This window comes from Vespa velutina, chromosome 2 (assembly GCF_912470025.1).
Source record: "Vespa velutina chromosome 2, iVesVel2.1, whole genome shotgun sequence".
Classification (NCBI taxonomy): Eukaryota; Metazoa; Arthropoda; class Insecta; order Hymenoptera; family Vespidae; genus Vespa; species Vespa velutina.
In genome coordinates, this window is record NC_062189.1 from 8,168,671 (window position 1) to 8,312,849 (window position 144,179).

Genomic DNA, 144,179 nt, shown 5'->3' on the forward strand with positions numbered 1-144,179 from the left:
CGAGATTCTCAAGCTGGATAGATTAATGGTTGACTCTCATCCTGAACTCTATTTTAAGGCTTCCCCCCTTTCTCTCTTTCTACCTCCTTTCTCTCTTTTGTATTGGTTCAGTGAACTTTCTACGTGAGTGAAAATTTATTTGCTTAAGTATCGTTAGACTTCGATGGCGACGGGCAAAAGTGAAAAAAAAGATGAAAACGACTTTCTTTTACGAAAGTTTGCGAATATCCTGTATATATCGTATCAGGACTCTTGGGATCATTAATATGAGGTAACTTTGGTCAGGTGTCCTTCTCGCTCTTTTCTAGCTCTTATTTTGCGGAATGGACGCGGTCATTTCCACTCTCGTGACCATTCTGTAACTCGTCGGCAAGCCTTGCAGTTTCTCTGCATCACAATATAGAATTCTAGCACCCTATCTACTTCCCTCGAGAAAAACAGAGATAAAAAGAATAAAAACTCTCTTTCTCTTTCTCTCTCTTTCTCTCTCTTTCTCTCTTTTTTCTCTGAACGACTATCTGGCAGACCAACACGCATTTACCAAGACGGATAGTTCCCTTGGTATGCCATCATGCAATCTTTGCAAAATACGCAAAATCATTGGACGAAAAATTGCATGCAAGATTCTTTATATGTTCGTCGAGATGAATATATTTAACTCTTTCTTATTATAAAATTCTCAAATATAACACGGACCTTGTTTTCTCGATCTTGTTGTATTGCACAAAGTGAGTATTGCGTAATTTGTTACAAATTAGTATTTTTATTAGTGAGTGTAACATAGTTATTAGTAGAGTTAATGTAAAAAGTATTTATATACCATTATATTGACAATAGTTTTCTACAATATTTTTTTTATAATGTGATATATGTTTTCTGTCTCTTATATATATATATATATATATATATATATATATATATATATATATATATATATATAAATACATATATATATATATATATATATATATATATATATATATATATATATATATATATATATAAATACATATATATTATAATTTTAATATATTTTTTAATTATTAAATTTAAGAAAGAAAAGTATAAAATACATAATAAAATATAAATAATTTAATACATTTGCTAAAATTGATACGCCTAAAGTATTTGTAGGGGGAAATCAGATTTTTGAGAATTATTCCTTCATTGATATTTTTACTCGAGATGTCACCATTCGTACAGGGTGGATCAAAAGTTGCTAAATGATTTAAAAAATCAATTAGATATTTTTTTTGAGATAGTCTAGGAAAGTCTAGAAACTTTTGTTCCACCCCGTTGTTGAGTCTGCTAATCACACTTTTAAGATGTGATCACTCGGTTTAATTCTCCTCGTATTCGTTTTCGAGGTAGTTTGCCCCAAAATTACACGTTATCTTCGAGGTACACGCATCAGATACTTACACCGAAATTAATCGCACGAAGCCGAACTGGATTTTAACGATTTTTAATGAATATAATTGAGTTGTAATGAATGAATATATTCTCAAAATATACTGCTAAGTATACTACTATTAATATAATATAAAGGGTGAGCATAAAGTTTTTCTTATGTATTACAAAATTACAATACAAAAACTGTGCAAGTTACAAATATAGTACTTGAAGTTTTTTTACTCATAGAGTTTAATCATTACATAAAAAAGTAAAAAAATTATGTAATATTTGATTGGTAGTAGAAGAATGGTTCCTCTGCAGAAGAAAGTCTGTATAGAAAAATCAGATATTTTGTGATATCCTATAAAAAAATTCTCCATTTCAGTTCAGTGACAATTTAGGAAAATGTAAATATTCAAATATTAAAAACATCGAAAGTTAATATAAAAACAGAATGTTAATGTTAGTGACCTAAAAAGTTTAATGAGAAGTATATCGCATATCAGTTCCAGATGTAGATGATTTGAAATAGCAATAGTGCCTGAAGAAATGTTTGATTTTGTTGCCCGCTCTAAAATATTCTAAGAAATTAAATATTCACGGATATAACTAAACAATAAATAAACAATAAATAAAGAATAAATAAATAATAAATAAGTTAGATTTTTAGTAATGTTTGTTTATGTGATGAGCGTCTAACGAAATTTTAAGGACAAGCGTCCGATTGCAATAAAAAAGACCTTTTGTTCAATGTTTATTGAACCTATAAGAATATGCTATGTGCACTTCAACATCTGTGTTAACTTACGTTGTTAGTACGCAATTTGACAAGAATTATTTTAGAAATTAGATAAAGGCAAATAAATGAGAAGAAAATCGTTTTAATTATGCATAATCAATAAAGATTTCATTCTATGCCAAATTATAGAAACTGTTAACATATATAATTCATAGCACTGTATAATATATAATAGACAGAGCTTCTGAGATAGACGTCAAGAAGAAAATCGAAGATATTTCGAATATCATATTTGTCATGTAGATAGACAATTCAACTTTTTTTACTTTATGATTACAAAGAACAAAGTATCATAATCGTAAATGTTCGTCGGTTTAGCAGTCCAGTAACCGAATTACCTTTTACCTACTTTTCGAGAACAACAAAGGAAGAATTGGAGAAAAGAAAGTTCGTAACTTTTCATTTTATCCCACGGACAACACGATCTCGTTAAACGACGAAGAATAAAGAAATAAAGAAAAAGAGAGATAGAAAGAGATGTTATGAAGAAAGGCATAGAAGGATGGATATTCTTGGTACATAAAATCGAGCTTTGGTCGACTTTGGGGTATTCCAGTGTCAACCAAAGCGTCGAGAGACATTCGAGAGATGTTTGAATCTTTGTGACTTTCTTTGCACATTCACAATCGGATGATTCCGTTCATCATGCTAAAAGATAGTATAGCTTTTCATCTTTTTCAAACTACATCAAGTAAGAAGAAAAATTCTATTGCATGACTTGATAATGCTATTACATGTAAGTTGTTACTTATATGTAATAACATTATTTTTTGTAACAATAATATTCTTAGCTGATCTTTGCTATGTTTTATATCCTTTAAAAGTAAGATATTTTATGGATTTTCTTATAGTTCTCTTTCTTTTTTTTTTTTTTAAATATAAACATAAAAAAAAATATGCGAGTGTTCTTCTTGAAATAACGAAAAAGTTCATCGAAAATTTTGTTAAGATCATACATAAATTAATATTCATCGTGCTGAATATTAATTTATGTATACACATAAATTAATGAGATATTTTTTCAATACGTATCATATAAAAATATCTTTAATCTACACGAATTATCGAAGTTTAAATTGGAAAATCAGTGGTGAACATATGTGTTATTAATGAATGTGTATTGGGTTAAGAAAGAATAAGGCCCGGTTTTATACAAAGATACGCGTATCATGATACATTTATTGTGATACGTGTATTGTGAGCTATGTAAATACTTATCACAATATGCGTATAAGATACACGTCCAGGAATAAAATATACAATCTTATTTGTTCTTGTATCGATCATTTGTTCTTTAGTTAAGAATATCTTCTATTTTTTTCTTTTTTGGACCCAACTGAGTGATTGGTTATGGTTCCTGTCAATAGTTTATTAGAAACTGACTTGCTTGATTAATGGCATATTTTATCTTTGGACGATTGAGCCGATGAAAAGTAATAAACTTCGCGATAAGATACATCCTTTCATTTTCTTTTTTCTGATCTATATCTTCAAAAGTTTCGATCGAGTTAGGTATAACTTAGGTTCGGTAGAAGCAATCACTTGCTTCTTCCAAATGATTCGCTTCTTCTATTCGAAATTTTTCAAATATCTTTCGAATATACAAATTCTGCTCAATTTTAATCATACGACTTTGACGATCGCGCTCAAATTGTTTCCCATTTCCGATTGTGATTTGAAAATTATATCATAAATTCTCCGTGTACATGCGAAATTAATATTTCTAAGGTTGACAAAAGTCCGCCGTCAACATAAAAATACGATTGACTCCTTTAATTTTTTTTCTGAGAACAGGCAATGATCACTTTCTGTTTGTATGTAAATCAAAAGTTTTCAGGAAATACACAAGTTTTGCATTACAATAGCGTAAAGATTGCTTGGGACCGTATAAATTTCTGCGTAATCTACACGCCCCGTCGATTTCTTCTGAATCTTCAAAACCTTGCGGCTGTTTCATGTAAATTTCTTTTTGCAGATCACTGTAAAGGAATATCTATTTCTATGTCAAACTGCAAAATCTTACATTTTTTTCTTATCTTCGATAACCAACAGCGACCAAATCGATTCATACGATCATCAGTATAACCGATGCGAATATATTAGGGGGACCGGAAAGTAATGTCGTTTCTGCGCATGTCGATATTTGATTGTTAAAAATTGTTAAAAATTTATTCGTTCGAATTTAATTTAAGAAAGCGACATTACTTTCCGGTCCCCCTGATATAAAAATAATCTATTCCTTCATGCAAAATTTGTTATCATTAAACTAGATTTGAAACGTTTGTCCTTAGCGTTCGAGTCCGATTTAATATTATAAATCTTGTACTTGTAGCCAAAGATTCTTTGTTTTTCTAGCTGTCTCATCAAATATCCATATTTTATCTTCTTTTACCGCATCAATTTCATCCCGCATAACTCGCTGCCACTTGTTATTAAGCACTGCACTTTCATACATTAATGATACCGAATTTACAGCGAAGATATAATCGAACTTTTTATACCGATTAGATTTCGTAATCAGGTCTGGTTACGTAATAACTCTTCTTTCCGAAATCCTATCACTTCGCTGTTCATTGTTCTCTTCAAATTGATTTTCAACTTATGACTATTGTGATAATTCATTTTCATTATACGAGAAGTTGAAATTTCCGAAATGTAATTAGATTCATATTTTCCTCTCGAATGTCTTCGCCTTTCTGATTTTCCATTAAAATCCACGTTACAATTTATATCGATTTTTCGATTCGCAACATCCCAGATAATAATTCATCGACTTTCTCTTGTAATCGACGATACTCATCTTTTCACTCTTCGAGGCGAACTTTTTCTTCTCTTTCGGAGCATGTTTATGTATATGCGTCGTTTTGAAATACTCGCATATGTTGAGTTCCGGCTTTTGTCTACGAACCATCGTTCGTATAATGTTATGTTAGTTGATTGTCTCGATCGTATCCTATTCGAAACATATTCTGGCATGTTTACAATCTCTACCCATAGCGTTTTAGATAGAGTCCTCGCAATCAATATTGATCGAGCGTTTTCAATAAGAATACGTAACTCGCGTTCAATTCGTCCGTTGTGGAACATACGGTGTCAACACTACATCTCTTAAACAATATCTTTCTCGCTTGTAGAAAATCTTGAAAATTTTTGGACAAATACTCCTTTCTGTTATTCGTTTGTAAAGTTCTTTCTATATTTCCGGTCTGCTTAATCGCTAGAACTTCATACTTTTTGAATTTGTCCGGAAATTCAGATTTGTGGTCCAGAGAATAAACTGTCTGGAATTTTGTACGATCATTTTTAAATAATAAAAAGTAATAAACGATTCTCTTGGAGATTCTATTTTTATTGGACAATAGATATCCAAATATATATCATTTTTCCCGACTTTTGAACTCTCTTCCGTTTGTTAAAAACATGTGGTTTCCGTGTATGTTTCCTTAACATGCAAGCTTCACAGAAGAAGCTGTCGGTGCTTTTAGTTTTAATACTTTTTCTTACTTTGGTTTTCTCAATGGATTTTCGTACGTGACATTAGACTCCATCGGTTTCTTAACACTGAAAGATGTTGGTTCCTTTTCGTAGATAGTGGACCTCTCAGTGATCACGATAAGTATGAATCGAACGATATTTGTGTTTTAGCACTATATTTTTTTCTTATTTTTTGAATTCTTTAACAATTTTTCTTGTAGGAAAATCAGAATAAAATTTCAAAATTATTCTTAATTTTCTTCAATATTAGTTTTGTTTGGGAAAAAATTAAAGAATACTTTATCAATCACATAATTAATCTTACTGAAGATATATTAGCATATATTAAGACTATTTAATTTCTATATAATAACTTCTGTAATGATGAATACTTAACGATGATGAATGATCGTAAGCGACTGGTTTTCAAAACGATACAAAACAGAATACAACCGATTTATCATTTCCAAGGAAATAACAAAAAAAGAAAAAAATATTGTAAGGCCTTGAAAGATAACTTATGATGTTTACTTTTTCTATCATTCAATTGGTCGTAATAGAGTGTTGTGTATCTGAGTACAGTGTAAACTTTTTTGGAAATTTTATAAAATTCGTTCAGTCTTGTTCATCACTGTTAGATCAATGAAAGACGTAAATAAATAAGTACGTATTCGATATGTATCATAAAATGATATTTCTGACATATAAATTTTTTCGAACTCAATGAAATAGATTATGTTATCAATCGTTCCTTCGAAACTATTCTGTTTTCCTAGAAGAATTTCTCAATCACATTTTCATTAGTTTAAGTTTCATCTTATAGAGGGATGTAGATTATACTCCTCTTCATCTCAATCTCGCAAGTTTGTAATCACTCGTATGCCTTCTCTGGCACACGCATTTTGTTCCTTTTGAGAAGCGCATCGATGCTCTTTTCTCATTCCTGCTCGTCGGTTCATCATTCAACGAACTACAAAGAAGTCGAGCAGATGCAGAGGAGAAAAGAGAACGTTTTCCACGAGAAACGGCAGCTTTCAAGTGGCAGTTAGGTAAATGGGATCGGTCGTATTGAGAGTGGTTGCTTCGTGAATAGGAACGGACTTTTGAAAGGTAGCGATATCGAGGGCCGATGGAAAGTAGGAGAGTGTCGTCGTTGGTGACATCGACGGCGACGACGATGAGGGACCAATAGCAGTATATGTCACTGAAGCTTTGCCTCAAAAAAGTTTCGTTCTTCCTCTTTCTCTCTGTCTATCTGTTTGTCTGTCAGTTTCCTTCACCTTGGTCACTTCATCCCAATCGATCGTATCATTTCTGTAGGACTACGTTCTCTCTTCGTTTTCATCTAGGTTTTCATCTATCTTTATTCATCTTTTCCCGATGCTTAGATGATGAATGGATTTTAGAAAATTGTTGTCTGGTACTTTGCCAGAATTTTTCTCGGTTTGCGGTTACATTTTCTTTTCTTGTTTCTTTTTTGATCCCCTTTTTATTTCTTTACCGTTTCTTTTTTCCCTTCTTGTACCATTATAAAATAGCTGAGTCATCTTTACGACGAAAGTATTCGTTCCGAATAATCGAGTGAAAGAGCGTTACAAAATTGATTCTTTTATGAATTCGTAAAGAGCTTTCGGATGATGAGAGATCGAAAGTTCGATTCTTTTTTCTTTTTCTTTTTCTTGTTTCCTCTTTGATCAATGCAAATCGTTCCTCTTGTCTATTTGTGAAATTAAATTTCATCGTATTAATTATTTATTGCCGATAAATACTTGACATGATGCGAATGAGCTATAAATTTCCGATGTGAGAGGTGTGCCTAAAGGAAAAAAAAGAAGAGACGACGATTAATTAGTCTCATCAAGGTTTCGACGAGTTTTAAAGAATGAAAGTTTTGACGTTTGTCCTAACGACAGTAGAGACTGGACTGGGTAAATTATCAAAATATCCGGCGTTGCGAGTAATCGTGAAATTGCAAGACGACGAAAGTTTATGCTAGGAAATGGCATGCGAGAAGAGAGAATTAGTCGTAATTAGCATCCAGCTGGAACAGGGCGTATCAATTAAGAACTGCGCCTCGACTTATTCACTTCCACTCTCTCCCCTTCTCCTCCCTCGTCCCTCTTACAGCTCCAGTGTCGGTCGATCTCACCCTTGCTATTTCTTGAGAAAAGCATCAGACGCTTTTGTGAAAGTAGGAAGCGAGTTTCCTTGCTTTTGTCCATTAAAACGTAGCTGAACATCGCTTCTAGAAGAGGTTTCAAGACTAAAACGTATTGAATATAAGAGGAAAAGGAGAACAGACTCGTCTCTCGAAACCGGCTTAAAGAAAAAGCTTTTCTCTCTCTTTCTTTCTTCCTCGTTCTTTTCTGCCAGAGAGGTAAAGACAAATGATGCGTACGTGATTTGTTTTGTGGCCGCTGCATGTAAAAGATACTCCGTGCTATTTCGTTAACGTCTCAGTGCATTACTGAAAGAGTGAGCACCGGTGGAGAAAGCAAACTTTTACGATTATAAAATTTCTCTGACAGACAAACAGAGAAAAATAGAAAGAAAAAAAAAAACAAAATGTTTTTATATTTTCGTTGGGTACGAAAGTAAGATGGAAAATTTTTCATTGTAAGAGTTTGTACAGAGTCGTCGTCTAGTCGAATTTTTCCCGTGGATGTCATTACATGGTATAAGAAAAAAGAAATAATACAGAAAAAGAAAGAAACGTCTTTTCCTTTCGAACGATCGACACGTTAGTATCGCCTAGATCCATTGGAACCGATCGGAAAAACCGTGGGAGCATATGCGACATTGAGAAATATTACGCATAGGTTACTCGCGTAAAACAGGGAGACAACGTCTCCTATCGACAATGGCCATCGATTCGACGCTTTACTATCTCGTAAAATATATCAATACTTCTCGCGAAAATGTGGATACCACGAGGACAGATATGTAACCGGCGCGAGTACCTCAGAGAAGAAAGTGTTCTAGAAAAGGAGGAAAAAGAAAAAGGGAGAGAGGGGTAAGAGATGACATCGTTTTGAGTCCACCTTCAAGCGTACAAGAACGAAGTTTCTGTAACGTCGTCTACGAATATGAAAGGTGTTACGTTTTTCATTCTTCCGTCGACACAATTTTATTGCGAACTTCCGGCTTCGTTCACGCTACGCCTTATAACTGAACCATATGTACGGTTTCTTAATTTTCGTTTTAAAGTTGAAAGGAAATCGATTTTTTATATATTTCCCCTTTTTCTTTCTTTTTTTTTTTTAAATATATATTATATATTATATATATATATATATATATATTTTTTTTTTTTTTACATATCTTTTCCTTTTTATTATATTTTCTTTTAAATTACATGTCGTAAGTACAGTATTCGCATATTATTATGGATACTTACGGTATGTTGTTAATTCTTCGTGGACATGTCAGAAACAGCCAGGCGAAATCGATCGAAAGAGTAAATCGAAATGTGAGAACGTCGACAGCTCGTAATCGCCATTCCGGTTTTAGCGAGCTTTCCGCGACATGCCATTTCGAATAAAATCTCGCTTCACCGGTTATTTATTATACACCGTGCGCTCGTCCGCTTGCGGTACCACTTCGGTGTACCCTCCCTCGAATTCATCGTACCGTGCGCAAAACGTCACTGTTAAATATGCACGTGTTTGCAGGAAGAGAGAGAGAGAGAGATAGAATGAGGCAAAAGAGAAGCAGGCGATACATTTTCGCGAGGACGCATTTAGGAAGTCAAAGCGGGGATTCGGATTGTCTAATCGACATTCGTGTCTATCGTAACATTAACATCCGGTCCGTTCCTGTTTAATTCGGCTCACCTCGTAACAATGAGCACAATACCTAGATAGCGAGAATCCTGGGGAAAATAGAAATACGAGAAATTTTCTGTATTTCACTTATTCTTTTAAAATAAAAAGTATAAGTCCATTAAATTTATATATATATATATATATATCTTTTTATTCATGTTTTATTATTCTTCATTTTTTTTTTTCATTATGCATTTCTGTCTGTATAAGTCGAAAACAAAAGTTCACTGCATTAGAATGCGTATCCTTAATGCAGAAGAGAATAAAGCAATTTCAGGAGGGCCATAATTTGTTCTCGAATTGCTGGCGTTGTCTCTTCTCATTCTCATTATAGTAACCAACGGCAGTTTTAACAGTAGCACCAGTAGCAGTATCATCAATACCAGCCAGTATAACCAAAAGCACATACCGTAGTAGTAGAGGTCTTTTGGAATAACTTCACCACAGATTTATTTCCGATCTGCAGAGATTCATTCTAATCGCCTATCGCTACGGACCTTTCGATGGTTACGCCGGCTTGCCAGGGAGACTGCTTTACGAGTGTTCCTCGCAGATTTAGTCCTTTCGATCTGCCCTGGAAAAGGGTCCAAGTGGAAACGGTAGAAGATAGGACAAAGAAAGAGTATTCTCGCTGGTGTGTTTGGCTTCGTGTTGGTGCCTTAATTTACGAGCCGCGTGCCGTTTCGCATAAGATCGGATGGTTTCCATGCGACGATTCTTCGTTTAACGATCGTAGGCTTGAGAAAGAAGAGAAGAGAGAGAGAAAGAAAGAGAGAGAGAGAGAGAGAGAGAGAGAGAAAGAGAGAGAGAGAGAGAGAGAGAGAGAGAACTACTTCTGAGGATGGGAAAACGTCGTTAACGTGTTTTCCTACCTTCCTTGTTTCTCCTCGACTGCTTCGACGAAGAAAATTGAAGACCCGTGAGCTTGCAAGAAAATGGCGAAGCTCGGCCTTTTAACGCCTTCTCTCTTTCTCTCTTTATCTCTTTCTCTCTCTCTCCCTCTCTCTTTATCTCTTTCTCTTTCTCTCTCTCTCTCTCTCTCTCTCTCTCTTCCTCTTTTTCTTTCCCTTTTTCTTTTAAGATATATCTTCTCTTAGGTTGAATAATGTTGCTTTTTTGTTCATACCACGCCAAGCATTCACGGTATCATTTGATTTTTCTTCTTTTGGCGACACAACGAAACATCTGAAGTGACTCCCATCTCTTCCTCGTCTGGGTGTAGTGTGTGTATGTGTTGTTTTTTATAGTTTCATTTTTATTTTGGTTGCGTTTTCTTTTCGAGTCGAAAAATTGTACTTTATTTTTCTTCAATTCACGGTCTTCTTCATGAATTTTTGCTTTCGGTACCGATCATATAAATATAGCGAGCGATGGAAAGCACAGTTCAATTTGTGCGTTACGTAGAATCAAACAAAGTGAATCGTTTGTATAACTGGAATTGATCGCTGTTATATTCGTAGTAGATATATGTATGTGTTTTCTGTTTTTTCATATCTGCTTTTATTTCGTTTTGTTATATCAGAGTGTATGAGGAGAGGAAAAGTTTTAGAAAAAGAAATGATGCGTATATCGATACTAAAAATGATTTCTATTTCGGGCACGAAACAAGTACATGCATTCAAATCTATGAATTAGAGAGTTTTCAAAAAATCGATAGGCAAACAAAATAACAAGTTTCAGTGTACGGTTACGAAATAGACTATAATAATATAATAACAATTACAATAATAAGTTGAGAGATATATCCTGATTTACTGAATTTCTTTGTGTGACAATACCACTCAGAACATCGAAAACAATTTTGTTGACGCGTAAGATGGGAAAGAAAATTCAATGCGTTTCGAAAACTTCCAAGCTGTAAGTATGCAAGTTCTTTTATTGATTTCAATCGAATTCTTTCATTCACATTACCTTCTAGTTTTATTGTAATATAACGTACATATACATCTATACAATATACATTCTATATACGTCGACATTGATTTAATTTGACAAAATTCATAGAATAGCTTTAAATACAATTTTATTTACAACATTTTAATTTATTTAATTATGATAAACAAAAGAAAAATTTTTCTCTACATAGAAAGAAATAGTAATTTTGTGACGAAACGTGTGTTATCGTAAAAGAATTGTTAAATAAAAATTATAGCGAACTCTTAGAATGTATCTTTTAATCCGCTTAAAAATCCACAGCTTTGGTGCTGTTAAGAATAAAGTACTACTACGAGCTTGCATCGAATTATGCCCTTTAAAATTATACTATAAAGCCGAAGAGGACTGTTCAGCTAGATTGAAAATTCTCTCTAAAATGAGATTACTCGAGAGTATTTCAGCTCAAATTTCATTTTTTCTTGTTTTTTTCTCTTTTTCTCTCTTTTTTTTTTCTTTCATCTTTTCTCGTTTTAGTCGATAGCTCAAATTTAAATTTGAAAATATATTTCGTGCCCGATCGAAGAAGCGAAAGTCGATAATCTGAACATAAAAGGGACGACGGTTTTCCGTTTTAATTCGGCTCTTTAACACAACGGATATTTTATAATCAGATTCTATATTCTCTCTCGATTAGAAGTTTAGCTAACCAACGTTACAGTGGGAAACGTTCAAAATCAATTACGGATGTTGGCTTACTTTAACCGAAGCGCTCGTTACTCGAACGGCTGATTCTCTGTACGACCTGAATGTCTGTTTTGGTGTCGCGTTTAATGCATGTAAATTGTAATCAGCCCACGCGAGGCTATCGTTCGGACCACTGATACGTCGATAATGACTATGCAATGGTCGATGCTTGTCGGTACTTCGTGGCTGAAAGCAGCTTCGTGCATGAAAGGGTGTGGAAGAACAGTATAAGAGTAACGTACACGTCCGTGACAATTTAAAAATTTGATTCAATGTTAAATTATCGATTAGAAGCTTTAAACTCATCATCATAACTTGTAGAGTAAATATTTGACGATGTAACGTAAAATAATTGTTAGTAAAGCAATGAGAATTTGAAATTTCCGTTTGTCAATTTTGTTGAATATATACAATTGTTTTATTCCCACATATTTGTCGCAATCGTGTACGTAGCTTAAAAACATTTCGATCGAGCCTAAATGCTCTTCGCTTTGATCCTCGTCGATTGACACGCAAACCGGGCTACCTACGCCAACTCGTTTGTTTATTCCCCATTTCAAAAATAACGCTATCTGGAGTGGCAACAGGGTTTATCGGGTACCACTGTAAAAATAATGGGATAACGTGAACGGAAATTGTGCAATGGTACGCAACGTTACCGAAGATAAACTGATCGAATATCATCACTTTTCTACGAGATTTACTTTTGGTTTTACTATTCTAGTTCGATTTTTAAACTCTTTCGATGGTCAAGTATTACGAATGACTTTTTTTTTGATTATCAATTTCTTTTTTATTATCTCGATTTGTAATTTTGTCGTTCAATTAATAAATATTGACATTACTTATTTCTTTCGTTTTCATTAAAATGTAGAAAATTCTTCGTGGTTTTTACTCCGAGCTAAGATTTATTACGAAATTCTTATGCGTTCGAAAATCGTTCTTCTAACAGCCTCGAGCGCTTCGACGTGAATTACGATTCGTCGTTGCGACGAACACTGATATTAAGAATCTGTTAAAAGCACGTACGTACGTTTTTGTATTTTGCAAACGATGTACTATAAATTCGATAAGATTCATAATAATGTATAGTAATGTAAAGTATTTATTAGTTATGCAGAAGTTGCGTTCGTTTTATCATATAGACATATACATAAAAATCTCTTTTTAAGAAACAATCTATTTTTGTTTTAATATAAATTTTAAATATTTTCATAAAAATAAATATTTTGTATGAATTTGTACAATTCTTTTTTCTTCCAAAAGTTGATCTTACAATACAATTTTAGAATGTCCGTACTTCTTAAATACACTTATATTTCATAACGAATTTTTGAGATTGAGATTTTCACAAAGTTAAAATGATATATAGCATAGTGTAGATTGAAGAGAATAATTTATCGATGTAAATAATTTTTCTTTGTAATTTAGAAAATTTGTTTCTATCGATTATACAGGATGTTTCGGCAAAAGTTGAACAACCGAGCAGGGAGTGATTTCTTGTGAAAAAATAAGTCGAAAATGTAGAGTTTTTGCGTATGAGACTATATTTTTTAGAAAAAATAACTTTAAAAATTTATTCAATATATTTGTATTTACTTCAAGTTTCGACTTGATGGATATGCTTTTACTCGTGTTTACAAACACGAACACGAGTAATATTATTATTTGATTCCTCTTGTTGCCACTACTATGCTGTAACAGCAATCTCTTTCGACCCGTAATAATGTCAAAATATACTATGCGAGAATATGTGGACATGATTCTCTGTTTAGGATCATGCTATGGCAATGCTTTTATGGCAAGTTGTTTGTATAAAGAATGCTATTCAAATCGTCATCATCCTGATCGACGTATGATTGTAGGAATAGAATGAAATCTTCCGGAAAGTGGTTCTTTTTGATCTACTTTAAATAGTAAATACAAATATATTGAATAGATTTGAAAAGTCCTTTTTCTCGAAAACGGAGGTTCATATGCTAAAACTATATTTTATATTTTCGACAATTTTACAAAGTAGAATCACTTCTTGTTCGGTCATATCATTGTTGCCAGAAAATCCTGTATACGGGACAAATTCGTAATGAAAACATTACTTTGACGGTTTTTAAAAGTTTGTCGGATATTGTCGAAAGACTATTTACAGTAATATTTAATCGATTATTAATATTGTATTTATATTACGGTTATTGACATTTAACTAAAGTAATATTTAATCGATTGTTTTATTCTTTAGTGTTCATGATGGACGTATCCAGCTTCGATGCATCGATTGCCTCAACAAAATAGAATTTCCTCGAAATGATTAATTCCACGATACTTTCCTTATTATACATAGATTACACGTAGTCAAGATCCTAGGATTCGGTAGGGATAGTATCCCTTTTCTTGCGTAAGCATGAAAGGGAGCATTTTGCATACGTTAGGTGCATTTGCATAGGAACGTCTTAGGTTATTGTAGTAAACACTAGAATTTCGTGATGTGTACGCTTTTAGACTATTAATGTTTGCGATTAAAGCGAAATTTGGTTAACTAAGCGAAATGTACAACGCGAACCGTTTGATTATTAAATTGAAGAGAGCTGTCATTAACCGTTCCGATCGTTTGCTCTTAATGACAAAGTTAATACAATCGATTTTATTACAGGAAAAATAATGAAGATAGAGTTTTCAAATTGGATTTCGTTTTTCCATTCGATTTGGAAGATTACTATTATGGGTCAGAAACGAAAAAAGCTATTCATCTTGATGTTCGATTAAATGTTTCAGAGAGAAAGAAAAAGAGAGAGAGAGAGAGAGAGAGAGAGAGAGAGAAAAAAATATCGATTGATCGATCTTTCGATCGTGGTCAGTCTTCGAACGAAGATAACGACTGGATATTGGATGTATCGAAAGTACTTGAATCAAAATGTATATCAGGGTTCGATTCAGTCTATGATATTTTCAACCAATCGCATGGAAGCTTTCTCCCTACTCTTTTTCCCTTCTGTGCTTGACTCTATTTCAAAGCTGAAATTATTATTACAATCACAGTAACATTTTACATTAAAAGCTTGGTGTCGATAACCACGACAATAATTAATACGCGATAAATGAATCGGAAACGAATACATACATTCTATATACTCGCACGTACTCATTTTCGAAGCTTCTATTTCGAAGCTCGTCATAAATCCTCTAGGAGAAATAAGAAAAAAAAAGGAAAAAAAAATAATAAAAAACGAAAACAAGATATCAAGCGAGCCATTCTTCGCGGCTGGATAAATCATGGAGAAAATGAATTCGAACGTTCCTCGCGTATTCTCCTTCTCGCTCACATGCGTCGATCCATCACAGGATTCGCGACACACGTAGCAATCTATTCTCAGCGTATGAAACAAAGTTCGAGGGAAAAGATGAAAGAGAATGTCGATAACGTGCAGAGAGTACATTCAACGTGAAATTTTAATTCGGGCTCAATGTAAATTTGTTTCTTTATTGACGTTTTTAATATATCTAATAATTAGTTACATTAATATATTTTTAGAAAAATTTATATTAATCATAATCGTCATTGATGAACGATTTATACGTACCATTTCAAAAATCGAACGTTTTAAAAGTTCATCGACGACGGTCTTACATGCGTCGATAAACAAAATTTTGAACGAGATTCATTGTCAGCCTTGAAAAGTTCAGAACTCCGGAATAAACGTTAGCATCTCTATCGGTCGATGATCTCGCGTTTGTTACGCGTTTGTCACGCTAGTAGAATATTAAAACAGGATGATCATGTTCTCTCTTGACGAAGGGTTGTGTGGGGGAAGGGATAGTCGGTAATTTAACGAGGCAACAGAGAGAGAGCTGCCGATAATGCGTTTGTCTGCGTGGATGCGTTTGTGTCTGCGTGGTTAAAAGGGATGCAGCATCCCACGGTTTTCGACCAATCGCAAGCGAAAGGCAGTCCTAGCGGCGTGAAAATTGATTTCTACCTCCTCTCTTTTTACTTTCTATCGGTGGTACTCGTCATTTCGCTTGCAACGCTCCTCCTTCTCCCTCTATTTATTCTTTCTTTTTCCCTATATATATATATATATATATATATATATATATAAATACATAGAAATATACATATATATATATATATAAATACATAGAAATATATATATATATGTATATTTCTATCTCTATCTATCCATCTCGTCAATAAACCTACATCAGCCGCAGGTGATGAAAACGAGCAAGCACCAAACGCAAACCATGACCACTTCGTTGCGCGTATTCGACGAATGCCTATGCATACGTGGCGTCAAATCGATTTGTCATAAATCTCTTTTGTCTGACATTGTTCACCGATGATAATTATCCGTACACGTTGACGAAAGCTGAGAGAGAAAGAGAGAGAAAGAGAAAGAGAGAGAGAGAGAGAGAGAGAGAGAGAGAGAGAGAAAGGGAGATAGAGAGAGAGAGAGAGAGAGAGAGAGAGAGAGAGAGAGAGAGAAAGACAGAGAAAGGGAGAGAGAGAAAGAGCAGCGATAGCTTTTAGAAATAGAAGCAATCGAGTGCCTTTGGAAAATTAAAGTCACTATATCGAAAGTAATAAATTAATAGAGAGATTAATTGGTCCTTGAGCAATACGATCGGAAAAAAGAGATTAATCCTATTTCATTAATGGAATTTTTACATTTCCTTTTTCGATTTCTTCTGCCTCGCTTTCCTAATTGTTGTAAATTTTTATATTGACGTAGACTTTTAATTTATTTATTTTTACTCTATTATGTCTTTCTATTTCATCTTTATTGCGTTTCAAGCGATATCAGTGTGCTAATGTCATTCGGTGCAACATATTTTTATAATGTTCGTCGTAACTATGAAACGTCGTTCGCCTGATTACGCTTCTCCATTAACCCAATTTCGCGGGAAAATTCATGCGCAATGTTGCGCGCTCGTTTCTCTTGTTAAAGTCAGCATCGCCACGGGCTACACGTCGAGAGGGATCCTTTATCCTTGGAACAAAAAAGAGAGAGAGAGAGAGAAAGAAAGAGAAGGAAGGAAGAAAAAAAAAGTGATTCGGGGCGATAGCCATTCATTATGTTACCGAATTAACGCTTCTCATGGTAGCAACAAATTTACGCTAAAAAATAGAGCGAGTTCTTTCTATCTTTTCCTCTTTCCTTCTCTGTCTCTCTTTCGTTACGGATCCAACGTTAAAAGATCAATATTTATTTCCGAACGAGCGTGTACAATGTGTTTTTACAAAGCGCACGTTCTCCGTATTTTCTTTTCGTTTATCCGACCGCGAGATCCAATAAATTTGAAACGACTGGCAATACGGAAGAAAGAGAGAAAGGGCGAGAGAAAGAGAGAGAGAGAGAGAGAGAGAGAGAAAGAGAAAGAGGAAGAGTAAAAATGTACAAACAAGCCGAATCTCTCGATGCCTCTTGGGTTTATAGCCAGGCGGCAAGTAAGTTACTGGTTGACGTTAATTGGTTAAATTTTATCAGGTGGAAAAAGCCGGCCGGTATGCTGCAACTGCTGCCAACTCCACATCCGCACCAACTGTCGTGTAACTGTTTGTTCTTTTAACCTCTTTTTCTCTTTCTTTCGCTTTCTGTTCTCTGTATTTCTCTCTCTCTCTCTCTCTCTCACTTATAGAATTCTCTCTTCTGCAAAGCGTACTAGGGAGCAACCATTCTACGGTTCCCTACCTTCGTATTTTGTTCAATACCATTTCGCGCTGATACGCTTGCTTTTATTTTCGACATCCTGAAAAGGTGAACCGCGAGTACCGATGCGTTTCGAATGAAGTCTCGTGTCCGGGTACACGTTCTACTGCGTCCAGCTTATACAAAGCCTGTCCAAACGGTATCTCTTTGTGTTGCTTTTTCTCTTTCTTTCTCTCTCTAGAGCTTTTGTTACGGCTTTTTACGCTTCGATGCGAACAAGAAATCGTCGTAGAAAGCTTTAGGAAAGTTCGATCGATCGGGCGTGTCTTCTAGGTCATTGACCCGTAACTTAACTACTCTATTAAATCGATCGATAATGAAGGATAATGAAAGGATGGTTCAGAAATTTATGCGAAAGTAAATTTTTCGTTTATCAAGAATATTTATAATTTTAACGAAGAAAAGAAAAAAAAACTGTAAAGGATACGTTTAAGCACAATGTTATTGATTCATTTATTTCAATGAATTACTTTTAAAATATTCGATTGGATTTTGATTCGTATATCATATATTTTTCTTTCTCTGTTTATAGAAATAGAAATGTCGAAATAATACAGGGATGACATCATATGCCCTTTAATAGTATCGCTCTTGTCAGTACATATATGCCAACAATAAAAAATGCTTATTCGGTGTTTTAATAAAGCAGGAACAGCAAAACGTCTAGCAAGTTTCTTTAGACGATATTCAGTCGTCTTTCTATGATGATTCCATTTGTAAGATTTTCGTTGAAGAAATCGGTTACCTTCGTTGGTCCAGATCTTCAAATTTCTTGACGATTTTGTCGGAAAATCGGGACGGAAACGAATTCGGTGAGTTGCCGAACGGGGTTGAAAGTGGGGTTGACAACCGATAGAAATATTTATTCGAGAAATTTCCGTCAGAATAACAGCCTTCGCCATCTACGGATATTCACTCTTTCTCTCTCTCTCTCTCTCTCTCTATCTTCATCTCTCTCACTACTTCTTTCTCGTTCACTTACTTGTTTTCTTTGTCCGTTTTCTTGTGAAGCAATCGCCGATTTCGTCGATAAACTTCATCACATGGATTTCGCGTTTCCACGTTCTTCCTTTTCCTTTTCCTAAACGTGTACGTCAAAAAAAATGTAGGACAACGATTTACTTTGAGTGTAGATGTGAACGTAGGTAGATCTTATAAATGTATATATATATATATATATATATATATATATATATATATATATTTATATATATATATATGTATATATATATGAGAGAGAGAGAGAGAAGGAGAGGGGAATGGAAAGAGAGGGAGAGAGAGAGAGAGAGAGAGAGAGAGTAAAGCCTTAATTTATCCCTTATCGTTCGGAAAAGCATGAAATAATGCGAAGCGTTCTTTCCTTCTCTCTCTCTTTCTCTCTCTTTCTCTCTTTCTCTCTCTCTCTCTTCCTCTATCTTTCGTTTTCTTTCTTTTTTATAAACTTTATAATATTTTTTTATAAACCTTATAATCTTTATTCACCAGGAGAGTTTGTAGGATAGCTTCTATGCATACAATTTTTGATCTCGTTTAGCGACCCCTTTTTTGTAATATTACGTATATCGTTACAGGAATGTAATGAAGCTATTTCGTCGATCATCGGTATTTGGAAGCTTTGGAAAATACCTCGGAAATGTTCGATTTTAAAGAGAAGAGACGGACGAAGTGGATACTTAAGACAACGTTGAGAATAAAAACTCTAAAGGAATTTCAATGACGTGTTGTACGATAGATTCTCATTCGTTCGGAGATATTTATAAAAGAGGTCCTAAAAAGTTCGTAGTTTTTCGAAAATATTGTATTTTCAATACTTCGAGGTTGAGTTCCTTTTCAAGAAAAAAAGAAAGAAAAAAAGAAAAAGAAAAAGAGAAAGAGAAAGGAAAAGAAAAAGAGAAAGAGAAAGAAAAATAGAAAAAAAAAAGAAAGCCTTCTTGAGAAATTCGTTCTCTCATCGTCATTAATTATGACTGCCACGCGTTTCACCGTGTTAGCTAGATACTTTGTGGAGAACAAGGATGTGACTCGTGTCTCGGCAATTTGACAGATGTTTTCACTAAATTTATTAGTAGCCTCGATGTTGTCTAACGAGTGGCGTTGCACGAGCCTAATGTATTCCTTCTTGATTAATTTGTTCTCTCACCATGAGAAAAATAAAGAGAAAGACAGAGAGAGAGAGAGAGAGAGAGAGAGAGAGAGGGAGAGAGAGATAAGGAAAGAGAAAAAAGGAAAGAGAATGCAGTTCCGTAATAAAATACTTGGCTATATATCGAATTTTCTCAGCTAAAGGTACGATCTCCTAATTAATCATTGAAAATCTCGACAGTGGAAAATGTACAACTTCATTATTATTATTATTTGCCAACTAAGCGCTTGTCTGTTTTTCCTATTATACCAACTCAATTAAAAGCGAGAATGCTTTAAAATTGCCACTCTCTTTTTTCTCTTTTCAATCCCGAGCTAATAACTACTCGTATTGTTACTTCATCATCGATTTGTCGATACCCGTGCGTGTTCGTTCCAATTTTTCGCAATCTTTGTAGCTGGCAAGTATTCTATCAATTATTTGTTTGAAATATTATCATGGGTTTTGCTCACGTTAATATTAGAACGAGTATCATATTTTATATGTCATGTTCATATTTCTTACGAGTATTTATGCAAATAGATAAATACTTCTCTTTATTTATATAATGTTCGATTGAATTTTTTCTCGGACATTATTCATCGTTGCAAATCGATATTAATGTTGGTATATAATAGATTTAGACGATTAGAAGTCTATTTAAGTATTTATAAGTTAAAAGGAAATTAAGTATTTATAAATTAACAGGGAAGGGTAAACAATGATTTCCGTAGTATAGTATAGGAAACATAAATCGAATGTGGTCTAAGATGACAAGACTGAATACACTTTATCTCTCTCTTTCTTATTCTCCAGTGTCCATAACGGACAGACGGAAATAACTACTACCACATAGTGTCATCTTACTTCTGTACGATTTCCGTTTAAACTACTGCGGTAAATTTAACGACGTGCCTAAGATGAAACTCTCTCTTTATACTCAGGATACAATGGATACTTAATGCCAAATATATATCTCTTGCTTTTCTTCCGTAGCTATTATCTTCTATCTTCTCAGATGATTATCATTTATATTGAATTTATATAAAATATTCATTCATGTTCATGCAGTTGATGGGACATTGTTTTTAGAGAGCGATCTTATAGAAGACGAGATTACAGTTAGAATATTTAGTTTAAATGAATACAAACTAATCTCGAAAATGACGTTTATTTACAACATATTGTTTTGTCTTATATTATACTTGAATTTGCTCGAAATCGAGTGTACCTCTCAGCTACGAACTACATATTCGAGAAGGGACCGTGGGTTGTACACGAGTTCCATCAGTTTCCAGGATAATCTAGTTTTACGTTAGGAAGACAAGATTCGCTTTTCCTTTGCCACCTCGAGCCAGCAGTTTCAATATGGCGTTATCGTTAGGTCTCCCAGTAATTTCACCGTATTCTGTGCTCTCCTACCATCCACTTCGTTCAGAACGAGTATTACGCTAATGAGAATTTTCACATTTTATTATTTCTTTTGATATTGCGGCAAATTAAAGTGTCTGCTTGCTTTTCTTTTCGCCTTGCCGTTCGTTACAAAAATTACCCGCGAGATTACATTTCCTTACCGCTTGTACATTCTTTTTTTTTTTTACGATCATTAATGCACAGGGAAAACGTGTACTTTAAAACCACAAGTAAAAAAGAAAAGAAAAAAAGAAATTCGATTCGACGCATTGTAAAAAGCCAATAAAAAATTGATCGCGAGTTTTTTCGCAAATATATTGTAGTACGTTCTTTTTATTCTCTTTTCGGTCTTATAATTATTTAACCTATTAGCTCTGTACATTTATTTTTAAAGAGTTTTCAAATATATTTATGTTGTATCGTGATGAGAAGGTGGTGGGTATATTCGTTAAACATAGAATATATGCAGCTATTGTAAAAGTGAATTAAAATATAATGAAATAATTTTAATTTTAATCAATAATTTTTTGAAACATCAATAATTTTATTCCTCAAATTCGATAATATTCACAAAACTTAAAATATACATAATTTTCTTAAAAAAATGAAAACAAGAAAAATCAAATATTCGAAAAAAAATTATGAATTATAAATTTAAGAAAAGTTTTTTCTACAAATGATATATTGTAACATATATACATTCCTACAAATTTATAAGTTACAGGCATAATTTAAAGAAAACAACTGATTCATAAGGTCTACTAGAAATAGGAAATGCAATCCATGCAATTGTTCTTTATTAAAGATGATAAGACCGTTAATATTTACGTGAAAATCTGACAATGAGTAATATTTTTATCTTTTGGCTTCTCTGGAAGAAGTTTAATTTCATAAAAAAAAAAAAAAAAAAAAAAAAAAAAAAAAAAAAAAAAAAAATTGAAAAAAGAACAAAGAAAAGAATATATTCAGAAATTTAAAAATATTTTATCGATTATATCGTGCGCAATTATTTTTAAATGAATATATTTATTTTTTTGTTCGTTTCTTTATTTTGTTCTAGTATCAGTATATTCTAAAATATTTCAGATAAAATATTTGAAATAGCAAATGATAATTACTTATTTTGCATGACGAGTATATTCGTCATACACAGCTAATAAGGAAATAGAAAAATTAGAAGTAAGGAATAAGAAAAAAACGAGAAAATAAAAAAAGAAAGTAAAAGAAGAAAAATATTTCTCGTAGATGAAATCAGGGGACAGAGATGAGAAAGGGACAGAGAGAGGGAGAAAGAAAATAATTGTTTCTATTGCCTTGTTCTTAACAATTTGAAATTTTCGTTAATAGAAGCACACAATGGATGGACGTATATACACGCGCTGTGTTTCGCTTAACAGAAATGTGATTTGTGTGTTCTTTCGCCTTTGCAAATTCCCTGCGGTTTATGTTGATACGAAATGAATGCTTATAACGAGAATTTCTGCTTTTCGTTCTCTTTCTATCTCTTATTTCCTTTTCTTTTCTTATATCTTTGTTTCTCTAGGATGATAATGCAAGAGAGAAATATGTTTGAGGGAGAAGAATTTTGTAAGAAAAAAACAAAATGAAAGGGCAGAGAGTTAGTGTTTGCTATTGAGAAAAGAAACATAGACACGTGTCATTTCATGCAATTTTGTTATGTCGACATTTTTTTTTTATACGCTGTGAATTCGAACTCTCAGTTAGTTGTCCCTTTTCCTCTTATTTCTACTCTTCCTTTTGTTTTATATGGTACGCTTGTTTCAACTTGGTCTTATTCTCGATCAAAAAAAAAAAAAAAAAGAGAAAGAAAAAGATATTTCTTACGCCCATTCTCAAGATCTCATCTACGAGAGATATTTTTCTTCTTTTACTTTCTTTATTTTTCAAACGAATGAACTTCCTTTTATCAGTATAATATTATTTCTTTGTTCAAGGTTCTAAAGTGAAGATTTGATAAAATCCTTACTATTATGTTCTACCATTAAGAGTTTTTCAAAAATGTAGAATATCGTATAAGATTATTATTGAACTCTTTGAGGAGAGTTAAAAAAAAAAATAACGATAATTTACAGGTGTTCGTGGTTAAAGTAATATTTACGTGAACCACGTGCATGTAACTTCCTCTTCGATAACTCAGAATTCGTTTCGAATCAATTGAAGAGACATCAAGAAACATGGCTTACCATTTGGGAAATGGTGGAAGAACGATAAAGGAAAAAGCAAAGGAGAATTTCATCGATGGACGGGTTGCTGCTTGTCAACAGCGTTTTCTCCATTTTTCTTCAAGGAACTGGCACATAGCCGAGAAATCTTTCTCGTTTTCTCTAACGTGCGGTTTTATTATGATATTCTATACGAGTAGGTATAAAACACATACACACTAAAACTCAAAGCTTTTATTCAACTCAGAACGTCACGGTATACGTATTTTCTTCTTTTCGAAAAGCCAAGATGACTTGGTTAGGGTCTGCCCGCTTAGTTCGAGGGTGGTAGTTGCTCGTTTATTTCGAGGGTGGTTGCCTCTATAGAAAGGATGTCTGAGAGTTCTTCGAGAAAAGTGGGACAGACTTCGTTAAGCGGCGTCGTTATTTGAAATATACATCGTGAATAAATTAGAATGAGACATGGAGTAGGTATCATCTCTTTCTCGATCTTTTCGGATGAGGGAAGTACGACTTTAAACGAGATAGTCATTCAAGTTGAATCGTAGATTGAGATTGACTGCTATCGCGTGATCTAATAAATCACGATCGATTTTCTATATTACCGAGTCAACATTATATTCAACATTATATTAGAAATCATTCTAACGCACGTTCCCTTTTTTATACGTAAAATTACAAATAAATCGGGTATTTTTTATAGTCTTTTTTGTTTTGAAAATTGTTATCTTTTCTTTGTTTTTTTTTTGTCTTTACAGTTTTAATCATGAGAAACGATCGTTTTTCATGTTACGCTGATCGTAATGACAGTGCCCTTAGGTGGGGTGAAAATTTTCTAGGCGATTTAGCACGCCCGTATCGCCTGTTATAGCACATTTTGGCAATCATGGGTCACCTTTCCTTTTCTCTCTCTCTCTCCCTCTCTCTCTCTCTCTCTCTCTCTCTCTCTCTCTTTCTCTCTCTTTCTCTCTTGATCATACAACTATCCACCTCATCAGCATTGCCTCTGGAGACTCGTTCGAATTTTCGTTTCAATGAAAATCATCGATATTGTTATCGTACCAGCAAGATATGTAATTTTGTAGCGTGGCTGATGAAAATGGATTAAATGCACTCGGCGCGCTCGTAAAATTATTCATCCTGCCGTTCCAGGTAAACACTCTCTATGCGTTATATATACACACACACACATATATATATATATGTATATATATATATATATATTTATATTTATATGCATATATACATACACACTCATATATATATGTTCCGAAAGACTATATATATATGTATATATATATGTAGACTTTCGGAAGGTTGCAGGTAAATATAATATTTCGTGCTGTGTCGCGCCCGGAATTGCTAAACCGTGTCCGAGTTATTAAAGCGTAGTTGAACGTTACGACAAATTTTTCCGATGACATGCACGAGGTGAGAACGTACGAGTTGCGTAACTTTAATAAAGTCTGGCGTTCTTTCGTACCTTTTCGAATTGTTCGGAAAATACGATATATTCGTAGAATCAAGATATATTACGTATGGTATGTACATATGTCCTTTTAAAATAGACTTTCGAATAGACTTTCAAATAGACGAAAAAAGATTGAAGATAAAATTGTTATTGAATTAAATGATACTGATATAATGAGGTTATCGTAATCATGAAATAAAAGCTAAAAAAAATTTGGAAAGTTTGGAAACGAATGGTATTGATTTACATGGGTAAAATCGAACGAATTTAGTTCATTACCATGATAAATGGTTGGAGAAGTTGGCGGTCGTTAATGGAACGATGTGTTCTGTTTTCATGCGAATTACTTTAATGAATTGTCGTATTGCTTCGTAAACGGCGAGACATCGGAACTGAACTAACATGCATAAATGAACAGAGCGATAAACGCTGCACAATTAAAATTAATAATTAATATTGTTATCGATGCACATGATATCGTAAAGGGAATACCGATTTACTTTGTGTTTCTCGAACGCCAGAAGCGTCGAAGATTTATCGGATTATCATTCGTTATTGTTATGGGTCACGATTGTTTAACTTGAACGAAATGTACAAGGCTTGTGTTGGTATTAATAACGGCTACTACGAGAGTACTAGAACATACCGGCATTAATTGTATTTCGCGAAATTTTTGATTTTTTCTGCATTTCCGTGTATACCATAACCACCACCTCCCTTTCAGTATACTCATTTCCCAATGGATGGTGAGTAAATATTAATTATATATCATTGGTGAAATTCCTATGTAATGCATTGGCTCGTGGCTTTTAGGAAAATAAATAACCAACGTTATGTCATCTCTTTGCATGGCGTTTTATTGATCAAACAAATGAACAAACGAATGAACGTACGTACGAACGAACGAACGAACGAACGAACGATGAGAAATTGTTTAAACATTTTTTATTATCATTTTCGTTGTTATATTTGTTAGTATTTTGAGCAAGTATTGCATTTTACGAGCATACCCATTCCCGTTGAATGTAAAAGATTACAGTTTTCGACTAATCGATCGTGAATTCATATAAACCTGATAGATTTAACAACGTAAAATGGTATATTTCCTTTTTTTTTTTTTCAAGCGTACTCGAATAAATAAAATAAATACTTATATCGAATCGTTGTCATTTACGTGGTGGCTCTTGATATCGAAGAAAATGGATCGAGATTATGATTTATGTACAATAAAAGTTTGAGTAGGGACGATGAAAAAGCAGTTTCTATCCGTCCTTTGATTCCGGATCGGTTCCTCTTACGCAAGGATGGCTCTATCGCCTCTTCACGATGGCATTTCTCGCTTCTAGACCACTTTCCCCATCCCTAGGAGGATCAACCCGAGAGAATGGAATCATTCCAAATGAGATTACGACTTGCGCGGGAGCATTTTAAGCAGTGTCTTCCTATCCTATTTCACCTTCTCTCGATGGACACTGATTTTCCGACTTTACAGGGGTGAGTCACGTCGTGCCGTTAAGTGCTACTTGACGGGAGATTCGTTGAAAAAAAAAGGGAAGATAAAGGAAAGTATACGATGTTTTCGAGGATCTTTGAATCTCCGGAGCATTTCAAATCACATATAAGGACGATCGCTTACATTTGTTATACTATTCAATATTCTTTTATATAATTTATATAATTTTTTATATAATTTCTTATATAATTTATATATATATAGATCAGTCGATAATGAAATGTTTATTATGTACATATATAACAGAAATAAATCTTCGAAATGTGTTGTTTAAATTTTTATTATAAGCCCAAATAAAAAAGTTGTAAAAAGCAACCTTTACTTTTTTTTTTCGACGAATCGCAATTTTTTCAAATTTTTTTTTACGCGCAATTTTTTTTATATTTTTACGCGTGAAGTAATCCTTCTAATTAATCGTTTGGTCAAATTTTAAAAAAGTTATAAAAACTGTTATAAAAAACGCGTGTTCAGTTTTACTCTTTATATTTAATAATAATAACTTTTATTAATAATAATAACTTCTGGATATGAACTAATAATTAATATTAAAAAAAATTAATAATAAACTAATATTTGAAGAAATGAAATAAAACTTAAAATGTACGTATACAGATATTTTGTTTCGAGCGTATTTTTTTTAAAGTTACATGACGTTTATAAAGAGTTAGAGTATATTATACTTATATACTTCTGTTGCCACATATTCTTTCGTTCGATTCATCTTTCCTCTTCCTTTTTTTCATTCGTTCATTTAAAAATGGTCGATAATTGAATGTCTACATTTTTTTTGAAGCATTTCATTATTCTTCATCTTCTCTTTTTCTCTTTCTTTTTTTCTCATTATTCCTACCAGAAAATTATCAAGCCAATCGTCTTGCAAAATGTGAAAATGTACTAGCTTTCTAAGCGAGGACATTCCATGGAAGTTTTAGGAACGTCAGACACCGCGAAAGAGAATAGTCGAAAAGTCAAGGAGACGGAAGGAAGGGTAGTGCAAGGAAAAACGGAGAACTCGGTTGCTCGCATAATTTCCTAGTCTGCAAGTGCATCGCTTGAGCATGGTAAGCAAACCTTTCTCGTTCTTTGTGTATACACCACGTCGAGAAATTCAACGTATATTACTTTTGTGTTCGTGAATACACGTGTGAAAAGAGCGAGAGAGAGAGAGAGAAAGCGAGAGAGAAAAAGAGGGAGAGAGAGAGAATATTCGGTAGGTGGACTCCTTCAAAGAAACCGAAAGACGAGTAGCAAAATATACAAAGATGGAAAACAAGAGAGAAAGAGAGAAAAAGAGAGAAAGAGAGAGAGAGAGAGAGAGAGAGAGAGAGAGAGAGAGAGAGGGAGAAAGCCTTTATGACTAGATGCGGATACGGACTTTAATAAAATTGCTTCTATACCGAGTCTTCCTTGGCTGTAAAGTACTAGCTATAGCTATAATCCTACCTCAGCAACCACCCTCCCATTCTGCTTCGCGATATACAAACATCTACTGAGACATTTACGGTACGTATACATGCGCTCATTTTCTTTTTTCAAAGCGATATATTAGTGTCTTTATTAATAATTATAATTTTGTAAATTATGAAAGCTTTTATAAAGTTATAAAATGATAAAGAAAGGAATATTAATAGGATTAACTAGAAATGATTTATATATTAAGTGGTAAAATTATAAAGAAAGAAATATTAATAGGATTAACTAGAAATAGTTTATATATTAAGTGGTACAGTCGACTCTAACTTATTAACGAAATCAAACAAGTTTAATCGATTTACGGATCGTAATATGAATAGGAAGATTATGGAGATACTTCATGGAATTCTATAGAGATCTAGTTGGATAACTTTGGAAGTACGAGTTTGATTAATAGTATTCATTCCAAGTAATAGTATTAAATAAGAATATTAAATTAGTAATATATAGTAAAAGGATCGAAAAATATTGTGAACCTTTTTTATTATATTATGATTTTCAATCAATTCTTTATACCTCTGGAATAATTAGAAAAAAAAGAGAGAACCACATACACACACACACACACTCAAAGAGAGAGAAATATTGGAAAATAGTTAGACACATGTCTGTCATAAATTTTCGCGTGGCGATATGACGGCTATGTTTTTGTTCTTTTTTGTGCTTCGTATATTTTGTTTTGTTCAATTTGTCAATCAGGTCGTAGCAGAGTGAACCTTGCATGAGATCGAAGCCTAAAGAGAAACTTGAAAATTTTTTTTTAGCTTTATTCATTCCATTTCAACTTTCTTTATATTAATTAACTTGTAATTATATTTATGTTTTTTTTTCTTTTTATTAAAATCGTACGTAACTAAGATTAATTGGACAAATATTCAATAAGAAAAAAAATGAAAATTATCATATTCTTTCATATAACCTGAATTTACCAAAATTTTAAGTTTAAAATTTTGTAAAATAACAATTAGGATTGAAAGAGGATGAAGAACGAGACGAGACATTTCCTACCTCTTCCTTTATTCCTCTGGACTATTTCATGTAATTGCTAATTTTCGTCGATTGAGTCAAGCGTTTAATTACGAAATAACAGAAACGAGCCGTTCTAACGGCACACTGGTACTTCTGGATTACAAGGGGGAGCACTTATTTCTCTCTTCTCTTTCTCTCTTTCTCTTTCTCTTGTCTTCCATCTTCACCTCGACAGCACGCGACAGTCTCAGCGAAGCCCACGGAATTAATTACGACTTGTAATTGCAATCGCAGTCGCCACGCGAGTTCCCCCCATTCTTTCCAGGCTTCGCGAGATGCTTTCAGATACAACGAGGAAATTCTCCACTTTGGAATTCGGCTAAAAGAAAGAAAAGGAAAAAAAAAAAAAAGGAAAGAACATTCTCTTCTTCCTCAGAGATCGAGTAATTAACGGTGATTTATTGTTATTAATACTTTACTCATGCCCATAAGTATTTTAAATATTTATTATAATTATATTATCATAATAATGTTTATAATAATTTTTTTTCTTTTACAGATTAATTAGATAATCAATGTGGATTCTCTGAAAATCAATGCTACTTACCTCGATTGTATTTTCCGTATCTATCTATCGATTTAAGTACTTACGTATATACTTACATAGAGCTTCACAGTGCATCGTAGAACCGACTGATTTTGTTTTCGATGTCCCAGATCGAAACTGATTGACGTTTAGGGATAGAATCGCTCGACCCCAAGTTAATTACGTGACCTAAGCGAACCACAAACTCGCTTTAAGCTGGCCCGGCTAAGCTTCCATTATAATTAATTAATTAGTCGTACGAGATGGCTCAACGGATCACTGCTAATTCGCTTGGAAATTCCATTTGGTCCGCATGGCGAACGGTAAATGTTAAACGTTTTACCGATAATGTATTTTAGCTTACAAACGAAAAGTACTTGTATGCTGTCGTTATCTTGCGACAATTGTATTCTCAATCGATATCATCTCGAGATTTCTTGAAGTGGTGGATATTACTATTTTCGTTTTGTTTTTCTTTCCTTTTTACTTTCAGCAGTATCAAAAGTATTTTTTTCAGTAAGGTATTATAAAAAGAAAAGCTTAATCGATAGTTTTGACGAATTTTTATTAAACGAAAGCCTAGACTATAATAAAGAATTGTTAAGTGTATACATATTCTCTATCTATATACAATATACTGATTCTTCGTAACGCTTTCGTACACAGTCAATAGTTTTGGCAATTGATTACGTCTGATCTCTCAATCTTCCTCTCTTTCTTTTTCGTTTGGCAGGAATCACACATGAACTTCGATAATTCTTTAATTCTAAAGAGTTTTTCCTTGCGTCCGGAACCGAACATATCTCTTTTATTTCGCCATTAGTGCTGTTCATAAGAATAATATGAATGAATAAGTGTAATATTGCTTTCGCAGCACTATGGAAACGGAATTTCTTGTTATTTATTTATTTATTTCTGTTTTTTCTTCTCGTTAGATATACACGTTTGTACGAATAATCGTTAAGTTGCATTTTCTTTGTTTTCTTCTCTTTATTTTTCTTTTATTTCATTTGATTTTATTTACAATGATTTCTTTTCTGCATATCGTACACAGATGAGATTTAAAATCGTAAGACGGGAAGTATTGTAGTGAGGGGAATCGAATAAACCACTTAAAAAATCAGTCTTCGCGCGCAAGCGATTCGAAGTTTTATGAAACTCGTTGCGTTGTTACTCGGTAGTAAATATGAACGATCGGATAACGATCAATTTTCTTTAACTATTATCGCGTTTCTTTCTATTTATTTAAAAAGTCTTCATCGTAAAGTTTCCTCCTTTGTCGATCGATCGATCTTAGAAGATCTTCGAAGGATTGGAAGAAAAGCAAGTAAAAAGTTTCCGATTCCTTTTTGGCACAGTTAGTTTAACTAGGCAGCGTCCGAGTTGAAGGGTGTAAAAAAGAAAAAAAGAAACGAAAGAAATAAAAAAAGAAAAGAAAAAAAAAACAGGAGAAAGAAGAACTTTTACGGAAATCGTAAGAATTTTTTAGTGGTGATAAATCGTTTATGGTTGATTTTCCCGTAAATGAGAAAGTTCGATGTCCGACTCGAATTTATTGGCAAGTTTTGAAAAACGAACTTTTTGTAACATTTCGAAAAGGAAACATATGTACTCGTCCGTTTTTCTGTTTATTTTTATAACGTGCCATGAAAAGAAAATGTCCATTTTCTACGCACCGATCAGAAGCAGACTCTTCCCGAGATTCGTTTTCCGAGCGGGCCGATATCCTCGACTACTCGACGTTTGGACGGTCGTCGTTATTTTGATAGCGAATAAGTTAGCCGAAGATACCTGTGTATGTCGAGATGCTTTTCATCTCAATATCGTGCTCGCGAGATTCGTGTTTGCGAGACTCGTTCGGCTTATGCTACGAGTTTAAAGGTGTGGTACCGATGTTGCTGATAAAGCTGGGACACGGATTCTCTGCTCGATCGCCGCTTTGCAAGGAAAAGTGCCTGTAGGACATGTACTCTGGTGGGTTTGAGGCTATCGGTTGATCCCTCTTAATGGCAGCCCTTTGCTTCTTCATCTTCATGTAACCTAATACTGAGATTAACACTATAAAGACAACGAATCCCATGCAGCTACCGACTATCAAACCCAAGCGTCTCGTTAGAATGTGAGCGAGACCTCCTCTATCGTTCATGGTACCATCACCGACTATCGAATCCGGAGCATCCAACGTTCTAACCTCGGTACATCGACTTGTTGGTGAGTCGGACATAACCGGTAACGTTGATCCTTCGATTAAATCGTCATGAGAGGAATTCCACTGCCAGGCACCGATATCCTCTGGGATCGGTGTACCCCAACTACCGAGACCTAGTACGCAGATCAGGTATCGAGTGTCCGATGACAGTTTTGTCAGTTTCACCGAGCGTGCTTTTGGATCTAATAATTTACCACGTACCTGTAATCGAACGATTAATCTCCGATTCTATTACAGTTTTTCATTTGCACTTATAGAATATGTAAGTTTAGAAAGAAACTAACACTCACCTCGGCGACATTATCCAATGCATGATAGGCCACTTGGTAACCATGAAGTCCCGAATGATTCCTGCTTTGCCATGATACCAACACCGAGAAAGGTTGTATATCCTGGATTGCGAGTTTGAGGACAAGAGGAGCGGAACAAAAGGCATGAGGGTCGAGATCAAGAAAGACAAGTCCACGAAGCTCCGGTGGCTGTTCGCATTTCAGTAAACCACCCTCGACGTCACCCATTCCGACGCCGTTTCTTCCACGGCCGCGACCACGACCTACTCCACCGACCAACTTCTGATGATCTCTCAACCATTCCCACAATTCCTGTGACTCGCAGCCACAATGTAAGGGATTTTCTGTGAAAGTTAGACCCAATGAGATTTATCATCTTATTTCAATCGATACTTGGATTGATAGTGAAGAGGTAAAAATCGGGATGATTCGTAAAGAGAGTAGGCGTCAGGTGTTCGGAGATTTCGTGGAAGAGATTAGAGGAAACGTCTGTTGGGTCTTCAAGCTCGATGGGAGATTAGCCGGTAAACTTTGATAAGAGGATGGGGTAGGACAGTAAAGCCGGGCTTGTTTGATTGTCGTAATACTGGGTATCGATTCGAGACGACGGTACGTGACCGGCGATATGATTGGATTGCGAATACAACTGGCAGCAACTTCGCTTGGATCGATAGTCGATTCATACATATAAATGTTCTGGATACTGCGTTTAGAGATTCGCATGAATATTTTATTCAGAAACCAAGAAATCAAGAAAAGTCAGGAACGTTTTAGGTGAGAATACTTATCGTTATAGCAATTATCGTTATAGCTAATGTTGCAATTAGTTAATCAAGTTCTTATTCATAAACGATAAGAATTCTCGTTATTATTTACAGTGGCCGTAGAAAGTATTCTTACATTAATCAATTTCAAACAAGACTTCATGAAATTGTAATTTATTAATTCATTTTTTATAAATAATGAGTATACGCATACTTTTGGAAATTTTCTAGAATATAGATATAATATAAATAAAAAAATCAGTTATATAATTTACGAAATTAACAAGAAAAAACAAAAGATTAACAGAAATATTCACGCAGATACAATAAATATTCATACAGATCAATAAATTTTTTAAAATTCATAAAATTTAATTAATTTGACAATAAGAACTAAAGTAAACAGTTAATTAATACTTCGTACCGTTTTATAATTATTGTAATTCTTCTAGATATTGAATTATTTGTTTATAAAAAATTAGTTAATATATTACAATATCACGAAATTTTGTTTGAAATTGATTGGTTTACTTGATACTTGTTAAATGTCAATAATCTTCGCGGTAAATGTAATCATGGAGAGTCTAATATTTGAAGATAACACCGAGGAGAGAGTGGAATAGGACTGTGTACATGTTAATTTATAAGACCTCAAGTTACCTTCGGCTCGAAGACTTCGTATTTGTGTCTCGAGAGGTCGGAAAGCGTTCAGTGGAAGGTTCTCCAAGTAATTTCTACTTAGATCGAGAAGCCGTAGTTTCTTCAAAGGCTTAAATGCTTCGCTGGAGATCGCGTTTATCCAGTTACCATAGAGATGCAGCTCGACCAGACTAATTAAATTCTTGAACGTCACTTTGCCAACGATACCGATCTGGTTGTAGGATAGGTCCAGTACCTGAAGAGACTTAAGATCCTTTGGAAATTCCTCGAGTTCCTTTAATCGATTGTGCGTGAGATTCAGTACTCGCAGATGCTCCATACCTTGGAGCCTCTCTTTCGGTAAAATCTCTAGGCTGTTCATACCTAGATGGAGGGTCAATAGATTTGGTAAGCTACGAAATGCTCCTGGAGATACTCTTAGGATGCAATTTTGACCTAGAAAGAGGTGTTGAAGAGCCGGAAAAGCTTCGAAATCTTGTGACGTGACGATGCTCAGATTGGTACCAGATATGTGTATCTCTTGTAGGATTGGATACATAGCCTCCGAGGGTAGATCATGAATTCTATTGAGCGGATTTCTTGTTAGATTCAGCCAGGCGAGACCGGGGAGATTTTGTCCGGATAGAGCTACCGCTGGTATTTGCCGGAATTTATTTTCTGATAGGTTGACGCGTCGTAACATCGACGAATGTGCAAAAAAGTTAGCAGGTAAAGCGTTCAAGTAATTGTGGCTGAGATCCACGGAGAGCAAATGGGATAGATTGGCTATGGCAAAGCCAGACATTGTGTCTATCCGATTGTGGCTCAAATCCAATTCTCTCAAATACTTTAAACTAACAAAACTGGCCACGTCCACATTAACTATCTCATTGTTGGATAATGTGAGTATTTCAAGGTTGAGGGCGTTTGCCAATGCGGAATAGGGAATGTCCAGAAATCGGTTGCGATCTAAACGAATCTCACGAAGTGATAACAATCTGTCGAAGATGCCAGGTGGTAGAACTCTGAGAAGATTCCGATTGAGATGCAGCCGTGCCAAATTTCTATTAAAATGGAAAATCGTCTCGGGTAATTTCGATATTTTTGCATCGTCAATGATGAGCTCCTGAAGGGAAGGCAGGCCGTTTAGACTGCGTTCCATGATGTGACTGAAATTATTTCCGGAGGCGAGCAATGTTCGAAGTCCTGGCACATGGAGACGAATAAGAGCGCTGGCGGTTATCAAATTATCTTCTAAATTGAGGTAAGACAAATTCAGGAGGCCACCGAAGACGCCATTTTCTAAACTCGTTATAGAGCAATTCTTCAAATTGAGCGTTTCTATTGGTAGATCCTCTTGAAACATTGTTTCTTGTAGTACAGCGAGATGATTATTCGCTAAATCCAACACTCGTAATTTTTTTAGAGCTGTCAGAGCATAAGGATCCAATCTGCGAAGTCCATTGTCCTGGAGATACAATTCCTCGAGTTTGTGAAGTTCAGAAAAGGTGCGTGCAGTTACATGACCGAGCTTATTCATACTTAGCTCGAGAAATTTCAGTGCTTGCATCGGTTGAAACGCGGAATCCTCGATCTTAGATATGGAGTTATTTGTTAAGTACAGTCGTTCAACCAAGAGCAAGTCTCGGAAGAGAGGAGCTTGCAAGTGTGTTAATTTATTATGGCCGAGCCACATAATTCTAACGGAAGCTTGTCCGCGTAAAGAATCGTTATGCAAGACGGCCAGAGCATTGCTGTCCAATTGAATCGACACCAGAGAACTTCCACCGGATGAAGATTCGGAAGTAGATAGCTGAAAGACGTCGCCGAGCATCGTCAGCTGATTTCCTTGCAAGTTAACGTGTTGAAGACTATTCAGTGTTCTTAGCGCGCCAGTCTCCATATCCGTGATCGCATTATTCTGGAGATGAAGCTCGAGCAAAGCGGGTAACGGTGAAAATACTCCTCTTTTTACTTCGGTTATTTGATTGTCCTGCAGTCTTAATTCTCTTAATTGATGCAACTTAACGAAAGTGCCCGGTTGAAGTTCTCGAATTTTGTTGCCGTCCAAAGACAACGACGAAAGATTTTCACAATGATCGAGAAAATCTCGTGGTACCTTTTCGATGTAATTGTTGCTTAGATGTAATTGTGCCAGTTGAGTCAGACTGGCTAAACCCTTCGCGTCAATTCTTCTGATAGCATTTTGTTGAAGATAAACCACAGCGAGACTGACACTACCGGCGAACGCATCTCCAGGAATTTCGAGAATATTGTTTTCCGCGAGATAAAGTTCTCTCAATTCCGGTAGTCTCGCGAATACCCCACCTATATAATGGATATGATTGTGGCTGAGATCGATCGTTCGGAGTCTCTCGTTGCTTCTAAAAGTAGTCACGTCGAGAAGGACTATTTTATTGTGACTTAGGTCTATCGATTCCAAGTCTTTCAACGATATAAAAGCATCTTTGTGAATTGTTTCGATGGAATTGTAGTAAAGGGAAAGAGTATGTAATATGGGACAAGGTCTGAAACAATTCTCTGACAATTTTTCAAAATTATTGCTACTTAGATCGAGAATCAGTAAGGAACCGAGGAGACTGTAACCATCGTCCGGTAATTCAGAGATTTCGTTATAGGAAAGTCGAAGAGAAGCCAAACTTTCGAGTCTCCTAAGTGGTGCCATCGGAAATAACTTGAGCTTATTCTCGGCTAGGTCCAAATCGCTTAGACTATCCTCCAGTCCAGCGAACGCATATTCCGATATCTTCAAGATTTGATTGCTCTTTAAACTCAATTTCAATAATTTCAGACCATAGAAACAGTACGAAGAAAGATCTTGAATCAAATTCGATTCAAGGTGAAGGACATCGAGTTTTTTTAAATCGGACAACGCTTTCTGTGGCACATGTGTCAAACGTCCGGACAAGAGAGCTAAGGATTCTAAGCTTTTCCTCAGATTGGAAAAGGCGTCCTCGTTGATCTCTTTCAGCGACGAATGCGATATTTGCAGATGTCTTATTTGTGTTTCCGCCGGGAAGCTGCCTTCTTTCAGTACTTCGATGCTTTTATCCAGTTCGTAGACGCTCAACGACTGTATTATCGTATCTGTTCCTGAAAAGATTCGAAAGTCAGTTGTTCCTTTTTTTTTTTTCTATTTTATCTTTAATGAGAATAGATTTTTAAAATTATCCGATGTCGATATAACATCATTAGATATATTTGAGTATCGAATATTTTATCAAACTGCGATGAGAAACTTTGATCACGTGATCACGTTTCATTGTTATTACATAAGATTTAATAAAATTTGTATTAATTTTTTCAATATTTCTCTAGACTTATCTCACACACGTTTTTCTTTTATAATTAAATTACACTCTTACCACTCGCCATTAGAACAGCTTGTAAAGTACTCCGTAGGGTCTCCTCCGTGGCGCCAGAACATTCGAGGAAGAGACCATCCTGGAAATTATAGCAAGGACAACCTGGAATGGATTCCGTTGGCGGACATTCAGATGTTTGTCCTATGGCTCTTAAAACGCTGAGATTTTGTATCAGCAGAGCCTGAATTATAACAGTCAGACTTCGCCGACTCCCAGCACTTCGTTTCCGTCTTTGCGGATCTCGCATCATCGTATCGTCATATCCGTGATTACAGTTCCCTTTACTCTCTCGTATTTACGAGCTTCATCTGGAAAACAGAATTAATTGTACTGTGTAATTGTAACTCTTTTGAATATATTATCGTAGATAAAATAGTCATTAATAAAATTTAACTTAATATTTATCAACCATTTAAGTACATAGTAAACGTATTAAATTATATATATATATATATATATATATATATATATATCGTATACATTTTTAATAAATAAATTAATTTATTAACAGTTTATGTATGACAACCGTATAAAATTATACGAATATATCTAATCAAGTGTAGTTCTCGTTTGACTGAAACGTTTAGCATGCAAATTTTATTTGAAGCTTATCGTAGTTAGAGTTATACGGAGAGTTTCGTTGAATTGTAAAGATCATTAAAGATAAAGAGAGAAAGAGATAGACAGAGATATATCGTTCGTTATAATTAAGCGAGTAAATAAGATGGCCGAAGGGAGAATCTTGAGCGTGCATTTCCATTATATACTCGGGAGAGAAGATATACATACGCATCGTTTATTTAATCTCACAGGGAAACACCCTATAGGGGAGGACGTTCGTTGAATAGTCACCCGCGGCGACATTGCTGTCGTTGTAGACATTAACTGTTCCCCGTCTGCGTAACGTCCGGTTTTGATGCAACGGAAACGTATAGCGTAACCCTCCCTTTCCGTCCTTTCTCTCTCTCTCTCTCTCTCTCTCTCTCTCTCTTTCTCTCTCTTTCTCTCTCTACCTATCTCTATCTATATTTTTCTCAGTCAGCAACCAAGCGACGAGTTCACTCCAGAGGCACATTAATTTAACTTTATTCTTGCCACTTCCGTACGTATGAATTCAGATATAACAAACGATTAGAGATACCTTTTCAGTAGCGAGAAATATTTTTCATAAAAATATGTTTTATTTACTATATTACAATCATTTTAGTTGATATCAAATTTATAATCTCTTTGTAATCTTTTATTTGATTGTTTTTACAAGATTTACATATTTAATAGAATCTTTTAATAACTGGAGTTAAACAATTTCAACGTATGATCGTCTCTTATAATAGAAGAAATTTTGTTTTGAAGAAAGAAAACACTGACTGCCACGGAATTTACACGTTCGATTAAGTAAAATTAAATATTATCTTATTATATTTATGTTATAAGTCGTATGTCGAAACGAATAGAAGAAACGAAAAGAATATTTTAAATAACGCAAATAATTAAATAACAATGTAAAGTAAAAGATTAATTATTTAACAATTAATAATTGTTATTAATAATTTTTGAAATAAAGTAATGATATAATTCCGTGACTCGTAAAATAAAACATAAAATTCCTGTTAAAGTACTGAAAATATTTCCTTTTATAGATGAACGCGAATAAGTTGAAAGAAAGGGTGAGGAAAATACACGGTTTGATAGTTTCGTTTGACCATCTATACTTTTCGATTCTACTTCTGAATCGCCGTAGTCCGAGTTATGCATCGCATGCAGGCAACTCAAGAAAGCTCTGAGAAAAGCTCTGGAAGACGATTTAAAGCTCGACACATGTGCAAATATAGTCAGTTTTCCCTCATGGCAGAATGTTTCGTACTCCTTGTATCAGCTTCACATTTTTCCTAGGAGAAGCACTTTTATGGGCTCAGCTCGTAAGGTATCGTACGTAATACTTAAATACTTTCTGTGAAACGCATAAGAAAGGCGTTAAGCTCATCTTTAGTGACGATATACGTATATTTATGACATATATTATTGTGAATAAGCATGGAAAAGTTTGCAGGATGCTAAAAAAAAGTAGGCTGTTTCCACAAGACCAGGATTCATTTACAAAATACGCCATGCAGTTACTTTTTTTGAGAACCCGATTGAGAAAGACGTTTCATACGAATGCTCCAGACTGCATAGATTATCGAAAATCTGGACTTCTATATAGCTACAAAACTATATATTGGGTATAGTCGAGGAAAGAGATAGCTTTTCTTGGAAATCCGATTAGCGTACATAAAGTAGATCCTTTTTGCCTTACTAACACTATGACTTCGTTCGTTTGTTATCACCCGTCTGATCTAAGAAAGTTGCTTTTTCCTGCAAAACAATTTCTTTTTTCTTTTCCATTTAAAATATCAAACATTCGAATTGAATATTTTCTCTTTAAAATCGACTGACTGTGAAATTAAAGTGATTTCATAAGTAAAGATTAATTTTTGTTTTTGTTAAACGGTCTTTTATTCGTCAATGAATTACAACATACTAATCGAATTTAAACGACGAGGAGAAAAAGAATCATTTATGACACTCAGTATGGATGCATTTATTCGGTGTTAGGAGTTCGTCATAATCCAAAATTCGTAGTAGACGTGTTATCTGCTTCGAATTACTTTTTTACGAAAATAGGAACTTTAATTCAATTTTGTACGGTAATAAGTGTTGCAATTTTTTAAATAGCTGTTTCTACTACTATTTTTTACGGATTCTATAGAAATTATTACGATCTGTTAAATTATTATTTAATTAACTTGTTAATTCGTTATGAAGAGATTTAACTTTTTTCATTATTAAAGAATAATGAAAAAGTCATTTGTTTCTCATTGTTATTAAGTATTGTACATTTCCTTTGTTTTATTTAAAATTCATTAATTTATTCAGAACTATTTGATTTTTTATCTATCTTGTTACACTTTTCAATTTTAAGAAATATAAAAATTTCAATTTTAAGCAGTCTAAGTTGTTTGTCAATAAAGAGAGATAAAGTACAATATTTGACTTCACCGAAGTAAGCGTATGAGAAGGTTATGGAGAATCGATAAAACTTGATATTAATCTATATTGTTTTGTTTCTACGAAGTGTTCTGGGCAATAACACGCCGAGGATCAGTTTCGAGGAGACACAAACGAAATAAAAACAACTTTTGGATTTAATCCTTACAATTTCGTTTTTATCCTTCTTTTTTCTCAGAGTAAATATATTTATTTTATCTTTATTTATTTATTTCATAAAATACATCTTTCGCATGTTAATACATTAATACAGGTTTAGTCGGTAAACTACATATATATGTAGTTTATTTAACAAGCAATCGATCTATTGTATGCGTGAGGGAATAATGAAAATTTGTTTGTCTCATTAATAAAATTCGTCGAAATAATAGAATTAATTTACGTATATGATGAAAGAAAAACACGGTGGACAGGTTTGATATCCTCACATTTCTCATCGAAAGGCGTTCTCACCATTCATTCGTGGATATTCGCCGCCCATATAAATTCTCGGAATCGCGATTCCTCCAAGTGAATATCCTCGCAACGAGAGATCGTAGAAAGTTGCAAGAGAGGAAAACCATTTTAAAGGCTACTTCTTTCTTCGTATGGAGTTTCAACTCGCGGTCACCTTTCGTTGAAAACTTCGCCATTTTGAATTCAGTTTGCAGAATGTTTTATGGGTAGTGGTATCGGTTTATAGCGGTCTCGCTCGATTTAATTCACTTTAAATCGCAAAAAAGAAGGAGAGAGAAAACGGAAGAAAGAGAGAGAGAGAGAGTATGCAAATTTTTTTATCGATTTAAAGGAGGGTATTTACGAACCTTTTCCTAATTTGACAACGGAGTATTAATAAATTTCGAGTAGTGAAAACTTTTTCAAAGAATCATAAAACTTTTTCTTACTATGATGATATCATTCGAATGACGTACTCACTATCAAGTTCTATTCTTTCCCCATCGTTTTATGACAAATGACATAAAATAACATGAACTTTTACTCTTTACGTGAAATCTACGAATTTCTAAAGATACAGAAAGTAGATATATTTTATTTGATTCCGGTTATATAGTCTCGATGGTTCATTAAACTTTTTTATTACATGATCGTTACAGACTACATTTTCAAAGTCACTGTCCCATGATACGCCATTTTTATTTTCTTCTCTCTTTCTCATTCTCTCTCTTTTTCTTTTTTGTTCATTATATACTCAACGTATTGATCCTTTTGTCTCAATTAATTTTCTTGTATTTATCCTTCTTTTTTTTTTTTTTTTGTAATAAATTTCACCGCTTAATTCGCGTTTAATTTTATTTTTATACGTACTCATTTTTATCCATCACACAATAAATTTCATAATATTTTTTAACTACGTAACTACTCTGAGAAAATTTCTTATTCAAAATGATTTTTATTAATGTTTTAAAATAAATTAATTCACGACGGATCTTTAACGAAAAGCAGTACGTATCGTGAGCTTTTTAACGAGGAATATTTACCGGAGAGAAAGAGAAAAAAAACTCGACAAAAATTAGTTATTACTCGTGGGAATAGAAATATATCAGCATAGTGGGACGTTACGAGGCGAGAATTAAAATGCATCGAGAGAAAGAAGTGGTTAAGAATTCATCTTCCTTTTACTCTCTCTCTCTCTCTCTCTCTCTCTTTCTCTCTCTCTCTCTCTCTCTCTCTCTCTCTCTCTCTCTTTCTCTCTCTCTCCCCAAGTGATAAGTGCACTTTACGAGGCAGACATCATTTTGATCTAAACGCGTGCATGGTAGTACGTTTCTCGAGAGCAACGACCGGCCGCGTAGACTTTCTTGCGCATACGTGCATGCTCAGACTCTCTCACGCAATAGCTCGTGGTAATAAAGCGCGGAAACGTTTTGCTTCTACGTGAAACGATTTTAACGCTGTGGCGAGAGGAAACTGGTCTTGTACCTATATACGAAAACATATATGTATATGCATATCTGTTCATTTGTAATATTCTATAGACATATACGTATTTATATATACGTATGTATATCCTGAGCGTCCATTTGAATATTTAATATTATACGTATATAAAAGAAAAACACACGTTTATATGTATATATGCAACTTTTTTTTATATATAATATTATGCATAGATAAAAATAAAATACGTAATAATATAGATGATGCTACAAAAATAGGAATTATTTAATAGTATTTTTGTCTACATCTCTTTCAATATATTTAATGGATTTTAATTGGGTTATGATATGAAATAAAATATATCATTAATGTTAAAAAAGTGCTTAATCAATAAAATATGTATTTATAATTTTATAAACGTTTTTTCAAAAGACAGTGAACTGAGAAGATTTCTACGGAACTGAAATATAAATTGAAAATTAAAGAATAAGTATTTAAAATTTTGTAGTTTAAATAAAAACTTTCTTTCACTAAAAAAAATTTTCTATACTTGCAATCACAAGTTTGTCCCTTTCATAGGAAAATAATTAGAAAATCTATACGATCAACATGAAAATAATTTTTATATCTGTTATGTTAAAAGTAAATTAATTATTATTACTTATTAATTACTTATTATTAATTAATTATTATAACTTAACAAAATAGCTACGAAATTGGGAATCGGCATAAATTTTTTTTATATTTGGCTAGATTCGATATTTGATCGATAATTTGATCGAATACCGAATAATTTTACAAATTATTAAAAAATAAAACAAGTTCATAAGAAAAATATCATTGAAATGTCAAATTTATCGTAAAATAAAAAAAATATATGCTCATCCTACATCAATTTCTGTTAAAACAGAATGCTTTTGTTTCGTTAAAAGAGAATTCATAAAAATGTTTGGCAGAGGATTATTACGACCAAACGTCAAATATCTCGAACCACTCTATCGAATATAAACTTCAATAAACCTTTGTTAAAGAGAACTGACAATTCATTAGTGTGATGGAAAGAGTGGAAATCCACGTCGCCTATTTTGTGTGATAGCGTAAGATAATTCATTTCAGAACTACGTATAAATGTATATAGCGAAAGTTATTTCTGAAGTTGGAAATATATATGTATGAAACTAAAAGAAATGGATTGCTTTCAATAAATTAAGAAAACTAATTTTATTACGTTACAATTTGCTAAAAGTTGATTTTGCATATTTAATTAATACCTGTATTTTGTAAATTTTAATATAGAAATAAAAAAAAAAATAAATGAATATTAAATAAATATTGTGTTTTCAAAATATATATTTTTTATTCCTTTATCAGGTATATTTATAGCAGACTTTTTTAATAAATGTACAATATCGTGATGTAAATAACGGACTCAAACAGAAGATCAAAATAAGACTATTGAGTATACCGTTTATGTGATATAATATAAATGGATAATTCAGCTGAAGCTTCAGTATTCAGCCGAATTTAAAATAAAGGATATGATATTCAGTTGAATCGCAAAATCAGTGACTCGGGATATTCCTAAATATCATTTTAGATAAATTTGACATAAAAAATTAAATACTAGTATCAGTCATAATAAATTAATTTTTAATTTAAAATCTGAAAACAAAAAAAAAAAATAAATAGATTGAAGCCTTCGAAAAATAATCAACATTTATTCTCTGCTTAGTTTTTTCTTTAACGCCATTTTCTAATGGTTTTGACAGAAAAAACTAATTATAAATTGAATAACAGTAATATAGAATAATAACTGTCAAGAATCAATGCGAAATGCTCTTTAAATACAAAAATACATTTGTTTTAATATACATTTATCAATTTCTTAATTAAAATCTCGTTTAAATTATATAGAGATTGAAATAGTTGAGGAAAACTTGAAAGATAAAATTATAAAGTTATCAAAAACAATAAAGTTTTAAGATAACACTTACCAGTTAAAAATTAATTGACTTAAAACATGCTCAACAGATCATATATATTTTATCGAAATAAAATGAACAAAAATGGCGACAATTCGGCGAACTTATGACGCGCACTAACTGCACTTTAAAGTCATTCATTTGGTTCAAGTGGCTATTTCGTTGAGAGCGTACATGGCATTATAATGCAAATGTTTCTAATATCAGAGAATTGAGAATTAAAACTTGGTACAAAGTTTAATGATGTTATTTATCAATAACATAAAATTTAATAAAATAAATGAAATTGTTGTTGATATTAGTGACTAATGTAAATTAGTTCATTTTTAAAACGTATTCATGATCATTTATATATAATTCATACGTAAAATTGTATATAATTCTAAAACTGTTTCATAATAATCTGTTCTAATTTAAACTTTGGATTTCTGACACAACAAAGTACTGAGAATTTTTTATAAGATAATTTTTGAAAATAAATACGTTATTTCTTGTCCATTTTTCATTATTTGCTTATATTTTCCTTTATTTTTTATTTACTTATTTTCCTTTGTATTGAAAATATAATTCAATTAAAGTATAAAAAGTAAGAAGCAAACAATTCTTATTTTTGTAGAATCATCCATGTATAATATATATATATTTACACACTGTATATTTTAGTACATGTAATATTATGTATTCATACACATAGGAAAAGAGAGAAATATGCAGATACGAATATAGTCATAAAAGAAAAATACATCCATCTTCTTATAGAGCAATAAGAAATTTTCTCCGTGTTCTTTGTTCTGTTTGACTTGAAGCTTCTTCATCATAAACGGTTTTTGAACGGCGTCAGAGTAATGAGATTTTCTAGTCAGTCGAGAATCAGGTAGAATTCAGGTAGATTTAGGTAGTCGAGATTCCCATTAATAATCTAAGCCTATATTCGAAATAATTGAAACGTGTCAAACTCGAGAAATAATCGAGAAATGATTATAAAGACGTGTCGTTATTCGATAAAACGCTGATTCGTAAGTTCACAATTTGCGTATTTACACTATTAAATCGGAACGATTTCTACATTTTAAAAGGATATAAATGACAGGCAAGTGATTAGTTAGAAACGATATCAGAAAATTATTTATTTGTGTCTTGATTAATACTGAAGCATACATATATACATATATATATATATATATATATATATATATATATATCTTATATATCTGATATATATATTGAAATCTTCACAAAACAAAGGGAAATTGCAAAAAATGCTCTCGTCTTATATCATTTTTTTTTCTTTTCTCATATGTGCCATTTTATATAATACTCATTGCATGATATATGGGTATATCTTAAAAGCTGGGTATTCGCTATACACCTATTCTTTATTTCTATCTTTATCCGTCTCTCTTCCTCCCTCATGAATCCTGACTGCGCCATGAAAGATTACTCACCCTCCTTATCCACTACGTATCTTCTTAACGTCTTTGAGCTATCGCTTATGTGAACTGTCAAGGTCCTTTCTTTTATTCCCGACGAAACTTTGTACTCCGTGAAATATCGTAAGAATGGATCATCGGGGACAAATGATTCTTTCTCAGGATAACGAAGTACATCATTTATATATATATATATATATAACTCAATAATTTCGTTTGGATTAATATCTTAAGTCCCTAATAGCAAGCAACATATATTTACACGACTGTATATCAATGTTGCCTATCGTAGGAGCTTTTAAAAAATTTCATACTAAAAGATTGAGTTCGCAAGTAATATTATCAAAAGAGTATGAAATGATGCATTTATTTATTTAGGCACCATATTTTAATGAAAACATTAATTATATTAATTCGAACAATCTGGAAGGTTCACGAAAATGATTACTTGTGAAGAATCGTTTAAGCTTTTCATCAAGAACACGCTCGAATCGTCGCTCTTGATAGTAAGACGAATCAACTTCGAGGAGATTTCTCTTTCTCTCTATTTCTGTTTCCTTCTTTCCATCTGGAATCCCCTGTTGCCGCAAAATCCAGTCGCTCGCGGGTTATTGGCTTTTTTCTCTCTCTCTCCCTCTCTTTTTGTCTCCGCATCGCCTTTTAAACGGTTTACCTTGTTCCTCATGGCAAAGAGAAAGAAGAAACTTCCAATTTCCGCAAAGCCTATCCCCTTTCTCAAACGTTTTCGCCTCCGGAGATCGTGAACGGAAGTGGCTCGAGAGAGGCTCCTCAGACCGAAGCTTCGAGTGAATCCATAGTGTCCCAGTTTGGATTACCGTCGACCCTACTTTTTCATCTTTTTGTCTTTACTATGGAGGCTTAAAAGAGATGGTATAGAGGGTAAGAGGCCAGAGAGGAATCTGGCGAGAAAGAAAGTGTGATAGATAGTGATAGATGAAAAGACCGAAGAATACAATAATAGGGAAAGAGAAAAAGAAAGAAAGGGACAGACAAATAGAGATAGAAATATAATCAAGAATATATTAAGAAAAAGGATAGAAAAAGGGAGAAAATAGAGAGTGAATCTTCGTCAATTTATTTCGAGTTTCTCATCAATCGAAGGAATCGATCTTCCTCAAATGCAATCCAATCAAACTTATTCCCAATTCGTTATCGTCAAATATATAATTTATTCTTGGTGAAGGAAAGTTATCAACGAAATTAACCATTACTCTGATCTCTGAGAAATATATAGAGATTAGATGGATCAAGTCGAGAATAATACGTTCTTCCTGGTGAGTTCCGATGACATACGAATATGAGAAACGGCGAGAGAGAGAAAGGAAGAGAGAGAGAGGGAGAGAGAGAGAGAGACTTGTCTTTTTGAATGTCTACCACTTGAATTAGCCTAGACAGTAATACATTTTGTGAATTCCTTCGAGTATGCGACATTCGTCTGAAATACCTCGATTTAAAGGGCGTTGTGACGAGTGCGAACGTGATTTGAATGTTTCCTTCCTACTCAATCTGAGTTGTGAGATAGAGCGAAGAAGGAAAGAAGAGGGAAGAACGGTAGAAACTTGCAGTTTTCAGTATACACGATTCCTCATGAATGTTTCTTTTACCAAAGCCAAGATTTTGCATCGTATAATCCGAAAATCCATGATAGATATTTCGCGTTGCAACCTGGTTATAAATGTCGATAGAAATTAGTTAATTAGAGAAACACTCACGGATTGAATGTAATATTAGCTATTTTCAATAGGAACAATGTGATACAGTTACGATCGGAATAATTTGTGCGCATTTGTTTCTATTTATTCATTTAATTTGACGATTTTCTCTTGGTCGTAATTTTCTCGTAAAATGGAAAGGAGCGAATGAGAGAAACAGAGAGGTAAAGAAAAAGCTGTAACTTCTCTACGGAAGGCCAATTGTATGGCGAGAAAACAAATGAGAAGTATTTTGGTAGAAAAGCACTAGCGCTCGATCAACGAAAGTACTTTCTTTTTGGGGGCAACGAGGGCAACCTTTTGCGTAGTGAAAAAGAAACGACGTTCCTGTTAAGTTTATGTATATACGTGCAGGTATATGTGTGCAAGGTCCCTATGTACGTGTACTGTTGGAAAACGAGAAGTCTCCGATTCTCAGATTCCAAGAGTATTGGCACATACGTAATCTCCTTTCAGCCTCGTTTTCCGGAAATCGCTGATCTTCCAACCGGTCATTCCTTCTGACATCGCTTTACCTAACTCAAGGACTCCTTCGAGTCCTTACGTGGAATAGTTTCGACCTGCTTCGACGTGATAGCTTCTCGAAAATTTACTGCTCTCGTTGTACGTGCAGTAACTTAGGCTAGGATCGCGAAGGCATGAAGGAAAGAAAGAGAGATGGTACCTTCTCTTGGCTACGGCCGATTTAAAGTTCGAATGGTTTTCGGCTGACCAATCCCGTTTACCGACGTCCATCTTCTTTTGAGATAAGATTATCTACGTAGATCTTTACCTTATGCTTGGCTCACAGTATTTCGTGGAATGGACAAAATATCAAAAATTCCAAGTGTAAGATTTAAAAAATCTTAAATCGTGAAACATTAATAACAATATTAATATTACATATTATTTTTATTGAATATATTAAATTATTGTTAAAATTCAAGCGTAAAGTTTAATCCAAAAATTATTAAACAAGTGCTATAGGCACTTATTCCTTTTATTTGATTTTAATATTGATGTATCCTTTAAAATCAATAAATAATTTTAATGAAATAATAAGAATTTTTTAAATTCGGTATATAAAATTTTTATAAATTTTAAAGTGACTTTTGAAAAAAGTACCACCATATTATGTATATTAGTTTTTGATACACTGAACTTATTGTCAAAATTATTTTCCCAAATTTACTCAAAATGAAGAAAATAATCTAAATCGTTATTCGTTATTGATATGTTCATTATCTTTAGTGGGTTCAATTATGACTACCTGTACAATAGACCGAGTTGAAGATTTTAGTGACATTTCGGTAAAAAATGAACTTTTTCGTATCAATATTGTGGGGGCAAGTCCATTTCATATAAGTAGGGATTCATGGAGAGGTTGACAGAAGGGCCTGGATAGCTTGATGGTTAGAGCACCCGCCTGGAAAATGGCAGATCCGGATTTGAGTCTCGGTCCAGACTTTATTACCCAACGAATCCTACAATGTCTATTAAATTTATATTGTTTCTTAAATATCCAATACAGAATGAAACTTGAATACAGTAACGAACGAAGAAAAATATAAAGACATAAAAACTTATTTAATACTTGAGGAATTACATTATGTAGAATCATCAGACATAAATATAGACACATATTTTGAAGCTATTTTATAATTAATATGACAAATAAATGTAATTTTTTCTGTGATTTGCTAACTATGTAATATGTAATTGATTATAAAACAAAAATAAAAAGCTTTCTATGAATACAAAATTATGCTTTTTATCCTAAACGTTCATATACGCGAAAGACCCTGTGACTGATCGATAAACAGTAATGGAGAATATAAATTAATATTTTCAAAATACCATTCTTATATTTGTGTGAATATTAAATATATACGCCGATATGATAGTTTCATTTATATGAGAGCGATGATCGATTCGATACTTTACATTTCGAAACGATGAGAGCGAGACCAAGCGAGAGATAGAGAGAGAGAGAGAGAAAGAGAAAGGGAAAGAGGGAGAGCATTTTAGTGGACATCAGCAAAGTGAGTACTCTTGTTATACGCATCAACGTTAATAACGACACTCCACTCGTCGGCGTAGATCGGTGAAATATCAATTAGCCTTTTATACGTAAAAATGGATCGAGAATTATTTCGATGAAAGCACACTTTGGCGAGCATAACCGCGAGTGCCCATGTGAAACGAGCTTTAAAGCTCGCATTTCGTTTAGCAATCGAGAAAGTTTGACGGGCTACCGCACGCCCAGTAATTCCACTTCGATCGAAACACAGGTGATTTATAATTGCTCTCTCACCGTTCTCTCGTTGGATTCATTTTGTGGACGTGTTGTTACATAGCCGCCAACATAGGTACATATTTTATGAAGTGAACGAAAAAGCAAACTTCGTTTCTTTCCCCCCGTCGAAACATCCGTTTGACATTTTTCGATAAATTTAAATAAATCCAGATCGAGTTAAATTATCATGTTGCAATAAATTCTTCGAGATTTTATGGAGTATTGTAATGAGGTCGAACTATCTCTCACTTATTTTCTCTCGTTGAAAACGACTTCTACTTGCCAATTTTTCAGAGGAACGCGAGGAAGATGGCCGAATGTACCACGAGTTCCTGAATCGGTCACGACCCGATTCGGAGAGACGATTTCCTGTCCAGGATGTATCTAGATACGTTCGTGATCGGAAAATTTCTGTGACATTGGCAGATTCCCATTCAGTCGACCACATGCTTCGATTTCCTACCGTTGGCTCCTGTCTTACCGTTGAAACTCGTTCTTTCCTTGTCATTCATGGATAACCCGAAATTCAGTGCCCTTTCTGGAGCTTTTCGATAGATCTCCAAATTGAGAATTCCTATCTGTGGAATCCGTGAAATATTTTTATAATTAAAATTACTAAAACGTTGAATATTTGACATTCTTTTATTCAGATTTTAATTTCACTGTTCAATGACATTTCACAATTTATATTTCATAAGTAGACCACATAATGGAGTTAAAAGTTGACTTCATTAATTTAATAGTCCTTTTTCTGGATAGTCGTTTTTTTTTGAATACGAAACGATCAGAAACAAAGGGCCATCTTGGCCTTAGTATCGATTCAAGAGAGCGAAAATTACTCTCGGGATTTGTTATAGAAAGTGCCCCGATACACGCTTGACGATAATAATCATTTATATTGCTGCAAGTTTAATCTTGGAACGACGAAGCGAGCACGATTCTCATACACCGACCTTTCCCCCGAGCTAATTTAAAGGTAAACGCCGAGGTAGCGTAAAATATTTTTACGCTTATATATACGTTGCCATCCAACGTAGATAGCTCTCAGTATGGGTACTCTAATGATATAACTTCGAATGATTTCCATATTTTCTTATCCATGTTAGCGGTATTTTCAATTATCGATTTGAAAATCTTTTATTTCCTCTATTTTTCTTTAAAGCAAAAAAGAAATTATAAAATATTTTTTACTAACAAGAAAACTAAAAATCAGTGTGCGTAGGTAGTTATGAGAAAAGCGCAGTTTTTATTATTCGGACATGGAGTACGTTCCTTTATCCGATTCTAAAACTGAGAATATAACGCTTCTCTCTTCCTGGCGCCATACATTATGCCCTTTTTCCTTCCTGCGTGAAAACCTTCCTACGCTGCATTTTCATTTTCGCTTTTCTCCGTGTTCTTTCTCTGCACAGGTATCTCTTCGTCTCAACGTTCTTCGCGATCATGCATTTCTTTTTTTTTCACGACTTTTTTTCTTTCTTTCTTTGCCAAAACAATTTTTCTAAGGACAAACTCGTCGAATAAAAATTTTTCGGTATTTTCGAATTTATATTATTGAAATTAAACGAGAAAATTTTTTTTTATGACTTTATTCCAAATACTAATATACGGGAACATGAATAATATAATAATAACAACAAAGATAATGTTTAAAGAAATTAACAGTTAGCGGGAAACCGTTTACTTGTTTTCTGGACGAAATCCAGGAGAGACAGAAACGTGTAAGCTGGGTCATCACGAGAATCCTCGGCAAAAGGATCTACTTAGCGGATCGGTTTATGTCTGTGGGATTAGTTGGGTTTATGCCAACCGGCCGAAGAGAGAGAGAGAGAGAGAGAGAGAGAGAGAGAGAGAGAGAGAGAGAGAGCTTGAAAAAGAACAAAAAATTTATATATCTGTGAATTTCAAATTAGTGCACGAGGGTGTGTATTTTGTAAATATGCTTAATAATACACTGAATTAACGTACGACTATAATCAACTATATCTTTTTTTTTTTTTAATGAACTTTTTATTATTGGTTCCTAACATCTATCGAAATCATTATCTATTATTTATTGTAAATAAATATTTTAATTCTACTAATTTTTCTCTCTACCACTTTTAAAATATTTGCGAACTGGGATTTCTTTATAAAATTGATTATAGGCTTTCGAGGTGTTAGTTGTCCACGAAACGGTTCTAATCTCGAATCTAAGGGAAACATTCTCGTCAATTCCCCGAAGCACCATTTGTGTTGTACTTCGCAACCATGTTCGCCTCTCTCTCTATCTCTCTCTCTCTCTCTCTCTCTCTCTCTCTCTCTCTCTCTCATTCTTTCTCTTTCCCTTACCATTTCTTATTAAAGCGAGTCGAGAGTCATGTACATGGGTATCCACAAAGAAAGGGTTCTGACTTCGTGAAGTTATACGGCTCGAAGCTAACAAAGCGTTCATATGAATAAAGAATGCAATTACCGCAAATAATGCTTATAATAATCCGAAAACTGCTACACCGTTTTGAAACAACAAAAATACGGGATGCAGGAAAATTAAAGAGGAAACCGGAGTTTTCGATTTATTATTCATTCTAACGGTTTGTTATTTAAGTTTCAATAAAAAGTTTCACGATGAGGATATGTATTCATACTCAAACGTATACATGTAGATTTAGATACGCATATAAAGTCTGTGTTTTTCAAAGATGATTATGCGCTTGTTCCGTGAAAATAAATAAAGAAAAAGGCAAGAGGAATGAATAGTGGAAAAGAAGAAGAATCGGTAGAATCGTTAGGATGATGCTTTCGAACAAAATCGTTAAATTTTTCCCATTTCAAGGTCGTTAATGTTCATACACTGTATGCTAGCTAGCTTCTCTCAACTTACCCCTTCTAGAGCTCATCTTGCTCGTTTCGCTTAGCGTTCCTATGCTTTGTGGATTTTCATACTTTAATCAGAGAGAAACAGAGGGGTTGGCCCTTTGCGAAAGGTACATACCCTTGATGTAACTCGTAGTTACGTATCCTGCTCAATATCCTCTGTGATACCCCATGGAAAGAGATAGGTAGATAGAAAATTTAATGCCCAGTATATCCTTGGTTAAAGCATCAAAGCACGAGCCATCATGGTATAAACGTCAAAATGCCTCTGCCGTTGCTTCCTAGTAACGAATACGCATACTCCTCTACCTCCACCTCCACCTCCACTACTCCATCTCCACCTCCACTATTCCATCTCCTCCTCCTCTTAGTCTGGCCGGGTGTTGCCTGTTCGCCATACTTCACTTCTATTTCCATCCTTTTTTTTTCGTTCGCTTTGAAGCAATCTCACTAGCTAGAGACCGTCTAATCTTTGCCTGGGATTCAATTTTCACCCGCATCGTCTATGTATCTCTCTCTCTCTCTCTCTCTCTCTCGTTTTCTTTTTCTTTTTTTCTAATCTTCTTTTCATTCTGGAACCTCCCAGTCTCTTTTTTTTTACTTAACGATACTTCCCAGAACCATGAAATTTACCAAATGGCATACACACGTCGTTTGATTTTATCAGCCATGTACTCTTTTTCTCTCTTTATTTCTGTTAACGCATTAGCATCGTTATAATGATAATACTATGTCATTTATTTTTTTATTAAATAGTCTCTTTTATTTTTTCCTTATTCTGCAGCGAACGTTTCTTTTTTTTTTATTATTATTTTAATAGAACAAAAAGATAATTAATACGCAAATTTTGTTTCAATTTTCACATATGAGAGTATGAATTCTGAACTATTCATTAAGTCGAAAACAAATCCACAGAGAACTATTCTCTGTGGATATGTCTAATAAACAAGAAAACTGTCGGTATCGGTACGATGCTTAGTAGAGCACAATGAGAATGCTTTGTCTTGCAGGAACGAACGAGCTTGTACATGTGAATCGATAAAGCTGACGTCCGTTTGCAAGCGATAGGCAGCAATTCCATCGTGAAATCAACTTCAGGATTTGATGTGGCGTTTTGGTATTGCTAGGAAAGTGAATCAGAGAGAGAGACAGACAAACAGACGGACAGGAACGGATATATATATATATATACATGTATGTATAGAAAGAGAGAGAGAGAGAGGGCAAGGCCGATAGTTGGTGCATTCAAAGAGACCGACGTTGGCGACTAATCGCGCTAAATTATTGTTACTGCGGTGCACTGCGGCTTACCACGTACTTCAGTTAGAATGGAGAATTGTATCGCTGCGTTTACGTTGCCTGGCGCACCGTAGAGAGCGAATTCTCATCGTGATATTTCTCTTTGTTGCTTGAGTCGTATTCTCATAGAATGAAAGTTTTCAAACTCTCTTTCACATAGAAATAATTCTTGCCTCGATTAAAAAATATATATATTGTTTCTCTTATTATATTTGTATGTATATATAATAATATATAATAATAATATTTTTCTTTCACGAAAGAATCTTATGTCGTTATACATCATATAATATTTTGAAAATATTTTTAGAATGACTTACTTTTAATCAAAATCCATTCGGAGAATAATCGTTATATGGTCATCGAGTCGAAACGGTGCAGCACGTGCGAATTCCACTCATGCGGGTCCGATCGATAGCATCGATTTCAGTTTCGGGTACGAAATTGAACCAAACTGCTCCGGTAGCGTGAGGCTGCAGTTTCAAAGTTCAGCCACGTGCAACCGATAGCCGAAGTTTCGGATTCGCGAAAACAGCCGCGCATATTCGACAAACCGCCCGAACTTCCTATTATCAGTGCACTGGATAACGCTCTGTTTTGCTTCAGGAGGAAGAGGAAGAATATCCGAACGTTTCTTGTAACGTGATATGTTATGGAAATATAAACTTCTTCCGAGTAATAATATAATGATCAGGGATATACTAAAATGATCGTAACTTAAAAAAGGGTTCTTCGTCTTTCATTACTGTAATTATTATGATTCTTAAATGTTAAAAGTTAATATTAATATATTGAAATCTTAATTTTGAAGATATGTTATAATAATTATAATTAAATTAAATTATGAGTTGCAAGGTATAGGAATATCACTACTAGAATTCGAGCTGTTAAAGAAAGGCAAGGTATCTTAAAATTATTTTTAGAAAAGATCGTAAGACAAAAAAAGTAAGAAAGAAAACTTCGATCGACAAGCTCTCCTTTTATCAACTTTGACGCCTTTCAGAATCACGTTCAAGAAGATCTTTTGGATACCTAATGTCTGTGTGCGTGTGTAGACCTTCGGCAAATATACGACGTCACTTTGTACCTAGCCATGCATCTGCTCACATACCTACTCTTCAAACTTTAGTACAACCTAAGATCCTATCCGCTATAGAAGAGAAAAGGCTCACGAAAGAGAGGGACAGAGAAAGAGAGAAAGAGAGAGAGAAAAAGAGAAAGAGAGAGAAAGCAATCGAGTACAAAAGAATTTTTCCAATTTCTGAATCCACTTGTATATCGAGACGAGTACCTTTCTGAATTTTCCTTAGAGGGAAAAGTAGAGGAGTATGCCCATCCCGAAAAGGAAAATTACATTTTTCGAAAAATCGTCTTCAATTTTCAAATTTTTTAATAGAAAATATTAAAAAAAAATTAAAAAAATAGAGCACTAAAAAGACATAAGAACCGTTTCGATGAATATTAGAAATCTGTTAAACGTTAAAAGTTTCAATTAAATAAGGCAATTGTAGATAATATTCGAGCTCCGTGTATATACAAAGACACAAAATATAGAATATCTTGAGGTGTTTTCATTGCAAGAAAAAGAAATTTGTCGATAGGGCTAAAAAGGGGAAAAAAGTCTCATCGAAAATCTAATATGATGGTAATCAGAAGAAGGGCAGAGTCTCCTTCGGTTCTTCGCTTTAACCGACTTTATTCGTCGAAGATCCGTAGGTTGGCAAGCATTGAAAATTTATTAGAGTTCGGCCTCCCCATCATCCTTGTAGATTAGCCTTGGCTTTTCGATATTTTAATAATCCGCCTATTCGACTTTGCTTTTCAGTTCGTGATTCGCTGGAAATCATAATGCATTGTTCTACATTTTGATCATAGTCTGAATCAGCAATCTTAAAATCGTATATTTTAATTCGTAAATTCCTATCCATTGTCACATTGAAAAATTCAATTTTGTTTTTCACTAAACCCGTCGACCAGATACGTCATCGTTTTTTAAATTTCCACTAAAGAAGCTTTCGATGTCTCTCGATTATTCCGCTCGATTATTGTCTCGCCGACGGGCAAGATGGTAAGATTAAAAGAAGTTTCAAAAGCAGAAAGAAAGATACCATCGTCGAGAATTTCTGTGGTTAATTTAGATTCTTAGCTTTTTCTTGTCGACGTAAATATCGTTGGTTGAAAGAAAGACGGAATCTGCATAATGTGGAGAATACAAGCTTTCTGCGATGTGCCAGCGGCTACATTCTCTCTTTCTCTCTCTCTCTCTCTCTCTCTCATTCTCTCTCACCATTTTTTGTCTATATTTTTTTATTTCTCTCCCTCAGACACTATCTTCTGCTAATGAAATCACGCGTCGCAACGCAAAACTGACGAAGATCTGCGCCGTGAACCCTCATCTTTTTATCGTTCTAATAATCGCGAAAGGGAAGTGAATGATAGGCAAGTTCGATCTTACGAACGATAAGTGGAATAAAGATAAACATTTCATATCCCTTCATTTTCCTTCATTCGCTTTGTTAATTTATCATTACTTACGGTATATATTCATTTCGAAAAGTTTAATAAATAATTTGTAATAAATGGAACTGTAATGATTTATTTTTGTTAAATTTATATCAAATGTTGAATTAGAATATTCAATTATTCCATGTATTTAATAGACATTATCAACAAAGAGAATGTGACATGGATTTTACAATAATCATTATTTTGATAGGTCAATACCCTTTACCTGTATATAATAATCTATCGTGTTTCTATATCCAATGTACATATATATTTTCATTTGAGATATATACATTGGAAATATAATATACACAGCACATACATATATATGGTATATATATATATATATATATATATATATATATATATATATGATAATTTTTATAAAATTAATTTGAATTAAGGGTCTTGGAAATAGCAGACGTAACGAGGACTTTACTCTTTATATTAGATGAGTCACCTATTATTGGAAGCATGAATATCCTGTTTTCATTTATTGATAAAAAAAATTTCTTTAGAAAAACTGATTCGAAGGGGCTGATGTAGTGAGGGTTGAAATTTATTTTGAAGTCTTTTAAAGTTTATCGATACATATCTGCTTATGGTATTTTTTTTTTAAAGAGCGTAGAATTTGTTCAACAAATTCAATAGTTTTTGATTTTATACTGTAATAATATTCGTGATGTTATTAAGTAAAGAATTCAACAAGTTCGTAGTACTTTATCTTATAAGTTATAAAATATATCGAAAAATAAAACAAGGAAGACGATGTAATAAATCAAATTGTTTGTACGGCATTATACAATTTATAATGATGATATTATAATATTTTTTGTAGAAATCTATTAAAGTTACTATACAAATCCAATACACATTAATATTTTTATTACATAAAATCGAGAACAACTGAATATCTTTAACAAACATTACTATACAATAGGTTCGTATTATTTAAACAATTCGGAAGATTTTTATTCATAATAATCATAGTAAGAGAAATTTATGATATTTTGAATTTGTCTTGATTTAATTTATAACTTTTGTGGAAGCAACAAAATGGGTGCGTGGTTGACATGCGCATTAGAGGTGAAACTTATGGAATCGATGTAATGGTATAATCATTTTTTCATAAAAATATTTCAATTTAATGTAACAATATTTATTTACTTATACTATTTTTATATTCTTTTCACATTTTCATACAATATTTTTTATAATATTATTATTCAGACTTATCCATTTTCTTATAATCCAATAAAAAGACTATTGGATATAAATTGAAAATTTGAGATTGTTTATCCGCAAGACACTGCAGCGATTGTAGTTTCAGATTTTGTAGCTGACGCTATTGAATTAGCATTGTAAAGAAAATTAAAAGTCTAAGCATATGTGCGATAGATATTAATGCGTTATCAAAGAAAGAATGTAGTTTTTTTGAGATACACGTGTGAATAACATATACTGAGTGAGTGAGAATGAAAGAGTGTGTTTAAGAAATCGATGTGTAAAGAAGTGAGTCATCATTGAAAAACTATTGCGAGTTTATCAAGAACTTCAATACTTTCGTTTTTCTTTTCTATAATATAATCTAGTTTTCTTTCCTTTAATAAATAAGATCTGTTAATATTAAAACTTTTACTCGTCCACACTTGATTCTTACATTATTCATATACAAGTTGAATTTCAAATGGATTGCTCTTCTTCGATTGCAGCAAAGTTATCAGTACGTTCACAAGTTTGTTAAAATATATCGCACAGGTGACTATGTCCTCATTAATCAGTGTGCTTTTCTGAATATAACTAAGTTGAGCCGCCATTTCCTCTGAAATCTCATAGCTCTTATTCTTCAATTTATATAAGGTTTAAAGTAAATGAACCTAACTGATTTCATTGGCTGTAAGTGTTAAGAGCATCATATATGTCTTGTTATGTCGAGCAAGTCACGATTTTATTCACACAACATCCAGTACCAATTTGAATTAGGTATACATCTAAGGAAAACAAGATTACTTTCTAAGCAATGGTTGATGTATTCGTCAGACTCAATTTGTCTACATTATATTAGAGTCACGTTATATTTATATACATAATTTTCATTGTTACATAAAGCAAATAATATGGAATTACTCCATGACAATCGAATTGGATAAATGGTAACTATTATGAAAAGTGTAACACGTAGTCTTTCTTCGAATACTTTGAATTGAACAAAGTAAACATTGGAGAAAAATAATTATTCTGTGTATTCATCGAATAGTACATTCTTCTTTCTTGTTGCTATTTGAAGATATTTTTCATTAGTTCATAACAGTGTTTCTTGTTGTCTAATAAGATTCTCTCCGACAAAAATATCTTTACTTACTTCATCTTTTTATACTTGTGTCATTTATATTATCAAAAATTGATAGATTACAATATCATAAAAACCATAGAGAGATGTTGTAATCATATCTTATTATTACGTTTAATAACGTAACATAACATAAAATAATTTGAACTATGAATATTTTTCTTTTGATGTGAATACTGATGTAATGATTATTATCAATGTTCCTTGATAATTGATGTGAAATATTATTTACCATAGCAGAAAAAATTTTGTTCATGACACGATCGTCAAATATGCATATATACGTGAAGAAATTAGTCTTTCCAATAATAAATTTAGTTCAGGAAGATGAAATGGTTTTTGTAAATATACAAAACCATTGGATGTTAAAAAAGTGGAGACGTGTCCGTGATTTAAAGATTTAATCCAACATTTACACGCCATCATAGTATCCAAATAAACTCCCGGAAATAATGCACGCAGCAATTGTTGATATTTTTGAGTAATTTTGTTGAGATCATTTTTAAACCACAATTGATCACAAATTCCGCATGGAAAACCAAATGGATTATCTGAAAATTTCTTTTGAAATTCCTGATGAGTGCTACTCATTGGCCTTGAAATTTTTACAAGGTATGTTTGATTCAATTGAGGTTAATAAAATGCTAGTAGACGTGTTGGCTGCATTATTAATATTATCGATCATCGATGGTTGAGCAGTTGTCACTGTAGAAGCTAATATAACTTCATTTTTCAATATTTTTTGGCGCACTCGAAATTTCCTTGACTTATTATGACACTTCTTGGAGCATTTTTGGGAGATTTTTGGATAACTATCTTTCACAGAATGTTCTTACACGTTCTACACTTGTTTTTTTTTCAGAATTGTTAATTCTGTCCATTAATGTTACTTAAAATTAATATAAAATCAAATAAAAAATAATAATGTACAAATAACAATTGTGATGCAAATCGTAAATCTATAAATCGTAACTAAACAAGATATACGGAAAAGAACATTTACATGTAACGCATGTAACTCATTCTGCCAACTATCTCCCTGCCACAGCAGAGACGAACTGAGAAGAAAACGAAAATGTGAAACGTGCTTTCCTCGCTTTACTGAGTCACTAACAAAGAGGGGAGGATTAACCGGGACTAATCTTTGCTCTCTTCTCAAACTCCAACTCACAGATAAGCGCTGTATGAAATGAAATTGTGAAAGCAAGCATACTCATTATACTGAAGAGTAGAGACTTTTATCCGTATTTCACTTTTCGTTTCATTTCATTTCTAATTTGCGCTATCGTACCTTAAGAAATTTAATTTCAAAAATTAAGTTCTATTTATATTTAGGTATATAAACAAATGTTGATAACTCCCATAAATCAGAAATTATGACCTTTCAAAGTAAAAGTTGTAATCCATATTTTTCCCTATATTCTATATTATATATAATCTTTAAAATTTGTAACTCTTTCTTTGAATAAAATTTTTTTTTAAAGAAAAATGTGTGGTTATTATTATAATTAACTGAAATATTAATACTTCTAATGTCAGATGATTTGCCCGATATATACTTGACACATAATTTAGTCAAAGATCAAAGATCGAATAATAGGAACGAGAATAGATAACATTCTCACCGAGTAAAGTGAAAGAGCCTTCGCATCTTGACTTCGTGTCGTCCGTGAAAAGAATGCGATAAGAACGTATTTCTTATAGATAGAGGTTCCACTTTTTGAGACCGTATCGAGCTAGCAAAAGGAAAGCGACCGTCTTGGGGGTTTGCGAGGCCAGTCACGTTTTGCAAGAGATAGAAATGGAAAGAAACACGAAGGATATCGTTCGTGACTGGCCGGAAGTTTTCCTAATGTTAATCAAAGGAGTCATTATATTTACGTAGATATACGGTTGGCTATGACGTTTCTACTTTGCAAGCTTTAAACAGAACGCATAAGAGAAAAAGAGAAAGAGAAAGAAAAAAAATGAGAATAACAAAATGGCAAACAGGAGAAAGATAAAATAGACAATATTTTGTTTTTCAAAGAAAGTGTTTTTCCAGCTTCTTCTATGTGTATATTTTTCGATCGTATCAAAGATCGTTTAATGAAATAGTTGCTTTTACAAGCGATCAGATTCTTTGAAACCGGTATGTCCTTAATTTATATAGCATTGCTTCGAGTAATAGTCATTTTATTAAAGAAAAAAAACGTTCTCTTTCAGATTCGAAAGAAGAGTACACTTTTACGTGTATCTAAGGTATATATCAGAAAAAGAGGATATTGTCCATTGTAATATTAAACGAGAATTATCGACGAAGAATTTGCAAAGTGTACAAAAATATAAAAGAGAAAGAGATTTTTCTTTTTCCTTTTTCTCTTTCTTTTTTTCTCTCAAACATATTTTGGATTAAAAGAGATAAATATTCAAATGCTCTTACATATAAATAGTATATGTCTCTAAACATATTTTTATATCTATTAAAAACGATCGCGAAACGAACAGCATACAGAAAGGAAGTGATATTGTTGCTTCAGTTTTGTTTTTCGTAGGCGAAGTTTCTCTACGTGTTATCAGAAATAATGCGTTTGGCGATCAGAATTAATATCGTCATTTATTTAGACTAGGGGGAACAATTTAAGGGTAGATCCGTATTCGAGACCGCTCGGCCGGCACGTCGTTTCCGTAAGTTGGAAACTGCAACGGTAAGTGGAGCGACTCTATGAAGGGACTTTGCTACTCCGGTCACGCCAATGCCTGGAGTTTCTCATTACGATTCCGATGGCGTCAGCAATTGCAGTAAGTTGTATGGTTTCTCTCTCTCTCTCTCTCTCTCTCTCTCTCTTTCAGATATATCGCGATACTTTATTACTGTTTGGTTGGCACTTGCAGCACTCGCTCTAGTTTGGAAATTTTTTCATAATTTTATCGAAATATCCGCTTATTGGTAGGCTTCTTTCCAACAATATATAACATGATTATTAGATATTAATATATTTTTAAAAAATGATTATTGCAAAATATCATATTTTGTATTTCATATGGTGAAAAAAAAAAGGAAGAAAGAAAAAATAATGTTGGATTAGTTAAAGACATAAAAAAGAATAAAAGCAAGCAACTGCATATAAGAAGGACGCAAAAGATGTCTGGAGGATTTTATCCATGGCGAGCGTGAGTTCGCAATTAGCTCTCGGCTTTCGTTTTGATACGCACGAATGACGCACGACGACGACGACGACGACGACGACGACGACGGATGGAAGGAGAAAAAGAGGATGAAGAGAGGAGGAGGGATTGGGAGAATAGAGCGGGCAATGAAAATGGCCCCGGGACTTGTATTGTTCCTACGGCTGGTAATGATGCCCTCGAGCATGGAGACGTTTCGCCGAGTTTCCTGAGAACGAACGGGCTGCCTAACGCGTAGTCTCCCAACGCGTTGCTGAGCTACGCTCACTGAGCTCTCTGTGACCCGGAGAAAAAAGCGGCACGGCGAATCTTCTTTCTACTCTCTTTTCATTTCTCTTTTTTTTCTATTTTTTCTTTTTTCTTCATTCTTTTGCTTTCATCTTCTCTCTATCTCTCTCTCTCTCTCTCTCTCTCTCTCTCTCTCTCTCTCTCTCTCTCTCTCTCCCTCTCTCTCTTTCTGTTTCTTTCTTTTTCTTTCTTTCTCCTTCTCTTTCTCTCTCTCTCTCTCTTTTTCTTTCTCTATACTACGGTCTGACAATTGCGGCCGATTCATTCGTCGCCTAGAAAAGAAGATATCGCTTATTGCTGGAAAGCAGCGACGCGCAGAAAAGTGCCACAGCTTCCTCGTGCCGGTAACGAGGTATAATATCAACCCCTAACCCAGCCCCCATTTCCTTTTTATCTATCTTTCTTTCTTTTCTTTTCCTCTTTTTCTTTCTACTTCCTGAAAAATCCATGCTACGCTTGATCGCCCAACGAAACTTTACTCTCACTCTCCTTTTTCTCTTTTTCACTTTTGTTTTTCTTTTTTCTTTTTCTTTTCCTTTTATTTCCCCTTCTTCTTCCTCTTCTTCTTCTTCTTATTTTTCTTCTTCTGTTTTGCATGGTATTCTAGTATCTATTACATCGTATCGTTCCTCGTCATTCATATGAGAAACACGTAACATCGTTATAAATCGATGGGAAGGAAAAAGAGTGTGTTTTCTTATATTCTCCAGAGTTACTTCGAAATCGTTTTATCATAGCTCTCGTTAAATCGTTATCATAATAAGCAAAACGGTCAGAATCTATAAATGAAAAAAAAAATATACAAAACCGATTTTCACTCTCGCTACTCGTCACTGAAGTTCTTCTCTTACGATAAAAGTTCGAAATGTAGTAAGTTCTGTGCAAATTACTAGCCTTCACGGTTCGTATTCTTCCGTTGTATGTTAAACGCGAAAGCAAGTTAAACGTTAACTTTTGGAAAGTAAGTGCATCGTTAACGAAGTCAATTTTAAAGTTAGCGCTGGAAAAGTATACCCTTTCATCCTCTTGTCTATCTCTACCGACTCCTTTCTCTCTCTTTCTCTCTTTCTCTCTCTCTCTCTCTCTCTCTCTTTTTCTCTCTATCTGTCTTTCTCGAAGTCTGGTATCCTTCGTCAAGAGTTCCAGTTTTAATAATTTGATGATGAGAGCATCTTTTCACTTTATTAATTAATTTGCGTGTTGTTGATCATGGTCGGTTGTATGATTATCGAGCATTATATTATCATTAACGTATTTTGTCTTATTTATCAAACAGAGAATGAAAGAAAGATAGAGAGAGAAAGAAAAATAAAGAGAGAAAGAGAGAGAGAGAGAGAGAGTGTGCGTATGAGTGAGTGAGTGAAAAAGGAAGGGAGCAAAATAGTTATATCCTGCGAATTATCTTATATGTTGAATGAAGAGAGGAAGAGAGAGAGAGAGAGAGAGAGAGAGAGAGAGAGAGAGTGAGAGAGAGAGAGAGAGAAGGAGTGAGAAAGAAAGAAGTCTGCCCAATGTGTCACAGAACTCGATTGCTCTCGACCTCTTCGCTGATCGGAAGAACGATTTGCCGAGCGATAAATTATTTCGAGTGGACGATCCATCTCCCTTGTAGCAATCTACGAGAGTTCGTTGTCGAAATTGATGTCAAGGGCGATCTTAAGACGACGTTCTTGTCGACAGGATACTCCGAATAATTTTATCAAAACAAGCATGTAAACAATATCTTGTTATAAAATTTCATCCAGCGAAGGTAATCAATAAAATGTGCGTGTGTGTGTATATGTATATATGTATATAAGTAATACATATGTTGAGTCGTATGACGTAAATACGACTCAACATGTTTTTATTAGTTTAAAATTATTTTATTAGTTTAAAATTAAAACAGTTTAAAATTATAGAAGTAAAATAAAAAATACTTCAAAAGTTTATTAATAATAATAATTTGTAATTGGTTACGTTAGATGATTGAACCTGCGTCGGTACATGATAATTAGTAGTTCCATTTTAATTAGGAAGGTTACAACGTAGCAATGTTACAGTGTAGTTAATTAACGTTATTTTCTCGATTTTCCTTTTTCCACTCGATGAGAAATATATTTAACTCATCGATCTTTTTCCACGTCATCGAATGTAGTCCCCATGGAGAGTGAATGTAATCATCGTACACGGTTATCCATCGTCTCTAAGTTTCACTATTACGTAGGAACGAATCGATCGAGCGTGCTTGGTAATACCAGCCTGCGATACATAATTGATTCGGTTGGCACGCAATTAATTAACGAGTCGGCGTTGTAACCCCCTATTATTCCTCGTTAATACGTTTCCCTTCTATTCAGTACGCAATGCGTATAAACATACACGTACGATTGATCGTTGAGATTCCATTTCTCGTGAGAGAACCAGTAAAGGAGATTCTTCGAGGAAAAGATGGGAAATCGGATCGATCTGACAACGACATAACACGTGTTACGAGATCATAAGTATTATACGCCACCTTCTATCGAACATTTATCGTTATTTGGGATTTATCACGTATATAGGTGTATTTGTACGAGAAGCGAAATATCTCGATAGAATATCCGTAGGATTTTGTTTCCTCAATAATATGATGATACTTGGCACGTATTACCGGTAACGGTATATACAATGAACGTATTAAAGAGTATATACGTGACATTATCGATATACTCTCTGGTTAATACAATAAATGATCATTAATCGCTCGAATAAACAAAGCGACGATAATTTCAAAGGATCAAAGAATAATGTGATATACTAAAATATGTTTTGACGTTATTATTATTGTTGTTATTGTTATTGTTATTATTCTCGTTGTAATGCAGATATTAAACACGTTTTAGCTGCATGACATACTTTTTAATATTTCAGCAGTATAAAACATTTGATTTTTTCACATTATAATGTAAGGTATTATAGCGGTAAGCTTAATTTTGTCTAGAATGAAGTTCATTACGTGTAGAACAAGAGGAAGTGGAGGAAGTATAGAGGAAGATTTTCATACATCCGACATATTTCGGAAACATTATTTCTACTCATTTCTCGACGCACTCATGACGAATTTGCCCAGCTGTTAATAAGAACGAGAGAGAGAGAGAGAGAGAGAGAGAGAGAGAGAGAGAAAGAGAGATATTCTCTGCGAGTAGAAGCACGTCGATAATTCGAAGCAAGTTGTCTATTATTTTTTTATCATTTTTCCGAATGAACTTTATTCTTGTTTATGATTCTTGTTTTGTGTTTCGTTCACTATTATTTCTTCTCTTTCGATTTGTTATGACATGTATTTTTTACTCTCACGATCACGATTGAATTTCGATTGTCAACAGTCTGGTGTCACTCTAAAAAGATTTTTTTTATATGTATATATATGTATATTTTTTTTCTGCAGTTCACCGATACGGATTATCACTTCTTCTGATCCTTTATCATTTCGTCTTTCTCGATTTTTCGCATGACATGCATTTCCGATATTTCGAATCGCAAAGCATAGGACGTGGGAGGAAATTGTTAACTCTCAGGAAATATTTGTTCGTTTCCCAAAGTTTACTTTTAAGCGATTATCGATCCGAAACATGACTTACGTTAGGCGATACGTTTTATTCGTTTACATTGCAAATACATGTATTTATCCATCATGCATAAAGCATATAATCACGCAAGAAATATTTTATCGAAGTTTTTAACGTAAATAAATGTAGTTTGCATCCACCGTGTTAAGGTCTGCTCATGACGGTTCTAACTCGAAGAGAGAAGAAAAGAGAGAAGGTCTCGTTTGAATTAAATCTAGGAAGCTCCAAAACGAAAGTAAATTCGTCATTGCTAGTAACCGTAAGAGTAAAGTTTCACAGGAAGAATAAATTGTGTTTAACTTTTTCCTCGATGCTCGGAAATTGTCCATTGTAATTTTGTTTGAATTTATGCGGCAAAAGTTTACTCGCAGAATCAGTTTTATGTATACATCCACACATATACACAGACGCGCGCGAGCACAAACACATGCACACATGCATACATGCAGACGTAGGCACACACACACACACACACACACACACATACACAGTTGATGGGGACTAGGACGAATCTTGTCAATCTCTAAGGAATCTCAATACCAAGTATATCCAAGTACTCGAGAGAAGTAAACTCCGTTTTTTGCAAAGCTTTAAATTGTTAAGCCACGTTTGGAATATTTCAAGAGATTAGAAATGTCAAGAAAACAATTCGGAAAGAAACTATTTACTTTTACTAATAAATTAGAAAAGAAAAAAATAATATTTAATACGAAACACGAAATGGTGTTTCTATAAAGTTTAATAAAAAATAAAAATTGATGAAAGAATCAGTACACACGACATTTCTAATTCAATATAAATCTTCGAATCCAATAATATGCTAAGAATCGATTCTATTAATTTCGCGAACTTGCTGATTGTTTCGTTGAAGCTTGTTTATTCTCTCATAACTATACGATCGTACTCTACGTCACGATCGACATCGTCATCGAGACGGAAACACGTTGCGTTCCTTATTGCGATAGGCGAAACTAGGAGACGAACGTTCTAGGTATATGTACACGGTCGAACAGATTCAGTGATATCGATTTTGGAACATGTTTGGTTAACGTGGTACATTTCTGAGTTTGTTTGATCAAAGACCATCATGTTAATGTGTAATACACCATCTTGTTCTCTCCTTTATACGATATTCTCTAAGTACGTGCTTCTCGAAATCTATGAATTTCATATATTTATAAGAGAAAGGAATACATTTTCACGATTTAGGAGTGTTATACTAAGAACACATATACCTCGAAATCTTCCTACGAATATTAAAATAAACGCGTATATACATCCAGAGATTCCAAGAACACCTGAAGACAAAGGGAAATAACGTGCAAAGAGACGGAGGGTAATCGAGGACATCGGATTAGCCGTCATGCGCTGCCCATGCTATCCCCGTTTGCGACTTCAGCTGCATTCGTTCCTTTTGCGGCATTATACCACGTAACACAGCGGGATGTGCCATTATTCTATGCTTATCTCGACCAGTAAGCCGAGATTACGTTCGGTATATCCGTGTGACTCGCAATCATTTTAATTAATTCTTTCTTTGTACTCGTAATTTCTCTTTTTCTTTTTTTTTTCTTTCTCTCTCTTTCTCTTTTTCTCTCTTTGCTTTTCATGTCGAATTAAATTACACGTTGCAAAACTTTAACTAAATCTTTATATTTATCAATGCAACTATGTGTTTTTTTTTTTCTTTGTTTTTCTTTTTTTTTTCATGTAATCGTGAAATTTGCAAATCATTTACACAGGCAACAGGTTATAAAATTGTGTAACTTATTTTCTATTTTTATCTTATTTTTCTTACCGGTAACAATAATACTGGCAAGTTTACTTATACGTGGATATAGGAACATATATTAATTGAATAAATCAAAGAAAGTTTTTTGTAAGACAAATATCACACAGGCGGGTAGATATAAATTTCCAAATTCAACTGAGAAAAATTTACGATCAATATCGAATACCGTTCGTATCAGAGCCAGTTGGCAATTTGTCACTTTTCGTTCTTTTTTTTTTTTTTTTATTTTATTATTTTTTCATGGTCGCTCTGTCGTCGCGTCACTTTCAAAATCGTCAAATTAATTTCATCGAACTGAATCTCATGAAGTTCAGTGAAAATAAATTAAAAGAGAGAAGAAAAAAAAAGAAAGTTAACAAAAAAAGATTCATCGAATATAATTGACTATGCGTAACAATGCTCCAACAATGTGAGAAAATCAGGAAAAAAAGCAGGCGGAAATTCTTTTTATTTTTATTTTTTTTATTTTGTTTTTTTTAATTTTCTTTTTCCTTTCACCCGTGAACCCGAGGAAAGTTCACGCTCTATGAGAGATAAAAGAGAGAGAGAGAGAGAGAGAGAGAGAGAGAGAGAAAGTGGGAACCTGAGTCACGTTGATAGAGTGCGAACGCGTTCTTCCGTTGGTTTCTTCCTTCCTTTTTTCCTTTCTTACATCTCAGCATCGGTCGAGCGATGAGTTATTACTGTGGTTATTTTGTGAGGGACGAGAAGCGCCTCGAAGAAAAGCTTGTGGAGTTGCTAGATAAAGCACAGGGTAGAACTTAACGTCTAGGGCAATGTTAACAGGGTAGACTCTTGCTTGATTTACGCGAACTTTTTTTTCGCGTTTTTTTTTTTCACGACAATATGCTTAGGTGCATCTTACTTTTCTTCCGAAAGTCAACATTTGTGAGTTGAAAAGATAATTCGCAGATGTCAACTGAGAGGTATCATTTATTCTTGTCACATGATAAAGCATATAGAGGAGGATGGAGAAACAATGAAAAAATGGTTATAATATAATGTTATATAAATTATTATAATGCAATTATATAACGTAATAACATAAATTGCGTGTCCTATTTGATGTTTTATCAAAATTAGTATCATTTTAATTTTTCGTTGAAATAATTAAAGATTCATAAGCAAGTAACCAAGCTCATATCTAGCATGAATATACAGAAAAAACTGTTTGCAAAGGTCAGCCCATATTTTAACTCACTCGTTGTACCGACGAAATTGCAAAAGGTATGAAAAAAAAAACTATCGTGTTCTTTCTGAGTGGATTGTCTCTCAACGTTGACGCAATGCGTTTCATATCCGTTTTCATAGCATTTTTTCCCCTCATGTAGACCTTTCTTTGGTCCTATAGTACCATTGGGAAAAGAATAGTGTAACCTTTCGTTGGCAAATCGCTTACGTCGATATATTTTTGGTATTACGAGAAAAGCTTTCTTTTTCCATCGACTGGATATCGATCATCCTAAAATTCGACACCTCGTATACCAAGTTAACGGAGCTTTTCGAGGGAGCCTCAAAAATAATTCTCGTCCTTCATTTTAATGAATAAATAATGATGCGCGTGAGACTGAGGAAGGAAAGCCGATCGATCACCATTAGCGATCGAATAGAGGTTAAACGAAAATTGATTCAAAATGAACGATGCCATTGCCGTGCGCTTTAAGCCTCCGTATAAAGATAAAAAGAATCTCTCCCTCTATCAGAAACTAATATGGCTATCATCGTAGAATTCATAGGTATAGTCTTTCTATTTGCTTTCACAATATCGATAGGGTTCAAAGAGCGGAGATTCGCGTATAAATGTACGAGTATGGACTTTCCTTTCTCTCTCTCTCTCTCTCTCTCCTCTCTCTCTCTCTCTCTCTATCTCTCTCTCTATCTATCTATCCATCTATCTATCTATCTCTTTCTCTCGGGATTCTCCCACCAATTTTCAACCCACTATTCGCATTCGACCAGAATTTCCAATTTCCCGCGTATTATCTAGGATTAGCGGGCAGACACGGCATTTTTTGGGATTCTCCCGTAATTCCCAGTGGAAAGGTAGGGCCGTCGAAGGGGGCGAAGAGGATTAATTCAAGTGCCGTTACGGTATGACGTGTCCGTCACACTTGCGAGTCCGAATACAGCCACCTGTGCCGTATCCACGAATTCGAATAAATAGTCCGAAAGCTTTCATAGATAGTACACGCTTGTTACTACGCCCCGAAAGCTCCCGTTCGAATGGAAAAAATGGGCGAGGCTGCTAGACGGATCTTTTATCTCTCTCTCTTTCTCTCTTTCTCTCACACACACACACACACACACACACACACACGCACGCACGCACGCACACATACTTTATTTTTTTTTATGGATGAATGTTGAAGAGACGAGAAGGGTAAATATCTTGATCCTCGATGATTATAACCCATCGAGCTGTGAGCATTCGCTTCTAACAGCTCCATCTTCCTTGCGTCACTTGATCGACCGGGCAACGATCTTATTATTTTACGAGAACATTACGCTTCCGTCCTTTTGTGATTTTCTTATAATTTTATCTCGAATAACGTCCATACTTTCTGATCGAAATCTTTGATTGAGTTTATGGATCAAAATCAATGAATATTATGTACTTCAATTTCGGTTGAACGAATTGATTTTAATATCGGATCAAATTATGTAATTTGTAATTGTTAATATTATAGATATTGTAGATACGTATAAGTATATGAAATTCGTTGTCTCGAACTTTCAAGAATATTTCAATGGAATCTTTTTCCGCTATCCTTATGTAATTCATTGTAGTCATCTAGTAAGATTATCTTTTCTTATCACTAGTACGCGATTGAAATCTCTCTCTCTCTCTCTCTCTCTCTCTCTCTATCTCTCCTTCTTTCTTTCTTTTTTTCTCTTTTTTCGTCTTGAAATATCTTTCTCTTTCTCTCCTTTTCTTCGTCTTTGATAGGAAATCTTTGAAATATGCGCATCAATGTAGAAAAAGCTTTTCCGTCTTCGACTGGATGATATTTGTCGCTTAGATTTACCTACGGTTTTCTCCGATTTCTCGCTCGGCAAATTCCTAGACGATGATAAGTCGAGCGAACCTCTCAAAGCCCTCTTTCATCAAGTATGCGTATCCTTCTCTCTCTCTTTCTCTCTCTCTCTCTTCTTCTTTCTCTCTCTTTACTTTATATCGGGACGTATTGAAGGAGCGAATGGTTGTGACAGATGTTTCAATATACTCTTTATTCCAACAACATCATAGACAGAAAAAATTAGCGATTAAATATCACGGAAACGTTTCCTGATATCGCAAACGCGTTTACGTCTTGTTATCGACATGTAAACATTGTACAGATTAAAATCTTTTCGAACGAATCATGCTTCACTCTATTTAATGATTTGTATTCGAAAAGCCCACTCTTTCCATATTACCTCTTTCACTGGCTCCATTATTCGACTATTTTCGAAGGTTGCAATTTTGAAATGTTTAAAGTTATCGAAAATTGCCAAATGTATTTAATGTTTTCTTATTAATTTCATTTTATGCAACAAACGAATACATTTTAAGTATATTACAGTGTTTTAATATAATATATACATGGAAGATAGACTACCGTTATACTAATATATATTATGTATTCATTTGAAAATACGTGTTTATAAAAGATGTGAGAATTCATGATAAAAAATAAATATTTAAAAAACAACAAAGTAAAATATTTATTATATTATTTCGTTATAATAAAACAAAGAAATAATAAAATTAAAAATAATTTGATAATATTAGGGAGACCAGAAAGTAATGTCGTTTCTGCGCATGTCGATATTTGATTATGATTAAAAATAAAAACTTATTAAAAATTTATTCGTTTGAATTTAATTTAAGAAAGCGACATTACTTTTCGGTCCCCCTAATATTACATATTGTACATGAAATAAATGTGTTTAATATGTACGTGAAATAAATGTGTGCATGAATTAATTAGATTTTTATTAATATTTCTTTACATTCGTAGGTATCTACAAATATATTTCTATATTTTTTTTTCATTATTAGCAGTGTTAATTATAATTTGAAGAATTACTTGTTTCGTATATTATTTTCGTTGTTTAATAATTTCTTGCATTTGAGTTGCAAATCTATCGTTCATTTTTTACATGGGAATCTTATCTTATGGACCGAAGTAAGCATTGATCGTAATAGTAACGCGATTAGTACTTAAAACTTGGAAAAACCTTACTACTTGATTTTAACGAAAAGAGAAACATGGAAAAACTACAAACTAGAAAGCCGGGCAGGAGATGCAGATTTAATTAGGAAGGGAAACGCAGCTCCGGAGTTTTCTTTCATTTAAGTTGAAACAACGGGAGGAATTTAATGACTCCTTCTTTTTCTTTCCTCTCTTTTCTTTTTTTTGTTTTTCTTTTTATTTTCTTATTACCTGCGCTCACGACCATGAGTCCGTTATAAATAATAAAAAAGAATGAAGACCGTGGTCCTACCGTAGCTCCTTGCCTTAGGATCGTTTTTCTAAAGGCGGTTAAAAAGTTCCATCGCGTTCACCCAGCGAAAAGAAGAAACCTTAAAGAAACATCTTTCTATTACGCTTTTCATCGTTTCATACCCCTCTACAACCTAAAGCGCGAAGCTCATTTTGTTACCATCTATTTTGCTTCATTCATTGTTTATTCGATTGCACGCTTTTCGATTAATCATCTGTTTTATTCGGTCCTGATTGCATTCGAAATAGTTTTCCCAGAATGTACTCGAAACTCCTCTGTGATTCATCGAAATTTTCGTGTATTCAAAGAAGAATCGAAAGAGGTGTTCAGAGTGTGAACTGAGAGAGGCTCCCGTGCATCGTAATAAAATCAAGTAGCTACAATGGATCGATGATTGTATCGTCTACGACGTATCAAGAGCGTGTTCCGGTGTATAGAAAACACGACACACGCTTCGAAGCACCAATTTCTGTTTTTCCGAGAATACAGAAGAATAGTGTAGAATGTAGTGCTTTTTTCCGATCTTTTTTTTACTATACTCTTTTCATTTTTTTTTTTTTTTTTTTTATTTTATTTTTCAATTGCTTATTGCAACGACACGTTGTCGTCGTTGTTTGTTTTGTATCTTTTTATTTATTTTTAGTTTGAATCAAAAATTTTTCTCAGAGAAAAAATTAATTATGTTAGACGATAAAGTCTTAGTAAACACACATTAATTATATTACAACGCGAGTTCGTTATTTTATCCTCGTTAGGCGCGACGAGATTTCTCGACATCTGAGTTTCCTCTTATCTTTTTATTTTTGCTCGTTGTCTCGCGTCGAAAAAGAGAAAAAACGAAAATGAGAAAAAAAAAGAAGTTAGTTTCCGGTCAGATATTCGACGGGTACGAAGTAGAGAAGAGAAAATCATAGAGTGAAACGTATCAGAATTTCTATCTAAAGTGAATATTATCAAAGTTGACGATGGGTTACATCCAGTTTCGTTAAGTAAATTAGGTGAACTTTCGATATTGCTTCATTGAATCATGGTCGATCTTTGGTTTGGAACGAACCACAAGGAGGAATTCCGCTCGTTTGAGGTTCTAAGTGGACTTATGAAGAAAATAATAACGATCCATAAACTCAGTACTGTTTTTTGTTAATATATATTCGTTTAATTATGATCCAATGGACGTTATATAATCTCTTAATAGATCGAGATCATCTTATAACACGAAGATAATCCACCGAATTTCTAATTATCTATTCTAATTATTTGTTCCCTTTTTTCTTTCTTTTTTTCGTGAAATGACATTTCCTTTTTTACAAGAAAAAAGAAAAAAAAAAAGAAAAATCTTTTGCATTTCAGACTTTTCCTATTTGCCTTTACGAGATTTTTCTTGTTAAAATTGCTGTTGAGGTAGAATAGTTTTATCCAAGTTCCCGAAACTTTAAAAAGTATCCACGGATTGAGGATGAATCAGACTTTCGTGGTACGTAGTTGTAATCTCTGTAAATATGAAAAGTCTTCTACGAGTGATACGATGTAAGTATAAACTAGCAACGTATATTACGATTTATGATCCATAGAAAACTTTCCTCTCCGATTTCCATGGAAATCGTGAATGAATTTCGCCTCTGTCTTCCTGTCTCGCTGGAACGAAGAGATATCGTCCGGTTGGTGCTCCGGTATTGTGCGTTATTATTGTTTACATCGCGTGTATATGTCGAGTGCGTATACACATATATTTAAAAAAAAAAGGAAAGAGAATGATTGAAAGCGGAAGAGAGAGAGAGAGAGAGAGAGAGAGAGAGAGAGAGAGAGAGTGAGAGAAATTGGAGAAAGAGATGGAAGAAAAGGAAGATTCGTGGAAGAGAAAAAAATATGAATGTCTGTGTATACGAAGTCAGGATTATGGTTTATATCGTATATCATACCTATCAATACGTTTTCGAAGCGTAGCACGCTTTCAATTCACGGAGTTTCCAAATCACAACGAAATGGATTTTACGAAGAGGAAAGAGTGTTCAAATGCGAAAATTGAGATTCGTGAGATTCTACGATGTCTCTGAGAGGCGAAACGAAATTTTGTTATTTTCAAGTTAAACGATTTTCATTCACTACAACGTATTACTATAATTCTCATTCGAGAAATAGAAGGAATTGAAGCAAATTCATTAGAGGGATTTACGGTTAGATAGTGAAACTTTTGGAAACACTTTCAGCCATTAATTACGATTAGGAGTATGTAGTATTTAAAATTGTATACGTGCGATGTTATAAACTCGCAAAATAGTGAAATTAATGTAATTATGGAATTAAGTGAAAGATAAAAATCGATCGGAGATCATCGTAATTAAAAATCGACTGGATGTAGTTGGTATTTACATAAGTACGCTTAGATTACCATACTCATCGTTCGATATCGACTTTTTGAGGCAACAATGAAGAACAGAGTTTTTGGAGCGTGTACCGTATGGTGCAGTTTAAAGGGAATGAGAGATAGAGATAGAGATAGAGAGACAGAGAGAAAGAGAGAGAGAGAGAGAGAGAGAGAGAGAGATTTTCGAATATAATTAATACATAATTTATAAAAATATATGCGAATGATTTGCATGATTAGCAGAGATTACTAATTTACTAAAATTGAACATTTTTTAATATTTTATTTCCATGCATAAAATCGTTAAGATTAATAAAAAAGAAAAACGAGGAAGAAAAAAGAAACGAATAGACGATAGCCATTATCGAGAAATCTCGATGTTTCCGTGCCGAAAAGGCTTCGTTGCGTTTGCACTGAATGGAAGTCCCTGAGTTGGGAACAAAGAAACGATAGAGGAAAATAACGAGAACGATTGATCGAGTCGTTAGGAAAAGTGTTACGGCGGAATAGCGGAGGCGGCGAATGAAGAAAGCTGGATGCATTAAGTTTTTTCATCGGTACTCCGGGAATAGCCTGCTACACGGTACATGGAGAGATACTCGCAGAAAGATTCTTTTCCTTCTTCCCGGCCAGTTCGTTACTCTCGCCTTCTCTCATGCTCCATTCATCTCGCGTTCAACGAGTTTGGAGTATTCGTCGTCTTTTCAGCGAGTTTACTGCAAAGAAATTCTTCCTAACTTCTTCTTTCCTCCTTGACGAAATTCTTTTTCTGAATTTTCTTCGAGTCATTAATTTCGTGTTTTCTTTCTGTCCTTTTTTACTTCATTTTTTACGTCTTTCTTTTTTTTTTTTTTTTTTTTTATTCTTTTTATTATTTGTTTCCTTCTTTGTTAATTTTCTTTTTATTCGAGAGAAACGTAAATAAAAGAAGTCCTTGGAGAACGATAACTCGAGGAAAGGCTAAAGGAATTCTTGTTTTTTACTCTTGGAACTTATTGGACACGCTGTGCGTAGCCTCTTCTCTGTATTCATCCTCAATGAAGGGTCGTGAGTGTTGAGAAACTCGAAACGATACGCCGTTAATGGAAGGCGCGTTATCAGATGAGAGGGCGGTGTGTTAAGTACTTTTGTAGCCGCACCGCTCCGGAAACACCCCGTAAAAGTGAGAGAGACAAGAAATAATTAGTCCGGTCGGTCGGTCGGTCGCTCGTTTTGCGAAACGACTAAAAGCGAGCAAACGAATGAATGAGAAAGAGAGAAAGAGAGAAAAAGAGAGAGAGAGAGAGAGAGAGAGAGAAAGAAAGAGAGAATAAGAGAGAGAAAATAAGAGAGAGAGAGAGAGAGAGAGAAAATCCCTTCGCGTACGCAAACTCAACTTTTGCTCGGAAATTCAAGCCAAACAGGGTGTGTCTCGTCTCTCTATCTTTTTCTCTTTTTTTATCTACCTATCTCGTCTGGCTTCCTTTTTACGCAGTACCTGTTCATCCTTTTTCTCTCTCTCTCTCTCTCTCTCTCTCCCTACGGATATGTAGAGAAATGAAGAAAAATTAGGATTTTATTTTAATCTTGAAGTTACAAACCAAAAATAAAACAACTTCGATGATTATTATTTAATTCCAATGAAGTAACTTTGTATAATAATACGTAAGTTAGGACTATGTAGAATGTTCCAAGTTTTTCCGATAGTTAGAGAGAGAAAAGAAGTAGAAACATTCCAGTAGCGTGAAAATTTGTTCACGATTTTACTTTAATCTAAAGCTAGTGACGGTAAAACGAAACATCTTCAATAATTTAATAGCGATAAAGTAATTTCGTATTATAAATCCAAATTATGAGTACGTAAAGTGTTCCTCAATTTGTTATTTAGAGAAGAAAAGAGAAAGTAGAAATATTCAAGCAGCGTAAAAATTTCTTCACGATATTATTTTAATCTTGAACTAACAAAATGTAACATAACGTAAAACATTTATGATGATTAATATTTAATTATTATGAAATAACTTTCCATTAAAGTAGATTAATGCTTAAATGATGAGTACATAGTGTTCCAAAGTTTATTCAATGCTTAGAGAAATAATTTTTCCTAATTGTGCAACGTTGCAAGAGCGAGGAATGCAGTAACACATATTTGAAATACATGATTATGCAAGAGGATTGAAAAAGGACGACCACGTAGTCGAGGCTTTTTGTCCATAAAATCACATTAGAACGGAGTTTGGTTTATCGTAAGCTCGCGAGGAATTAACGGGTAGACCCTCTGCCATGTATTTCCCGCGTGTGAGAACAACAACGAATGGCAACGGGAGCTGATCGAATGGAACGAAACGTCGTATATTTGCGGGCTCGCTGCTGACACGCCGAAAACGAGACCTCCACGTTCTCCGTTTGCTTCCTGCAACTGCTACTGTGTAACCTCTATACACCTAGAGGCGTGTGGTTGAAGGCGATATTCTACGTTGGTAGCTCTGTTGTTTGATTTGAATTACTGTTTTCATCTCCGCGCATCTCCGATACCACCACCACCACCACCACTACTATCATCATCACTATCTCCTCCTTCTCCTCCTCTTCTATATTTGCAACATCCTCCGCAGCTGTATAGCCTGTGGGCTAAATCCCTCAAAGCTATCTAATGCTGGATTCCCTACTTCGTTATCCCTATTCGATCATCTTTCGAACTCAGGGCAATCTAGATTCTCGAGGTCGACGAATAATGTTACTCACTGCCGTCATACATCGTCTTGTACTTTCCATATCATCTTATCTTTTATCTACTACGTCTTTTATTTTTGCCCTATAAATTCGATTTTTTTTAATATTTATATATGTGAATATCTTCTCTTATGCATGTATTGTTTTGATCCTCTATCAGAGTACACATTTCTAATGTTATAAATTATTTCCTCTATCAAATCAACTTTTCCGATAGAAGAGATCGTTCATATCTATTCTAAGATATTTTTCTTTCGGAGTATTTGAAGAATAGTATAGTACATATACACAACGGATACTAATTTGCATGTATACCGCAAGGTAAGTAATAAAAAAGAAAAGTATCTTTTATCCGTTACGTGGAAAAAACAAATCGCGATGAAGTTTGAAAGGAATTCTTTGTTTCTCTCTTCCTCTCTTTCTTGAAGCTAAAAGCGAGCACAGTCGTGAAATCTAAGATCTTTCGGTAACAACCTCGAGAGTTTCCAAGGGATTCTTCTTTATCTTTCTCTCTCTCTCTTTTTCTCTCCTTTTCTCTCAATACTTGATCTCTTTTTATTTTTCTTTCTCTCTCTTCTAGGAGTGTCATCTAATTTAATTCCAATAAACTGCCGCAGTTTAATGGTATTGTCTTTGTTTCTGTTCGAACTTTAGCCCAGGAGCAACTAGTTATATAAGTGGGATAGAAGTACGATTTTCTTCTTTCTTTCTTTTTCTTTTTATTTCATTATCTCCTTCATCAGCGAAGCAACGATAAAAAAAGGACTTTTCGTAGGTATATTAGAATGTCGAGCATACGAAGATTCATCAGAACGCGTTAATTTTACGAATTTTTTATTAAACTTCATCCCTTCGTTTTATATGTTCCGACTTTTTTTTTATGATTATAACATAATAAGTGCGTTGACGTAACAATCAATCAGACTCGTTCCTCGATATAAAAAAAAAAAAAAAAGAAAAGAAAGAAAGCGTAAATGCAATGGAAAGGTTTCAAATAAGAGGGACAAAGAAAATAAGAAAAAGAAGGAAAGGGGTTAAGAGTAATATACGTATATATTATATTTATACGTAGGTATAGTATATGTACATAAAAGTTACATATATAGATTGGAAGTGCAATAAAGTTCATCCACACGCATAGATATTTGTACTCCACTAAAGCATTTTGCTCGCAATGAGTCTTGAGGTAAAAGGAACTCCGATACGAAAGGATACGTTTCGATGACGTAGTACAACAGTAGATAGATATACGATCAAACACAGCTAGTACTCCACAACGTCCTACTCGAACAAAGAGTGTACGGGCGCTAAACTCGTACCATTGTGCCAATGTTTGCTCGTAGAAACGTTCGATGGAGGCTAACACGGCAGAGCGAAGAGAAGCATGGATAGGTCGGATAGTCCGTTGTTTCCGGCAAGGACACCGAGCAAAGAACCGGATTCTCGTTGGGATTCTTTGTGCGGTTTTAATGATTACAGTATGTTTCCTACTTGTAATAATTACTTTATCTCTTTTCTCTTTGAGATAAGTCAACGTAGAGTAAAACGATCTTTTGTCGATTTACTTTACTTCTTCTTTTCCTCTTCATCGAATACGTTCTATTTCTCCATCGTGAATTGAAAAGAAATACGAATACTCTTTGAATTGTAAAACTCGCAAGAATTCTCCATACACCCTTTTCTCGACCGTCATATAATCGAAAAAGCTCGCGACGAGGTCACGCCGTTGTGATTACGTCGTACAATAGGCTGAAAACCGTAAAAGGAAGTGGAACGTCGTTCGAGAGGATAACGCCGAAGATGTCACGATGAGGAAAGGAGAATTGCGGGGTGTTATGTGTGGGGTGGAATAGGTGAGGAGAGAGGGATGATACACGCGCGTGCCTTTTAAAAGTTCACCAGGCAAGAACACGTTATTACGTGTCTTCTGCTTCAGCGAGCCACCGTTCGCATATGGCTTCCGCGTTCCAAAGCTTCTTCTCGTCTTCATCCTCTTCGACCTCCTTTTAACGCCCTATTCGTAAGAGATATAAAAGTGCTTGTATGAACGGGCACGATGCATTCGACTCGGCAGCGCCTCGGGGCGAGACCATGGAAATACGCGCTAGAGTTCTCGTAAAAGAGCCTGCGAGGAAAACTTCCTCTTTCCCCCGCTTCCTTTATCTCTCTCGCGCTCCTTTACTTTTCGGTATCTCTCTCTCTCTCTTTTTCTTTCTTTCGTACGAGTATAGGTACGCCATTCGACGTAACCGAAGATTTATGATTTGCTCGGTGCTCCTTTGAGACGTGCCGCGAGAAAGAAAATTACTGCAAAACGCACGGATTCAAGAGAACTCTTTGAAGAAAATTTCGATCGACTTTTTTCTTTCTCTCTTTTCTTTTATTTCTTTCTCTTTTTCTATCTCGTCGTATGTGAACGAAATGTCTTCGGTTAATATCAAGACGACGACGAACTATCTTTCAAGAGTCTCTCTTCATTTTTACCTGAAGATACCTTCAAGCTATCGTGTATGTCGCGTAGAAATTTTATATCACGGATAAATTTATCGAGAGAAAGGAAGATCTTTCGAGCGAATGAGTTTCAACGAGCAAATGCAACATTCCATTCTCAAAAACGTTGATTTATTTTTTGGATTATTAAACAGTTTTAATTTTCTTTTTTTTCCTTTTTCTCCCTCTATGTTTCCGTTCTGTTCCCATTCATTCATTTCTTTTTCTTCCTTCGTATTCTCGGATTCTATGATAACACGAATTTGTACACCGGTTAAAGCTCTTTGTATTACGTCGAAAAAGAGATTGGCTTTTTATGTCATACGTTTTCTTTTTTGTGTGACATTCATGCATCGTATATTTGTTTTTGTTATGAGGCATAGAAGGATGAATGTATTCGGTTTATTAAATCGCTCAATTCATATCTCGTAATTTTATGCTTTTTATTTCTGTGAGAGACTTGTGAAAATTTCATAGGACACGTTGTATAGGCGTATGCATATACATATGCATATAAATGTCACATAATATGGTTGCACTCTCATATCATCTTCGTTTAGTTTTTCTCTTCCTTTTCTGTCCTCTTCTGTCTGGCCGAAGAGATATTCATAGAAGAGAGGGCCTTCGCCGAACTTACGAGCTATTCGTGATTTCCTGTAAAGGACCGTGGTGGATGAGAAGGAAAAGAGAAAAAGAAATGTAGAGGGGAAGTGAGAAGGAAGTGTATTTTTAACCGGACTCCTCGTAAAAAGAGAATCCATTTTCAGGCTCGAACCGGGAACGCGACTTATGAGCGTGACGCGGCCACGCGAGAGCATTCCAGTAATATATAGAAGGATTATCCGCGTTTGTATACTTGAAACTTCTTCGTAAAGTTTAAAAAGATATTCTTCCACATCTAATTAACTTTCTACTTTCGAACAGGCGATATCAAAACTCGAGTTACTTCGTAAAGTAAACTCAAAAATGAACATTCTATGAATAATTTATCGAACTTTTGGGAGATCAAATAGAAAAGATAGACGTTATATATTTTTTTCACTCTTCGTATGTTCTACAAATAAGTGTTAGATGTCATAAGTTTCTAGGAGTAAAGAATATTCGATTGTTTGATGAATAAAATCGAAATACGGTATACGTAGTTTAAGTTTTTTTCTCGTAACTGGTGTTTAGAAGATTGTAAGGAAACGATTATGTTCGTTAAGGGATATCTCATTAACTCGATTGGTTAATTGACTTTATCGGTACGAAGGAAGGCTCGATTAATTGACAAAGAAATTTCGTTTCCTTTGGCGGTCATTATCTCTTTATCTTTCTCTCACGCTCTCTTGGCTTCTTCTTTTTAGCAAGTAAACAAGAAATTTGCCTTTATGTTTTTCATCATTTTTTTATCTCTATCCTCTTTCCCCTCTAACACACATTCTTTTTAACTTCTTCATGTTTTTCTCTATTGGGCAGATGATATAAAAGGTGCTTCGGTTTAATACTGGGTACTTATGAGCACTTAAGAGAAGAAATAACTCGTACGTGGACGTGTGTAAGAGAGATAGAGAGATAGAGAGAGAGAGAGAGAGAGAGAGAGAGAGAGAGAGAGAGAGAGAGAGAGATAGAGAGAGAAAGAAAGAGAGAGAGGGAGTGAAAGAGACTATGTTCTTCAAGTAACTTGCATCAGATATATGTACTTACATAGTACACGCGAGGAAAACCAGCGAGAAGTTGAGAGCGGCGTTCCTCCGCCTTCGAGCGTAAAGATAGTAACCATGAATATCTCACGGCTCTTGAATAAAATATAACGCATCTTCTCGTATAACTCGAACTTCATTTAACAAATATTATTCCATGAGTAGGATGTAAAAGATCAAATAGGTCAAATTATATACATGTGAAATTGAGAGTACTATCTTTTTCTTGTATTTTATTCCTTTTAAAACAAGCATTGGTAATTTAGCGCTAAGGAGATGTCACGAAACAGCAAATTCATGAGTCAGTTAAATTGGCCATTCCCTATAGCGATAAACAAATTGAATTTTTTGCTACCGCGGTAAGGAAAAGTAAAAAAAGCGGGAGAAGAAGAAGAAGAAGAAGAAGAAGAAGAAATAGAATAAGAAGATAATGATAAAAATGAAGAAGAAGATGAAGAAGAGGAAATAGAAGATGATAAAATTTAAAAATTCAGCTGACGTCTGTAAGGCTTCGATCAAAAAAAATTGATAAGGAAATCGAGTCGTTCATTAAGCCGTTAAATTTGCGATATCGCAATATTTCGACGATGAACCGGGTAATTTCCAAAGCGGATAAGCTTTTTCCTTGTTATCAAGATCTTGAACGAAGCGAGGATAGCAGTGTGGATTGCGAGCAAGCAATCCCCTGAGAGACGTTGGAACCTCCGAGCGTTTAGTGAATTCATCCTTTGCTGCCGAATCAATTTCCGGCAAAGCTCCATTAACGATCGGATGTGTTGGCTGAGAGCTCAAAGTGGGTGGGTGCTTCGGAAGGAGCATAGGAGTGTAGAAACGTAGCCGCGTGGGTACTTTCCCCGGAGTCACTTCGACGACCCTTCGCGAATTTATTCGCACGAACGCCCGGCACGTCGCCGAGGAATTCCATTAATCGACGCGGAGGCACTTCGAAGAGGACTGAGGTAGCGCTTTATAAATGGCGGTAAACGTCGTTTAAGCTTGGATTTATACGAAGAAAGAGAGAGAGAGAGAGAGAGAGAGAGAAGTATTTGGGAAACGGATAAATTCCGCAAGCGAGTTTCTCCTGTCGGTGACGACGCGATAATTATTATTCTTGCCTTTCGCGTTGCCAAGGAAAGATATTCAAAAATTAATCTCTATGCCGAAGGGAAATCTTTATTTCTCGACGTTCTTTTCATTTTTGATAGATCGTCATGATTTCAGTATTTACTTTTTTTTTTTTTTTTTTTTTTTCTAATAATAAAAGATATCAATTGAATTAGAAACATCGGTAAAGTATGACTACGATTTAAAATTTTTAATGTTATTACAATATTTCATTTAATGCTATTTTCTTAATTCCTTCTTACAGTAATGTGATTTTCGAAAAGTCAAACATTTAACGGACAAGTTTCTCTTCTTTTATTAATTTTTAACGTTATAAAGCGATTAGAAAGTTCGTCGTAAAACCGTTGAATGACTTTTTGCAACGGAGATTTTTCTCGGTAATTGGTGCATCGAATTTTGTCCATGCGTCAATGCTTGTGAGATGCACACACAACAAAAACTTGTTGCGTCGACGATCACTATTGCCAATGGCCACACGTCGAGAATTAAATCACCGATCTAACAAATCTATTCGTTTAACAAAAATTTTGACTCACTTGTTCCCGTATTACTCACGAGATTAAACCCGCGGGGTTATTGGGAGAATACTTTTGCGTCTTTATCTTGTTCTCTCTGGCTTTTTGTCTCGTTCTATCGTAGAAACGAGAATGTAGATACGAATTCATTCGATGAGCGCATGCAAAGAGAATTTTCCGATCGATAAGTTTTATCACGAAATGCATTTGAATTTATTTGATGAATTCTCATTAGGCGACAGATATTCATTCAATATTTTTCCGTTTCTTCTCTCTTATTTGATAGAAAAATATCTATTATATAGGAAGTTACAAACGATCTCCTTTGACTTTTCTAACAAATTAATATTCATTGAATTAATAATCGGTTTCTGCCTTCAATATAATCCTTATTATTATCCTGTCAAAAGTTCTTGCTCTCTTTTTTCCTATCGACGTTTCTTTGAGCAACCACCGCAAAGTTATATACACTGGTCAGAAAATGTAATTTAAATCGCGTTTTCTTTCTATGGATCCATCCAATATTAAAGGATCGTTCTAACTCCATGCGAAAACACAAAGTTTTCTAATATAATTTACAAAGATGTTTCTATTCTTTTTTGGTCCATCTATTGCGGTCTTTTTTCGTTAATTTTTCCGATACTTTGTATTAATCAATGATTTTCAGGAAAAGTATAGCAAAAGGCACAAATGAAAAGCTAATTAAAGTAATATGAATAAACTTTTAAAGAGGACGACGCATCTCGCCTTCATCGTCGACCAGATTTCTTTTTTAAGACATGAAAAAGAAAAGAATAAAAAGAGAGAAAGAAAAATTTCAAGATCGCAGTTCCTTTGGATGGTCTCTCAGAGTAACTCCATTCAGTCCTCCGAGTATGAAAGCCCACGGGAGAACAAGGCTGCCACGAGTGAGATAGAAGTTGATACTATGGGAGAGAAAGAAAGAAAGAGAGAAAGAGAGAGAGAGATGGATAGTGAGACAGAGAGAAAAAAAGAGAAAGAGGGAGGGGATAAGAGAGATGGAGTCAAAACGGATGTTCCGTAAGAAACACGAGAGATAGGTTGGGATGTAAATAGAAAAGGAAATTGCAGCGAGTAAAGTTGGGAGTCAATGATCACCAAAGAGAAGAAGAAAGTCAAATAGAATACGTTAGAATCGTTTAAATCATAAGTGATTGGACACGGGGAAAAAAATGATTTTTATAAAATTAATTTTTAACGCGTATTAAATATGAAGTAAAAAGTAGAATTTCATAGAAATTATTAGACGTATGTTTTTTTTTTTTTTCTTTATATCATCTTTTCGTTTTTCGTTTCTTTTATCAGAATGATTAAATCTTCGTAGATGTATGAAAGTTTAAGTTGGATTCTGCTAACTATGAAAATACATCGAGAGGGAATGTATTTTACGAGTTGAATTAATAACGAACTTCGTTCGTTCTATGAAGTTTTCAGGACGATCGGTGTGTAGAAATCCGAAATTATCTTCGAGAGAAGTTTTACAATAGTGTCGGCAGGTGCCTCAATTTTGTAGAAAGATCAGATCTAACGTGGAAAATCCTTTTCGAATAAACAAGAGAGGTACTCTAAGGAGAGTAAAAATAAGAATCGACAAAACATTTCTGTCATTTTTTTGCTTACGTGATTTTTTCCTATTTAATTGTTCTCTATATTCTTTCGAACGACCATTCGTATATTTACATTCTCGTCAAATAATTATTTTGAGTGCTTCAAATTGGGATCTGTATAATTCACTATATTAATTTACATTTTATTCATATTTACACTGCTCAATTTTCTTCAATATCAATGTATTTAAATAATATTTAATTAAATATTTTCTAATTAGCTTATTAGTAGATTGAAGTTATAAAATTATGTAATAGATACATATGTCTTAACAAAATATTGGAATACCAATTAAGTATCAATTACAATCGACTGATGGATGATCGATTTAGAAGAGAATGAGAAGGACAACGGTCGAGCCTTCGTCACTGAAATTTCGGTTAACTACCTCGCTTCGTCGAAAATAACGCTGCTAGACAAAACGGTGTAATTAGAACGATAATTACTATCGCGGAAAGACCGAGAGGGAGAAGAGTAGTGAGGACAGGATAGTGTAGAAGGCGATAACGAGCGTGAGAGTAGAAACGTGATGTTGTCCATGATTGTGGCGTTTCGCTATAATCGCGATAATTACTCAGAAACGTCTCTTATTGCAGGGAAATCGATATGAAATAAAATTGATACATATGTTATCCGATAATATCAGTTTAATTTTCTTTCTAATTTGCAATTATATTATTTCAAGAAATTTTATGATTATTCGCTGAGAAATTTTAATGTAATAAAATTAATTAAAATTTTGTTTTACATTAATTTCGATAGACCTCTTGAATTCTTTGAAATGTCAACTTACGTTTAACAATTTTTAGTTAAATCTATTTGAATAAAAGAAAGACATTCTAAACTACTATCTTATTTAAGACAAATTTATCGAATACTATGTACTTAGAAACTCTTCTAAGATCAGAATGTTTCGATTCTATTTTAGGTATTTCGTATTTGAATCTCTTAAGACTCCTCATTCGCTTGTTGTTTCAGTGAAATCGAAGATGGGATCGGTACGAGTTTCGACTAACAAAGTACTTTCTTCTCTCTCTCTCTTCCTCTCTCTTTCTCTTTCTCTCTCTCTCTCTCTCTCTCTCTCTCTCTCTCTCTTTTTCTCACGTTGTATGCTTGAGAATTACCGGTCGTATGTCAGGCGCGCAACGGAATTTCATTTCGCGCGTTTCGCGATCGTCGAGAACGTACGAGTGTAGGAAAACCGATTAACGATGATGCCCACGGAATCATTCAACATTATTTATAGAAATATTTCTAATGAATGTGCGCACGTTCGTGCCCGCGAGTGAATTCATGTCAACCATGTTCGTCGACATTCTGCATTTTATGATTCATAATAATCGAGAACTGAATAAGCTGGGAAGCATAGTACATTATATATGATAGACGAATTACGTATCTGAAAATTTAATTAATCCGAAGCATTTATCTATTGGACATTGTGTTCGACTTTTTTTAGTTTCTACATTTATTTCAAATAATCGATTCGATTTTACGTGAAAATAGAAAAAAGAATTATATCATTATTGCTTCGATGTTATCAATTATTACGCACTGCTCAAATCTTTTTAGAATGATTTATTTCTTTTAAACAATTTTAGGAAAAAAAATATACTTACTATCAAGTAAATATAATATTAAAACGAAAATAATAAAAGAGATTACTTTGTTATCATATTTTTCATAAAATTTAATAAGAAATCAAATTTTTGGACATACGTTGTATTGAATAATAATCTTACATTAAATATTAATATGTTTACTATTAGCGTATTTTTGTAAACATTAATATGTTTAATGAGTAGTAGACGTGATATTTTTCTTTAGTTTTAAAACGAAAGAATAAAGAAAGAATGTCAACGAGTATGTAAAGAATGTGTGTACTGTAAGCAATTAGAAGAAACGATCATCCGAAAAGTCTAAGTGCTGACGATGCTTGTTCGGTTCCCGCAGAATAAAACACGTATGCGAGCTCACCCTTGTGTAAGCTCGTAAAACATACAAGCGTATCCGATTTGCTCCTTCTTTCTCTCTCTTTCTGACGAGTCGCGCGCGTAACTACGTGACTCGTGGGAGTATCTATCACATCGGCGGACAATGCGCTCGGAGCCATGGCCGAACGGTTACTTCGCGAGGACAAAGGTTCTGACAGAAGGAAAAAAATTCATCTCCCGAGGATAGACGAGCGGAGGTCAGCCAAAGCTTACGAGCTTCGTGAACACACCCTCTTTTCTCCCTTCGTCTCTCCCTTTCTCTATCCCTCTCTCTCTTTCTCTTCCTCTTTTTCTTTTTCTCTCTCGCGCGCGTGCATTTTCTCTTTTTCTTTTATCCCTTCTCTTTTTTCTTTTTTTCCTTTCTTGACTTGACCACTGGCAAACTTCCAATACCTCTCTAATCAATCGAGCTACTCGATAGTCTGCAAAACACGTTGCCTTCTCGCAATACTCTTTGATCGACTTCCGTAACGATCTGCTGATCGTAAATATCATCGAAATCACGAACGACTTTGGAATCGAAATCGCTGATCTAAATCATTTAGTAAGATGAGGTGAGAAATTCTTTAGTCAAAAGTAAGATGAAAAATTCTTTATGTTGGATTTTTCATGCATCGACGTGAAGAATTGTATTCGAAGAAGAATCGTTCTCTTAAAGACACCGATCCTGATCGAGATATCGGCTTTACTTGCATTGGATAAAAGCTTTAGTAGGAAGAAAGGTAAAATGGAAAAAACGAAGGAATCCGTTGAGACCATCGAAAGGAAAGAGCGATCCATCAAAATCAAAAGAGCGTCGCGAGTAGCATCGCCTAACTCTCTTTTCCCTCTCCACGTTATTTCGTTATTCTTCGGGGCGTCAATCTTCTTCCTTGCTATGTTATGTTGAGAAGGAAAAGGATAGAAAAAAATGGGAAAAAGGAAAGAATAGAACGAAAGTAGAAGACACAAAGCCACTCTTACTTATGTTTATATATATATATATATATATATATATATATATATATATATTATAGTATAACACAAAATGAATATATACAACAAGGATTGAGATGACTATCGTATGTGTTTCAAGGAAAGAAAGAGGAAAAAGGAAAGGAGCAGTTTTTTCTCTCTCATAGAAGCATCGAAGGAAAGAGAGAGAGAGAGAGAGAGAGAGAGAGAGAGAGAGAGAGAGAGAGAGAAAGAGAAAGAGAGAGAGAGAGAGAGAGAGAGAGAAAGAGAGAGAGAGATGGAAAATGAAAGGGGAGAGTAATGGATGGTAGGCTCGTAGTGTCATGTGCAGCATGCCAAAACCACGCCATCCACACTCACTCATGCTCGTGTTAATCAAACTACGTATGTAGATATGTTCGGACTGGACTAGAGGAAAAGAGAAAGACAGAGGTAGGTAAATGAGTAGGTAGACAAAGAAAGAGAGAGATAGAGACAGATAGATAAAGTCAGCGAGACAGACGGATAGCAGACGGATAGGTCAGAGAGAGAGAGATAGAGAGAGAGAGAAAGAGAAAGAGAAAGAGAAAGAGAGAGAGAGAGAGAGAGAAGAATGAAGAGAATATTATTATAATCGTAGGGTCAAACCATATCGCAGGGTTATAGAGAAAAAGACGTGAAACGATTTAAGAGAGCTTCGATAACACTGTTGTCTTATCTAGGCAAATGCAATAAAATATGTCTGTAGTATCGATTTTGAGTTTTCTGTCATACGAAGCTACGATCTGTAATTCTTGGATCAAAGATAGTTCCCTGTCCTTTTCTCTCTTTTTTTTTCTCTTTCCCTCTACGATACGATCAAGAGAACGCGTTATGCGTTTCCGAGTGGACCGAATTATTTGCTCGATCGAAACGAGAAATCCAATCCCCAGAGAGGAATTCGCTACGTTTTTTTCGTTTGGTCGATGATACATAAAAGTAATATTTATACATATATGTTATACATATATATTATACATATATATTATACATATATGTTATACATATATGTTATATATATATATATATATATATGTTATATATGTTATGTATATATGTTAATACATATAGTACATGTGTACATATATATGTATGCATAGGTAGGACGAATATGCTATATACATATGTAGAGAAGAGAACAGAAAACAAAAGGAAATTAATATCGCATTACTCAGCCGACGATGAATATCAGATATATTCATATTATTCGGGCGACGAGCGTTTATCGCTCGTTTTTGTTTGTACACGTGAAAGGGTATCGTCATTTATTTATTATTTTATTTTTTTTTTATTTTTTATTATAAATAGCAAACCTCGTAAAATTAATTATTATACATCGACAAAGTAGGGTGTGCATGATTATATATATATATATATATATACATATATATATATATATATATATATATATTATAATTATTATTTTTTAGAGACGTAACGCTTGTTATATTGAACATTCTATGAATGTTCCTTTTTAAAAATAGTATGATATCGTCGAAAGAGCGTTATGAAACACGAGTGGCTTATCGTAATTAATGACCCGTGTCGAGGGGAAGTCGATATTGGAGGACGAGTACTCGCTCGTATCGAGATGGTGTCGATCGGTGCTGATTGAGCGTCGACGTACCATTGTTATGTGCCTTGTAACCTCTCTCTCTCTCTCTCTCTCTCTCTTTCTCTCTCTCTCTCTATCTCTCTCTCTATCTATCTCTCTCTCTATCTCTCTCTCTCTCTCTCTCTCTCTCTCAGATCTTCAATGGCCTTTGTTAGGCATACAGTATATGTTATCATCATTATTATATTGATCAGTCAAAGCAAAGTTTCGTCTTGATCTATTTATTCGATTTACTTTTTATACTTATCGTGAAAACGTTAAGAGAGATCTTTTTTATTTCCATATTCTAGATTAACTTGGAAGAGTTTTTAAGTTTTACTATAAGCTATAGATTTTTGACTGGAAATCTTCCTAAAAGAAAGAGATTGAATCTCTAATATTTTGTACAAAGTAATAGAGTTACGTGCTTATTTATTTTAATTCTACGATGAAGAAAGTAAGCTATTTTTTATTTTTGAAACTTGAATCTTAATGAAAGAGCAACTTTTGAAATTCGACATAAACGGAAACGACAACAAGTATTATCGTCGATAGACGACTAATCGATAATTCAAATTTGTCTATGTTTCTTTGCGTTCACCAATTTCATTTCCAATAAGCATAACTTAGCAAACGTTCTAGTATCTGATTCTTTATACGACCAGTAACCGACTCTCTGGTAATTGATCGAAGCGACGATCGAGACAGCTGCCGTGAATTAATTTGCCTTGCTCCTGTCAAAGGCAGAAATCGTTGAAAGCTACTGTAAGCAGGAATAATATGTACGAATGTACGTTCGAAAAAAATTTATCGACAATTTGCCTGCAATATTCTTCTCATGAATTACCATCGTTTCGTTTTACGTCGATCCTGTCGTTTTTCCCCCTTAGAAATGAGAAAAATTTTCGTTTCTTCGCAAAAACGATCACGAGGCAAACTCTCTTAACTTTTTAACGAGACACGATATCCAGGATCACTATCATTCGTGATCGCGTTAAAACGATGTAAAGAAGAAAAAAAAGGCATGTCAGCTGCATCAAGCTTCTTTTTTTTGATCTTTTTGATACGTTCTATAAATTCGAAATTTTAGAAGAGATTCGAACTCGAGGGCACATTTGCTATGCCGAGCAAATTTGGTTTGATGCTGGTCGATCGCTAATATTCGCGGTCGGCATGGAATGCACGGTAACCGATAAGGCCCCTTTGCAGGACGTAACCGGAATTTATGAATCAATGCAGTCGCATAGATTAACGATTCAGAATAACCGATACACGAATTTCAGTTAGTTCCTATATTAGAATCTTACTTTAGATAGCTTTGATACATTGATATTTAGGGGAGAAAGAGAGAGAGAGAGAGAGAGGTAGAGAAAGAGGGAACGAATTCATAGAATATTATGATTTTCTAATAGATAAATTATAATTTTTGAAACTTTCTGAAATTAATTAACTTCCAAGTTATGTTGTTCATGCGAACTTTAACACAATAATAATATGTTTTTACCGGATTAGCAATAAATTCATTTTGCAGTCTTTTAATCTCTTTAGGGAATTGAGAAGCGGGTCGTGTATCTCATAGGAAGATAATCGATTCTGTTAGTCGACAGAACAATCACATAAGATCTACGTCCGTCAACGAAACCGTCGTATCACAGACGATCGACCATTTCCAAAGCCGCGTTGCCGACACACAGAGCTTTACGCCAAATTGCGTTCGTGCAAAGGGCAATGCTTTAATCCCTTGCAGTTTGTGAACGATCAAACGCGTACAAAACCGATTAAAGAGAAAGAGGATGTATATATATATATATATATATATATGTATATAAATGTGTGTGTGTGTGTGTAGAAAGAGAGAGAGAGAGAGAGAGAGAGAGAAAGCAAGATGAAATAGAATGGAAGCAATGAGGAATTTGATAATACTTACCTACACGTTTTAGCAAGCTTTGTGATGAAAAAGAAAGTCCGTGAAGGGTGAGAGCTTGCGAGGAGATAAACGTGGGACGCAGAAGAAGAAGAAGAAGAAGAAGAAGACGATGACGACGACGACGACGACGATAGGCGCGTCTCCACCCTGACCTTAATCCTTTTCTCGTTTCACCCCACTCCCTTTCCTGAAGACCCGTATTCCAACACTGTTCGGAATCACTCTCACGCGCGCACACAGCATACACCTAAACGATAATATGTATCTAGTGGACGAGAAGGGATAAGATGTATCATCATATGGATCGATGTATCGCGAGGACTCATTACCGTTTTTCGATTTCAGCAACGATCGTAATATCTCTCTCTCTCTCTCTTTTTCTTTCTTTCTCTCTCTTTCTCTATCTTTTTCTCTTTCTTTCTTTTTCTTTCGAATATAAGCGAGACCAGTCGAAAGGATATGTAAATGCAATGATACTTGCGATACCGTTGAGAGGATGTAGATCGAATTGTACTGTAGCTATCGATAGTAGTCGATTGGAAGGATTCGGGAAAGGTCAAAGGTCGCTCTAGTCTTTTCTTTTCTTTCTCTTACTCTTTTCAGTTCGTACCTTCGAAACTCTGAGATCGTATCTTTTGGAGAAATCGACTATCCCCGATCGCGTTTCCCTCTCGATTGGACCATGGAAGAGGAGTTCGTATCATTCTTAGATCTGATCTTCATCCTCTCGTTAAACGCCAAAAAGAGAGACATTATAAGTCGATTTACTTTCTCTCGACGATCTATCTATCGCCGAATCGTTTGATCTCTCTCTTCTTCAAAGTTTACTCTGCTCCGTTGGAAGCGCCGATAATATTGTCTCACGTTATCTTTCTCTCTCTCTCTCTCTCTTTATCTATCTATCTATCTATCTATCTATCTATCTATCTATCTATCTATCTATCTATCTTTCTATCTATCTATCTATCTATCTATCTATCTATCTCTTTCTCACAACACAGCTACAGTAGCAGACTTGATTCGTTTTCTCGAAAATATTTCTTTTTTTTTCTTATTCTTTTTTCCTCTGTATTTCGAGTTTTGTCGTTCGTCCGTGAAAATTTGCGAATGAGAGAGCATACGTCTCATTGAAAAAAGTCAAGAAAAAGAGATCTTCATTCTATTTTTGTTTATATTTGTTAAGAGACAAAAACGACGTATACGAGGTCTTCGATATGCAACGATTCTCTCTCACTGTCTCTCTCTCTCTCTCTCTCTTTCTTTTATCTCATTTCCTATTTCTTTCCCTCTTTTCTTCATCTGATGTATGTTTTTCTCGTAAGCACCAACGTATATTTTTGAGTGGGCTATTAATCGCTTGCTAGACGCTTAATTGAATTTCTTTGGTCACCAGACGACGCTCTCGAAATAGAGATAATCGCTTTCGATTCTTTCTCTCGTCTCACGATAGCCTACAAGTTGTACAAGAAAGAATATGCAAACAACGAAGGAATTACGTTTAACGGATTATTTGGGATTATTTTATTAGTAACTATATCCATTTATCTTTTCACTTTCTCTCCGTTCAATCTCTCCGCAATCAAATCTTTGAAGTAATGTGAATGGAGTAATAGCAAAGCAAATTTGTATAGTATAATTATTACGAATATAACTTTACGATAATAGTCTATTAAAGTTGTATACACTGTTTAATCAATGCAATTAAAAATGAAATTAATAAACTCGTAAATCGAAATTAAATAAATCATAATCGAAAGTTTTTATCAGACATAGAATATATGTATACCGATATTAATGCTGTTGCTCTTTTTTCTTTCTCCGTGATAAAAAAAGAAGAAATATAAAGGAACAAAATAAAAGAAACAAGAAAAAAGAACAGAAGAAAGATAGAATGAATAAAACGGAAAACGTGGAAAGTTCGGTAGAGCAGAACATTAATTCCAAACCTCCGGAGAAACACGTGAACAAGAAAGAAAGAAAAAGAAAGAAAGAAACAGAGAGAGAGAAGAGAGAGAGAGAGAGAGAGAGAGAGAGAGAGAGAGAGAGAGAGAGAGAAAGAGAGAAAGAGAGAAAGAGAGAGTTTTTCTTCTCGACGTATAAGCGCGATCGTAGCGGCAGGTGTTACTACGAGGAGAATTTTCGGCAGAGTAAACGAGTACCGTCTACGTATACTATTAATTGCCGCCAGCTGCTAATTGGAGTTGGGACGTTCTCCCTTTTAGCTGGACGAAGAAACAAAGAGAAAACGAAGAAAAGTGTCTGTGTTTATGTATGTGTGAGAAAGAGAGAGATTAGATTTTCGTATTCGTAGAAGCGGAAGTTGACCGATAGAACGAGGATGCATCGTAACGGAAACTGGTCAGCTTGTGTCCTGTGGCACAAAATGACGCACGAGGAGGATCGGAGAGAAAGGATGAGGAGGATGAGGAAGAGAAAGAGGAGCAGATAGATAGATAGATAGATAGATAGAGAGAGACAGAGAGAGAGAGAGAGAGAGAGAGAGGGAGAGAGAGAGAGAAGAACGGAGCACTTCGTTATCGGATTGTTCGTGGCAAACGCCGTGTTTACACCGAGCTCGCGGATTACGTTTGCTCGTGCTATCGGATTCTAGTATATGTATATGCGTCTCTCTCTCTCTCTCTCTCTCTCTCTCTCTCTTTCTCTCTCTTTATCTCGCTCACTCTTTCGATATGCTGGATCGAAACGCAGGAAACTCGTTAATGCCTTTTTACACGAGAATCGTGCGAACTGCTCGATTGCGCTTGTAGCCGCCACGGAACAGTGATACTCGACATCCCATAATGTTGTATCTTGTTCTATGTACATGACAGAGAGATAGATAGAGAGAAATGGAAGCTAGAAACAACGTACGATGCAAATTTCACTCTTTCCCGAAGGTCTTCGATTTTTTTCGACTTTTTTTCGATTTTTTTTTTTTTTTTTTTGTACGATACGATGACCAACCGCGCGTGTTACGGACATGAATTTCGTTGCAGTTTGTTCGTTGCCTATCGGATTTTTTCCTCTCTTTTTCTTTTTATCTTGTGTGGTGAAGAGAGATGAGAGAGTAACCCGTTGTTAAGAGCGTTGAGGGATCAAATTTGGGAGATCTAGATCGGTTCGATCGAGATTTTAAAATCATCGAAATGGATAGACAGAAATAAAGGAAGAGTGTGCGTGCGAGAAAGAAAGAGAGAAAGAGAGAGAAAGAGAGAGAGAGAGAGAGAGAGAGAGAAAGAGAGAAAGAGAGAGAGAAAAGAGAAAATGATGGTCGTTTGTCGTCGTTTTACGACTTCATTAAGGCGTCGTTACGAGCTGGATACTAGCCGGTCGAACAAAGTGAGTACTTATGTAGCCCTTTCACGATAAACCACGTCGATTTATGAACGCCGACGGAACATTAATGGTCCTTACTAAATAATTTTTCGTCTCACGGAGAGAGAGATAGTTGCCGACGAGAAAGAGGTAAAAGAAAGAGGGAGAGGAACTCCTTTCCGGACGAGCGGCCGAGCGTGAGAAGATGACGTCGTAACCAGCTCGGCACGTTGTATTCGTTCGGTCCTGATGGAAATTTAATTCTCGATACCGTGATCTTTCAAGTCGAACGACGAACTTCCCAGCCATTTCGAACGCGAGAGTTGCGACGATAACAACGAAACGAGCACCCTCCTCCTATTCGAGGACGATCGATCGCGAAACATCTCTAGCTTCGTTTCGCGATTTAATTTCCTATCGATTTGGAAAGTGTTCTCGACGTACGTGCTTGTTAAAAAATAATATATATATATATATATTTTAAATATATACAATGATAGATAGAATATATTTAAAAAAATAATTATTTATTTTTAGTCATCTCCATAATATAATTATACGAATATGACGTTTAATTTAAATGTTCTTTTTGTATATGTCTGACGGCAATGGCTTCGGTTTTTTATACGAAACATTTTTTCCTTTTCCTAAAATCAGTAAATAAAAAGTTAGTCCGTGTAGTTCAGCTCTTTTGTGCGCATTTGTGTGTGTGTGTGTGTATGTGTGTGTGTGCGTGGGCGCGCGAGCGAGTATAAAAGAGAAACGAGTCGAATACGCCTGGGAAATCCGTTCTGTTCAAAAACTGCCGCGAAAATTTGGCCCGTCAAGCTGACTGCTCGGATTCAACGAATCTGTCGGGACGATTAAGAGATAGAGATAAAAAGAGGGAGAAAGAAAGAGAGAGAAAGAGAGAGGAGATGGATAGGGGAAATATGTACCTACAACGAAAATGAATGTCGATTCTCGAAATATTTATCGTATTTTTACATCTAAGTGCAAATAAATTCTGCTGAGGGGATAAAAAGTAGGAGTGGTGATAGAAGAAAGGATTATATAGGAGTTGTCATTTTCGATTTTATCAAAAATGTTTTGGCTGTTTTTTTAGAGAATTTATCGTTTTTATATGGTCCAAATCGCTTTTCTTAGCAAGGAAAATTAATAACAGCAAATATTTCCCGGGTTGCGCGTCATTCGTAAAAAACTTCTAAGTTTATCCTGGTTTATATAATTAAAAGTTCAACTTAAAGCTGTGCATCGAGTTCCATTCAAAATTCTGATAGCGATCGATAAATCGTTAACTCCGGAGCTTGTGAGCTTGAACGATAGCTTTTGACGTCAGAGCGAGTTCACCTACATAGAAATACGTTCGTTTTATTTCTTTTTCTTTTTCCGTTTCCCTACTTTTCTCTTTATATAGATCTTTGCTCTCTTTTTACACATTCACGGTCAAAGTTTGCTGCATCCCATGGTCTATATTTACTTTTTACAAATTAATTCGCGATTCGTTCGATATGACTCTTTTGATAAAAATTGCGAATGTAGAAATAAATAAAGTTTATTTAGTAAACAATCTCGATGGTGGAATTTTCAATAAAAATAATCAAATTATTGAATTTGAATGAAAAATAAAGAAAAAGTATTACATTGATATCTTACTATCCTAGTATCGGCAAACATACATCGTTATCATTTTCAAACCGTCGTGTTAAACAATATAGTTATGCATATTCATATCTTATTCATGTATAAGCTCTGCTTTCTCGCTTCATTATAGCCATTCCTTGCTATAGTTCGCTTCAAAATCATTTGATACTAGCTCGACCCTGTCTCTCGCAACGGAAAACGCTAATCCTTTTCCGATATCGGATTGTTTGCGAGACAAGACGATTTCGATTAAAATTGATTTTATTCTTATTATTATTTTATCGATAACTTTCTAATGAGCTTATAATAAAAGAAGAGATGCGGTAAATAAATAATATTGGGAAAAAAAAATCCGGTATAATTACGAATAGAAAGAGCAGAACTCGCCTATATTTTGTGTATGCGAGAATTTATTTCGAATGACGTCGCGTATGCTTTTTCGCAGTTTGCGAAACTCTCGTACACCGAGTTCGTTTTGGTCCTCGTTCGAATTCTAATGCTCCGAGAGTCGCAAGAGAACACATTGGAAAATTTTCTCTCTTATATACAGGTATGAACCCGTATATATGCCTTTTTTTCTCTCGTTTATGTTTTTTCCATTTCGAAAAGGGAGGTCGAGCAGCTTTTGTAACAACGAGAAGTTCGATGGTATCGTATGCACACACACGTACGAATAGCTCGAATATATATTTATATTTTAGCGCGGAAATAGTAGCGTTAAAAGCCTTGCCTAGTGACGAGCTGTAAAGAAATTTTCAACTTCGTCTATTTTCATAGACTCTACATGACTACCGCATACCATGTTCCTCGATTCTCCAATTTCGTAAACTACATATTATTTGATACGAAAGACAGAAAGAGACGAAGAAAGAGAAAAAAAGGACAGAGAGAAGCTTTGATATTTCGTTACAGTTCGTGAACATCGATAGCTGCGAATGTAAACTTCGTTATGGTGTTGGAAACTTTAGCAATTACATTGGATAGGATCGTGTGAAACGAAACGTTCGTTCGCGGCGTCGACGTGATTACGCTCGAATATCGAATGCATGGGGAGAAAGAGAGGGAAAAATAAAGATAGATAGATAGAGGGTGGTTGGAGAAATCCGGAGGGACAATATAACGCCATCGAAAGCTAGAGATAATGTTATCACTAGTAAGAATGAGCTTTCTAGAAACGTTTTATGGCTAAAAGTCATCTATAAAAGATGAAATACAGTCTTTTCTCGATATAGGAACATCCGATAACAATCGATAAGAAGAACCATTCAAAGAGCAATGTTGTGCCAAAGAAGAATCGTCTAATCTAGCCCTACAGAAACATAATTAACCCGGAAAACTTGTGTTGCGTCTAGATTGAAGTGAACACGCTCAAGTGACCATTCCATGATATTGTACAGTCCACTGATTCACTATGCATAGTGCACCCTGTCAGATCATTCATCGAGTAAGCGGTCACAGTGACCATAATTTCTACCCAATTTGTTCACTTATCGGAAACATCGAGAAAGCTTGCCGCCAGAAAGCACTCTCGATCATACCGATATCGATCGATCAAAGTAATATTCTCGAGTTGGTTCGTCGAGAGCGCCGAGAGTATTTTGTGACGGTGTGTGCGTGCGAAAATAACTTTAAAGAGAGGAGAAGGGAAAGAGAAGGAGGAAGAGAAAGAGAGTGAAAGAGATAGATAGATAGACAGACAGATAGATAGATAGATAGAGAGAGAGAGAGAGAGAGAGAGAGAGAGAAAGAGAGTGAGAGAGAGAGAGAGAGAAATGCGTAACGAAAGGTCGTTAAGTACCTTCGACTCGGTAGCCCTCGTAGCGAACAATTGCTCTCGTCGTATCCATTAAGTTTCCCTTTGATTCATCCGACGCGTCACCCCATCCCGTCGTAGCTTGTGGTCACCGAGGCGGAACGCGCTTTTTAAAGGAAGAACCCTTTCGTGGACTGTAATTTCTATCTTGGTTAATCACATTTCCTTTTTTCCTTTTTTTTTTTTTTACAGTAGCTTTGTATACCCCCCCCCAAAAAAAAGAGAGAAGAAGATGAAACGCGCGCTTTTTTTTTCTCCGACAGAGAGTCAAACGAAATGTCGAACGAACGAGGCACGTCAAATGGTTCGCCGAAAGTAAGAAAACTCACTTCGTGGGAAAATCTCAAAAAAGTTCGAACGTAATAAGCACAACTGTTTGCGATATCAAAAAAGAGAAAGGAGAGAATAATCGCGATTGACCTTTTCTTGATTAGAGCTTTCGAGTTTAGGAAAGAAAGAACTTAAAGCATAGAAAAATCGTCATTTGAACGTAAAAAGCTTTCGCAGACCTTCGTGTCTCGTTCGTTCTTTTCGTTTTACTCTTCCTTTCTTTCTCTTTCTATCTCTCTCTCTCTCTCTTTCTCTCTCTTTCTCTCTCTCTCTCTCTCTCTTAGTTGCACCGCTTTTATAGATCTCTCGTCGCGTGTCGACCTCACAGTACTTAGATCGGCCGACGTTCCATTTATTTCCGTCGACGGAAACGTGACACCCGGCGAACCGTTAGTAGCTGCGAACCCGTCGCTCCCATCGAAGAGTCGCCGGCGGACTGCGAGAGAGCCTGCCGCCGAGCCGAGATGTGGGAGCGCCGGCGACTCTCTAAGAGAGAGAGAGAGAGAGAGAGAGAGAGAGAGAGAGAGAGAAATAGAGATCGACGAGCACGCGCGAGACGACTATTGGAAAAGGACGAACGATGCCATGACGAGAAGAAGAGAAGGGCAGCAAAAGGGGTGACTCGTGCTAGTGCGCAGCATCCTCTTTCTTTCTCTCTGTTCGTCTATTCATCTTTCTCTCTCTCTCTCTCTCTCTCTCTCTCTGTTCGTCTATTCATCTATCTCTTTCTCTCTCTCTCTCTCTTTCTCGATGTTCCTTCGGTCTATCTCCTTCCTTTCCATTCGCCGAACGTAACTCCGTCAAGAGATAGCAAGAAAGAAAGAAAGAGAGAGAAAGAGAGAGAGAAGGAGAGAGAAAGAGTGAGAGAGAAAGAGAGAGACAAAAAGAATAATCTCTCGCTCGTGACCGCTCTCTTCGCGGGTACATTCTGGTGCGCAAGCTCTCCGCAAGCGCGGGGGATTGTTTGTACTAAAATGTCGACGGTTGCTGCCCCGGAGACGTCGTCCTTCGATTCCTTCGTGTTTGTCTCTTATTCTACATACTTTGATTACGCGTCCGAGTAGTACGCATTCAAGCTTCTTTTTTTTTTTTAAAGGTACTTTGTTGCAAATATGGAATAAAAAGAGGACAGTATTCTCTTCACAATCCTACCTCTTCCGTGTGATTTATTCGTACTATATTTTTATTACTCTCTCAATGTCTTCTCGCTCTATATTTTTTATTGTTCATCTTTTCTTCTCTGAAAAAGAGATTCACGATCTAGTCCATTTTAAGATATATCATTTACATCTTTTCCTCATTAGGATAATATTCCTTCTATACTACTTGATAAAAGAATAAAGGATAGATTGAAATTTATTGGATTTTATGAAGACGAATTAAATTGCAAAGTAGAAAGGGAAAAGTATGAATTTAAGATAGAAATGTAAAATTTTTAATAAATGCGACGTAAGAGTCGATGAAAATAATGACAGTGACAAATAGAATTAATGTTAAAATAATTGACGGTTGCGTGTGCGAGATAAAATACGAGATTAGTATTAGTAATGTAAATCCATGAAGAGAGATAGAAGAGTAAGATGTAATACTGGGAGGTTTTTAAGAGTTTCTCACATCAAAGTATGCACTGTTAAGCTTCGTTAAGAAACGATATCGTAGAAGAGAGAGAGAGAAAGAGAGAGAGAGAGAATGAGAAATAGGCGATTGCAAAATGATTTATGGTCTGTAAATTTGAAGTTTAGCAATTTCCACAAGCATTATGTGAAGAGAGAAGGAGTGATAAAGGGAGAAAGAGAGAGAGAGAGAGAGAGAGAGAGAGAGAGAGAAAGAGAGAGAGAGAGAGAGACTGACGTGTTACTACACAAGAGAGCAAGTGAACGGAGCTTTTAGGAAGCACTGCAAGCCCAACACTTTCTGACGTGAGGTACCCGTACAGTTTCCTTTTACACGTTGTCGTTCCTGCCGTCATGGAGGTGACGATGTACACTAGCGAACGTTCAAAGACAAGAACCTAGGGGGATACTGCAGGTTTCGAATTTTCTGTGAAACACGGGTCGACTGAAAAGCTTCGCTGAGATTAGGTCGACTACCAATTTCCGCGAGCTGTAACTCTCTCTTTCTCTCTTTCTCTTAATCTTTTTTTCTCTCTCTCTCTCTTTCTCTCTCTCTCTCTCGCTCTCTCTTTCTCTTTTCTCTTTTTCTTCTTGTCGCTATATACAACATGCTTTTAAAGGCCCAAAGAGGGGGAATCAAATTTAAAGCTTTCAAATTCAAAGACCAAACTTCGGCGGTCTCTCAGTAGTTATATATGTGCTTTCCTGCATACGTATGCGTATACAATATACATATATTTATATATAGGTATACATAGAAATATGTTGTAACGTTTCCTTCACCAGCGAAGAAAATATACTTTCAAGGAAAAAGACGGCTTTCGAGAGGCACCACGAAAGACCGTTCATAACCGCGAAACTGCTGTCGTCTTGTTCTTTTGACTAAAGTACGAGACGCGCGTTATAAACTACTGCTTTCCTTCTTCTTCTTTCTTTTTCTAGGTGAACCTGCAAAGTCAAGGTAAGGTCTTTCAGATGAAAACGAAGCATTCGAACTTCGAGAGACTGTTCTTGAAAAAGGAAAGCATCTGAGTTTCATCCTTTCATAAACGTCAACGTTTCTTTTCTTTTACCTCTTCACTTGCTTTTTCAAATCTTAAATTACTTTTATTTTCTATCCAAGAAACGACCATTTCAATTACTATAAATAGTCTATTTTCTCGGCATTTATATTTCTTTCTTTCGATGGTGTTTCATTAGCAAGATAAATTTTTCTATTTATTTTTACGTATAAGGAAAATAAAAAGAAATAATTATGACGTTAAACCATAATTACGATAAATCCATTTTCTTTTCGTTTGTTCTTTCTTTCAATTAAATTACATTCGTGAAATGTACGTGATATGTTGGGCAAAAAGGTTTGGTTGAGATAGTCGAAACTGATTCGAGATCGGCTGACCGGAAATACCGAACGCTAGAATGAAATATGGGTTGAGGTACTTGCTTGTTCGTATTTTTTCGTTATAGGAAATGAAGAAAAAAAAGAAGAAGACGAAAAAGAAGAACAAGAGGAAGAGGAAGAGGAAGAGAGATTCGCGTTTGAGGTCGCGATGCCGAATGAGTGAAAGATCGTCGAGGTCAGCCGCACGCACGCGTTTCTTCGAGCATTTTTTCTCTCCCTCTTCTCCCTCCCTTCTTCATCCCCTACCCATGTTTCGCTGCTTTTGTTCACCGGATATCACGACCGATTCTAGTTATTTACGCCCAGCGATGAATAACAATGAATGGCCTCGCGTGCTATAGCCTTGCTATCTATAAATCCTTTCGCATGCTCCTCGTGACAATTCGTGGGGACGAAATTTCACGAAAATGGAAATGGGAAAAGAGGAGATAGAACATGGAAAAGGTAATTTGTTACTTAAAGTCTTTTTGTGTTTTGTTTAAACTGAAGCGTCGAGAACGTCCTTAATTTTAAAATCATATCCCACGTTTAATGATCGAGTAGTATGTAATTACACGGATACTTGTCGTGTCGATAATGTTTAATTTTCGAAAATAATAGAATCTATATTCTTTATTTAACGTTTATATTCAACAAATTGAATTTTTTATTTATTGTATTAATATTGCATTTAGTATCTATTTGTATTGTTCTTTATTATTACTTATTAAAAACAACTTGTAGCATTTATAATCTCACTTGTGGCATTTATAATCTCAACAATATTGTTCTTGTTTTCCTTCCTTAGAAAATTTGCAAAGAAAACAAAGTTTTTCTATTTTTTTGTTTCATACGTTGATAAAGGAAGAAAATTTCAGAATATGAGAAAAATTATATTACTTCGAAATTGTATGATATTGTTCTATATGAGCTGTTCATTTTGAAAGAAGCTTAAGTTTATTTTTGTTTAAATCATTTGAATCAATTTAAAAATATTGGTTATTGATAATATGGTAGCATAATATTTCTGCGTTTAGAAAAATGTGTGATATACTAATTCAATCAGCTTAAACATTATTTAAAAAGTAGGATGTTTTTAGTGGCCATAAATGGACTTAAGCTACTTTAAAAATTAATGAAGTGACTTTTCTAGTTTGTGGAAAAGCATGTCCTTTGAAAAAAATTATAACTTTAAAATAAATAATAAAACTATGATTTCGCTTTGTAAAAATAAATATTGAACATTTATTCAATTTCAAAAGAATTATGCAGTAAAATTATACTATATTTATATCTCCTTTATTTTATGCATTCAGGAGAGATTTAAGATAATCATGGTGTACAGATGGTATATACTGCAATAAATTCATTATATATTTGTATTTAGGTGTTGTGATTATTTTTATAATTTTATACAATAGTTTATACAATGGCAACTCAATATTATTAAAGATCGTTGATTTTTCCCAATGCGATAACAAATTTATCGTTCAAACATGGACTTAAGCCACTTACAAGCCACTTATGAAATTTTTACGATTTCGTTAACTAATTAATCTAATTTATTAAAATATCAGTGAATTTGAACATATTAAACATTTGTAAATTGTTTAAAAATGAAAAGATCACGTAAGAACTGTATCTGTTATAAATTATAATTTGATATTTTTGAAAAATAGACTTTTAAAATAAACAACTCATATAATTAATTGAGAATTAAATATTTTTTCAAAATATCTTAATAGAATACATACACTTTAATCGGTATTATTACGTGATTTTATCAATCCAATTTCTAGAAGTATATGCACGCATCTTGATAGCAACGTAGCTGACGATAAAGAAAGAAATAAAGTACGAAACGAAAGAAGAGAAGTGACGTCTCGAGGGAGCGTATAACAATTCTATCTGAGTCGCGATAGCATCGTTATTTTTTAATGCCAACGGACTAAAAAAAATACTGTTTAAAGTTTATTCTCTCTCTCTCTCTCTCTCTCTCTCTCTCTCTCTCTCTCTCTATCTCTCTTGTCTACGATTTTTTCTCAGGTTTTATTAATCTTTTTACGTCACTTATTTATCCTCGGGGTGCGTTCACGTCGAACAATTTTTTTCTACAACGTTGAAGGAGTTTCTCAAATATAATAATAAAGCACACGGACAAGAAATATTCCTCCGGTTTCGTATGACTATATGTATAATGGGTTTCTTTCTGTTTTATATATTTATGTATACATATATATATATATATATATATATACATATATATACACATATACACATATATATATACATATATATATACATATATATACACATATACATATATATATATACTAATTCAATCAGCTTAATAAATATTATTTAAAAAGTAGGATGTTTTTAGTGGCCATAAATGGACTTAAGCTACTTTAAAAATTAATGAAGTGACTTTTCTAGTTTGTGGAAAAGCATAAGTCCTTTGAAAAAAATTATAACTTTAAAATAAATATATATATTATATATATTTATAAATAAATATAAATATATATATTATACATATATATACACATATACACATATATATATATATACATATATATATACATATATATACACATATATATGTAAAATAGTATGTTACCGTAGCCATATTAGTCTGGCTCTTAAAGCGTTTACAAAGGGTTACAATTTGAACTCCCTTACATGTTAGTCCGGTTTAGTTCGTCTATGTACCTACGTACTACGTATATTACAGGCACAGCTTTCATGTCAAACTCTCATCGAGAATTTCCATGGGAAAAATTGTAACAGATATTCCAATTCTAGCATCAGCGTGAAAATTTTTGTGATATCTACGTATTTTCTTGCGTAACTATTACACGTTGAATATATTCAATTTTGTCTACGATGAAAATTTGGTTAGTTGAATAAAGAAATAAAAAAAAAAGAAGAAATAATGTAAAATAAACAAATGAATGATATACGTGAAACTTTTATTATACAAATTTAATCGATTGTTAGAAAAGCTCACTAATAGTAGCTACCTATTTACTCGCTGTCAGTTCGAAATCTTCATCCTTTGGATCTAAAGGCTCGCTTGGTTCACTTTGTAGGTACACAGAAGTGTAAGGGCACAGGTTATAGAAGCGGTAGGTGGGCGTCTAATAATAAACAGGCGAGTACCAAAAGCTCCGTTGCGCCTGTAATATTACGTCGGATCATGAGGCTAGATAGTGGTACTAGTAGTAGTAATAGTAGTAGTAGGAGCAGCGAGACTCGGGCTTTTCGTCTGGCAAGTTCCTTTACTTAGCTGGCTCGTCTCGCCCGGAGGGCGGCTTATCGCCGTCGCTGACTACACAACCGCTCTTCGAAATTTCCTACCTAGAAACGCCTACGACTTTAACGCGCAACTCGTCCGTTCGTGAGAACAAGTTTCCGGACAGTGTTGAGTTCCTTCAAGAGAATTGCAATTTTCTTCCTATTGTTTCTTTCTTTCTCTGTTCATAAGGTTTATCTTCATTTCTTTTTCTTTATTTTTTTTCTATCTTTTTCTCTCTCTTTAGCATATAACTGGAACTTTTTTATATTTGTTCCGATCAATTTTAGAATAAATAATCGTTAAAAATCCTTGTTAATCTCTTTCTGAAGTTCTAATCACATCCCAAATATATCTTACGAATCGTGCGTATATGAATATTAAATAGTTGGATATATCGAGATCATTTATCTATGAATTGCATAATACCATTGTAATAATCTATTTTTTTCTTCTTTATAATTCAACTATTATCGTTCTTTTATTAACGAAAGAAAGGGACAATTAGAAAAAGATCGTTCAACGAAGAGAATGAGAAACGAAGGCTGAAATTTGGCGAGGAAAGTACTAATTTTTAAGATAAAATTAGCGTCCAAACGAAGGCGTGAAAAGGACAGATGTTGGCATGCAACGACGAATAGAATGAGAAAGTAAAAGAGAAAGAAAAAGAGAAAGAGAGAGAGAGAGAGAGAGAGAAAGAGAGAGAGAGAGAGATAGAGAGAGAGAAAGAGAGAATGAATAAACGAGAGAGACAAAGTTCAGCATAAATTAACTCGTTTTCACAATGGCGCATTATGCGTCGTCGTTTAACCCCTGGAGCGCTGCAACCATTGGAAGCATTGTTTGCGACCGCAAATGCAATGACGGCGGTATACGGAAAGGGCCGAGTTCGCCGTACATCGAAGCCCGAGCGTATCGAAAAGGGAGAGCTTCGTATTGTGTGTCGTTATCTCGTTAGCATTGTACTCGATCATTGAAATAACCTAATTCTCGTTCGTACATTTCGTCAAATCAACGTCGTATCAACGTCGATTTTCACTAATTAGAAACTTTCGTTGTTATCCGTCCATCTGAAGGTAGGTTACGTTGCTTGTAAACACAATAAGAATTGAATTATTTTAAATAGAATCCCTTAGAGGATTACAAGATACTAGTGTTATACTAGTTACATGGGTTATACAATTTCCATATTATCATTCTATTTCCTCCTTCGAACGATTCAACTTTGTCCTGAGATATATTCCTATATCATCAAAAATAATAGAGACATTTAAGATAGTCAATTAGATAGGATAAATGTATACAATTTTATACAACTCTTTTTTATCTTGTTAGAAAAACAAAAGTCACAATTTTTTACATTTTATTAAATGAACCCATATTATAAGTGGATCGTTTATTTACTTTTTATATTTATTAATGACATTTAGAACGAAAGATGTCGAATTTCCACTTTCGTTATTCGCTATTCATGACAACATTCCGATTTCAACAATTAATTGAATCATGTAGATAGTACGGTCTTTATATCGGGGAAGAATTAATGTACGACCAATATGCTTATGTGGACATTGAACAAACAGTCGCTTTGTAAACGTGAATTTCACCGCGTGTGTAGCTATTTGCAATGCCACCTATCTTCTCTCTCCGTCTCTCTCTCTCTCTCTCTCTCTCTCTCTCTCTCTCTCTATCTATCTATCTATCTCTATCTATCTATCTATCTATCTATCTCTTGCTCTTTATCGCAGTTTCCACGTTTTCTCTTCACGTACTCGAGTCTCGTTTTGAGAACTCACGAATTATCCAACCTCCCGAGCACGTTCGACTATCCGAGCCAAGACTTTCTTTCGAAAGAAGAAGGAGAAGAACAAGAAGAACAAGAAGAACAAGAAGAAGAAAAAGAAGAAAAGGAAGAAGAAGAAGAAGAAGGAAGAGAAGAAGGAGAAGGAGAAGAAGAAGAAGAAGAAGAAGTGGAGGAAGAAAAGGTGGAAGAAGAAGAAGAACGGTTTTCGTGAAACTTCGGAAAAAGCTCTTTCGCGAACTTCCCTTGAAACGTGTTGTTGCAGACGTTAATAACTCGAAGATCGTAATTTTTCTTGTGCCTTTTAAAGAACGATCGAACTTGGCTGATACTTTTTAGTTGTACGCTAGTGATTCTTAAAGTGGCGTATAAAGTGAAATAAAATAAGTCTTTCCCTCGGTGATAACGTTTAAAAGAAGTAACGAAGCACGAAAGGGATGGTTAGAAATTATGAATAAAGGGATTAAATAGATGGAGAAGGGAACACTTTGTTCTACTCATCCTCTGTTCTTATCCTCTCTTTTTTTTCTTTTTCTTCTTCTTTCTCTTCGAAAATATGCGAAAAATGAGCAACGAATGATGTACAATGAATGGAATAATCAACGGAGTGGCAAGATAGCAGATATTACCGCGCCATTTTTCTACCGACTCTTATATCCGTATTCCATGCTCTTCAACCCCCTTCTCACGTAAAGATTTATAATCAAATTTTAATGGCAGAATAGAGAGGCTGCTGTCAAGGCGATATTAACGCGTCATCCAATATGTTGCTCATCTTCCTTTCTCTTTTGCTCCTTTTTCGTTTATCTTTATTTGTTTCTATCGTTTTAAACAAAATTCTATGGTAAATGAATCACAAATAATTTTATCACATTACACACGATATAGAGGACTTTAAATAGAATAATGAGAATTATTTATGATTTCCTTTGTACAATTTATTTGACATTTAATATTTTATCTTGGTTGGTGAATAATTGGTATTCGATATTGATACAAAATACTGAAAGGATACTTCTCTTTGACGAGAAAATATGAGAAAATTGAATCTCAGAACAAAATAAAAAGTAAAGGAAAAAAGCGAAAAAAGTGTGAAACGTGTTATCACGAGCAAACGGATTGAACGATGACAGTGATAGTGATAACGAGGTAGGTGGTAGTAATGGTGGTCCCAGATTACTCGTATGGAATACCGGAAAGTAGAGGAGCCAACTGTTTCATCGCTTCTCTCGTAATAACTCTTCTGGCAGGTACAATTAGTGGTTAGTCTCGACCGCTCGTACGCCGAGCACGTCTGCGAATGCTTCATAAAGCGTTGCACTCACAAGGCCGAAAAGTTGAGTCTGAGTCGTACTGCTCTCCGTACCTACGAAGACATTTCGCAAGCACTCACACGCGGGTCGGATCGCTCGGATCTCTCATCCGTTCATTTCTCTTTTTCTCTTTCTCTAGCCCTCTAATGTTACAGCTAAAAGAGAATAGATGGAAAGAGGAAAGAATGTATACTGACTTTGGGTCGCATTAATTTTCCTCTAGATTTCTGTCAGATTTTGCACTAAACCCGACAATTAACCGACATATAAGAGCCATAGGGAACGTTGAATGGTTCTCTCAAAATAATGAAGAAATAATTATGAATCAACATTTCAAGATCTTGTCAGTTAGTGTGTTCTTTTCTCATTTAAGCGACTGCATTGAATTTACAAAAGAAACTCAACTACAGTTCTAAGCCATTTCTTATCGCCTTCTTCCACCTGTTCATTTCCTAATTTTTTCTATTTTATATTTGATTTTTTATCAATTTAATTCTCCAAGGATTAATCATTCTCGAGTTTCGATAATTTCTTTTCTTTTCTTTTCTTTTCTGGTTTTTTTTATTTTCTTTTTTTTTTTTTTTTTTTTTTTTTTTTTTTAACGCAATAGCTTATCAAATATTCGTATTTTTTTTTTGTAGAGTTTCCCTTTTCTCCAAAACCATAAATTTCTTGAAAGTGGTAATAATGTATGCGTTTTGTCGGATTTAAACGCAGAACAATTATCTTTCTTGGAGCCTTTTATTTCCTTTTATTTCTTTCTTTTCTGTCTTGTATATCTTTATATAGTGAAAAGAAATGGTACCATGTGTAGAAATGGTACTATGTGTAGAAACGCCATTTAATATGCATTTTCAGCCTAATGCCATTTTACATTATATCATCGCTAAATGCAAGCTCGCGCGTATGAATTACGATCACTTAGAAACGGCGAAAACGATGGCACTTAATAATAATTAACGCGAAAATTACGAGGTACAAGGTTGTTATAATAACATAAATAAACAGAAAGAGAGATACATAAACAGTCGCTATTTTTACCATATCCTTTCCTCTCTCTCTTTTTGGTTCGCCCTTTGTCAGTGGTTATCTCGCGGCCACCACCAACCCTCGGTCTCTTTCGCTTGGAACTAACGTACTCTTGTATTCCGTCTCTGTCTTCGCTTCCTTCCCATCCTTTCGGTCTAACCGCGATTTATGTTGTGCACGCGCGCGGCTCCCAAAAATTCGCCGATTCCGTGCGAATTCACCCTATGTCGTCCAGTCGGCATCGTCGAAAGAATTAGTTCTGCGTTTTTCTCCATTTTTCTTTCTTTCTTTACTTTCTCTCTCTTTCTTTCTTTCTTACTTTCTCTCTCTCTCTCCCTCCCTGTTGCTCATACTAATAATTCAACATTTTTCTCATACTAATAATTCCAAGAGAAATATTTAGATATTCTGAGGATCCTGTGTAATTGTTACGATAATATCGAAATACGTTTGTTAATATGTTTTGATAATTTCAAGGTAATTAAGATTGTAATGAAAACGGACGCGATTAGAGAAATGTTTATAATAATTAATGAAATTTAGGAGGATGTCGATTATTTACAAAATTCATCCTCTCTCGCTATTGATCCAGTTTCTTGAATGTATACCTCCAAGGAGCAGAGAACCTAACAATGTACGCACTCGCGTACGAAGCGAGTTTTGTGAAGATGCTACACTAAAGGCACTTGTTTCATAATTCGATATACACGTTACAGCCAGGACTACGTAACTCGTGTAATATAAACCCATTAAGGTGAAGCATAATTTTGAATGAAATCAGCTTGATACGACGCGATCTAATGTGAGCTAATTTAACTGTGGAATATAGGTACAAGGTGAATTGTTGAGAGAAAATTACTTGGGAAATCTTACCGAACGACATTACGAGAAAGTGAGATAGAAGGAAAGGGAATATAAAGGGAGATAGAGATAAAGAGACAGAAAGATAAAGGATAAGGTAAAACGTTAAGGGGCGATTTTTCTCTTTCCTTTTCTTGAGTCGACTTAAGATTTACGAAGTCACCGCGTTCATGGTCGATGTACCTTGAATCGATATCGAAGCGAGTAACTTCCGGTCGGTTAATGCGGTTCAATGACTGTAACGGACGAATATAAGTTTCTCCTACTCGCAATGTAACTCTAATGATGATTTGAAGCGTTAATAATTATCTTAAAGAATCGAAATCGTGCCGAATTTTTACGTGTGACCTGGAAACAGGTTGGTTGGCTCTATTCAAAGGGGTAAAGATGTAATATGCGACGAATGAATTGATTTTAAGAAACTACCGAAGAGCAGAAATCGTAGTTTTGAAGAAGTTGCGTTTAAAATTGAATAGAGAAAGCCGAGTATAATTTTTAAAGGAATGACCGCCATAGCGAGCATGTCTCTCAGGGGACGTTTCTTCTGATGATCAAAGGGAAAGAAGGAGCTTTACCGCAACTATAGATGGTAAAGAAAGAGGAATAACTGGTAAAGTTATCGAACGATCGTGCTTGCCGCGTTCGTCCTCGTATTTACGAGAACCGATTTGGCAGAGCATCCCGCTGGCTGCAGACGGGAAGGAGACTATGCGAAGAGTTGGGAAACTTCCGTGCCACTTTATGAGGACGCAGAGAAGAAGAAAAAACATATAAGAAGAAGGAGAAAAAAAAATAATAGTGAAGATCGAAGACTGGTCTCGCACGAATTTCATTTCGCTTTCCTTTGAATGTCGTATAAAAAAAAAAAAATATTCTCCCCTATCTTTTTTTAGTTATGTTTAATAGCATCGCGTGTTTTTGGATTAATTATTGACGATGAGAGAAATTGGTGCGCAATGATAATGATCGTCCATTCGTCTCGTTTACGTTCAATTAAGAAACCGTTACGAGTCGTTTGAAAGATTAATTTATTAAATTAATGCTTCTCCTCGTTCGAACCTTCGATTCTGGATTAAATTGACTTCCCTTATGTCGACAGAAGAAACTCCGTGGTGCTTTTATAAGCCTTTTTAAAAGTACCACGGTTTCTTTGATTAAAAATAAGAGAGAAGATCATTAAATTAAGAGAAAATTCGAATTATAAATCCCATTCAAATTTTCCTAATAATTTTCTTTTACACATTATCGTTCTCAATATAAAATATCGATGAAATATGATTTTTTTTCCTCCCCTATTTACGATCGATCGCTTTTTAAATTAGGCTATCGTTCGCCGCGTCGTTATATTTTAATTTGCACACCATCTGCAAATAGCATATAAGAGTTAGGGCAGCATAACTCGTAAACTGGAAAATACATTTATTGGCTAAAACTAAAGATAATGCCAAGCGAATGCGTTAGTAAATTTGTCAGTAGACGTTTGGAATATCTGCATCTCCGCTAGGTGAAGGAGGAGAAGGTAGATGAAGAAGAGAAAGGGGAGAGGAGAAGAAAGATCTAATTTATCAAGGAATTTTCGTAGTTAATCGAGAGGAAATGATAGACGTCCGAAGTGCCCATCAGCATCTGACATTTTTCGAAGCGAGAATTTAACTCGGCGTCGTTCTCTTTTCACGGTTTATCGTAGCGAGCGAGAAAAGAAAAGAAACGTTCACGTTGCTCGCTTCTGTTTCTTGCTTTCTCCGTGAAGGAACCGAAAAATCTTGCCGGTGGTCTCGGAATGAAAGAAAGAACGAGCTCCAATTTCCACGTAGTTACGCCGATAATCGTTCTCCACTTTACAGCAAACTGTTACGAGATCGAATGTCTGCTCTATCCCTGCAATTCTTCGTTCCCACATCTCTTACGGATAGTTCGAAATAAGAGAAAAGAAATATATAAAGAGAGAGAGAGAGAGAGAGAGAGAGAGAGAAGATACTGTCGTCGCCAGCCGGTCGGGCGAACGAAATGAACTTTATCACGCAGTTGGAATCTCCATTGGAAACGTGTGCCGACGAGAAACTTCCTATTCTCTGTTTCCTTCTCTACGTTCTCTTTCTCTCGACGTCTTCGATGTCTTTTCTTCGACGTCCTTCTTCCAGCAGTCCCTTTACTTACTGCTCCACGTGCTAACCAACGATTCATGATTCCTAACTCTTACATCGTTCTTCTTTTCGTTCCTTTCATATAGATACTTTTTGGCTTGAACGACCAAATGGAATTTTCTCATGGGATCAAGACCGAAGTCAATTTTTCACTACGTTCCAAGGTGACTTTGATTTTTTGCTTTAAACGAAAGGAACAATTCTTATCTCGTATGAAAGTTCAATGTATTGGAATTTTTAATAGATTAATAATTTCGTGCGATCTCTCTCTTTCTCTCCCCCTGTCTCTCTCCCTTCATCTCTTCCTTTCTCTCTTCTTCACTCTATTCCTTCCTGTCTCATTGGTCGACCGACAAAAGCTGCAAATTTCTGGCTTCGAGTTATTTCGAGTTCACTAAATTTCAATTTATATGCAAATATTAGCTTCGTCCGGTCACAAATATTGCAATCGCGTAGTTTCGAGCAAAACACCTCTCTTCTGTCTCGAGTGAGAGAGAGAGAGAGAGAGAGAGAGAGAGAAAAAGAGAGAGAGAGCTTCTACGAGGAAATTTATGAGAACGAGGGAAAAGGTAAGAGATAGGGCATGTCGTATGAGAAAAGGACGAGAAAGAGAAAGGCATCTCTTTGGAACTTCCGCGAAAAGTCGGATAGAAAATGGAAACTGTGAAAGTTACGGATAAGACCTGGCTTTGAAGTATCAAGTATTTGCAATAACAAAGCTTAGGGCAACCAAGCGAGAATAAAGATTATAGTTTTTTCTTGCAATAAAAGTTTTACGTTAAGTAACTCTTTTGTTTGTGATACATATTTAATAACGCGATATAAAATGGAGAGATTTCTGATATCAAAATATCTTTAAAAAAAAATTTTTTAATAACAATACTTATTTAATTATTATTTTTCTATGTAATAATACTTATCTAATAAATGAATTAATTGTATAAATGATTCTGTAAGTGATTCTGAAATAAGGATAAAGAAAAGTTTTCGGTCGTTTGTAGAAACTCATTGAAAGGTAAGACACGCTGTTAAAACTTCACAGAATGTATTGATATTCAACGAGAGGATTATTTCTAAATTTATTTTGCTTAAATAGCAACGATTTCAAAAGTTATTTAAATATAATTGATCGTACTCATGGCAGATAAAAATCTACTGTATCAATCATTTTTGCAGTAGAAAAGGAAAGAGAAAATTCGATAAGAGAAAAACTATGAGCGGTTTTTTTTTGATCGAAACAAGTCAATCCTCTTTCTTACTTTTCCTGAGAAAAACATGCTGCTTTCGCAATTTGTACTATCATTTTCCTTCTATGTTCTCCCGTTTTCTCTCTCCTCCCCTTTTCTCTCTCTCTCTTTCTCTTTCTCGTTATTCTTCGTGCTATTTTCTCTTTGTCTTTTAGCAGTTGTATGCGAAAATTCGGAGCTGCTCCAGTTAACAATCGCGATTAAGATCTCAAGATCCCCTGGAACGCCCGAACTACCGACATTAGCGGGAAGATTAACGTCTGTTATGTACTCTCAGTCGTTAAGAGGAGAAAGCAAGCCCGAAAGAAAGACAAATATATATATATATATATATATATATATATATATATATATATATATATAGAGAGAGAGAGAGAAGCAAACAGAGTGAAAGAGAAGAAAGAGAAAATCTCGTTTCTGAGACGATAAACCGAATATGCTTCAACGCGTTCCCGATTATGTGCTAAGGGTAGCAACTAAGTTATATCAAATCGAAGGACCACCCTCGATGGGATTTTTTGAGAAGGTATAGAAATTCTTGTGTCGAGTTAAATAATACATGCGCTCAGAAAAAATGTATTAGGAAAGAAATCAGCTATTTTTTCACGTGGCAATTTTTTCCCTCTGTATTATTAATATTTATCGAAAAGATAAGTGAGAAAGAGAGAGAGAGAGAGAGAGAGAGAGAGAGAGAGAGAGAGAGAGTAAAAAGAATTGCAAGGAGGAAAGACGGCTGGCAATCTCACAAGATCCAAAGGAAGGAAAATGTTGGTCGTCCTCGGTGACGTGGTCGAAACTATTTACCAATTTCATTCGTCGAGGAGCCAATTCTAGAAAGAGAATACAAGCGAACGAGTGGTACGAAAGCAGTGTGTAACGTTTCGAAAATAGGAAAAAGATTCAAATAAAATCTCACGGACAATGAGAAATATATCGTTAGAGGTAATATCAATTTATTTTGAATCAGTTTATTTTCGGTTTTTTGCATTTACTTTTCTCTTTTTTACCCTTCTCTTATTATTTACTTACATCTCTGACATGAACGATATTTTTTCAGCTGGTCAATGTTGAAAGAAGGGTACTTGGCGTTTAGGAAACGTTTTGATAATGCGTGGATTATCCTTGTCTATCTGTTATTCGATCGGATTACCGAATGTCTCTACTCAAAGCAGCGACGAATAAGAGTAGAAATAGTTTTCCATGGGATCGTATAAAACAGGCTTCCAGTGTTTGTTACTGATCAAAATTAGCTCATTCGTATTGCTAAATTTCGGAGAATTCATGTTCCTCATAAAAATAAATTCTATTATATTTCTGGTAAGGAGTCTCGATATTCAAATGCGAAGATCAGAAGATCTCTTTTTCTTTTTCACTTTCACTCACTCACTCTCCCTCTCTCTCTCTCTCTCTCTTTTTCTCTTTCTCTTTCACTAGTGTAAAGCTATACTCTGAAATTTTCAGCTTGCAATTTTGTTTTACCATAAATTTCTGATAACCATTCAAAATTAATTAGTAGAAGGAAAGAGAGAAATACTCAGGTGATGGTATGAAATGATTATGAAATGCGGAGATGTTTCCCTGACGTAGGGCATTCGATCGATTGGTCAAATGATTTGAAGTGAATCTATCGATTAATGTCTATTGTGAAGCAGCTACGCCCGGATTACCGTCGGTCTGCTAACTAGCAGAACATAGTTAGAGAAATGGCCCGTCCGGTCTTTTCAGATGCGCGTCTGTATTACGCAAATGTGACCCTATTCAGGCAGCGTGTTAATACCTGCATGACGTAATACGATGCGCCCTAGAACGGAATTTGAGACCGATGCGTCGCGAGGCACACCATGATGGACGAGTGTGATGCTACTGTGATAATATTCCAAGTAATTACGGGCCTTACGGAAACGTTACGAGAAACTTTATGTCGTTACTTCGTCTAGTTATTAATTTCTGATCATGAATAGAAGTACGAGTTAGTTTGCTATTGGGACAAGTAGAGAATATCCGTTTGGTGGTCAGACGTGAGTACTCTCCAAGTAGAAAAGTCGATTATGGTCAGATGGTAATCTAAGTTGTGGTAGTAGAATATATATATATATATATGTGTAGATAGCCAACTACCATTCGATCAAGCAGACGCAACTCACGTTCAGACAAGAGATATCGCTCAAACAGAGAAGTTGTTTAATCAGAGATAACAATCTAAAGAGTAATAGTATATTAGACTTGAACTAACTATCATTTGTAGAGGAATTGTTAAATACTTATCGGTCGTTAAAATTGTATCTCATCAATGTTTTACTTATTATTACAAAAAGATATAAACTGTATTAAGTGGTATATATAATAAATTTATAATATGTATAATAAATTATAAATTTACAAATTAATTTAATTTAATTAACTTAATTAATTTATTAATATAAATTATAAATTTATAAAATAAATTTTATTTTGTGCATATTGCAAACATTTTAAAAAAGTTAATAACGATTAGTAACTTTTGTCTAATTTATATAACTTTTAATAATCTAATAATGGATTTTTATTTTACATATTAATATTTAATATATAATATGTTGAACATAATATGCCGAAATATAATATAAAATATCGTAAGTAATTTGGTATTTGGAACATTTCCTTCCTAATAGTAATTTAATTTAAATTTATTAATTTGCACTGATTCACGTGAAAAGATTATTTCTCTTTAGAAATCTCGAATCATCATTGACGTGACAAACTATTTAATAAATAAAAGAAATCATGTAAATATTTTTATAATATCTAATCAAATTTATAGATTTGATATGATATTCGACCGATTTAAAACGATAAATCAAAGAATGTTTGGAAGGAAGAAACTGTAATCGGATTTATCGAACGTAAGCAGATGGAAAGACGTACAGGATATGAGAAGGGAAAGGGTAGACGTACGCGGATCGCTAGCGAGGTTGGTGCGGCTTATACTAAACGCTAATTTGCATCACATCTGTATGCGCCATCGCGCATATCCCTGGCTTACGCAGAGTGCTTTGCTCTTAATACTTCGTTAAGCTATGCTGTAGCTATACTCTAGGCCTGAGTGTTATGCCACCAACACCGCTCGACCCTAGCGTTACTTTGTACGGAAGATCTACGAGGATTGGATCCAAACTGATGAATTCGTAACCCATAAGGTCCACGTTCTCGCTTCTGTTTCGTTCTCGATCCGTCGAGATTCATGCTCTGTCATTATTATACGTTTACAGTCGATTATCTAAACAATCAAGTAGATCTATTGATATTAATATTTTCGTAGTATCGATTGATACAATTTCTTTCATAACAAATGATGTATTAGGTGAACCGGAAAATAATGTCACTTTCTTAAATTAAATTTAAACGAATAAATTTTGAACAATTTTTAACAATCAAATATCGACATGCGCAGAAAAGACATTACTTTTCGGTCCACCTAATATATAAATTAAAGTGTGAAAATAATTTTTTTTTCTATTATATACTTAGGAAGTCTTGAGTTAAGGATGGTATTCAGACGAAATTAATGAATTCTCTCGACCATTTAATGATATTTTTAATCATAAATAAAAAGAAATAAAGCTATACGTTTATTTAAAGTAACCGATTATATAATAAGGACATTCAATTGCATCCATCTTCACGCTCTTTTTCTTTTCTACTAACTCTTCTCTTTTAACATTCTTCAACTATGTATATACAATTGTACTTTTTTGTTCAACTGTCTCTCTGTTCTTTCATTTATTCATGCTCTATTTTACTTTTTATAATTATATCAACAGAGAACAATAAAGAATACTCTTCCGCCAAAGCAATACGTTATCATATTGAAAAACATAATTCGATAATGTTTTGCTAGCACTTCCACATGTATTTATTCTGAGAAAAATTATAAAATTTACTATTGATACATACTGTAAAAACTTTATTAAATGTTATTAGATTTACTATTGATAACTATTATAAAAACTTTTTTCGATTATTTCAGTTTATGGATAATTAAGCAATTACTAATAATACTTAGAGAAGAGAACCTAGAGGAAATACTGGATAAGTTAAAAGATATAATGAAACATAAAGGGAAAAGGAAGTTTATGCGTCAAAGCAAGTAGCCCGTGGAATTTAACGGAACGAGCTGCGATGTATGGGCCCGAGGCGATTCCTCGCTTGCTCGTCAACAAAACTTTAGGAGGGAAACGAAATAGGGTCACTCTAGAGGGAGTTCTGTATTAAGGGTGTATAATAAATTCTCTTCGAGGATGGACATAGGATATCGAAAGTTTGATCGGATATATACTGTCCATATATACATAAATTTACACACATATATATATATATATATATATAATGTATATAATACATATCGTTAAATATATATATACACACGTATGTCTTTGTTTGCGTGTATGTGTGTATGTGTGTATGTGTTCGAGACTTAATTTAGAGAATAGAAAAATATTTTCGATGAGAGATATTCGAAATTAATTTTTATTCTTCGGAATTAATCAAAATCCTCGATAGATCGAATTGGAAAATAAAATAAATTTCATGGATATTCATTGTCATTATTTTGTTACCAATTTCCTGGGCTTTAAAGAGATTAAAATGGAAAAAGCGAGCAGTGTGGCATACAAAAATAATAATTATATACGATAAATTGTATAAAATCCTGCGAGCCGAATGATATACAACGAAAAGCTTATTAATGTAAACGAATAGGAACAAACGGCTGTGAAAAATGAATCGAAAGTCTGAGAATATTTGAGAAATATTTGAGTATCCCTTCGATTCTATTTCCAAGTCCTCGCTTCGTTTCGTCATTTCATTTTTATTTCGTGGAAGATAAAGTTTCCATCGAGGTGCCAAAGATCTTTCAAGTCAACGAAAACTTTAAACGAGATACTTGCGAGGTAAACTCGCAAGGAAACGAATACCTCTTTGAGAAGACCCTTCTCGTCTATTTTCTATCCTGAAGCTCTTTATTTGAACTTAATGCTGGTAATTGAAAAAAGTCATATTTCAGTTGTACATTAGTCTAAAAGAGAAGAAGAAACAAAAGAAGAAGAAGGAAAAAAAGAAATGAGAAAAAGAAAGAAGAAAGAATAAGTAAAAACGACGGAAAATTAGTTGGTTCAAGTCAAATGCGACGTGAAAACTCCACGTTCTAAAGTTTTAAGCGTAACGAGTTATGGCATTCCTTCACGAATTAAGGACGCACCGTTATCATGAGGACGAGACTTTCGTTAACCTCTCGAAGAACTTTCTCTGTAATGATTTAAGTGTTCAGGCGATAAGACCCGACGTTTTACCGCTTGGCAAACCATTTCTCTCTCTTTCTCTAAAAGTATTTTCTCGATTCTTTGTCCCACAAGTTTCCTACTAATTTTGCAACGTGATCGGAAAGAGTTTCGTCTGGCAGCATGGGGTCTTCCAGAACGCTTCCATTTCCTTTCCTTTTTCCTTCTTTTTTCTTCTTTCCTTTTATCCTTCTTCTTCTTATTTTCTTCTTACGTAGCCACTCGTTTATTTCCCGTCTCGTACGAAAGGTGCACTCGAACGGAAGGTTACTGGCGTTTCGTGGCGCGTGATATCGAATGTTGGTAGATCAAAGCCCGCATCCAAAGTCCTCTTCGTCCCTCAGGACGTGTGGATGGATGGTCGAAGGGGCGTCCTCTTCCTTTTTCTTTTTTCTTGCTCTTTTATCTACCAACACAGTTCGTACCCAAGGGTACCTTAGAAACGCATAGAAGTAAGTGGAAAACTCAAACGGCACTGCACTAACGCTTTTCTCGATGAAGCAGCTCCTATAAAACGTGTCGTTTCAGGCTTCCTTCTTCTTTTCGCGAATGTCTTGGTGACCGCTATGTCTTGGTTGGATGTAAACCTCGAAAAGGAAAAAACTATCGAGAACACTCAGCGCGAATTCCTTTGTCCGGTATTACGAGCTTATCTATATAATTCGAGATTTGTTGTAATCAAGTTACATTCTTGTGAAAATAGAAAAGTTAATGTGTGTTTCATACGATAATAATTGTTGGGACAAGTGTTGAAAAAATGTATCTTCATTTACTTTTATCATCTATTCGTGCAGAAAGGAATTATGGCTATTTGCCTTATTAATTCGTTTGTTGGTAAAGATTAAATGACGAAGATCTTTTTTTTTAATTAAAGAATAATTAAATCATTTGTTTTTTATTCTTGATTAAAAGGGTTATAACTAAAAATTCTTCTTCATTTAATTAATTAATTTATCTGGAATTCTATATTTTCTATCCATAGTACTTCACTTTTAATTAAAGTAAATTTCATGTATTCGTTCACTCATTTATCAAAAATCTTTTCGAAATTGTTCAAAATGTGAAATTCATTATATGGTTAAACCTGTAAAATCAAAATTAATTTTTATAAAGTAAATTATCCAATAAAGAAAAAAATAGAGATACACCTCATCTATTTCCTTTTTCCCATTCATTAAAATTATATCGATGTGATAATCTATTGCAACGATATATCAAGACAATCGATAACATCCAGGCGCACCGGTGCATTATAGTTCGGGGTGGGATAAAAGGAAACGCGTAGGCTCCGTTCTTGTTAATTAATCGCTTTTCCCGGAAGGTTTACCATGACAGGAAGGGGAAAGGGTAACACAGCGGGCCAGGTCGTACGATACTAGGTATATTAATTCGTGTATTAGCTCTCGACAACCTATCTGTTTTCTCCAAAGCAAAGATACTAATTATAGCCGAGAGGGAGTCGCGTCTTACACCAAGTTTCTCTATGAGGCTCTAGTTACAAATTGTTACGAAAACTTCGTCCTTCCGAAGTCGCGAATATAAGCTTCGCGTTAACGAGATCGTATTATATACTTGCTAACATAAAGCTTGTGAGAAATCATTCTCTCTTGAAATGTTTCTTAAGCGAAAATTGTTAATGGACGATTACAAATTTCAACGAATATAATATTAGCCGATAATGAAATAATTACCTCCTTCAAACATAAAGATCATTTTCATGTAGGGGAATATTCTCCTTTATTTTACTTCATTATCGAGTATGAAAATCAAGCATCTACGATTTTCTCTGTAATAGATGTTTCTAATTTTTTTCTTTGGTCTATCTGCAAGATCGTTGTAGACCGTGCTTCTTTACCAGTAACACTATAGGAAACATTATCGTTGCGGATATTTTACTGTCCTCGTTTCCTACCGTTCGTTATCTCCGATACATTATAACTTGTCCAAATTTATTCTGTACGATCTAACGAAAACGAAAAGTTGATAGGAATATGTTACAAAAATATTGTTCAATGAAAAAATCGATGAAAACATGAATTGTTTTTATCTGAGATTGTACAATAAAGAACTTTCTTAGAATTCATTCTACCCGATGATTTACTTAGTTTTGTGTTATTCCTCGAGCTGAAAAAATTACCAGTAATAACGGAGCAATTTACGATAGTATTGTCATTTTTATGATTCTGTTTCTCCATGACGACGAAAACGATGATCGAGCAACGAATTTAAAGCTTTTACATATCAGTAATGTTCTCTCTCTCTTTCTCTTAGCTTCGTTCGAAGTTGCGTTCGTAACAACGTTCGATGCTTGCTAGGTCGTTATTTGTGGAACGAGGAGAGAGGAACGATGAAACGTAGCAAACCTGATGCAAGCCAAAGACAGAGTGAGAGAGAGAGAGAGAGAGAGAGAGAGAAGAGGAAAGGAGGGGTTGGCTAGAATTCTCTAGAGCAGACCATGCTAATGAACTTGGCCTGCCATTATCTAAACTGCAGTCAGTGTGCCACTTGGAACGTCCAAGGTAACATTGAACTAGGAATAACTAGCCTACCGAGCTACATTCGCTTCCAGATTCCGTTCCCTTCGATATAATGTTGATTGCTCAAACGGTCCAGCTTTAAATCAGCTGTTGATCCACCGTTGAGCCTTTGACGATGACATAAATTTACGATTCGAAAACTTCGTGTTTCCTATTTAGAATATTCTCCAAAATATTGGATAACATTGATACTAGGTCGATATGATTTTCTAATCCTTAGTTCGACATTTTATTTCCAAAGGAAGATGAAATATTTTCAGAATAGGAATTCATCTTTGTCGTTTTATTTTTGTTTTATCTTTCTTTTCATTCTTCTTCTTCTTCTTCTTCTTTTATTAGATGATAAAGAAAAATAAAAAAAAAATAAAAAATAAAAATAAAACGAGAGAAAAGAACGTGACTCCTTGTCTCTCGGCCGTAGCACGTGCTTCCACGCACCGGCTGGAATCTCGCGAGCTGAAATTTCCGGCGAGTACGGCGATCTAATTGAAGCTAATTGAAAATCGATCGATCCGGCTGCTGGTATGCGAACTACCACTACCACCGCTAGCAGCTCTGATAGCGGTGGTGTGTTGCCGTTGGTCGGCAGCCCCACTATTGCTTCATCCTCCGCTGAACAACGGATTGTCGGAGTATGCAAATCGAAAAGGGAGAAAGAGAGAAGGAGGGAAGACGTATTATGCGTCATGGTCCACCAATCAGGAATTAATAACGCTATCGCTTACGATCTTTATCTCTTTTTTCCTTTATCTTTTTTCTTTTTTTTTCTTTTTTTAGTTTTTTCCTTTTCATCGATCAGGAAAAAAATTCATTTCTTTTTCTCGAATAAGAAAAAGAGCATATTTCGATTCATATTTTTCGTTTTCGGTATTCGTTCCTTTTTTAACTATAACGCTTTGTAATATATATATATATATATATATATATATATATATATATATATATATATAGTGTATAATTATAATGGATATATATATATATATATATACACTGTAACATATTTGTATTTTTTATTTTATTTTATTTTTCCATTACAAAATTAATGGTTAATTTATATCTATAAAATCAATGTTTACTTAATAAAAGTTATACTAATGTAAATTATACGCAAACGAAAATTGGATTATATAGAGAGTTCCAAGTTTTTATCGAGATTGATATTTTTCTAAATCTCTCTCCGTATCGCTGCGTCGATATGACGTAATCAATACGTTCGGTATTATTAATATTTGATGTTAACGCTATCAGCATATTATTTGTTAGATGTTACAAATATTATTGAATAACACGGACATGGGATATTCACGGCATCATCAAATTAAAGTTATTTAAATCGTAGCTATTACTAACGCTAATAATACTGTTATTATTTCAATATTAACGTTACATTATTGAATCACCATTCGCCACTCATATTATTCGTATTATTAATAACATAATACGTAACATTTTGGTTTGTTAAAGTTAATAACGAAATCTATGAATTTGTTTTTATCGTATATCCAGAAAAACTCGGATTTCTTAGGATAATGTAAAGTTTAATTAGTTCAAAAGAAGAAGTCGTCTATTATTCAAATAACTAGCTAACAGAGGATTAATTTAATATTTTCATTTCTCCCAGAGCGATTAAAAAACTAGTAACTTCGTGCTTGTATGAATTTCTTCGGAGGAAGTTAATTCTTCGTCGCGTTGGACCGCTCGTTAGAAGGGAATCACGCGAATCGAGTTGTACGGAACAAGTTTTTCTTCGAAAATGAGAAAAAGAGTGTGAGAGAAGGAAGAGAAAGTTGAGTGGCGGGAAGACCGCTAGGGCGTAATAAAACTTCGCAATTATCCGTGAACTCTCGTGCAAGCCCCTTTCCTCTCTAAGGAATGTTTGTTAGACGACGATGGTAGAAATTTCTCCGCGAATGGTCCCCGAGACCGGCTACCATAAATTACTTTGCTTGGAATAACGTGTCTTTAAAACGAGGAGGAGAGCAGGGACTCTACGTGACATTCAATATTCATGGCACGGAACTTTAAAAATTAAAAAAGACGAACTGAATACGTGTCTATTAGCATCGAGTAATGAATCCCTGGAAAGTAATTAAAGTTTCTACGCTAAGGGTAAATCTCTCTCAACCACCGAGATGGATACCGTATTCCATTTCCACTATCCATTTCTCCGATGTCCCGTATCTTTCATCATCGTCCTTCAAACCTCGACGATTCGTCATATTTTCTTATCACAATAAATTTTTTATTTCATTTAAGCTTTCAGGAATCTTGCCTCGAGATTCGAGATTGTTTAGAGAGCATATAGCTTTTATAAATTTAAATAAGTGAATTTTATATTAAAAAACGATATTGCTTTAAATAACTCTTAAGAATTTGCAAAATTTTTCTGTAAATATGGTGAATTATTAAAATTGTTATTATATTTTCCTATTGGAAGACACTGCTAATTTCAAAGACAAGAGACAGACTTTCATTTCGACGATGACTTGAAAAGTTTTTGCAATTTTTTCAATTCATTTGTCTATCCTTGTCTCTTTTTCGGAAAAGGGACGACTAGGACGTCAGAAAGGAAGAGTATGACTCGAAGAAGTGGTGTGAGGAGAATAGCATGGACAATTGAACGCTCAAAAAGCTGTATCAGTGGAAAGGAAAAAGGAGCAGAAACGAGAAGAGAGCATGTTGAAAACGAATAGTATATGTGAAGGTTTGTTAAAAAAAGATAAGTGGATCGAGAGAGAAAGAGAGAAAAAACGAGAGAAAGAGAGAGAAAAAGAGAGAAAGAGAGAGAGAGAGAAAGAGAGAGAGAGAGAGAGAGGGAGAGAGAAAAAGAGAAAGAAAGAAAGAAAGACAGAGAGACGGGCAGAAGAAGAGGGAGTATAGGACAGATAAGAGAAACTGGACTCAAGAAGCAGGCCACGATGGCCGGATAAATGGGTTTGTGTTGGTGCTAGAGAGATCCCGATGGATTCTAACAGAGAAGGAGGAAGGGAAGGAAGAGGAGGTGGCGATGGCTCGACATTTAATCTAGGAGAGAGCACGAGATCGGCGTACGTTTTACTTTTACCTATATTCTATCATTCTTCTGTAAGAACCAGTAGTTCAGAAAACTACGGAAACTTCTGCGTGCGAAGCGTGCCAGTGTGATAAAATTAAAAAAGAATAAGAGAAAAAAATTTTACATTCGAGACTGTACTTGCAGTCGAGAATCATTCGATAAACTGCCCCGATCGAATTTCTTGCTAACCTCGAGATTTTGAAGGTTTGGCGATTAATGTCTCATCGTTCGAAAATTCGTGCGAGAGAGAGAGAAAAAGAGAAAGAGAGAGAGAGAGAGAGAGAGAGAGAGAGAGAGAGAGAGAGAGAGAGAGAGAGAGATACTTATCAAAATGGCGTGGACAAGAAGATTGGGATTCTTCGAGGAGCTTTTCTTATTCCGTAAGATGTCTCCTAGAAAGTTTTGATAAGAAAGCCGTCCTTCCTGGGTGCTTCGTTTTTAGCAATAAACTCGACTTCGGTAGAAAAGAGTATGTAATCAGGCAAGATAATTAATCACGGAATAGTTAAACCTATACTTACTTTCAACTATACATTTTTGCACTCTTTAGGTCGTATTGATTTATTCGAGTTCAATGATCAGATTTACAATAGTTCAATGTGTCCGACAACGTGCATAACAATAAATGTTTCTGACAGCTTGGGATAATTTAATGCTCGGCAGGCGGTAATCATTTTATGAGCAAATAATCGTTTAGTTCAATAAATCCAGAACAGAGCTGTACAAATCGATTTGGCTGGTGTACGAGAACGATTTACTCGTTTCTCGAGTTAAATGAGATAGTTACAAAATCCAAAATGAAAGAGAGTCAATTGGTTCGAATGAGGTTCTGAAAAGAGAGTCGATTGAAGTATCGAACAGAGATAAGTATCCAGTTCATAAAAATCATTACGATTGAACGAGACTTGGATTTCAAAGTAAATTAGAATGATATGAATTTCTATGAGAATGGAGATTATTAATTATTACAGGAAAATGATGAGAACAGGAAAGGAACGACACGAATTTGTCTCTTTTTCTCTCTCTCTCTCTCTCTCTCTCTCTCTCTCTCTTTCTCTGTCTTTCTCTTTACTTATTCGTCGAACATAATAGTGGCATCGAAAGTAGCACTAAGTTTAATTCCGATTTACGGTTGTGAATTACACAGGCTTTCGAATTGCCCTCGGCAAGAAGAGTAAGAGAGAGAGAAGGAAAGAGAGAGAGAGAGAGAGAGAGAGAGAGAGAGAGAGAGAGAGAGAGAGAGAGAGGGGAAGGAATAGAAGGAACAAGAGAGTGGGGGGAGAACATCGTCCAAATACCGCGAATGCTAGAGTTCTGAATACTATAGATACGTTTGCTTCAAAGAGAACGTTTTAATTAATGTCGAGTTGGTGAAAGCGAGAGGGTTGAGTCGTTCGAACTTCTCTGGAATTGGTCAGACGTAAAGCAACTAATAAAGGAATAATCCCTGAGTACGATATGTTCAGCATTATTATTAAAAATTTCCCTCTTTGTTAGCGGATAACAAGTTCAATGTAATTTTTTATAAGAGACTTGTAAACTTGTAAAAATTTATATGAAGCTTTAAATTATAATTATATGCATTACGTGTTTTAATAATTAACCATACATTTCATATAACTTTTTTAACGCTCTATTTTACTGTTATCGAAAGAAAGTAAGAAGTAATATTCTAAAAGGAGATGTTGAAAATTAGAAATTCGGTCGCTTTCGAATACGTAGTAAAGAGAATGAAGGGTAGCTCAGCATTCAGAAATTCCCGCGGCTTATTTCGTCGGTGCTTTATAAGCGTAATACGTAGGAACGAACGATCGCATCAAAGTGGCAAACTTTTCGAACGAAAACCTGGGCTACCCCTCCCCCCCCTCTCTTTCTCTCTCTCTCTCTATCTTTCTCTCTTTCGCGGAAGGAGATCTCGAGTGTAATTTACGGGTTCGTGCGTCGGAAGGTAAAGGGTTAAGGACGAGAATACCAGACGGAGGCTCAACGACCTCTCGAGACAGCCTCTGCATTTGTGGAGCGAGAATGTGCCAGCGCTTGGAACGTTGCGAAAACTTTTCCAGGTTCACCTCTCTGTTTTTCGTTGCTCTCTCTCTCTCTCTCTCTCTCTCTCTCTCTCTTTCTCTTTCTCTTTCTCTTTTTCTTTCTCTTTCTTTCTTTCTTTTTTTTTACTCCTTCACCTTTCAAGTCGTTGTGCTCGGCTTTCCTTCTTCCTTTGGTTTCTAGGTTTATCTTGTCAGCGAGAAGACATCTGTTCGCTCGATAGCATCTGAAAGGGAGTCGAATTCGTTCGCGAGTTTAACAAACCAAATTTCACCTTTTGATGAATGAACGAAGCTAAGATCGTCACGTTCTATGGAGAAAGTTGAGTATCATTCTCGACGAGTTTCAAGAGAGTTTTTGACAAAAACGTTATAATATAGTACGAGGTTTTACTTTTTCCCCTTTTTTATTTCGTCCTTTCACTTTTCATTTTCGAAGAATCCTTTACTTATTAACCATTAAAATCTTGAAAAGAACTAATAGTTATAAGCTTGAATAAGAGATGAAATTATGAAAATCGTTCTTCGAGAAATCGTCCGAAAATATTCTTGGTGAAAGACACTAATTTCATTTCGTGGTGATCTTTGATTCAGATAAAAGCGAGACGGCGTTACGTTTCACGTTTGGATTTTAGGAGTGAGAAGTAAGAAGTAATTTCGATTTATCTCTTGACGTTGTTACCATCTTCGTTAGTTGAGAAAGCTCGTTAAAGCGTTGTAAAAATGTTTGGCGAATCGAGTGTAATCGCGAGAAGCATCAACCGCAAGACGTTTTATGAGCTAATCACGTATAAAAAAGTTTCCTGAGTGGACTCCATTGAATGAGTCGGTAAATTTCTACCAAGGGAAAAGGGTACGAAAAGAAGGAGAAAGTTCTTGGGGAAATATATAAACGACTATGTCTCTGGTACGGTCGAGATACACGAGGAGACAAGTGTTTCGTTGGAATACCAGACGAACGAGATGCATCTCGCATTGTTTTGCCTTCTCGTCGAATGAAATTCCGTACAGAATTCCGTATGAACAAGTAGAGGATGGGAGAAAGAGAGAAAGAAAATAGATATACAGAACGCTCGACATTTCACATATGCCCCTAGTTCTTCCTAATATCGTCCATAAAAAGAAGCGTACCGTTATTAAGGCAGACGGGTTGCTTCGTTATTTTTCGCGCCCACGACAACGAAAAAAGAGAGAGAGAGAGAGAGGAAGAGAGGGAGGAAGAAAGAGATAGAAAGGGAGAAAAAGAAAAACAGAGAACAGCAAGGAAAATAAAATAAAGAATTAGTCCAGCTGTTTCCCGAGAGCTTTCGTTATCTCGCTTCGTTCGTTGCAGTGGAAATTCTTTAAGATTTGTTGCACCACGATCTGGGTTGTATCTTGGTCGATATTATAGAAATAAAAAGAAAAATTTTATAATTAATAGCATTCCTATTGGATATCATAAGTATGCCATAAGAAAAGAAATATTCGATACGATAAAGCTAATATGTATAGAGCGATTCATTTAATGTAGTATAATATATATATATTTATATTAATTTACACGTCAAAAAGAATTCTAAATGTTTGTAATTTTTAAAAGGAATTTTAATTAGAATTAGAACATGACACGATCAACGCATAAATAATCGTTTTGTAATACGAAGTTCCTATAAATGTGAAAAATAGTTTTCTATTTATTGTTTGTTCCTTCCGGAATTCACGAAAATATTATTAAAACGTTATTAACTTTGAATAATTTTATTTAAATGAATGAGTAATACTGTTGAAAATGTTTCATGAACATTTTAAAAAGATCTATGAAGTTCCGTGGTACGCACAAAGGCTGTTTCATTATCTTTCTTCTTTTAAGTACGAAACATTTTTCCATCGAAAATTAATTGTGTCCGAACAAAATGGTCGTAGAAAAGGAAGTCGACCAATTCATCGGCGAAATTAACTGAAATTAAAAGAGAACCATAGGGAAAATTAGACAATGAAAATCCTTCATTCTTTTTTTTTTTCAAGATAAATTAAATCGAAATTCTAGGATGAAGCTGAGTGGTTGAGTTTTAATAAATCACTGTGGATTTATGAGATAAACGTATCTCGATCGCAAGAACAAGAAGAAGAGTAGAAAGGGCTGGTTGACGAGGGAAATTCCTTCGAAAAAGATTCAAATAAATTTAATGTCTCGTCCGGTTAAATGCATTCGGTCGCGAATAAGAGAAATATTAGAAACGTCGAGTGTCCGAAGGATATTTAAGAATATCCGAGGAATTCTCTATAAAATTGAGATCCCTTTCCACTTTCATTCAGAGGATCCTGTGAACAGCCGAGGCCGACTCTTTTTAATCGTTTACTTCTCACAATCCCTTCTCCCTTCCCTTTCACCTCCCTTTCCTTTTTTCCTTCCACGATTTTTTATCTCCTATGTCTCAAGATCCTTTCATTCAGCTGCTTCTGTCTCTGTCAGGACCGTGCTAGGAAACTAAAGTACAGAAAAAAGAAGAAAGAAAGAAAAAAGGAAAAAGAGGTTCACAGTGGTGGAAATTCCTGTATTTAATTTGCCGCGAGGCTTTTAATCAGTCCTCACTTCAAACGACCACTCGGATACCCGTCTAGAAACCGTCGGAGCAACTTAAAAGGAGCTTTTTGAAGATTTAAGGCGACCCACCATCTCTTCACTCTCTCTCTCTCTCTCTCATCTTCCCTTACTTTCTTTTTCTTTCTCTCTCTCCCCTTGCACTATCACTCCGTGTTGGAAGAAGTTTCCACTTCGTAAATCCATACTCTGAATTTACTTACAGCTACGCGAGATATCTTTATGGAGTCCTACACCGAGAAAAATGTTATTTTTACTTAATTTCAAAGCGTCGAGAGACAGAGTAAATCGTGGAAAAGAGAAATAGAGAGAGAGAGAGAGAGAGAGAAAGAAAGAGAAAGGGAGAGAGAGAGGGAGAGAGAGAGGGAGAGAGAGAGAGAGAGAGAAAGAGAGAAAAAAAGAAAAAGTGTTTATCAAATCCGACGTAGATAATATCTCGTTCATTATTTCTCTACCAGGTCGTGTACGGCCTCGGTAAAAGAGAATTTTCGATACTTATTCCATGGGATCGCACCTTAAATCAACGTGATCGACGGTGGGTAAATGGGATTCGAGGGTTTTCAGGTGTTAGTGCGAACTCGTGTACGCGTTTAATACGAACGGACGCGGCAGATGTTACATTTAAATCAAAGCCAGTTTCGAGTGCCGCCGCGGAAACTATGTCTTCCCGTGTCAAAACAGCTGTGTTTAATTAAACGCACGGAATGAGCAGCAACGTGCCGAGCCCTCGCGGCGTCTCGAAACGTTAACTTTATCGCCGATTATCGAAATTCACCGTTCTCCAACTGTATCGTCGAATCTCAATTGTGAAAATTCGACTTTCCAAATATTCTTCCTGATATTTTTGGAATATATTTCTCATTTTTGTTGTTTCAAATTATTCGAATAAAAAAGAAATATAAATCTATATATATATATATATGTGTGTGTGTGTGTGTTTGTACAAAAAAATATAGTGTATCGTAGAAATACGATCCAATATATTCCGATCGCGAGCGATAGCACTTTGAAATCTTATATTTCCTAGGAAAGTGAGTGCACGGTAAACTCTTGTTTTATAGAATTTTTATTTTCATCCAAATCGAGAGGTCGCCGTCGAACGTAACGGTGAATTCTAAGGTTCCTCGTCAAGCTTCAAAATATTCATGGATTCTTGCTGAATCGAGCAGGAAAGATCAATGTTTGGAGAGCTTCGGTTAATCCATCGTAGACGAGTAGAGATACTGCGTAAGATCTTTCATCACCTCTCTTAGCTTCCATAAAAAGAGTTTATAGAAATTCCTTTCCCATATTCCAATCGATTTTACATCTTGTAGGTAGGTTAGAAAGCAAAGAAGGTTTTATATTAGGGATTTCTCTCATTGATCGCTTAACGTATTATCAAATATATTCTTCGGATTAAAGATCAAATAGCGAGAGAATAGTATTCGTTATTCACATCTTAAGGTAAAGACGGAGAGTAAGAATTATGTGGTCTTTGAACTGATCGTGAGACCAAATTCGAGTTAGGTCAGGAACGGTTTGGTCGAAATGGTACTACGTTCCACACTACAGTTTGCACGTAGTACATGACCAAGCGGTGAATTGCTTCAGTTATCAGTGGTCTGCAGCGCTCACGGTGTCTGGAATATTGGATGAGGGACCGATGGAGTAATTAATTACGAGACCGATTACTCTGTGCGGCCGTTACTAAATACTCTGTTTTCCTGTCATTAAAGTGGAAACGATTTCAAAATAAGTCACCAAATTTCATAATTCTCTGATGACGTAACGATGATCAGTTGAATTATTGATCTATAGGGGGACGATTAAGAAATATGGCATATCATCAATTTTTTTTTTTACCATCACGCAGATGAATGCAGTCGGCAAAATTTTGTTTTTTTTTTTTTTCTTTTTATGATTATCAAATAAACCTCCATCATTTCTTCCTTGTTGCACTTTAACGCGCATTTATTTAAAAATATTTGAATTCTTTTGAACGACTAAATAAATAAATAAATTCCTCGTAAGGAAGCTTAAAATTTATGAAGAATAAAGAGGAAACAGATTATTTGAAAGGAGAAGAGATTTCATTCCGCGGTCTGTCTAGTCTAATTATCGAAAGTGAAATCCAAAAAGTTGGAGACGAGTAGAAGGAGAAACACGGCAATGTCGGTGAGGTACCGCATTGTTTTGTAATTCATTAAAATTCTGCTAACCGTCTGGGTTGCGTTGAGAAGCGGAGAGAGAGAGAGAGAGAGAGAGAGAGAGAGAGAGAGAGAGAGAGAGAGAGAGAAAGAGAAAGAGAAAGAGAAAGAGAAAGAGAAGTGGTAAGAGGGTGAGCAAATTGGAAGGGTTTGGTGGTGCAAGATCTAACCTTACTGGTTCTCTAATTAGCGTAATTGTTCGCGGTCGCGGAGACATAGCCGTGTCGAGCGTAAGCGAGCGGAATGGATTTGCGTTGCGGTGGTAATACTCCGCGTAATATGTTTGAAATGGTGGCGATGCAAAATCTCGAAGAGTACTTATTTTTCTTATCACAAATAATATTTTAAACGTTATTTCACTTTTATTACGAACGCAATAAAATAAATTTTTTTTCTTCATATTACTAGTATTATTTTAATAACAAATGGGTTTACCTGAAATCGACCTTATGAAATTGATAGTATTTGATAATGTTACGTCCTACATATATTATATCTTCTTTTTCTTCTCACGCTTAATATCTTCTTCACTTAAGACTAAGCATCTGCTTAAGTTGTATTCATTTAAGACAAGAAGTTATAACGACGCTTTTTCCAGTATTTGCAAACGATCACTATCTTATCTTGCCGTTGTCGTTACTTCGTAATTCTTTGAAACTCAGGACATTTAAGCGTTTATCTATTTATGAAGACATAAACAGTTCAGAATATCCCAATACCTCTATCTATAAAAATTCATTCATTAAATTCTTCGTTAAATTTTTTCATTAAATTATTGTGTCAGATAGACTTAATACAATATATTTCTTATTAAATTTTAAACCAATCAAAATCTTAGACGTTAACATTTTTTTACAATAGAAAGAGCAAATCTTTTATCATTGATAAGTTCTTTATGTGATAAGTTAGATAAGGAAATCAGACGAAATCAATTAGAAAAAGACATTCAAACAAATCAATATTCATCATTCTGTAAACTTGGTTATTAATTAGTTAATAAATTTGTGATTTAAGTTTGTATTCAACATTTTAATGAAATCAGTAATTAGTTAATAAGTCTGTATTGTGTATTTTGTAAAAATGGTAATAAAATATAATAACAAGACTGAATCAGAAATCAATAAATTTATGATAAATTGAAACGCTCTATATTCTTTCATAACTTTTACTGAATATTATTCTCCTATCATTGAGACGGAAATTAATTTACGAGTCAATATACCGCTTGTGGAAAAAGTAAGCAACTTGATATCTTTATTTTTAATACTCTCTTCTCTGATTCGTTTGATTTCGTTTGAGCCTGTTTACTTATAAGATTTCCTTTTATTTTATCCTATCGATCTATTTTTTCGCTCAGCATCACGTTTCTTAAAGTTAATCTCTGGTAAAGGCTACATCGTTTGATCATCTTAAATTACGTCACATGATGTAACAACTACATGAATAAAAAGTGAATTTATTTATCATTTAATAAAAAGCATTTATTTAAAATGCTTTTTTATTTTGTGCCTTTATAACTTTCCTTTGTGAAGAACACTTTTGGAGTTCGTCATTCCTAATTTCAATGAATAATTGATGCGAGTATGAGTTCTAATAAATAATGCTCTATTGGTTCCGGTGAATTACAGGAATTTATGTATGCGTCTATTTAAAGAAATTATATGTTTAGATCAATGGGTCATTATATCTGTTTATTTTATTTTCTTTTATTCACGTATAACATATTTTCGGAAATAAGAGTTGTAGAGATTTCAAACAGAAACCATTTCAATGAACAAATTTTTCTTGTATTCTTACTATATTTTTAATAATTATAAGCAAATTGTCATAAACAAATTATTACAAATAATTTACAAAATTAATTTATATTCCATTAATTAATCTTTTTCATAGAATCTGTGTATAAACAAAAATACATATATCTAACAATTCGTTATAAAGAAATTTTCATACAAATTTTTTATGAAGTAATTATGTTATATCTTACAGACTATATAATATACATAAGTATCCACGTAGCTTCTTTAGTTCATGGTTGGCCGAGACGTTAAGCGAGTCTCCATCGAGCAGGTCATTTCAAGGGATGAGAATTTACAACGTTGTGCACGTGTCCTTTTTAACTCCTTTTTAACTCCCACGACGGTAATTGCTACTACGATGGAAAGTCGCATGACCGCGCTTCGATTTACGGTACTCTCGGGATTTCCTAGTCGTACTTCGAGCGACATTTCGCTCCTAAAAAGGTACTACAGTTAGCACTAAAAAGAGTAGTCAAGTTTCGCGGATCGTTTGACAACTCGGCGAATAAATGATAGTATCATTCATCGAAAGATTATCTTTTGTATTATCATGTTTTTCATTAAATTGAATGTTATTCATTCTTTCATGTCCTCTATTTTCTCTATTTCATAAAATCTACTATATTAAATTTTCGAGAATATCGATTTAGATTGAAAGGAAAAATAATTTTATATTCAACACACTACTTGTTGTTGTCGTGTAGGATTGACTGTAAAAAGTAGAAGATTCGAACGAGAGGAACGTATGGCTCTCTACGAAAACATTTATCTCAAATATCGGAGCAATCATAAATTACGGAAGCTCGCGAAATGATGGATCCGTTTTTTTTTAGCTAGCTTTTGCATGGTAACGAGGACATGTAGAACAAGAAGAGAGAAAGAGAGAGAGAGAGAGAGAGAGAGAGAGAGAGAGAAGGAAGGAAAAAGAGAAAGAGAGAAAAAGAAGAAACGAGGGCCATCTCGTTCGAAGCGGAGCGTAAATTTTCATGTATCGAGTCTTGGTGAGCTAAAACAGCCGAGACCAGATTTATGTTTCGACGATGAGGGACTCTTAACGAAGGCAAGATCGATGGCTCCGCTTTCCACGGAATATTGTGAGCGGGTGGAAAGGAGAGGAGAGAGGTGAAAGGTGGAGATGGGAGGATGAAGAGGAATCAAGGGGACAGAGACGAATAAGGTACAGAGACCAGGCAAGGGATCTCGCGAAATTCTCCACACAGTATTCTGCTTTGTCCAAATGCAATCTACGAATAGCGTAGTGGTTTTCGTGAGTGACGGTCTATAAATTACGATTTTGTTCCATTTTGAAGCGTCGACGAATGCTTTCGAAATTCACCCGACGACTACCGACGACGCACTACGCGCTAATATACGTCGTACTTCTTTTAGGTCAAACAACGAGCTTACGAGTGCGTCATCCAGTACCATCATACTTTTTTCTCACTATCCTGAATTATTTCTAGGATTCATCGGTCTACTCCGTATAGCATCCGTTAGTCCGTGACCTGCCTCGGCTCGTTTACGCGAACGAATGGCCGATCCGTGAGTTTATGCTTTTTACTCTCCAAGAGTGAAAGATCTCTCTCTCTCTCTCTCTCTCGTCTGAATTTATATATCACCTTGCTTATTCATCATCCTTGTATCCGCTCTCCGTCGGGACACGTATTATCGAGTGACGCTAACAGAGAATCCCTGTCGACGTTTCCGAAACGTTCGTCTTCTCTCTCTCTCTCTCTCTCTCTCTCTCTCTCTCTCTCTCTCTTTCTCTCATTCACTCACTCTCGGTCTCTCTTTCTCTGTAGAGAAAATGTCTAGCTTTGTCTCTACGTGCATTATGAAAGAAGACTTTAATCTAATGTGAAACGATGATTATAAATTGCAAAGTAAATAATGTAACAGAAGAGTAAATGGATATATAATATCTATGAAGAAAAAGGTACGTAATAGAAAATGATTATATTATTGAAAATGATTATACGGCATAGTCGTATTTTTTTTTTTAATTTTATCGTGAATTATTGAAACTAATGATAAGCAAATTTGTCGAATTTTTTTAAAGAGTAGGACACGTGGCTTGGATTAAAAAGGTTCGATTAACTCTATAGAGAGAACACGCTGTCTTTATCCTAGAATGTGAAACGTCGAAAAGAGACAGAGGGGAGTAAACTCTAGCGAGGAGTGCTCTCGTCGTACTCCATCGAGTGCGGTTTCTCCTTTGAAAAAGAGAGAGAGAGAGAGAGAGAGAGAGAGAGAAAGAGAGAGAGAGAGACAAAGAGAGGGAGAAGAGGACTGCGGTGGCTTGCAAATTACGTTCGTCGACCCGAACCATTCGAGTTTGTTCGGTCATCGTCCGGGTATACGTGTATGTTCAGGCAACGGCACGACATGCATATATATATATATATATATATATATATACACATCTCTTTTCGACCCTTGCCATCGTCTCTTTCTCTCACACTCTCTCTTTCTATCCTTGGTCGATGGGGATGCTGCGGCAAGGGTTGGAGGTGACGAGCGTGCCCGAAGAGACGCGGTTCCAGGCTCGCAATTTCCTACACAACTTCCACAGTTCGTTCTAACTTCCGGGACACTTATAATTGGTTTCCTGCTACACGAGAACCGAAAGAGAAGAAGATATAGAAATTAGAAGGGAAAGTTCGGGAAGAGAGAAAGGAAACGCGACTTGCTAAAAGAGAAAGCGGAGAAGAGAGTCCTAAAAGTGATCGTAGTAGGGGAAAAAGGGCTTGTGCTCCTTTCGTTGTAGACAGGGAGCTGGATTTCTACCCTAGCTTTCTCTATGCAACAGAAACTAAGCAGACGTAAATATCCGCAGCTGCTAATTAGTCGGGGCTAACTTCTCGTTGGTGCTGTTGCTTTCTGCTCCTTTCACCGTTAAAATTTACCATTTTAATTACCCTACCGTATTGTTATATCACTCGCGTATATTTTCTACCTACGTGTTTTATATCTGGCGTTCAGCTAATTGGACCAACGTCGAGACGAATAAAGATATGAAAGGCTATTATTTCGCTCTTTATCTTTTTCTTTTCTCTTTTTTTTTTCTATGCTTTCGATTATTGATATTGTGTCGTTAAATCATGAAGTAAAGTTATCGAAAGAATTGCGTTATTATTATGATCAAGTAAATGAAGAGACAGAAAATGGTAAAGAGAAAAAAAAAGAGAAAGAGACAAGAATACTCGAGGAGTTCGCGAGCTTCGTATTCCAAAGCCGATCGCTTTGGTACAAAGCGGGCCGGGAAACCACTCGAATCGTATACTCGAATTTCAAATTCGGATTTCGCTCGGTGAGTATGGAGCAGAAGTGTGCCATCTTTGAGTGGAGCTTTTAGGATAAGACAGGAAGCCGGATATCTCTGATTCTCTCCTTCTCTCTCTCTCTCTTTCTCTCTCTCTCTCTCTCTCTCTCTCTTTCTCGTTGTTCCCCAATATATCTATAGACAAGGAAGGAAGAAGGATGCCTATGGTTTATCGATCTCGTCCAAGTGCATCGACTACTGCTATATTTGTTCGATTGGCACAAAGTATAAAGGACATTCCACGAAATATATATATATATATATATATATATATATATATATATATATATATATTTCATTTTATTCCATACAAAAGACGTTTATACGAATTATTGAACGAAATACTTGAGTTTACGACAAACTTTTCCGAGCAATTTACGCCTGCATGGAAATGGAGAGGAAAGTGTTCGATCATGGTTCTCGTTATTGGTAATGTGCCATCGTAACATAATACGATCGTTCGTTTTCGAAACGAAACGACGAGGGTGCATTAAGGCCGGCCGACGTACGATTCCACGCCCGACGCGTGTAAACCGAGCTTAACGATCTCTCGTAAATCGTACTGCGAAATATATGTATATAGATATACGTATATTTATATATGTATAGATATCTGTGCGTGTACACGCACATGTACACGCATGTTGCGAACACGTATGTGTACGCACATACGTGGTTGGTATCGTAAGCACGGCCAGTTACGAAACGACGCGAAACGATCGAAATGGAATGTCCGAGCCGTTGGTGACGTAAATTCATGGGAAAGTGAAATTCTACCTCTACGATAGAGGGAACTCTGTTGAATTATCCTATCCGAAAGGCATGCTATCGCTTCGATAGCTCGGAAACACATTGCCCTAACGCGCGAATCGAACTGTCGATATGTTCGACAAAGAGAAAGAAAGAGACAAACAGAGAGAAAGAGAGAGAGAGAGAAAATGAAGGTGGAATCTTGATGGAATTTTTATAGATTTTTATTTGTTCTCTTTCTGTCTCTATTTTTTCATTTCCTGAATGGATTCTTAAAACGATCTCTTGGATGGGTCGTTTTTTATTTAAAATAATCTCAAATTCATATTTTAAAGGATTGGTGAAGAATAATTTTAATAGATGGCTAGAGGATCAAACGTGTCCCGTTAATTAATACCACAAAAGCATCCAGAATAACGTAAAAGCCGTAAACAAGAAAACCAAAATTCTGTTTCCAGAAGGAAAGGAGAGTTTATGGTGCGGAGGAACTATTGTTCGTGGGTCGGTGTGGTAAACCGCGAAAGTGGCAACATCAGATTTTCATTCCTTTTTTTTTCTCCTTCTCGTTTTCCTTTCTTTTTTGCAAGTGTTAGTAATCTCTGGAATTTGATTTTGGTTTTCGTTCTGTCAAATTAATTCTACCTGACCAAACAAGTTTGAGTTTAACAGTACACTATTTTAATCATAGTATTAATTTAACTAATGAGTTTTAATTTATGTTTCTAGAGAACAAGTCTATAAATTAGGTGGAATTGGAACAATATGAAATGAAAAATTAGTTATATTGCTATTAAATTTTCTTTCTTTTTCTGTGATACCTTGCAAAATTCATTAAATTAAAAGTTAAAATATTTTTATTAAATTATTATACAATAGAAACGTATAGGATATTATAATATTTACGAAATATCAATTTATTGTATAGATGTTGTTAATTAATTATAATTTATTTAAAGGATTATTATAATTTAATAATTTGTATAAATTAATTAAAATGTATTATATTATGATCTAATAAAATAAAAACATATAGGGACTCTAGAAATTGATAACAAAAATTATATTAAATCATGAGATAATTTAAGTGAAGAAATTTCAATTTTTAGCTCGAATTATATATAATTTCGATACGATTATTAAAATCGTACATGATTCAAGTTCAGATCGATGTAAGCCAAAACCATTTATACAATATTTGTAATAAATTATTATGTTATTGTACGAAATAGCTTAATATAAGTAATAATTTGTGTTGATAATTAAAATTAAGATTTTTAATTATATAATAATATAATTTGATTATATGAGGATTAAAATAATTTTAATTGTGGTAATTGATTTAGTTTTGTTAAAACAAAAGTTATTAGAATGTATTTTTAAAATAGAAAGAAACAAAATCGTCGACGTTCTTTCGAAAGTTCATAAATATTTCCATCAATATCGTTACTTCCGATGACAACTCGTTGTCATGGTCGTTATCGTCATTGTTGTCGTCGTCGTACGAAAACGAAAATGCTGCGCGCATTGCGGCGCCATTAATCGACCATTTCCTGCGATTGTCAGTAAGACAATTTTCGCTTCCTCGTCGTTGTCCTCGTCGCAAAGTGACAACAGGAGACAATGAGAACGACGTAAGATTATTTCTTCTCACATTTTTCCTTTAACGTTTTTACCTTTAAGATGCGTATCAATCGTTCGATCAAGTTTTAAGCGAAGAACGTCGACGATGATCGTTTCCTGCTAATGTTTATGTAATAAAAGAAGAATTCCCACTGGATGGGTTTACGTCTAACGCATTAACCTAGATATATAATTCTTTGCATGTTTTCTCGAGCATTTTCAATCGAATTGGTACGTGATCATTATTATTATCGCCCTGTTCAATATATAACGTGTCATTGAAAGTAATGAATTTTTTTTTCTCACTAGAGAAAATATTCGACTTAGGATTTAATATGAAAATCTAATCAATACGGGAAATGAGAAAGATTCAATCAATGAAATAAAGTCGATTGTAGAAGTTAATGATCTCTTTATCACATTCTAAATGAAAGACCATCCGTTTCAGGAACACCCTGTAAAAGGATCGTCTACTTCGCGCCGTTTCTCCTAATCTAGTTGGATCTAATTCCCTTAGGTGTTCCAGATCAGACGATGTCGCAGCGCGGAATCGATCGTCTCCTCGAACAAGGCACTCGGAGGTAGGGAAATCGATTCGAGTACAAACCGATGCACTTTGCTGAAGCACTTAATTAGGCGTTGATTAACGGATGTCCGCGGTGACGGGAGCAGAACCGGTAGGTGTGTACACGCGATTGGTCGAGCACTAGGAAAGCGAGATTAACGTAGAATTGTGTACGTATGATAGAGATAGAGAGATCACAGTGATTGCTCATTGGGATTAGAATGTTCTCCGGATTATTCGGCCGTATGCTTATGTCTCATTGATCTTCCTACGATTAATATCCGTTTAGATTACGTTTCCAAAACGTTTAGAGGATATTTTTCTTTAACGATATTGTTTAACCAAGGTATTCGCTTAAAAACCATTCTACGCATTCCAGGGAAGATATAAAAGGTCTAGAATGTTATTAGTTCCGTCTTATAAAGCGACCACTTCCGGCAATGTAAATATAGATACGTATAGTCTCGCTCGACCGATCAAAGAACAAATACATTCCATATTCTAGCGCTGAAATATCATGCGAAGAAAAATATCGAATATGTAAGGAGGCGTAGAAAGGTGGATAGAGGAGGTAGAGAGAACGGAAGGAATGAGGAACGGAATATCAAAGAGAATGCGATCAGGAGTAGAAGAGGTACGGCCAGAAAGTGGAACGCGCGAGGAATCTCCGATTCTTTCTAAAGTCAAAGGTTGCCAACGAAAAATCGAGTAAGACCGTTCTTTCCACCTTCGTTCGCTTCGACCCACCTCATCTCCGCCGTCGTCTGAGTAAACATAAAGAAGAACGTTTCGACTTTTTGAAAGAGCTAGGAGTGAGTCTCGTGAATTCGTTCGCGTGTAAAGTCTTCGGGGGGTTAAAGTTTAAACGTTCGCTTTGTAACAGGTCCCATAGCGTCAACTGGCGGTTCTCCTTTATTACCGTTTATTACTTGCTCAAGTAGACAGCGAGATCATCGAATTGTGGCACGCTTTGGACGCTTCGGCCTTCCGAACATCCTCGTAATAATCGTACGCTTACAGAGTTCCCGGCATTAGGCTAAATTACCGTGAAACCGGGCCGAGACTGGAGGAAATTTGCATTCACGAGGCAACCTGCTTAGAACAACTTCCCATCTCTAACTCTCCCTCTCCCCCTCTCTCTCTCTCTCTCTCTCTCTCTCTCTCTCTCTCTCTCTCTCTCTCTCTCTCTCTCTCTCTCTCTCTCTCTCTCTCTTTCTCTATACATATATATATATATATATATATATATATATATATATATATATATCTGTCTCGTTCTTGCTCAATGCTTCTGCACTTGACCCAAATTGAGCGAGTATTAGTAATACTCCTACAAACGTCGTTTCCGTGGTACTTCTAAGAGATTTTCTTCGATAATTTTCCGAGAGGCAACTGAAAATGAATTATTTCGTACGAATACAAAAAGTTTGCTTATCGACTCGAAAATATCCACGAAAGTTTGATGCAGGTTATCGGCTTCTCTGCGAAAAGAGAACTCGGTTTTTCCTATCTGTCTTAGCTATAAATTCGATTTAAGTCCTTATTTACTACACCCTCCGAAAGTTCGGCGAAACCTTCAAAAAGTTTTCTTTTGTTGAACTCCGGGCGAGTAGAACTTGTTCTCTTCTACTAGCAATCGTCCTTGACCCGAAACGATTTGCGAGAATTCTTTGGGATTAGTTGTAAGAACCACTTACCTTCTGCCTGTTCGTTCTAAATTGCATTTTCTTGATTTTCTATTATTCTTTTAAAATACAACTTACAAATTTAATTTCAAAGATATTGACCTTTAATAGGGATAGTGATTGGTGTCAAAAGGTATTCCAATTGATAACGTGTTCTTTCATCGAGGAATCTTATAGGTGTTCAGGAAGCACATTCAGGCTATATTCTTCAATACCTTTAGAATTCTTCAAAAGATCGATCTTTGTATTGAACGTTTCGAGACGGCATGCCCCTCAGAACATAACGATGTTCCTTTGATGTCGTCCTGTCTTTCCGTTAGTTCTTTCGCGTTTTAAGGAAGTCAAACGAGAGTAAAAAAAACGTACGATGGCTTGCTCGACCGTATACAATGTTAAAAAATGTGTCACCTTGAGAGGTCACCTCGAACCAATCGATCGATCAATCGATCAAAATAAATAAAAAACGGAACCTTCTCGCTATTCTGTTCAGGACGATTCCATTCTTTTCTTCCTTTTACAAATGGCAAAGCGAAACGAAGTCGAACGTTCGATCTTAAAGACAATTTTTTGAAGTCTTACATTTTAGAGTTTTTTATATTTTCAGCTAACTGTACTGTAAAAGAATTTTCTTCAGTATTTCTTTTTTCGAGGAACGATACTGTGCATTTCTGTCGGAAATTAAATTCAACGTCGTCTAAAAGATTACAGTGCGATGATAGAAAGAAAAAGAATGAAAGAGAGAGAGAGAGAGAGAGAGAGAGAGAGAAAGAGAAAGAGAGAGAAAGAGAGAGAAAGAGAGAGAAGACGAAACTCCGCATAGATCGATAAATCTTGGTAAAAAAGGAATAAAAAAAAAAAAGATATAAAACGGAATGAGAATAAAACAGTCGAAACAAACAGTCAAAGGATGGATTAATTTTTTAATGCGGACATTGGTCGAATAGAAGCTCGGAAATCGGCCGAAGCGAAATCAACGGAAAGCAATTCGTTTACGTGCCATTACGGTGTCACGCTCTCAGCCGGCTGTGACGTCACGGAGAAAAACAATTGGAGACCCTTCGGGAGAGAATCCGGTTTGGAAGCTGCTTGTTGAGGGCTGGTAAACGAACCAACAGATTGAGCGGAGCTTCATGTTGGTCGATAGTTTCTGCCGTACCCTTTCATCCCCTCTACTACTCTTTCTCTCTCTTCCTTTTTCGTTTTCATCTTCCTACTCTTCGCAGTCAACCCTTTTCGAACGATTACTCGTAATCACTAAAGCCGCAGAGCCACCAAAGTAATTAGCCTCATAACCGTAGCAGCCAGCGTGTATCCTGTTCCCCCGTGGAGTGGAATACCAACCCCCGCGGTTCTTCCTCTATTTATAAATTGTCATCGATAGATTGGACGAGAGGGTTCTTTTTTTCCTTCTCTCTCGTTGCGATGGCTAAAGCAAATAATTAAATTAATTTCGTGCGAGAGAGCTATCTTCCTCTTCCGCTCTGCTATTTTCAATGCGCAAACATAATATGCGTATGCGACAGTGGTCATTAGTTGCAATAAATTTTATCGGTGAAACTCGATTTGTCCCACGGTTTGTCTCTCTCTCTCTTTCTCTTTCTCTCCTTTTCCACCTACCACATTCGAAATTCGAACTAACGACGACGAAGCTGGAAGAACCGCGTTGTTCGTTTGTTTGTTCGTTCGTTCGAATTTATCTGCTTCGATATACCAATTTCGATTGATAATAGTAGAATTTTTAAATCAGTACACCGGATGTTACGGTTACGATGGTTTATCAATGGTCTCATAAATAAATGTTCTGATATTGCATATGTAAAATCTATGAATACTATAAATTTATATTTATTTATGTGGTTTCTCCTATAGTCTATGTAGAAGCCGTATCGATATTTCTTTTATGATTTTGGTAATATTTAATTTATTTCTTTTATTCCTTTTCGCTGTTTCACCAGGCATTCTCGAGGGGTGTCAAAACTAATTTGACAATGAGCCAAATACTCAATCGTTACGAAAAATGAAACCATTTTCAGTTAGATTGATACTCAATCCATCGTGATAGGTACTTGAACACGTTTGGGTCGATCGAGATTCGTAAAGCGATTACTGGTTTTGTTTCATTCCTAGAAATAGCGCCGAGAGGATGAATAGAAGTAAAAGAGGAGTAGGGGAAGTAGCCGAGGAATCGATATAATATGATTTTACAAAAATATCGAGATATACAAAAAAATATCGATGTATGAATGCATCGGAAACTGAATATCTGTTCGCTTTTTATCGATCGATTTTCGATTGAACAGGAAATATCCATCATTCCAATAAATGTTAGAAAATTGGTCTCGAATCATTCAAAATGATTTATACCGTTATTGCTAGTACCGATAATTAATTTATATACGAATAGTATAACTATGTTATTTTGAAATATAGTTTTATATATATATATATATATATATATATATATATATATATATATAACTATATTTCAAGAACAAATATAACTTGTTATTGTATTTGTAATATTTGTTAATAAATTGAAATAAATTCATTAAATTCAACAATCATTGAAGTTTGAGATTGCTATTGATAAGATATTATCTTTCAAGAAACAGAGAAAACAAATTGTTAAAGTTTTCGATATCGTAAAGTCGATTTATAGGTCTCGTAAAAAGATTTCCCTTTACTTAACTTTACAAGAGAAATTAAATGAAAATACTAGGATTTGGGTGTAATAACGATCGCGTAACAGCTAATAATGGTACACGCAAAAGGTAGCGTAAGCTAAGCGATCCCTTTAAAAGCGTGAGAGAAAATTGCAGACAAGTACTGTGAGCTAATTTATTGGCTTTTCAGTGCTTCCGATTTCATATAAACTCTTATTCCCGGCGCAATACTCTCAAGCTCGTTTTCGCAGAACGCTCTACACGGTCGTAGGATCCTACCGAAATAGATTGTACTCTGTTATTTGCACTTAGACTCTTCTCAAAGTATAAATTACGCGGATAGTAGTAAACAAAAGAAATGCATTTAACAAGCGTCTTTATGACTATCTACTCGAATTGTTCGTAGAATACAAATATTAATTGATGGAGTTTAAATGTTTATTATCGTATTATCGTACAGAAAGAGAGAGAGAGAGAGAGAGAGAGAGAGAGAGAGAGAGAAGAAAATAAATTTTTAAATGTGGTTCATTTACTGTACGAGTGTTTGGGAAACACTAGTAAATACGAAGAGACATAAAATAATAGAGAGAAACAATGTGCAAGCGAAGAAAGGGATGTGGTTCGATTTTAAATGAATCAGCAAAGCGAGCGTGACAAGGTGACGAGAGGAAATGGAACTTTGAGAAAGGGAAACGGAAAGGGATCCGCAGGATCGAACGATCGCTGGTAATCTCCGTATAGAAGATATATCGTTCGTTGATTCGCGAAATCTTCTACGTGGTCGGACTTTTCAATGGCTCAGACGGTAGTAATAGCTAATATTCCTTTCCCTTTCCTCTCGACGTATATATATACAATACTTATATTCACTGTCTCTTCGACATTTTTAGTGATCCCGGACATATAGATGGAAGGAAGATTGGAAAGATGAAAATATTTCTCTCTCTCTCACTCGTTTACTTTTTGAGCATTTGACTTTTATTACGAGACTGAATTTGTCGAGCTTTCCCAATTTCAGCGCGAATTCTCTTGCACATGCCCTTCTCCCTTTCCACTTTTCGGCGAGGTCGGAAATACGATCGGTTGTCACCGAGTGGAAGGCTCGGTTGGCGTTGATAAAAGAACGAAAAAATCGGACAATGGGTCTCTAAAAAAAAAAAGGAAACGCGAAGATAGAGAGAATGAGAGAGAGAAAGATAGAAAGAGAAAGAGGGAAACGATACAGCCGGTTCAGTTTTCTCACCCTCGACTTTTTCGAAACGTTTTCCGTGGTTGGGAAAAAGTGGGAGAGAAAGAGAAAGAGAGAAAGAGAGAAAGAGAGAGGGAGAGAGGGAGAGAGAGAGAGAGAGAGAAAGAGAGAGAAAGGGAAAAAGCACGCGGACGAAGCAGGAACGGCTTTAAACCGCTTTCGAAGAGTTATTGCGGTTCCTCCGTTACGATTTCACGCTACATTCGCCACCGCTTCCGTTGCTTCCGCGAGTCTCCTCCTTCACCACCCTCCGGCCCTTCGTATCTCACCTCGAACTCTTTGCACCTTTCTGTGTTTCCTCCCGAGTTGATCTTCCACGTTCGTCCTCTCGCGAGAAACCACGCGTATTTTCCAACGAGTATATGTTGCTTCTTATACTCCTCTTTTTTTTTATTTTCCCTTCCTTTTTCCATCTTTTTTCTAGAAGAAAAAAGATGGAAATACGAGAAAGTACGTATGCACGAAATAAGCAAGCCTCTTAACGTGCTCGTTCTAGC

The 144,179-nt window shown here is 34.9% G+C and overlaps 1 protein-coding gene across 16 annotated transcripts; it reads right to left on the bottom strand.

The window, feature by feature from the left end:
• Positions 1-30,094: 30,094 nt before the first annotated feature.
• LOC124957711 (chaoptin-like) lies at positions 30,095-98,048 on the bottom strand. 16 transcript variants are annotated; one of them, XM_047514908.1, is made up of 6 exons: positions 97,279-98,048; positions 53,656-53,901; positions 36,835-37,142; positions 33,470-36,562; positions 32,040-32,389; positions 30,095-31,956 (listed from the first exon to the last, which is right to left on the bottom strand). In XM_047514908.1, the coding sequence occupies exons 3-6, from the start codon at positions 37,082-37,084 to the stop codon at positions 31,414-31,416; spliced, it is 4,236 nt and encodes a 1,411-aa protein (XP_047370864.1). In that variant the 5' UTR covers positions 37,085-37,142; positions 53,656-53,901; positions 97,279-98,048; the 3' UTR covers positions 30,095-31,413. The 16 variants fall into 16 exon arrangements, with proteins under 16 accessions (XP_047370864.1, XP_047370855.1, XP_047370857.1 ...); XM_047514899.1 differs by lacking the exon at positions 53,656-53,901 and adding an exon at positions 90,522-90,768; XM_047514901.1 differs by lacking the exon at positions 53,656-53,901 and adding an exon at positions 90,522-90,786.
• Positions 98,049-144,179: the final 46,131 nt, after the last annotated feature.

What these genes read in the sequence shown, in the direction of transcription:
- LOC124957711 (XM_047514906.1), bottom strand. Translation starts at nt 37,084, where the DNA reads ATGATGCGAGATCCGCAAAGACGGAAACGAAGTGCTGGGAGTCGGCGA. An exon ending in AGCTGTTCTAATGGCGAGTG is followed by an intron (nt 36,563 to 36,834) that starts GTAAGAGTGTAA and finishes GAATCTTTTCAG; the next exon opens with GAACAGATACGATAATACAG. An exon ending in ATAATGTCGCCGAGGTGAGT is followed by an intron (nt 31,957 to 32,039) that starts GTTAGTTTCTTT and finishes GTTCGATTACAG; the next exon opens with GTACGTGGTAAATTATTAGA.